A 104,764-nucleotide genomic window follows, 5' to 3' on the forward strand; every position below is an offset into this window, starting at 1 on the left:
TGTGTCTGGCTTTATAAATCATCTCTCTATGTACAGTTGTATGTACAGTTGAAGTCGGAAGTTTTACATACACCTTAGCCAAATACATTTTAACTCAGTTTTTCACAATTCCTGACATTTCATCCTAGTAATAATTCCCTGTTTTAGGTCAGTTAGGATCACCACTTTATTTTAAGAATGTGAAATGTCAGAATAATAGTTGAGAGAATGATTGATTGATTTTTCAGCTTTTATTTCATTACATTCCCAGTGGGTCAGAAGTTTACATACACTCAATTAGTATTTGGTAGCATTGCCTTGGAATTGTTTAACTTGGGTCAAACGTTTCAGGTAGCCTTCCACAAACTTCCCACAATAAGTTGGGTGAATTTTGGCCCATTCCTCCTGACAGAGCTGGTTTAAGTGAGTCAGGTTTGTAGGCCTCCTTGCTCACACACACTTTTTCAGTTCTGTCTACAAATGTTCTATGGGATTGAGGTCAAGGCTTTGTGATGGCCACTCTAATACCTTGACTTTATTGGCCTAAAGCCATTTTGCCACAACTTTGGAAGTATGCTTGGGGTCGTTGTCCATTTGGAAGACCCATTTGCGACCAAGCTTTAACTTCCTGACTGATGTCTTGAGACGTTGCTTCAATATATCCACAGAATTTCCCCCCCTGATGAGGCCATCTATTTTGTGAAGTACACCAGTCCCTCCTGCAGAAAAGCACCCCCACAACATGATGCTGCCACCCCCGTGCTTCATGGTTGGGATGGTGTTCTTCGGCTTGCAAGCATCCCCCTTGTTCCTCCAAACATAACGATGGTCATTATGGCCAAACCGTTCTTTTTTTTTTGCATCAGACCAGAGGACATTTCTCCAAAAAGTGCGATCTTTGTCCCCATGTGCAGTTGTAAACCGTAGTCTGGCCTTTTTATGGAGGTTTTGGAGCAGTGGCTTCTTCCTTGCTGTGCGGCCTTTCAGGTTTTGTCGATATAGGGCTCGTTTTACTGTGGATATAGATACCTTTGTACCTGTTTCCACCAGCATCTTCACAAGGTCCTTTGTGTAACGGGCCTCCTCCTTCTCTTCATCCGAAGAGGAGTAGCAAGGATTGGACCAAAGTGCAGCGGGGTGTGAATTCATAATGATTTATTTAACAAGACAAAACGAAATACACTTTAACAAACTACAAAACAACAAACGACGTATAAGCACCTGAACATAGGAACTTACATGACACGAAGAACGCATGGAACAGGAACAGACTACATAAACCGAACGAACAAACAAACCGAAACAGTCCTGTGTGGCGTAACATACAGACACTGACACAGGAGACAACCACCCACAACAAACAATGTGAAACAACCTACCTTAATATGACTCTCAATCAGAGGAAACGCCAAACACCTGCCTCTAATTGAGAGCCATACCAGGCAACCCATTAACCCAACATAGAAAACACATAACATAGACTACCCACCCAAACTCACGCCCTGACCAATTAAACACATACCAAACAACAGAAAACAGGTCAGGAACGTGACACTTTGCTGTTGTTTTGAGATTGATTTGCACTTTTTGCACGAAAATATGTTCATCTCTAGGAGACAGAACGTGTCTCCTTCCTGAGCAGTATGATGGCTGCGTGGTCCTATGGTATTTATACTTGCTTTCTATTGTTTGTACAAATGAACATGGTACCTTCATGCGTTTGGAAATTGCTCCCAAATATGAACCAGACTTGTGGAGGTCTACAATTTTTTTTCTGAGGTCTTGGCTGATTTCTTTTGATTTTCCTATGATGTCAAGCAAAGAGTTTGAAGGTAGGCCTTGAAATACATCCACAGGTACACCTCCAATTGACTCAAATTATGTCAATTAGCCTATCAGAACCTTTTAAAACGTAATTTTCTGGAATTTTCCAAGCTGTTTAAAGGCACAGTCAACTTAGTGTATGTACACTTCTGACCCACTGGAATTGTGGTACAGTGAAATATAAGTGAAATAATCTGTAAACAATTGTTGGATAAAGTACTTCTGTCATGCACAAAGTAGATGTCCTAACCGACTTGCCAAAACTATAGTTTGTTAACAAGAAAATTGTGGAGTGGTTGAAAAACGAGTTTTAATGACTCCAACCTAAGTGTATGTAAACTTCCGACTTCAACTGTATATACAGTCATTGGTCTAGATTTGGCTTCGGATAGTATACAAGAGCTACGGGAGTTGTCTATTTCTCCAAAGTGAGAGACCGAACAGGTAATTGAAATAACTTAAAGCTACCTAATGTAACCCCAGTTCTATGACCTTACATTTACATTTACATTTAAGTCATTTAGCAGACGCTCTTATCCAGAGCGACTTACAAGTACATACATTCCTACTTTTTTTGTACCTTACGAGTCAGATCTCACCGTGTTACCCTTCAAGATGTGTGTAAGGATGACGTACTCAGAAGTGAAGTTGGAAGCGGACAACGTCCCCTTATATAGGAAGTGGATAGGTCCGATATTGGCCGTTGCTCCTGTCTGTCTACAACAGACGTTGTGCGATTGGATCTTCCTGGACTCTGCCCCTAACGGGACGTTACCCCAAAGTGAGAGACCTTTCATGTCACCAAAGAACTGTGATTACATTAGGTAACCTTCATTTTCCACAGTCCAAGAATTACATGATCTCTTCTACCTCACACAGTAGATGTTGTCACTAAAGATAAGGTCATCCAAACTAACCGTACAATTGGAATGTAGCACAGAATCAGCAGCTCACATAAGATGGCACAAAATGTTGTGTTCATTGGAAATTCTGCAACTGAGGGGACAAGGAACATTGGGCTCAAATGTTTCTGGTAAAGTTCCTAATGCCTTGACCAAACCATACCTTGTTGTATGGCTTCAGTCCTCCCATGAACCTCCGATGCCCATTCACTCCACTGGCCGAGAAAGGGATGTTTGTTGGGGATTTACTGTGTCTTGCTCAAAATGTTGCTCAAAATGTTCATTGTTCACTGAGATGTTAGTTGAGTGGCGATCCTCGACAAACTGTGAAGGAAAAAGGTTTGAGGAAATAGATTTATTCACTGGCTTTATTTTTAAAACAATTTTAGCAGGATTTGAGTGTCTTACCTTGCCTTGGTGGCCACTTATGTAGAACAAGTTGGTTCAGAAGATTGTTCGGTAAATATTTGTCATAGCATCTAATCCAGGTGATGCAGTATTGACTTGACATCCTGTTGACAGTGAGATTTAATGGTTTATTGGGTTTGACTGGGGAGAGGAAGACACTTTGGTGTCAAAAATCCGGCATGGAATTGATGTCCTCAAAATAAAAGCTTCCTGTTACACTTTACTTCACAGTGCCCTTGTTACGTTGTAATGATTGCTGTAATTACAGTGTACAAAGTATTGTAATTACATATTATTTTTGCTGTAATTACAATACTAGTTCCACAGTGGGCATTGTAAAGTAACCAAGCTTTTGAACCAACCACTTCAACAAGTAGCTATGCTGTCAATTGCAGTTGGCAGAGCTTGCAGCGCCAGGGTTGAGGGTTCGATTCCTACAGGGGACCAGTACGGAAATGTATACACTCACTACTATAAGTTGCTCTCGATAAGAGTGTCTGCTAAATGACTAAGATGTAAAAATGTTTATCAAAAGCTGTTTGCATATGGGTAGGCCTAACAGTCACATTTGTATTGTAATACTGCAATAAGCACTTTACAATGCTTTACAGGCATGTATTTCTCATCCAGCAACGTGATGCTTATATGTCCATTATTTCTGTTGTGATAGGGAGTGATCTTAAATCCTGATGTGTCAAAACAAACAAAATCTGGAACCACATCAGGATGTGATATGTCCAATGAACAGGCGTAATAGTCATCTGTTATCCTCAGCACACATATACTAAACACTGTGATGAATAGAAGTGAGCAGGGGGGAAAATAAGCAGGAATCAATATAAAGCTCTGAAATAGACTGTACACATGGCCTCGATATGTACTGTGTACTAACACAGTGATTCTCAACCTGGGGTATATGGGAAGACTCATAAGAACATACACCTACTGGTAAAATCCTCATGAGGGGTTACTTAGGCGGTACTACAGGCAGAGCAAATGTGGTAGGGGGTAGATTCGGAGTATAGTAACCAAAAAAGGTTGAGAGACACTTTACAATCTTTTTTGAATGTACACAAATTTCAGCAATATGAAATGGTGGGGGTCTCACCCGTCAAATCCTGCCCAGTAAATGGTGGTCTCAAAGCCCAGTCAATAAGAGAACTAGTCTGTATGAGCCACCTCTGGCGAGGATGCTCAGTGAACAGTTATTGATGAGCAGAGGGGTATCCTACGAAGCAGATTTGAGGAGTTAGCGAGGTAACTTTGGTCCAACTCTAAGTTCAACTTGGGATAACCGGTCATACGAAAATGGCTCACCTATTAACCAGGTACATTTCTATGGCAACGAAGTCTTCGGAACTAACCTCCTCTGGGGCAGGCTCACTCACATTATACTATACATTATATATACAAAAGTATGTGGACACCCCCTTCAAATTAGTGGATTTAGCTATTTCAGCCACACCCGTTGATGACAATTGTATAAAATTGAGCACACAGCCATGAAATCTATATAGACAAACATTAGCAGTAGAATGGCCTTACTGAAGAGCTCAGTGACTTTCAACATGGCACCGTAATATGATGCCACCTTTCCAACAAGTCAGTAAGTCAAATTTCTGCCCTGCTTGAGCTGCCCCGGTCAACTTTGACCAGGGCAGAAATTTGGAAACGTCTAGGAGCAACAACGGCTCAGCCGCAAAGTGGTAGGTCACACAAGCTCACAGAATGGTACTGCCGGGGGCTGAAGCGCATAAAAATAATCTGTCCTCGGTTGCAACACTCACTACAGAGTTCCAAACTGCCTCTGGAACCAACATCAGCACAATAACTATTTATCAGAAGCTTCATGAAATGGGTTTCCATGGCCGAGCAGCCGCCCACAAGCCTAAGTTCACCATGCGCAATGCCAAGCGTCGGCTGGAGTGAAGTAAAGCTTCCCGCCATTGGACTCTGGAGCATTGGAAATGCCCCAATGCATAGTCCCAACTGTAAAGTTTGGTGGAGGAGGAATAATGGTCTGTGGCTGTTTTTCATGGTTTGGGCTAGGCCCCTTAGTTCCAGTGAAGGGGAATCTTAATGCTACAGCATACAATGAAATTCTAGACAATTCTGTGCTTCCAACTTTGTGACAGTTTGGGGAAGGCCCTTTCCTGACGATGCACCTGTGCACAAAGCCATGACATCATTTTCTGGAATTTTCCAAGCTGTTTAAAGGCACAGTCAACTTAGTGTATGTAAACTAATGACCCACTGGAATTGTGATACAGTGAATTATAAGTGAAATAATCTGTCTGTAAACAATTGTTGGAAAAATTACTTCTGTCATGCACAAAGTAGATATCCTAACCAATTTGCCAAAACTATAGTTTGTTAACAAGAAATTTGTGGAGTGGTTGAAAAACGAGTTTTAATGACTCCAACCTAAGTGTATGTAAACTTTCGACTTCAACTGTATGTAATCCTGTACGAGCGTATGTGCCGAATACATTACGATGTTACAGGTGTCAAGCATGTGGCAGCAGTGTGTAGGAGGGAGGGTCCAAGATGTGCAGAAGGGGAGGAGTAGTGAGAGTAGTAGAGATATACCAGTACAGTGGGATAAGCCCAAAAAGTTATACAAAGTTCAGTAAGACTGGATTTTTAGCATTTATAGCAGTGGTTATCAACTGTACGGCAGGAATGGTACGGAAGTCGCAGAAAATGGAGGTTGTGGTGGCAGCTGCAGAGAGGTATTTGAGTGTGCCAGACTTGACATCAGAAGAGTTACAGGGTGTGTTAAGTGGTTAAGTGTTAACCCCCACCTGTGGACGTCGGGCCCTCATACCACCCTCATGGAGTCTGTTTCTGACCGTTTGAGCAGACACATGCACATTTGTGGCCTGCTGGAGGTCCTTTTGCAGGGCTCTGGCAGTGCACCTCCTTGCACAAAGGCGGAGGTAGCGGTCCTGCTGCTGGGTTGTTGCCCTCCTACGGCCTCCTCCACGTCTCCTGATGTACTGGCCTGTCTCCTGGTAGCACCTCCATGCTCTGGACACTACGCTGACAGACACAGCAAACCTTTTTGCCACAGCTCGCATTGATGTGCCATCCTGGATGAACTGCACTACCTGAGCCACTTGTGTGGGTTGTAGACTCCGTCTCATGCTACCACTAGAGTGAGAGCACCGCCAGCATTCAAAAGTGACCAAAACATCAGCCAGGAAGCATAGGAACAGAGAAGTGGTCTGTGGTCACCACCTGCAGAATCACTCCTTTTTTGGGGGTGTCTTGCTAGTTGCCTATAATTTCCACCTTTTGTCTATTCCATTTGCACAACAGCATGTGAAATTTATTGTCAATCAGTTTTGCTTCCTAAGTGGACAGTTTGATTTCACAGAAGTGTGATTGACTTGGAGTTACATTGTGTTGTTTAAGTGTTCCCTTTATTTTTTTGAGCAGTGTATTACATTTTATCTAGCAAGCAAAGTGTACGGGAGTTGTATTCCAGTTAGTAGGTTGCGGTAATGCAACAAATTGGATGCCAACCGCTGTTAAACCTCATAGAAGAAGAAGAAGAAGAAGAAGTACACTTACTGTGCTATAGAGGAAATAGCTACTGTCGTCATCTCCGGTTAGTGGTAATGTTGTACGAGGTCTCTTTCTGAAAGGTTTGTCATATTTCTTAGTGATCGTGAAATAAAAACGTGAATTAATTAATACTATATGATTGCATTTAAAACTGATTCGAGGAAATACGCCGTATTATACTCACAGCCATTGTACTCACAGTTGCTAATCTGCTAGCATTCTTTACAGCCAGCATTAGCCTGTTAGCTAGATAGATTCTTGCAAAAGCTATACTAGGTAGTAAAATATAGCTAAGACGCAACTACCGCTATTTAGGTAGCTAACGTACATACATACACATGCCAAGTTTTTGATGGCCACTTTGCAAGTTTAGGTGCACATAATTCTAACATCGGAAACTGATAGCTTGCAAGTTAGCTAGCGGGACATTCTGGCCTTAATTGAATTGACATTTACAAATCTAAATTTATTCGCCAACAATTGTAAGAAACATTCACAAATTATTTGTAGTTAGATACCAGTAAGTCGTTAGCTTCAGTAACATTAGCGAAATTTAACTTCAAGAGTTGGTGACAATGACAAAACCCTCGTGTTGTTGACAAGGGGAGATAATCAGTCTTGTCATCAACGCTAAATGTCTATATTGCTAAATGTCTCTTTCGCCATCACAGAGTAACTGTCAGCTAATGAATTATGTTAAAACGAAATGTACATTTTTCATCAGCTTTGTGTCCTAAAACAGCTGTCACACTTAGGTTGCATAAGCAGCAATGATGTCTGGCACCGGGGGAGGGAAGCGAGTCTCAGGTGGGGACAGCCCCCCTGGTCCACCTGAGAAAAAGAGTAAAAAAGAGGAGAAGACCACCACCACTCTCATTGAGCCAATACGCATTGGGGGAGTGTCCTCTACGGTTAGTCACTATTTTTTTGCCTCCACATCTTGGTCTTGTCTATAATGAAGTATATTATCCCTCCTACAAGGTTATCATCTTCATGATCATGTATTTCACATCTGCAGGAGGAAATGGACATGAAAGTGATCCAGTTTAAGAATAAGAAGCTGAGTGAGCGTCTGGAGCAGAGGCAGACCATGGAGGACGAGCTGCGAGAGAAGATCGAGAAGCTGGAAAAGCGACAAGCCACTGATGATACCACACTGCTCATTGTGAATCGTTACTGGTCCCAGGTACGTACATTCCACAATTGTTTGCTGCCTTGAAGGATCATAGACATACAGTACCAGTCAAAAGTTTGGACACACCTACTCATTCAAGGGTTATTTAAAAAAATATATAATAGTGAAGACTTTAAAACTGAAGTAACACATGGAATCATTTAGTAACCAAAAAAGTGTTAAACAAATCAAAATATATTTTAGATTCTTCAAAGTAGCCACCCTTTGCTTTGATGACAGCTTTGCACACTCTTGGCAGTCTCTCAACCAGCTTCACCTGGAATGCTTTTCCAACAGTTTTGATGGAGTTCCCGCATATGCTGAGCAGTTGTTGGCTGCTTTTCCTTCACTGTGCGGACTAACTCATCCCAAACCATCTCAATTGGGTTTAGGTCGAGTGATTGGAGGCCATGTCATCTGATGCAGGACTTCATCACTCTCCTTCTTGGTCAAATAGCCCTTACACAGCCTGGAGGTGTGTTGGGTCATTATCCTGTTGAAAAACAAATGATAGTCCCACTATGCCCAAACCAGATGGGATGGCGTATCGCTGCAGAATGCTGTGGTAGCCATGCTGGTTGTGTGCCTTGAATTCTAAATAAATCACCAACAGTGCCACCGGCAAAGCACCATCACACCTCCTCCGTGCTTCACGGTGGGAACTGCACATACGGAGATCATCCATTCACCTACTCTGCGTCTCACAACGGCACGGCGGTTGGAACCAAAAATCTCAAATTTGGACTCATCAGGCCAAAGGACAGATTTCCACCGGTCTAATGTCCGTTGCTCGTGGTTCTTGGCCCAAGCAAGTCTCTTCTTCTTATTGGTGAACTTTAGTAGTGGTTTCTTTGCAGCAATTCGACCATGGAGGCCTGATTCATGCAGTCTCCTCTGAACACTTGATGTTGAGATACTTGAACTCTGTGAAACATTTATTTTGGCTGCAATTTCTGAGGCTAACTCTAATGAACTTATCCTTTGCAGCAGAAGTAACTCTGGATCTTCATTCCTAGCGCTTGGTGGTTTTTGCGACGGCATTTGAAGTAACTTTCAGTTCTTGAAATCTTCTGGATTGACTGCCCTTCATGAGTTAAAGTGGACTTTCATTTCGCGTTGCTTATTTGAGCTGTTCTTGCCATAATATGGACTTGGTATTTTACCAAGTAGGGTTATCTTCTGTATACCACCCCTACCTTGTCACAACACAACTGATTGGCTCAAACGCATTAAGAAGGAAAGAAATTCAACAAATGTGCTTTTAACAAGGCACAACAGTTAATTGAAATGCATTCCAGGTGACTAACTCATGAAGCTGGTTGACAGAATGCCAAGAGTGTGCAAAGCTGTCATCAAGGCAAAGGATGGCTACTTTGAAGAATCTGAAATACATTTTGATTTGTTTAATACTTTTTTGGTTACTACATGATTCCATATGTGTTACTTCAGTTTTGATGTCTTCACTGTTATAAAAAAAAAAAAAAAAAAAGAATGTTTACCTTTGAATGAGTAGGTGTGTCCAAACCTTTGACTTGTACTGTATGCTTAACCTAAAATTTAACCCCCACACATACTGAATTACTCTTTCTTTGACTTCCAGTTGGAAGAAAATGTTCACGTCCTGCGCCTACGCATTGACCCCACGGTGGTCCCGGCAACGCCTACTATGCCGGTCTCTGCCCCTACCCCAATAGAAGAAGATGGTATGATGATCCCACCACCCCCTCCTCCAGCACCAGAACACGAGGAGCAACAGCCTCCCCCACCTGATGTTATGGAGAAAGCTCCTGAACCACAGCTGGACTCGACAACAGGTAAAGATGATCCCTGCTCTCTCGCTCGCTCAACCTTTTTATCTATGCATATCTAGCCACTGATCCGCAGTAGTGATACCTCCAAGTCCATTGCTTTGCCACCTGTAATAACTGATGTGAGGTATGGAAACTTAACAAAGCAGTACACCTTTCTAGCACTTGTGCCACATTTATATTTTCAACCACATCCTAAGTCCTCCCGTCCATTTTTACTTATCACCATGGTCTGTAGCACCGCCGCCCACTACTTCCCTCAGTGAGAGTGCCAAGGCCTTCCTCTCCATTCTGGACAACAGCAGTGAGGAGGAGCTCAGCCTGCAGCTGCAGGACAGGATGCAGTTTAGCAAAGAGGCCGCTGCTTGCATGGTCTGCGTCTTCGATAGGTTGCACAGCCGCATCGACGGCCTATGCACCCAGATCCAGTCCGCAGGTAACTATTCAGACTCACTCATGACTAAGGACAATAGTTTATTTCACTTTGTTGTTATGGAAGCATTTGGGTTCTAAATGTGGCATAAACATGTAGAGGAGTTCCCTACTGTGACATTCACAGTTGAGTAACCCTAGTAACTGTGTTGTCTTGGTCAGTGTGTGAGGACGACGGCCAGGAAGAGCTGCTCCGTCTGAATCGCACTCTGCTGGAGGAGAATAGCAGACTGCAAGACCTGGCCTCCTCACTGCAGGGCAGACACCACAAGATGTCTATGGAGGTACTTTGCCTCATCCTATAATGTAGTGTATGTGGATTGTGAATGCCCACATCTCCACAGTGTGTTCTCTCAGGCTTTTGTATCCTCAATATGAACGTCTGCCATTTTCTCATCGGTGGTAATACATGGCGATTGTGTAAACTCATCCAGTCAATTTCTTAATCAAACGTTCTCTCATCTGTACTTCTCTCGTTCAGTACAATGAGCTTGTGGATAAGGTGACGAGCTCGGAGACCAAGGTGTCTGAGATGGAGACTGCTGTGGAGGATCTGCAGTGGGACATCGAGAAGCTCCGTAAGAGGGAACAGAAGCTCAACAAGCATCTGGCTGAAGCACTTGAGCAGGTTTGTTTCATTTGTGTGCGTGGGTGGGTATACTCTGTGTGTGTGTGTGTGTGTGTGTGTATAGTCCTGTGTCTCATCATTGCTGACGTCACTCTCCATTATGCGTCTACGTCCAGCGATAAGGCATCGGAGCATGCCAGCCATTGAATCGCAGCTGTGTGTGTTTACCTATGTCCTGCTGTATGTACATGGGTAAAATCATGTTTTGATATTGTACAGTCTAAATGAAGACTGTAACCACTATTACTATTGTAATATTTCTGGGTTGGTGTCTGTACTAATGTACGGGCCAAGTTCGCTAAACGCCTCTTATGATTGTTCTGTCCAGTTGAACTCGGGTTACTACACCACTGGCAGCTCAGGGGGGCTACCCGGAGGCCAGATCACTCTCAATATACAGAAGGTGAGTGCAGACTTGTCACTTTAATGTCCAACCGTATTCTTGAGCTTCCCTTCAGTCTTGTTTTGATACATTGTTGTATTCCAACCCAGTCATGGAGTTAAATTGGTGATAATAATTTAACTTCATACTGTCATTAATATGTCTGTTAGTTTGAGAGCCTGAATGCAGAGTTGGAGCAGAACCAGGAGCTGGCCAACAATCGCATGGCGGAACTGGAGAAACTACAGCAGGAGCTCCAAGAGGCTGTGAGGGAGAGTGAGAAGCTCAAGGTGCAGAAGTCGTCTCCTCTGAGGGGATACAAGACTAAACTCACTGCAATACTCTTGTCTGCTTAACAAAGGATATGCTCACTATTTAGACAGTCTTGATGAGTCAGGTGTCAAGTCAAGGAAGACAATAATTGTCGAATGTAGAAACACAATAACTTGTGTTTGTCATTATGATCATTGAATCTATGCTCTGTATGTAATATCAATGAATGTATTTACGTTTCTGTTTACTCTATCCCAAATTGATTGCATTTATATAGTTTTTCACCAGGTCCCGAAGCCTCTTACAGTGTATGAGGGGGGGGGTAACTCACTCACTTAACTCCTTTTCAGTTGGACCTGAAAAATATTCCAGAGGAGGTGGTGAAGGAGACCGCGGACTACAAGTGCCTGCAGTCCCAGTTCTCACTGCTTTACAACGAGTCTCTCGGGGTGAAGACCCAGCTGGACGAGGCCCGGGCCCTGCTCCTCACCGCCAAGAACGCCCACCTCAGACAGATAGAGCATATGGAGGTCAGAAGCACTAATTTAGCAGATAAGTTTTACTTGCAGTCATTGTGAACTTGGTTGTTTTACCTCCCTTAGTTCAATGCACTGGTTGTTGCTTTGGATAGGATAAACTGACAAATGACTTGTGTAGGAGGGAGCCACTGATTTAAAATCAAAATTTCAGCGTATCAGACCCATTTTTTTAATATGCTTTAACTGCGCTTGATCGAGCCTGTCTGGGGTACCAGATGGATGGGGTTTGAACTTTTGGGACTATTCCATTGGTTCCATTGTGCCAGGCAAGCTCAATCAAGCACATCTAAAGTATTTGATAGAGAACTAATACTACTTGAACCCAGGTCTGGCACGTACACCGCTCAAAAAAATAAAGGGAACACTTAAACAACACAATGTAACTCCAAGTCAATCACACTTCTGTGAAATCAAACTGTCCACTTAGGAAGCAACACTGATTGACAATAAATTTCACATGCTGTTGTGCAAATGGAATAGACAACAGGTGGAAATTATAGGCAATTAGCAAGACACCCCCAATAAAGGAGTGGTTCTGCAGGTGGTGACCACAGACCACTTCTCAGTTCCTATGCTTCCTGGCTGATGTTTTGGTCACTTTTGAATGCTGGCGGTGCTTTCACTCTAGTGGTAGCATGAGACGGAGTCTACAACCCACCCAAGTGGCTCAGGTAGTGCAGCTCATCCAGGATGGCACATCAATGCGAGCTGTGGCAAGAAGGTTTGCTGTGTCTGTCAGCATAGTGTCCAGAGCATGGAGGCGCTACCAGGAGACAGGCCAGTACATCAGGAGACGTAGAGGAGGCCGTAGGAGGGCAACAACCCAGCAGCAGGACCGCTACCTCCGCCTTTGTGCAAGGAGGAGCAGGTGGAGCACTGCCAGAGCCCTGCAAAAATGACCTCCAGCAGGCCACAAATGTGCATGTGTCTGCTCAAACGGTCAGAAACAGACTCCATGAGGGTGGTATGAGGGCCCGACGTCCACAGGTCGGGGTTGTGCTTACAGCCCAACACCGTGCAGGACGTTTGGCATTTGCCAGAGAACACCAAGAATTCGCCACTGGCGCCCTGTGCTCTTCACAGATGAAAGCAGATTCACACTGAGCACTTGTGACAGAGTCTGGAGACGCCGTGGAGAACGTTCTGCTGCCTGCAACATCCTCCAGCATGACCGGTTTGGCGGTGGGTCAGTCATGGTGTGGGGTGGCATTTCTTTGTGGGGCCGCACAGCCCTCCATGTGCTCGCCAGAGGTAGCCTGACTGCCATTAGGTACCGAGATGAGATCCTCAGACCCCTTGTGAGACCATATGCTGGTGCGGTTGGCCCTGGGTTCCTCCTAATGCATGCCAATGCTAGACCTCATGTGGCTGGAGTGTGTCAACAGTTCCTGCAAGAGGAAGGCATTGATGCTATGGACTGGCCCGCCCGTTCCCCAGACCTGAATCCAATTGAGCACATCTGGGACATCATGTCTCGCTCCATCCACCAACGCCACGTTGCACCACAGACTGTCCAGGAGTTGGCGGATGCTTTAGTCCAGGTCTGGGAGGAGATCCCTCAGGAGACCATCCGCCACCTCATCAGGAGCATGCCCAGGCGTTGTAGGGAGGTCATACAGGCACATGGAGGCCACACACACTACTGAGCCTCATTTTGACTTGTTTTAAGGACATTACATCAAAGTTGGATCAGCCTGTAGTGTGGTTTTCCACTTTAATTTTGAGTGTGACTCCAAATCCAGACCTCCATGGGTTGATAAATTTGATTTCCATTGATAATTTGTGTGATTTTGTTGTCAGCACATTCAACTATGTAAAGAAAAAAGTATTTAATAAGAATATTTCATTCACTCAGATCTAGGATGTGTTATTTTAGTGTTCCCTTTATTTTTTTGAGCAGTGTATATCATGAATACAACAGGAATATATGTGGTTGGAAAGGTAATCCCGTGGAAACCGTGAAAGTGGATTACGTCACAATCTATAAAAAATGGCCAACACTAGTCATGATGTCAGAGATTGGTGTGATGTCGCTGTTTGACAGCCGTCAACAAAAGTTGCTGCTGTTCGTCATCGTTTCAGAGTGACGAGCTGTCACTACAGAAGAAGCTCCGCACTGAGGTCATCCAGCTGGAAGACACGCTGGCCCAGGTGCGCAAGGAGTATGAAATGCTGCGTATCGAGTTTGAGCAGAACCTGGCGGCCAATGAGCAAGCAGGTAACGTATCATAATCTCCACAACGCCTCCCACGCCCTAGGCTTGTTTCTATCACTAAAGGTTTCTCAGAAAAAAAGCGAATGTTTTTCTGTGAGATGTTTGAATGAACGACTGTCAGTGATCTTATGTGCTTAGTAATTTATGCATGTCTTGTTTATTTCAAAAATGTTCCTTAACCAAGGATGTTGACTGTGTTTGGGAGGAATGTATCCTATCCTGTTGTCACTATCCATATTGCTCACAAGTTTACGCCACCAACAATAGTTGGACAAAACACTGCGACAGCGCTGACTGAAACGTATGGTCATTATCTTATCGACACCTGTCCCGTTTGATCTTTCCCTTAGGCCCAATCAACAGAGAGATGCGACACCTCATCAGCAGCCTCCAGAACCACAACCACCAGCTGAAAGGGGACGTGCAGCGCTACAAGCGGAAGCTCAGAGAAACACAGATGGAGATTAACAAGGTAGGGCAGCTGATCCTGCACGTGAGACCAATAGACTTTCTTCTGCTCCCTAAGAATATTTAATCAATATGCGTAGTTCATAGATAGACCCTTATTATAGGTTAACTACAGCCTGGAGTTTGCCCTGGTGAGGTGGTTAGGTCATGGTTCCATAAAACTTGAGATGCACAATATTTGGTTAATAATTAAGGATAAACATGACACTTGAATCATGATATTTGGTACGACAATGTGATAAATGCGATCGGTGTCCCAAAACCATTTTCTATCTCCGTCCCTTTGTCAGTTGCGGTGCCAGAGTGGTGACACTGGGCTTCTGTCGTTGGAGGAGCCGGTGAGCGACAGCCTGGAGGTGAAGAAGGAAGAGGACGAAGACCAAGAAGAGGAGGAGGAGAGGAGGAGGGAGCTGGAGAGACAGCGGTCCCGGGAGAGAGAGAGGGAGGCCGAGAGGGAGCGAGAGAGGGAGCGGGAGAGGGAGCGACAGCGCAGCGAAGAGTTGAAGAGAAAAGATTCGGACACTCTGAAGATGCTGAGGGCGGAACTTAAGTATGTTAAGTTTTTGGTCACAGAACACACAACTCATATTTTATATCGAATTAAGGGTACTGTCATATAGTAGAGGACTTAACTCATTGTTTTATTCTGGAGTTAGGTAGTGCTAACTCTTCTACTGTCCATTCTCCTCTCCCCTCAGGAAAGCCCAGGAGTCTCAGAAGGAGATGAAGCTACTTTTGGACATGTATAAATCAGCTCCCAAAGAGCAGCGAGACAAAGTGCAGCTTATGGCAGCAGAGCGCAAGTCTAAAGCCGAGGTTTGCTCTTTGACTTCTTCAAATTCCAACCTGAACTGTAGGTTATCATTCAAAGTCAATTCATGAGATGGTTAGTGTTATCTGAATCTAATCCCCCACTACAAGCTGAAGTAGTGTCTCAGTCCGTGTGTTATACCTAAATCCACCCTCTGTGTCCCAGGTGGATGAGTTGCGGGTGCGGGTTCGAGAGCTGGAGGAGAGGGAGAGGAAGGAGAGCAAGAAGCTGGCTGATGAGGACGCTCTCAGGAAGATACGCGTGGCAGAGGAGACGATCGATCACCTACAGAAGAAGCTCACGGCCACCAAACAGGTACTGTATGTCCACTACACATTCAAACCTTTTGCAGAGGTGCTGAATATGTTCAATATCACAATTGCAGTGGCTTTGCCATTTCTTTGTTTCTTTTGACCGGGGATTTCAATGGAATAAGTGAGGTATTGCATTTAGAGGACGGGGTTTCAAATTGGTAGGGTTATGTTTCTCTTGACCATAAAAATACTCATCAGTGGCCTCCCGAGTGGCGCAGTAGTCGTGCTAGATGCGTCACTACAGATCCGGGTTTGATCCCAGGCTGTGTTGCAGCAGGCCGCGATCGGGAGACCCATGAGGCAGCGCACAATTGTCCCAGCGTTGTCCGGGTTAGGGGAGGGTTTAGCCGGCTGGGATGTCCTTGTCCCATCGTGCTCTAGCGACACCTTGTGGGCGGCCTGGCGCATGCACCCTGACTTCGGTCGCAGCTGTACAGTGTTTCCTCCAACACATTGGTGCGGCTGGCTTCTGGGTTAATTAAGCAGTGTGTCAAGAAGCAGTGCGGCTTGGCGGGGTTGTGCTCTCGACCTTCGCCTCTAACTCTGTACGAGAGTTGCAGCGATGGGACAAGACTAACTACCAATTGGATATCATGAAAAAGGGGTAAAAAGTAGCGAAAAAAAGAAACGTCCTCTCACTGTAAACTGCATTTATTTTCAGCAAACTTAACATGTGTAAATATTTGGAATGAACATAACATGAACAAGTTCCACAGACACGTGACTAACAGAAATGGAGTAATGTGTCCCTGAACAAAGGGGGGGTCAAAATCAAAAGTAACAGTCAGTATATGGTGTGGCCACCAGCTGAATTAAGTACTGCAGTGCATCTCCTCCTCGTGGACTGCACCAGATTTGCCAGTTCTTGCTGTGAGATGATACCCCACTCTTCCACCAAGGCACCTGCAAGTTTCAGGACATTTCTGGGGGGAATGGCCCTAGCCCTCACCCTCCGATCCAACAGGTCCCAGACGTGCTCAATGGGATTGAGATCCGGTCTCTTCGCTGGCCATGGCAGAACACTGATATTCCTGCCTTGCAGGAAATCGCGCACAGAACGAGCAGTATGGCTGGTGGCATTGTCATGCTCGAGGGTCATGTCAGGATGAGCCTGCAGGAAGGGTACCACTTGAGGGAGGAGGATGTCTTCCCTGTAACGCACAGCGTTGCGATTGCCTGCAATGACAACAAGCTCAGTCCGATGATGCTGTGACACAGTTCGATGGGCAAATGGCATAGCCTAAGGATAATAGGCCTATTCATTTTTAGCCTAAGCCAATGTTCATTCAAGTGTTATAAAGAATGTTATAGGCTAAATAGTATTTTTATCTGATTGTTCGTTTTTATATAATTGCACAAATTAAGTTATTGAAAACACAGAATTATCATTCATTTGTTTTTCGTTCCAGCAATCTTGCTATTGTTTGTTCTCATTATTACTTTACTGTTTTTATTGAGGCTAATGGCAAACAAGTTTCTGAGATGGAACTCCGTTAGGCCACTAGGTTAATTCGATGGTTGAGAGTGGGTTATGTCTCGGCCAACAAGTCACATTCGAATCAGATGAGGATTGTGGAGAAAGGGGAAATCAAGATTTTAAAACAATAAGCCAGACAACTAATTGTTAGCTGCAAAAGGCCCGTGATCATCTGACATTGGAGAGGGGAAAAACATGTTAGGACCTGTCTGACATTTTGTGCTGCTTTGGTGCTATCCGCTCTTTCTACAATCTACATTGTTCTCTTGCATTATGTTAATAGTCTACCATATATAACTACCATTTAACTACCATTAAGCTATGACAAATGGGAAATAGGCCATTTGGTGTGTCGTCTTGCCAGACTCCGGAGGTGCAGTAAAAATTTAAATATACTAAACCATCGTTTGTGACATCACAATGTCATCACCATCGACGATGGCTGGACAATACAGTCGTAAAATTGTCCTACCCTATATCGCAATGCTGTTCAGATGAAGCGTCATAGTAAAGTCCGTTGATATATATTACACTGAACAAAAATATAAACGCAACATGTAAAGTGTTGGTCCCATGTTTCATGAGCTGAAATAAAAGATGCTAAAGGTTTTCCATACACACAAAAAGCTTGGTGAGCATCATGTCTCCTTTGCCAAGATAATCCATCCACCTGACAGGTGTGTGAAATCAAGAAGCATGATTATTACATAGATGCACCTTGTGCTGGTAGACAAGAAAAGGCCACTCTAAAATGTGCAGTTTGGTCACACAATGCCGCAGATGTCTCAAGTTTTGAGGGAGCATGCAATTGGCATGCTGACTACAGGAATGTCTACCAGAGCTGTTGCCAGAGAATTGAATGTTCATTTCTCTAACATAAGTCGGCTCCAACGTCGTTTTAGAGAATTTGGCAGTACGTCCAACCGGCCTCACAACTGCAGACCATGTGTAACCACACCAGCCCAGATTTGTGCAAAAATTCTTCAGTTGTGCAAACCCACAGATTCATCAGCTGTCCGGGTGGCTGGTCTCAGATGATCCCGCAGGTGAGGCCGTAGGAGGGCAACAACCCAGCAGCAGGACCGCTACCTCCGCCTTTGTGCAAGGAGGTGCACTGCCAGCGCCCTGCAAAATGACCTCCAGCAGGCCACAAATGTGCATGTGTCTGCTCAAACGGTCAGAAACAGACTCAATGAGGGTGGTATGAGGGCCCGACGTCCACAGGTGGGGGTTGTGCTTACAGCCCAACACCGTGCAGGACGTTTGGCATTTGCCAGAGAACACCAAGATTGGCAAATTCGCCACTGGCGCCCTGTGCTCTTCACAGATGAAAGCAGGTTCACACTGAGCACATGAGCACATGTGACAGACGTGACAGAGTCTGGAGACGCCGTGGAGAACGTTCTGCTGCCTGCAACATCCTCCAGCATGACCGGTTTGGCGATGGGTCATTCATGGTGTGGGGTGGCATTTCTTTGTGGGGCCGCACAGCCCTCCATGTGCTCGCCAGAGGTAGCCTGACTGCCATTAGGTACCGAGATGAGATCCTCAGACCCCTTGTGAGACCATATGCTGACACATGCACATTTGTGGCCTGCTGGAGGTCATTTTTCAGGGCTCTGGCAGTGCACCTCCTTGCACTAAGGCGGAGGTACCGGTCTTGCTGCTGGGTTGTTGCCCTCCTACGGCCTCCTCCACGTCTCCTGATGTACTGGCCTGTCTCCTGGTAGCGCCTGCATGCTCTGGACACTACGCTGACAGACACAGCAAACCTTTTTGCCACAGTTCGCATTGATGTGCCATCCTGGATGAGCTGCACTACCTGAGCCACTTGTGTGGGTTGTAGACTCCATCTCATGCTACCACTAGAGTGAGAGCACCGCCAGCATTCAAAAGTGACCAAAACATCAGCCAGGAAGCATAGGAACTGAGAAGTGGTCTGTGGTCACCACCTGCAGAATCACTCCTGTTTTGGGGGGTGTCTTGCTAATTGCCTATAATTTCCACCTTTTGTCTATTCCATTTGCACAACAGCATGTGAAATGTATTGTCAATCAGTGTTGCTTCCTAAGTGGAGAGTTTGATTTCACAGAAGTGTGATTGACTTGGAGTTACATTGTGTTATTTAAGTGTTCCCTTTATTTTTTTGAGCAGTGTATGAACTTTAACTTTGAAATGGTTGCATGTTGCGTTTTTATATTTTTGTTCAGTGTAGTTAAAATGACATTGTGAGATACGTTCAGGTACATTGCAAGATACAGTGCAGTCGGAAAGTACTCGGGCCCCTTGACTTTGACAAATTTTGCTACATTAGTCTTATTCTAAAATTGTAATAAAATGTCATTTATCCTCATCAATCTACACACAATACCCCATAATGACAAAGCAAAACAGGTTTTTAGAAATTTTTGCAAATGTATTAAGAAAAAAACATACCATATTTACATAAGTATTCAGAACCTTTGCGATGAGACTCAAAATTGAGCTCAGGTGCATCCTGTTTCCATCGATCATCCCTGAGATGTTTCTACAACTTTATTGGAGTCCACCTGTGGTAAATTCAATTGATTGGATATGATTTGTAAAGACACACACCTGTCTATATAACGTCCAACAGTTGACAGTGCATGTCAGAGCAAAAACCAAGCCATGAGGTCGAAGGAATTTTTCAAAGAGCTCCGAGATAGGATCATGTCGAGGCACAGATCTGGGAAAGGGTACCAAAAACCAAAAAAATTCTGCAGCATTGAAGGTCCCCATCATTCTTAAATGGAAGAAGTTTGGAACCACCAAGATGCTTTGGCTGCCCGTCCAAACTGAGCAATCGGGGGAGAAGGGCCTTGGTCAGGGAGGTGACCTAAGAACCCGATAGTCACTCTGACAGCGCTCTAGAGTTCCTCTGTGGAGATGGAAGAACCTTCCAGAAGTACAACCATCTCTGCAGCACTCCACCAGTTCAACTTCCAACAAGACAACGACCCTAAAGCATACAGCCAAGACAATATAGCAGTGGCTTCGGGACAAATCTCAATGCCCTCGAGTGGTCCAGCCAGAGCCCGGATTGGAACCCGATCGAACATCTCTGGAGAGACCTGAAAATAGCTGTGCAGCGGACTCTCCCCATCCAACATTGACAGGATCTGCAGAGAAGAATGGGAGAAACTCCCCAAATACAGGTGTGCCAAGCTTGTAGGGTCATACCCAAGAACACTTGAGGCTGTAATCTCTGCTAAAGGTGCTTCAATAAAGTACTGATTTAAAGGGTCTGAACAACTATGTAATTGTGATATTAGTAAGACTAATGGAGCCAGAGGAGATGACGGCTGTTTTACGGGCTCCTAACCAATTGTGATTGTGTGTTTTGCGTTATTTGTAACTTATTTTGTACATAATGTTTCTACCACCATCTCTTATGACCAAAAAAGAGCTACTGGATATCAGAACAGCAATCGCTCCCCTCTTACTGGACAAAGATTATTTTCTTTAACGAGTCGGACGCAAAGGATTTTCTTCAGACACCTGACAAGGACCAAATCCCTAGCATTCGCATGAATAAGAGATAGCGATATAGGGGACGTAGGTCGGTGTGCCTTGTAAGAATCCGACGGCGAGTGGGTAACCCGCCTCCACCTTCCGTACTATTAGCCAACGTGCAATCATTGGATAATAAACTGGATGAGCTACGATGAAGACTATCCTAGCAACGGGACGTTAACTGTAGTATCTTGTGTTTTACCGAGTCGTGGCTGAACGACTACATGGATAACATACAACTGGCTGTGTTTTCCGTGCATCGGCAAGATAGAACAGCTGCCTCCGGTAAGACGAGGGGTGACTGTCTATTTCTCAACAACAGCTGGTGCACAAAATCTAATATTAAGGAAGTCTCAAGGTTTTGCTCGCCTGAGGTAGAGTATCTCATGATAACCCATAGACCACACTATTTACCAAAAATAGGTTTCATCTATATTTTTCATAGCTGTCAATTTACCACCACAAACCAATGCTGGCACTAAGACCGCACTCAACGAGCTGTATAAGGCCATAAGCAAACAAGAAAATGCTCAGCCAGAGGCGGTGCTCCTAGTGGCCGGGGACTTTAATGGGGCGGCAGGTAGCCTAGTGGTTAGAGCGTTGGGCCAGTAATTGAAAGGTTGCAAGATCGAATACCCGAGCTGACATGGTAAAAAGTCTGTCGTTCTGCCCCTCAACAAGGCAGTTATCCCACTGTTACTTGGTCATCATTATAAATAATAATTTGTTCTTAACTGATTTGCCTAGTTAAATAAAAAATTATTCAAGGGAACTTTAATCTGTTTTACCTCATTTCTACCAGCATGTTATACGTGCAACCAGAGGGGGGAAAAACACTCTAGACCACCTTTACTCCACGCACAGAAGCGTGCAAAGCTTTCCCTCGTCCTCAAATTGGCAAATCTGACCATAACTCTATCCTCCTGATTCCTGCTTACAAGCAAGAACTAAAGCAGGAAGTACCAGTGACTCGCTCAATAGGGAAGTGGTCAGATGATGCAGATGCTAAGCTACAGGACTTTTTGCTAGCACAAACTGGAAAATGTTCCAGGATTCTTCCAATGGCATTGAGGAGTAGACCACATCAGTCACTGGCTTCATTCATACTGAGCTAAAGGGTAGGGCTGCCGCTTTCAAGGAGCAAGACTCTAACCCGGACGCTTATAAGAAATCCTGCTTTGCTCTCCGACGAACCATCAAACAGGCAAAGGGTCAATACAGGACTAAGATCGAATCGTACTACACCGGCTCCGACCCACATCTGGATGTTGCAGGGCTTGCAAACTATTACCGATTACAAAGGGAAGCACAGCCACGAGCTGCCCAGTGACACGAGCCTACCAGACAAGCTCAATTACCTCTATGCGCGCATCGCGGCAAGTAACACTGAATGCATGAGAGCACCAGCTGTTCCGTACTACTGTGTGATCACGCTCTCCGCAGCTGATGTGAGTAAGACCTTTTAAACAGGTCAACATTCACAAGGCCGCAGGCCCAGATGGATTACCAGGACGTGTACTCAGAGCATGCGCTGACCAACTGGCAGGTGTCTTCACTGACATTTTCAACCTCTCCCTGACCAAGTCTGTAATACCTACGTTTCAAGCAGACCACCATAGTCCCTGTGCCCAAGAAAGCAAAGGTAACCTGCCTAAATGACTACTGCCCTGTAGCACTCACGTCGGTAGCCATGAAGTGCTTTGAAAGGCTGGTCATGGCTCACTTCAACACCATCATCCCGGAAACCTGAGACCCACTCCAATTTGCATAATTCCCCAACAGATCCACAGATGACGCAATCGCTATTGCACTCCACACTGCCCTTTCCCACCTGGACAAAAGGAACACATCGTGAGAATACTATTCATTGACTACAGCTCAGTGTTCAACACTATAGTGCCCTCAAAGCTCATCACTAAGCTAAGGGACTTAACACCTTCCTCTGCAACTGGATCCTGGAGTTCCTGATGGACCAGGATTAAAACAAACTGTAGCTAGCTTTCTGGTCACGCGCCTCTAACAGTACACTTCCAGTGACCCTCGTTCAAGATGGCCGTACTTCTTCATTACACAAAGGAAAAAATCTCAACCAATTTCTAAAGACTGACATCCAGTCGAAGCGGTAGGAACTGCAAGAAGGTCAACTAGAAATCTGAAAACCCATTGAAAAAAATCTGAATGGTTTGTCCTCGGGGTTTCGCCTGCTAAATAAGTTCTGTTATACTCACAGACATGATTCAAACAGTTTTAGAAACTTCAGTGTTTTCTATCCAAATCTACTATACTATGCATATCTCATCTTCTGGGGATGAGTAGCTGGCAGTTGAATTTGGGTATGCTTTTCATCCAAACGTGAAAATGCTGCCCCCTATCCTAGAGAAGTTAAGGAGATTTAACCTCAATGAAATGAAACCACATAACTAACAGTTAAATAAAAAAACAAATGCCAACTCTATTTCAACCTCCCACCCCCCTGTGTCTCTCCATTGTGTCCAGGAGGAGGAGGCCCTACTGAGCGAGATGGATGTGACAGGTCAGGCCTTTGAAGACATGCAGGAGCAGAACAGCCGGCTGATGCAGCAGCTGAGAGAGAAGGATGACGCCAACTTCAAGCTGATGTCGGAACGCATCAAGTCCAACCAGATCTACAAGCTGCTGAGGGAGGAGAAGGAGGAGCTGGCCGACCAGGTGCTAACCTTCAAGACCCAGGTGAGAGGGACTGTGGAGGATGGACTCGCTTCGCGGGTTTATTTCCAGGGCAACTTGCAAAGCGGATTTAAAACAGGTGCACAACTTATTTGGCAAGGGAAACCTTTTTTTTAAACGAAAACATTGGCCTCAAAAATATCTTGGGCCACATTGGCTATTGAAATGAAATAAAAAATAAAACACTTCACAAAAGTCCGGATAATACTTGTGTTTCTGAGCCAATGAGGAAGAGGTCTGATTGGTTCCCTTTGTCTGTCACAGGTGGAAGCTCAGCTATTGGTTGTACAGAAGCTGGAGGAGAAGGAGGGCATCCTCCAGAGCTCACTGGCCACTCTGGAGAAAGAGTTAGGAGTCCGCACACAAGCACTAGAACTAAACAAGAGGAAGGTAGGAAAACAATACCTCTACTACTAAGATACTTTTAAACTCTTCTTCTTCCACAGTTACCTTACCAATACTACTGCTTTTACTATTTATGCTGTAATACCATGGTTACTGAGGACAATACGAGCAATTGTATTGCTGGTCACTCTTCTTGTATCGTTCTGTTGGGAGTATCTCTGAGTGTTTCTTGCCCCTCCATGTCCCCAGGCGGTGGAGGCAGCCCAGCTGGCTGAAGACCTGAAGGTGCAGCTGGAACACACCCAGTCCAAGCTGAGAGAGATCCAGGTTTCTGTGTCTGAGAACCGCACCGCCAGAGAGAGGGAGTTGGGCAACCTCAAAAGAGCACAGGTACGCACAACTACTGACAAGTCTGTCCTTTCTAGATATTTGTCCTTTATTTAACCAGTCCCATTGAGATGAGCATATATTTTGAGGGAGCCCTGATATGTTAATTTGTCAAACCCATAAAAGTCTTCAGCGAATACAGTGGGAGAGAAAATTAGAGCGCGTGAATGTTAACAGTAGGTTTAATATGGTCGTGAAGAGGGCACGACAACGACTATTCCCCCTCAGAAGACAGAAGACTTGGCGTGGGTTCTCAGATCCTCAAAAAGTTATACAGCTGCACCTGGTATGGCACTACAGAGGGTAGTGCGTACGGCCCAGTACATCACTGGGGCCAAGCTTCCTGCCATCCAAGACCTCTATACCAGGCCGTGTCAGAGAAAGGCCCTAACAATTGACAGACTCCAGCCACCCTAGTCATAGACTGTTCTCTCTGCTAGCGGCACTAAGTCTAGGTCCAAAAGGCTTTATAACAGCCTCTACCCCCAAGCCATAAGACTGCTGAACAACTAATAATATGGCTACCTGGACTATTTGTATTGACCCCCCCCCCCCCCGCTGCTGCTACTCCTATGTACATATTACATCAATTACCTTGACTAAACTGTACCCCCGCACATTGTCTTGGCACTCCCTGTATATAGCCTCGTTATTGTTATTTTATTGTTACTCCTTAATTTTTTCCCTTTAGTTTATTTAGTCAATATTTTCTCAACTCTTATTTTTCTTACAACTCCATTCTAGTTTAAGGGCTTGTAGTAAGCAATTTGGCGAATGTGACATAACATTTGATTTGACTACTAAAGTATTTGACTGTCTAACTTATAGGAGGACCTGTCCAGGCTACGACGAAAGCTGGAGAAACAGAAGAAAGTGGAGGTGTACACGGATGCTGATGAGATCCTGCAGGAGGAGATTAACCAGTACAAGGTGAAACAAGAGACTTTACGTATCTTGATGGGATAGCCTTGCTTTTGTTTTATCAAATGCATGAGATGGTTCACATTGTCTATTGTGGGTCATCTTCTATCCAAATTGACCCTGTATTTTCTCTCATCCGCCCCCCTTTTCAGGCGAAGCTGCGTTGTCCGTGCTGCAACACCCGCGACAAGGAGACGGTGCTCACCAAGTGCTTCCACGTGTTCTGCTACGAGTGTCTGAAGACGCGCTACGACACCCGGCAGAGGAAGTGCCCCAAATGTAACTGTGCCTTCGGGGCCAACGACTTCCACCGCATCTACATCACCTAACTCTGTTACACGGAGAGGAGAAAAAGAAGACAGTGAAACAGAGCCTAAAGGAGAGGGAGAAAAAAAATGGTGTGGTTGGAGAGGTGCCTGGAGAGTTTCGTTTTTTTTCTCGGTTTTAATCGCTGCCTTTTGGAAAAACTTTCTTAAATTGCATCATTGCCGGTTGGTGCTAGTGACCAAACAGAGGGTTGTGATTGATTGCGATGTACGGTAGGTAGTAATAAGAGCAGATGTGCTCATGCTCCCATACCAAGGTATTACTACTTCTGTTTATCTGGCCAATCTTAGTTTGTCAGGTCTTGCCCATGTGGAATTCTTAACATTTAACTGAGCCCATTTTTTAACTGGTATTCACCTTGTAAAAGTGTACTGGGAAGTTGTATGATTTGTAGACAGACTTACTCACAGGTATTCTGAAGGATGATTCTATGTGCTTGTTTTGGATATTCAAAGAAAAGACGACCATTCTCAAGAACTGAGATTCCTTTACTGGACACGTATCTAGTTCCGTTGCTATGTTGAGCTGTGGACATTACGACTCCATTCAGTTGAAATTGAGTTTCCTTCATTGTCATAACAATCACGTTATGCACCTGTGCAGAGATTTCACCGGATAATACTATTGTCAATACCTAGGAATCATTCGACTTAAAGTTGGCAGTTTAGTTTGACTTTGCCTGTGGCTAGCAGATCGAGCGCCTCAGTCACACACAACATCTGCAGGTTTTAGTGCCTCATTACCGATGACATTTCAGTGGAAGAGTCAGCTCGCGAGTGTCATTCTAAGTGGGCCGTCCCATCCAGCTCTTTCAAGACAACTTAAAGATTACTGGAACATTAAAGGAGCTATATGTAATATTTTGCATTGTAATTTCAGAAAATGTCATGAATATATCTACAGTAATAGTGGAATGATAGTTTCACTATATTCTTTCCCCAAAACATTTTTTGGGGCCCACACAAAATTCCATTCTAATAGTGCAGACTTCTTGACTGGGCCATCAAAGGGCAAGCATCAAACATGTAGAAATCACTCAGCTCCAGTCAATTGGACAACGAGATTTGCTGGCCCCAGTCAATTTGACAACTAGAGACGGTCAGTTGTTGAATTGTCACATATAGTACCTTTTACAGTCTCAACATATGTTACAACCATATTCTGCCTTAATGGAATCTCTGAACCCCCTTTTCCTCAGTTCTGATGATGCTAGCCATTTATTGAGAGCTTGGTGATGTGTTTGACGTTAGCACGTGTGAGAACCAAAATCATAACTGACCTCAAAAAACCACAGTGAGACTCTTGTGATCTAAAGTCAATGGCAAAAAAAACACCATGCATCTGTTCAAAATAAGACTTCTAGAATGTTTTGATGTAATGTTTGAGTTTTGTGACTCAGGATTTTTGGATTGGTATTAATAAGTGGATAGTGTGGGCTCTGTGTTATGAACATACATGTCATAGACAAAGAAGCAGTTCTCATTCAGAACATAGTGATCATTTTGTATTTCAGAGAGTGTAGATTTTGTGAGTTTTCCTAGTAAAAACATACACTTGCGCCTCATGAGTTGACTGTTGAATACATTTACTCAGCATGGGGTTTTCTGACCTGGGAGTTGAACAATGGGGAAAAATGTGATCTTGCTAAAACAAAGTGATGTGAGTGGTAATAACCGGCTTTTAGTAATAATTTTTTTTTTTTAAACAGTAAGGCCGATAAATAAAATTTGCGCAGGCAAATTGTCCAGAAGGGGAAAAAATCCCATTGCAAAATAATGCTTTTTAGCCTATTCATTGATGGAAATACATTCGACTGGTCATGCTTATCGGTATATGGGTTAATTTGCGTAATTAAATTGGTAATGTATCTTATTTATAACATGCGCACAGCATACAAGGCCTTTGGGCGGAAAATCTGCGCTTTATAATCCCAATAATTGCACAACAATTCTAAATGCAATTGTGTTTTCATAGTTGTGGCCATGATTAAAATGAGCCAAAATTAATTTTTTTCTCAACTGATAATTGAAGCGCACTTTCCATTTAAATGCATTGGCAATGGAAGGCAGGCTTGAGCTTCAAAGTAGAGGCAATTATTTTATAAAGATTCCGTATGCCATTGAAATAAGTATTTCTCTCGTGTTTTGGTTTTCAACTTTCTTCAATTGTCTGGTAGCCAAATGCACTTTCGCGCTTATCCTTCTGCCTTGTGCACATTGCTGCGCTAATAATGTTGAGGAATAATAGTTTCAGAACATTTTAAGCTAAATGTTCTGATCTGTTGCATCAGATTCATAATGTTTTTAGGCCTACTGGTTGTATGAATCTGGGATCTATCGTCTCACAACTGTCCAAGAGTCTGTTTGGGCAATTGCCTTCTTGACAAGCTGACCAATAGAATAGGTCAACTTTGACATACAGTTCATTCGGGAAGTATTCAGACTCCTTGACTTTTTACACGTTTTGTTACGTTACAGCCTCTAAAATTGATTCAATTGTTTATTTTCCTCATCAATCTACACAATACCCCATAATGACAAAGCAAAATCAGTATTTAAAAAAAAAAAAAGAATAAAAAATTGCACATTTCATAAATATCACATTTACAGTTGAAGTCAGAAGTTTACATACACCTTAGCCAAATACATTTAAACTCAGTTTTTCACAATTCCTGACATTTAATCCAAGTACAAATTCCCTGTTTTAGGTCAGTTAGGATCAGCACTTTATTTTAAGAATGTGAAATGTCAGAATAATAGTAGAGAATTATTTATTTCAGCTTTTATTTCTTATATCACATTTCCAGTGGGTCAGAAGTTTACATACACTCAATTAATATTTGGTAGCATTGCCTTGGAATTGTTTAACTTGGGTCAAACGTTTCGGGTAGCCTTCCATAAGCTTCCCACAATAAGTTGGATGAATTTTGGCCCATTCCTCCTGACAGAGCAACTGAGTCAGGTTTGTAGGTCTCCTTGCTCACACACGCTTTTTCAGTTCTGCCTACAAATTTTCTATGGGATTGAGGTCAGGGCTTTGTGATGGCCACTCCAATACCTTGACTTTGTTGTCCTTAAGCCATTTTGCCACAACTTTGGAAGTATGCCCGGGGTCATTGTCCATGTGGAAGACCCATTTGCGACCAAGATTTAACTTCCTGACTGATGTCTTGAGATGTTGCTTCAATATATCCACAGAATTTCCCCCCCCCCTGATGAGGCCTTCTATTTTGTGAAGTGCACCAGTCCCTCCTGCAGAAAAGCACCCCCACAACATGATGCTGCCACCTCCATGCTTCACGGTGTCTTTGTCCCCATGTGCAGTTGCAAACCGTAGTCTGCCTTTTTTATGGCAGTTTTGGAGAAGTGGCTTCTTCCTTGCTGAGCGGCCTTTCAGTTTGTCGATATTGGACTCGTTTTACTGTGGATATAGATACTTTTGTACCTGTTTCCTCCAGCATCTTCACAAGGTCCTTTGCTGCTGTTCTGAGATTCATTTGCACTTTTCGCACAAAAGTATGTTTATCTCTAGGAGACAGAACGCATCTCCTTCCTGAACGGTATGATGGCTGCGTGGTCCTATGGTGTTTAAACTTGCATACTATTGTTTGTACAGATGAACGTGGTACCTTCAGGCGTTTGGAAATTGCTCCCAAGGATGAACCAGACTTGTGGTCTACAATTATTTTTCTGAGGTCTTGGCTGATTTCTTTTGATTTTCCCGTGATGTCAAGCAAAGAGGCACTGAGTTTGAAGGTAGGCCTTGAAATACATCCACAGGTACACCTCCAATTGACTCAAATGATGTCAATTAGCCGATCAGAAGCTTCTAAAGTCATGACAACATTTTCTGGAATTTTCCAAGCTGTTTTATCGCAGTCAACTTAGTGTATGTAAACTTCTGACCCGCTGGAATTGTGATAGTGAAATAATCTGTCTGTAAACAATTGTTGGAAAAATTACTTGTCATGCACAAAGTAGATGTCCTAACCGACTTGCCAAAACTATACTGTACATAATTTCAGACCCTTTACTCAGTACTTTGTTGAAGCACCTTTGGCACCGATTACAGCCTTGAGTCTTCTTGGGTATGCCGGTACAAGCTTGGCACACCTGTATTTGGGGAGATTGTCCCATTCTCTGCAGTTCCTCTCAAGCTCTGTCAGGTTGGATGGGGAGTGTTGCTGCACAGCTATTTTCAGGTCTCTCCAGACATGTTCGATCGGGTTCGTCCAGGCTCTGGCTGGGCCACTCAAGGACATTCAGAGACTTGTCCCAAAGCCACTTCTGCGCTGTTGTGATTGGGCTTAGGGTTGTTGTCCTGTTGAAAGGGGAACCTTCCGCCCTAGTCTGAGGTCTTGAGCACTCTGGAGCAGGTTTTCATCAAGGATCTCTGTACTTTGCTCCGTTCATCTTTCCCTCGATCCTGACTAGTCTCCCAGTCCCTGAAAAACATCCCCACAGCATGATGCTGCCACTATGCTTCACTGTAGGGATGGTCCCAGGTTTCTTCCAGACATGACCCTTGGCATTCAGGCCAAAGAGTTCAATCTTCGTTTCATCAGACCAGAGAATCTTGTTTCTCATGGTCTGAGTCTTTAGGTGTCTTTTGGCAAACTCAAAGCAGGCTTTCAAGTGCCTTTTACTGAGGAGTAGCTTCCGTCTGGCTATTCTACCATAAAGGCCTGATTGGTGGAGTGCTGGTTGTGCTTCTGGAAGGTTCTCCCATCTCCACAAAGGAACTCTAGAGCTCTGTCAGAGTGACCATAGGGCTCTTGGACACCTCCCTGATCAAGGCCCTTCTCCCCCGATTGCTCAGTTTGGCCGGACGGCCAGCTCTAGCAAGAGTCTTGGTGGTTAAATTAATTACTTAACAATTAACTCATTAGCAATCTTGGGGCACCATGGGAAAGTTTGTTTAATGAGTTACTATTTCCCGAATTAACTCAAGAATATCAGAATATATCGTTATTAGTCATCCATTCATTATTATTATTACGAATCCCTTTGGCCCGACAATCTAGGGGGGATGGTAATGGGACCTGTAACACAACTCACGCAAATTATAACAGTGACAAACAGTGAGAACGAAATAACATAGACAACTTAATTACCGTCAAACACTCAGGGCTTATTTCTAAACACACGGTAAAGGGGGGCAGGAAAGAAGGGCAGAGCTGGACCCAAGGAAAGAAAGGGGTATTTTTGAATACTTATTAAGTTAGACTAGTGTACTTCACCAACAAAAAATACAGTGGGTGGTCCGCCCAGTTCTAACTAGTGTTTTTAACAAAGTTTACCTATGGGTAGTGTATGCCCATGGGCGAACTGTCTGGTTACCCCCTTTTCCCACCATCAAACAAACACTCAAACACCATAACCAAAAACAATACTCACAGGTGGGGACAAAGTGACATGTAGATGCAAAACCACACAATGGATCTACAGACATATGGCATTTACAGAGAGATTGAGCTGTAGAGAACACAACTGACAGGGTTTTTAAACCAAGGGAAAGGGACTGTGATTGGGTAGGAGAAAAGGAGCAGGTGTCTTCCAATTAGTGACTGATTGATGACTGATTGGGGAATGATGATTGTCACCTGTGAGTAGAGGAGAAGGAGAACAAAAATACACACAGGATACACACAGAATACTTGTATCCGTAACAATTATTACCTCATCGGTCTCATTCTGAATGTCGCTGAATTAAAATCTGCACAAACCCTAGTCTACATTACTCAAGCCAATTTGTATATTGCTATATATTTACTAACTAGATAATCACACAGAATTACTGTGTGCTGCACACTCTTGGCATTCTCTCAACCAGCTTCATGAAGTAGTCACCTGGAATGCATTTCAATTAACAGGTGTGACTTGTTAATTTGTGGGATTTCTTTCCTTAATGCGTTTAAGCCAATCAGTTGTGTTGTGACAAGGTAGGGGTGGTATACAGAAGATAGCACTATTTGGTAAAAGACCAAGTCCATATTATGGCAAGAACAACTCAAATAAGCAAGGAGATACGACAGTCCATCATTACTTTAAAACATGAAGGTCCGTCAATACGGAATATTTCAAGAACTTTGAAAGTTTCAAGTGCAGTCGCAATGATGAAACTGGCTCTCATGAGGACCGCCACAGGAAAGGAAGATCCAGAGTTACCTCTGCTGCAGAGAATAAGTTCATTAGAGTTACCAGCCTCAGAAATTGCAGCCTAAATAAATGCTTCAGAGTTCAATTAACAGTCATCTCAACATCAACTGTTGAGGAGACTGCGTAAATCAGGCCTTCATGGTCGAATTGCTGCAAAGAAACCACTACTAAAGGACACCAATAAGAAGAGACTTGCTTGGGCCAAGAAACACAAGCAATGGACCTTAGACCGGTGGAGATCTGTCCTTTGGGCTGATGAGTCCAAATTTGAGATTTTTGGATCCAACCGCCGTGTCTTTGTGAGACGCAGAGTAGGTGAACAGATTATCTATGCATGTGTGGTTCCCACCGTGAAGCATGGAGGAGGAGGTGTGATGGTGTGGGGGTGCTTTGCTGGTAACACTGTTGGTGATTGATTTAGAATTCAAGAACACTTAACCAGCATGGCTACCACAGCATTCTGCAACGATACACCATCCCATCTGGTTTGGGCTTAGTGGGACTGTCATTTGTTTTTCAACAGGACAATGACCCAACACACCTCCAGACTGTGTAAGGGCTATTTGACAAAGAAGGAGAGTGATTGAGTGCTGCATCAGATGACCTGGCCTCCACAATCATCCAACCTCAACCCAATTGAGATGGTGTGTTGATGAGTTGGACCGCAGAGTGAAGGAAAAGCAGCCAACAAGTGTTCGGCCTATGTGGGAACTCCTTCAAGACTATTGGAAAAGGATTCCTGGTGAAGCTGGTTGAGAGAATGCCAAGAGTGTGCAAAACTGTCAAGGCATAGGGTGGCTACTTTGAAGAATCTAAAATATATTTTTGTTTTTTGGTTACCACATGATTCCATATGTGTTATTTCATAGTATTGATGTCTAATTTAAACATGAAGAAAATAGTAAAATTTACATTTAAAAAAAGCCTTGAATATGTCTGCAAATGTAAGTCTGCAAATGCGATGATGCATGGCATGCTTTATTATTAAGATACATGTTTATGGTGAAAATGTACTTACCCAAACTTGAAACTCACACGCTGCCTATACATATGCTAGTGATGTTGCTGTTCATTACTGGTCTTGTTGGCTGAGGAGAAGTAAATGTGGACAGTAATTCTAACATCTTCAAATTGCGCAATAAGGACACGTCATTGCATCCTTGATTTACATGTTCTGTTAAGATTAATTACCACTATCTAAATGTGATTTCTGTCATTCTGAGTACGGTGATGGACGCCCTAATCTGGTTACGCACCCAATGCATATGGGTCCGGTAAATTAAGATGCTGCAGGGCAAGTGTCCAGTGCCACATTTTCATTATGGAAACCCTGATAGGAAGGGTTTGTTTGTGTTTTTCCTGATGTTGCTACTTAATGAGAATGGCGACAAGCCCCTTTGACACAAAAAAAACGTGATATCTAACAGCTGTCAACTGCAACAGTTGCACAATCTAATTATGTAAACCAAGATAATTATTATTTTCTCTACTATTTGTCATCTCTGTAGTGTTTCTTAGAAAAGTACAACTTTGCATCACAAAAGTTCCTCTTTTGAGGTTTTACACAACCCTAAACGTATTCAAACCTAGTTTTAAGTGCTTTTCTCCACTGCTTGATCCAGACGTATGCAATATACTTTTTTGGGCAGTCTCAGTGAATGACGTATACAACAGGCGTGGTAATAACAATGAGAACACTAATAATCCAGACTATACACCGTTTTCACTCCAAATTGGATACAGAACATATCAGAAAGTGTGCGGTAATGGTATTTAGCGCTGCTGGTTCAAAATACACATTGTGGATGATCCATTGACATTTCTCTCTACAACATTTCAGTTTCGTTTATTGTAGTATCATAAAGTTTCCTGCCTGTCCGGACCGCTGTGCTTCATGCGCAATAGACTGAGAATTTGAGTACAGTACATAGGAAATGACTCATAGGAGTTCAACTGTTAGCGTGGGTGTGTACTCTATTAAAACAAGGCTCAGACTACTCCGGATGACTCAGTGCGAGGCTGTTCTTCAGATGAACTTTCGGGAATTGCGTTTATACAAGAACGATGGCTTCATACGTTCTCTGTGCGCTTTGTGGACTGATCATTGCGACTATAGTGAAACTAAACGGAGTGAATGGGCAAAGTAAGTGTCAAATATTTTTTCTTCAACTTTTATGGATGTGCTAAAATGTAATTGTACAAAGTTCGTTACGTTGACATGTCTATGTAAGGGCAAGTAAAAAAGACTTGTAAAGAAATGTTTTATTTGAAATGCGAAAACTTTATTTTTCTCTCACTTTTAATCGCATGGGAATTCGTGTTTTATTTAAGAGCATGGAATCATCGCATGGCCTCTCAAATTGAGTCTGATAAAGGGGTTGCTTAACGAGTTTTCTACCAGCTGCCTTCTCACCGGTTCCGCATTATAATCACCTTATTTCACTCCATCCATGCCAATGGGTGAGGACAGACCTAATTGAATGGTGTAGCCTACTTGTAGTTGACAACAGAAAATAAATATTATAACTTCTTTACTTTCTTGAGGATGTATAGATGATTAGCATAATGTAGTGACTTTGAACTTCAGAAAAAAAGTTCTCCCATTCCCAGCACATTAAGAATTCCTTTATTTTCTAGGGTGGCTCTCAATTATGAGTGGGGCTTATGACAACTTTATTATTTATTGCATGCATGTGAGACTTGTTTAAGCATTGACCAGACCAGGTCAACAATGTAGAAAATGCTGAAACAGGCTTGCCCTTGAGCATGACTCTGTTCCATTATATTACACAAGAGTCACTGGATGAAGGCGTCTTCTGATCCCCGAAGCTCAATCTGAACATAAACAAGTGTCGCTTGCGGTACGGGTTTGGAAGCATAAGGACCTTATCTTTCATATCAGCGATAAATCATTTTCAAAAAAACTAAACGTAACATTTAAACACACCTTGTTAGTGTTCCCCACGGCCATATCTCCAGATCACAGCGATTGTTTACGGAAGACATGAGGCGACCAACTGTACTAAGTATCTAGCATGCTCTGAACACCTGAACGTAAGCGTAACATAGGAAGTGTAGTTGCGTCGGATGGAGGCCCCGTATTGAGCTGGTCAAAGCTGCTACAGTACGTGTGTTTTATTTGAAGGATTCTTTCTCGCTGATGAAATATAAGGGCCATATGTTTCGAAAGCGATGATTATTTACGTTTCGAAACTATAAAACACAGCTTCGGTATTCTGGTTGAGAACTGTAGGGAGAAGGCAGAATGCCGTCTAGAGTTTTCCGAGATTTAGCTTGTACCCTCGACCCACGGGTGAATTGGAATAGTGCAGGTGGTGGGGCTGACACTATAGGCTACCAGTGTTGATTTCCTATGATTATTTATCAAATATAAATCTAGTTACCCTCCCTCCTCTTTTCAAGTGACACCTTTATCATGCAGAATATGAAGGCCTAACGGCTAGCACACGTCAATTCTAACATTAGCAGTCCAGGAAGACAGACGAAGATGAGAATCCCTTGGAAAAAATAAAACACTTTCTGATAACATGCATCATCTGCTATCTTCACAAATAGTATCTTACCATGGAAACCCAGACGGACTGTTTGATACTGTAGATTTAATGCAAGTGCTGACTTGTCTCCAATTTCCTGCACTCTTATCTCACACCTTTGTCTTACATCATTGTGTCACTCAGTACTGACCTTTTGGTATCGTTTCACTGTGTTACAAAGCAGCTGATGCTAAAATGCAACTAAAATAAGAATCGTGTAAGTATGACTGAATGAACAACACTACACCAATCATAGCCTACATTACACCCATGATTAAAGTAATGTGGAATGGTGCAAGTCATGAACAATTATGCATCCTTCCAACTGTTTTCCGTGAATGTTGAAAACGTTCAACATTTTCTCAATTAAGTACACTGCCCATGTGGTAACATGCTGAATTACAAAGTGACAAATGACATTGTCAACACCTGATTACACTGGACAGCTAGACCTTTAACCCTTGTGTGACCTTTGACCTCAAGAAAGAGCGAACTATAGTCTTCATCTTATTTAACTCTTATCTTTACTTGACGTCAACGTGATCTATTAACTCTGTAAAGTAACAGGTTTTTCATGACATTATTTACAAGTTTGTTTAGCGCTGTGATCACATTTAATTTACCATCATGCTTTATTTTTGACTGAGTTTAATTAACATTGCAGACCTTATCCTTCAATACTTCATCACCTTACATATATTTATTAAAATGTGCCTTGTCTACACTATTTACACAGTGCATTCAGTGCATAGACCCCTTGACTTTTTCTACTTTGTTACAGCAGTATTCTAAAATAGATTTTTTTTTTATTCCCCTCATCAATCTACACACACTTCCCCATAATGACAAAGCAAAACCAGGTTTTTAGACATTTTTGCAAATGTATTTTTAAAAAAAGAGCAGAAATATAGCATTTACATAACTATTCAGACCCTTTACTCAGTACTTTGTTGAAGCAGCTTTGGCAATGATTACAGCTCGAGTCTTTTTGGGTATGATATTACAAGCTTGGCACACCTGTATTTGGGGAGTTTCTCCCATTCTACTCTGCAGATCCTCTCAAGCTCTGTCTGGTTGGATGGGGAGTGTCGCTGCACAGCTATTTTCAGGTCTACAGAGATGTTTGATGGGGTTCAAGTCCGGGCTCTGGCTGGGCCACTCAAGGACATTGAGACTTGTCCCGAAGCCACTCATGCGTTGTCTTTGCTGTGTGCTTAGGCTCATTATCCTGTTGGAATGGGAACCTTCGCCCCAGTCTTAGGTCCTGAGAGCTCTGGAGCAGGTTTTCATCAAGGATCTCTCTGTACTTTGCTCCATTCATCTTTCCCTCGATCCTGACTAGTCTCCCAGTCCCTGCCGCTGAAAAACATCCCCACAGCCTGATGCTGCCACCACCATGCTTCAACGTAGGAATGGTGCCAGGTTTCCTCCAGACGTGACGCTTCGCATTCATCTTTTATTTTATTTTTCATTTAAATGTAAAAAAATATATATGTATCTGTCGGCCCTAGCCCCAAACTCAGGGCCTGTGTGTAGTTAACCGACCCTCTCTGCAAATTCATCTCCATTTTACCTGTTGTTTTTCTGTTAGCTGATTAGCTGTTGTTGTCTTAGCTAGCTCTCCCAATCAACACCTGTGATTGCTTAATGCCTTGCTTTATGTCTCTCTCAAATGTCAATATGCCTTGTATAGTTATCATTGGAGCCCCTAGTCCCACTCTACATGCCTCAGATTCCTCCTTTGACCCACCCCCCACACATGCGGTGACCTCACCCAGTATAACCAGCACGTCCAGAGATGCAAACTCTCTTACTCAGTGCCTGGGCTTACCTCCACTGTACCCGCACCCCACCATACCCCTGTCTGCACAGTATGCCCTCAATCTTTTATACCACGCCAAGAAATCTGCTCCTTTTATTCTCAGTCCACAACGCACTAGACGACCAGTTTTGATAGCCTTTAGCCGTACCCTCATCCTACTCCTCCTCTGTTCCTCGGGTGATGTGGAGGTTAACCCAGGCCCTGCGTGTCCCCAGGCACTCTCATTTGTTGACTTCAGTGATCAAAAAAGCTTTGGTCTCATGCATGTTAACATCAGAAGCCTCCTCCCTAAGTTTGTTGTACTCACTGCTTTAGCACTCCGCCAACCCGGATGTCCTTGCCGTGTCTGAATCCTGGCTTAGGAAGGCCACCAAAAATTCTGAGATTTCCACACCCAACTACAACATTTTCCGTCACGATAGAACTGCCAAAGGGTAGGAGTTGCAATATACTGCAGAGATAGCTTGCAAAGTTCTGTCATACTTTCCAGGTCTATGCCCAAACAGTTTGAGCTTCTAATTTTACAAACGTATCTCTCCAGAAATAAGTCTCTCTCTGTTGCCGCCTGTTATAGACCCCCCTCAGCTCCCAGCTGTGCCCCGGACACCATATGTGAATTGATCACCCCTCATCTATCTTCAGAGTTTGTTCTGTTAGGTGACCTAAACTGGGATATGCTTAACACCCCGGCAGTCCTACAATCTAAGCTAGATGCCCTCAATCTCAGACAAATCATCAAGGAACCCACCAGGTACAACCCTAAATCTGTAAACATGGGCACCCTCACAGATATTATCCTGACCAACTTGCCCTCCAAATACACCTCTGCTGTTTTCAATCAGGATCTCAGCAATCACTGCCTCATTGCCTGCATCCGCTATGGGTCCGTGGTCGTTTGACCACGCTTTATCACTGTCAAACGCTCCCTAAAACACTTCTGCGAGCAGGCCTTTCTAATCGACCTGGCCTGGGTATCCTGGAAGGATATTGACCTCATCCCATCAGTCGAGGATGCCTGGTCGTTCTTTAAAATTAACTTCCTCACCATCTTAAATAAGCATGCCTCTTTCAAAAAATGTAGATCTAAGAACCGATATAGCCCTTGGTTCACTCCAGACCCGACTGCCCTTGACCAGCACAAAAACATCCTGTGGCGGATTGCAATAGCATCGAATAGTCCATGCGATATGCAACTGTTCAGGGAAGTCAGGAACCAATACACGCAGTCAGTCAGGAAAGCTAGCTTCTTCAAACAGAAATGTGCATCCTGTAGCTCTAACTCCAAAAAGTTTTGGGACACTGTAAAGTCCATGGAGAACAAGAGCACCTCCTCCCAGCTGCCCACTGCACTGAGTCTAGGTAACACTGTCACCACCGATAAATCCATGATAATCAAACATTTCAATAAGCATTTCTCTACGGCTGGCCACGCTTTCCTCCTGGCTATCCCAGCCCCGGCCAACAGCCCCCCCCCCCCCCCTGCAGCTACTTGCCTGAGCCTCCCCAGCTTCTCCTTCACCCAAATCCAGATTGCAGATGTTCTGAAAGAGCTGCAAAACCTGGACCCGTACAAATCAGCTGGGCTAGACAATCTGGACCCTCTCTTTCTAAAACTATCTGCCGCCATTGTTGCAACACCTATTATCTGTTCAACCTCTCTTTCGTATCGTCCGAGATCCCTAAAGATTGGAAAGCTGCCGCGGTCATCCCCCTCTTCAGAGGGGGTGACACTCTAGACCCAAATTGTTATAGACCTATATCCATCCTGCCCTAAAGTCTTTAAAAGCCAAGTTAATAAACATATCACTGACCATTTCGAATCCCGCCGTACCTTCGCTCTGCAATCCGGTTTCCAAGCTGGTCACGAGTGCACCTCAGCCACGCTCAAGGTACTAAACGATATCATAACCGCCATCGATAAAAGACAGTACTGTGCAGCCGTCTTCATCGACCTGGCCAAGGCTTTTGAATCTGTCAATCACCGTATTCTTAACGGCAGACTCAATAGCCTTGGTTTCTCAAATGACTGCCTCGCCTGGTTCACCAACTACTTCGCAGATAGAGTTCAGTGTTTCAAATCGGAGGTCCTGTTGTCCGGACCTCTGGCAGTCTCCTATGGGGGTACCACAGGGTTCAATTCTCGGGCCGACTCTTTTCTCTGTATATATCAATGATGTCGCTCTTGCTGCGGGTGATTCCCTGATCCACCTCTATGCAGACGACACCATTCTGTATACATCTGGCCCTACTTTGGACACTGTGTTAACTAACCTCAAAACTAGCTTCAATGCCATACAACACTCCTTCCGTGGCGTCCAACTGCTCTTAAACGCAAGTAAAACTAAATGCATGCTTTTCAACCGTTCGCTACCGCACCCGCCCGTCCGACTAGCATCACTACCCTGGACGGTTCTGTCCTAGAATATGTGGACAACTACAAACACCTAGGTGTCTGGCTAGACTGTAAACTCTCCTTCCACACTCATATTAAACATCTCCAATCCAAAATCAAATCTAGAATTGGCTTTCTATTTCGCAACAAAACATCCTTCACTCACGCCGCCAAACTTACCCTAGTAAAACTGACTATCCTACCGATCCACGACTTCGGCGACGTCATCTACAAAATAGCTTCCAAATCTCTACTCAGCAAACTGGATGCAGTCTATCAGTGCCATCCGTTTTGTCACCAAAGCCCCTTATATCACCCACCACTGCGACCTGTATGCTCTAGTCGGCTGGCCCTCGCTACATATTCGTCGCCAGACCCACTGGCTCCAGGTCATCTAAGTCTATGCTAGGTAAAGCTCTGCCTTATCTCAGCTCACTGGTCACGAAAACAACACCCACCCGTAGCACGCGCTCCAAGAGGTATATCTCACTGGTCATCCCCAAAGCCAACACCTCGTTTGGCCGCCTTTCCTTCCAGTCCTCTGCTGCCAATGACTGGAACGAATTGCAAAAATTGCTGAAGGTGGAGACTTATATTTCCCTCACTAACTTTAAACATCAGCTAACCGATCGCTACAGCTGTACATAGTTCATCTGTAAATAGCCCACCCAATCTACCTACCTCATCCCCATGTTGTTTTTATTTACTTTTCTGCTCTTTTGCACACCAGTATCTCTACTTGCACATCATCTGCTCATTTATCACTCGTGTTAATCTGCTAAATTGTAATTAATTCGCTACTATGGCCTATTTATTGCCTACCTCCTCACGCCATTTGCGCACACTGTATATAGACTTTCTTTTTTTTCTATTGTGTTATGACTACGCTTGTTTATTCCATGTATAACACTGTGTTGTTGTTTGTGTAGCACTGCTTTGCTTTATCTTGGCCAGGTTGCAGTTGTATATGAGAACTTGTTCTCAACTAGCCTACCTGGTTAAATAGAGGGGAAATTTAAAAAAAGACCAAAGAGTCCAATCTTGGTTTCATCAGACCAGAGAATCTTGTTTCTCATGGTCTGAGAGTCTGTAGGTGCCTTTTGGCAAACTCCAAGCGGCTGTTGTCATGTGCCTTTTTTACTGAGGACCACTCTACCATAAAGGCCTGATTGGTAGAGTGCTGAAGAGATGGTTGTCCTTATGGAAGGTTCTACCAGCTCCACAGAGGAACTCTGGAGCTCTGTCAGAGTGCCATCAGGTTCTTGGTCACCTCCCTGACCCTCTCCCCCGACTGCTCAGTTTGGCCGGGCGGACAGTTCTAGGAAGAATCTTGGTGGTTCCAAACTTATTCTATTTAAGAATGATGGAGGCCACTGTGTTCTTGGGGCCCTTCAATGCTAGAGACATTTTTTGGTACCCTTCCCCAGATCTGTGCCTCGATACAATCCCATTTTGGAGCTCTACGGAAAATTCCTTCTACCTCATGGCTTGGTTTTTGTTCTGACATGCACTGTCAACTGTGGGATGTTATATTGACAGGTGTGTGCCTTTTTCAAATCATGTCCAATCAATTGAATTTAACACAGGTGGACTCCAATAAAGTTGTAGAAACATCTCAAGGATGATCAATGGAAACAGGATGCACCTGAGCTCAATATTGAGTCTCATAGCAAAGGGTCTGAATACTTATGGTATTTCTGTTTTTTTATACATTTGCAAACCTTTCTAAACCTGTTTTTGCTTTGTCATTATGGGATATTGTGTAGATTTAATGAGGAAACCTTTTTTATTTAATCAATTTTAGAATAAGGCTGTAACGTAACAATGTGGAAAAAGTCAAGGGGTCTGAATACTTTCTGAATGCACTGTGCACAAAAGTATGTGGACACCCCTTCAAATTAGTGGATTCAGCAATTTCAGCCACACCCGTTGCTGACAGGTGTGTAAATTCGAGCACACAGCCATGCAATCTCCATAGACAAACATTGGCAGGAGAATGGCCTTACTGTAGAGCTCAGTGACTTTTTCAATGTGGCACCGTCATAGGATTCCACCTTTCCAATAAGTCAGTTTGTCAAATTTCTGCCCTGCTAGAGCTGCCCCGGTCAACTGTAAGTGCTATTATTGTGAAATTAAATATCTAGGAGCAATAATGGCTCAGCTGCGAAGTGGTAGGCAACACAAGCTCACATAACGGGAGCGCCGAGTGATTAAGCGCGTAAAAATGGTCTGACCTCGGTTGCAACACTCACTACGAGTTCCAAATTGCCTCTGGAAGGAACAAAAACTGTTTGTCGGGAGCTTCTTGAAATGGGTTTCCATGGCCGAGCAGCTGCACACAAGCCTAAGAGCACCATGTGAAATGCAAAGCGTTGGCTGGAGTGGTGCAAAGCTCGCCGCTATTGGACTTTGGCGCAGTGGAAATGCGTTCTCTGGAGCGATAAATCATGCTTTACCATCTGGCAGTCCGACGGACGAATCTGGGTTTGGCGGATGCCAGGAAAACGCTACCTGCCCCAATGCATAGTGCCAACGGTAAAGTTTGGTGGTGGAAGAATTATGGTCTGGGGCTGATTTTCATGGTTTGGGCTAGGCCCCTTAGTTCCAGTGAAGGGAAATCTTAGCACTACAGCATTCAATGTTCGATTCTGTGCTTCCAACATTGTGGAAACAGTTTGGGGAAGGCTCTGTTTCAGCATGACATTGCCCCCGTTCACAAAGCAAGGTCCATACAGAAATGGTTTGTGGATCGGTGTGGAAGAACTCGACTGGCCTGCACAGTGCCTTGACCTCAACCCCATCGAACACCTTTGGTGTCCACATACCTATGGTCATGTAGTGTATATTAGTCTGGTACTGCTGCCTGTGGCTTCTCTAAAAGGATATATTAGGTTTCAGGTTGTAGTGTCTCAAGGGATGTAGACATTTCTATCTAGTTTAGGACAAGTGTGTCAGTCAGGGAGGAACCACCGTTCAATGCCGCTATGCTTTCGGTGTCACCAAAACTTCTCTAGAAGTCAAACACCCAAAACAATGCGGCAAAGCTGGTCTTGATGACACACATCCTGCCTGTCTCACCATGCTTGTACACACAAAGCCAGTGAGTAATGTTTAATTTTCGTGTAAGTGCAAAACCAAAGGAATTCCCCAACTCATTTTATAAGAAGAGGAAACCCACAGTTTCTCGGATCTTCTCAATTTCTTTAGACTTGATGTCATACGATTTCTTTGTCATTGGGCCAAAACAATTCCTTTCAGAGACCACACACTGAGTGCATACATTTTTTTATTGGCAGGTTTTAGGTTGCCGTCTAAAGACTTCAAACAGATCTATGGTTCTCACTGTTCAGGACACTGACCAATTTTGAAGAAAAATAATATATACACACTCTATTCCAACAGTTAATTTGCTTTGGTGAGGTAGAGGAACATTTCCCAATGAGCAAATGTACAGTATGAGTCACAAATTGTGGTCATTCAAAGGGTAAATGCTGTCAGAGGATTACGCGCTAAGTCTCTTCATTTGTTTTTTTCCCCCACAGGCCTATGCACCAGTAAAGAGTTCTGGAGTTCAGACATAGACCAATGTGTATCCTGCTCAATATGTAAGCAGTATCCAAAGACCCCTTCATGTAACACTTGTAAGTTAAGTTTGAATGTTCCTTAGCTAATCATTTAACTTACAACTAAATCTTGCACATAACCAATGCTTTATTGTATGCCTAAAACTGTCCTCTTCGACCAATGTCTCCTGTCAGGCACATTTACAGAGGAGAGATCTGATGTCTGGAGACTGGCAGCCATTTCCAGCTTCTCTGTGCTGGCAGTCGTTCTGCTCATTGCAGTGTTGATCATTGGGGTCATGGTGCATCGACGCACGGCAAACAATAGGCCCCTTCGTGGTAGGGCTCACGGCTACCATCGCCTGCTAAACTAACATTGTCAGTCATGAAACTTATTGTAGCATGATGAGGCACACCTTTTTTTTGTAGCATTTTGACCTCTTTGGGTTCTGGTGAAAATACGGTAAAAATGTTCTCCATTTCCTTGTTCTGCAGAACCTATTGAAGAGACAACGGGACCTCTTTACCAAGCGTAAACATTTCAGTAGGTATGCATTCCGCAAATTTGTTGACGTGTGAACAATTGATAACTGCTATCAATTATTATGCAAGTAGCCTCGATGTATGCAAATAGTTTTGTACAAATTGTAATTGTTTTGAAATAATGGGCGATGTTGAGGGAATTAACCAACAAATCCTTCATTACTTTCTCAGCTTCCTCTTCCTCCTGACATCGCCGTGACAGAACCAAGGGAACACCTTTTGAGGACCAATCGTCAGAAGAATTTCTGTACAATGGACTGTGGGTATTATTTGAGCAGAGTTTGACTTTTTTGAATTGATACTGCTAGTTAGTAAAGGTATGCTCACACTCATTAGACTGTTACAGAACGGAGCTCTCACATAGAGCTGTGTTGACTCCCGCTGTCAATCCCGTCTTGTCTGAAGTCAGACTCTGCTCTGAGGAAGACCATGTGGTTAGTAAAGAGTAGCTCTCGCAGCTCTTTTGGTATTGATGTCCTTTGAGTTATGATGCTAGTTTTAGCCAGTGTAGATATTCCAATCTATCGATAAGTCATTTGTTCAAAAACAGTATTGAACATGAGACACATCTTGAATGATTTGTATTTATTACCATAACTGTCAATGCTTGATCACCTATTACTGTATTGGTGTCAGACATTTAGCTTATTAGGTAGAATACCAGCTAACACACTGCCTCAACTTGCCACAAGCAGGATGAATGTGAATACAGCACAATCAAGCTTTCTGGGCCAGGTTTGACCTACTGTACTTCTAAGACTAAAAGGTTTATATTTGCTGGTCATATATAACAACCCTTTGGTGAAGTATACAAGTGATATGTTAGATGAGTGGTCAGCAACCAGTCGATCGGTTATATAAAATATATTTTGATTCGTTAATCTGTTTTGGGTGACTACATGATTCCATGTGTTATTTCCTAGTTTGTCTTCACTATTATTCTACAATGTAGAAACTAGTAAATATAAAGAAACTTTGGAATGAGTAGGTGTGCCCAAATGTTTGACCGGTACTGTATATAATTTCCTGAGCTTTCTTGTTTCTTCTTATTTATTTTTTGAATGTCTTTTTGCCATTTATGAAGGTGTTATTCAGTATCTCTCTCTGGGCTATAGTAGTAAAGCCCAAATTCAATATTATACCATGTGTTTTTTATACCTAAAGGGGTCCTAAAATTCCAAATCAAATAGCTAAATGAGCCACCTTATGATCATCTTAAAATGATTCCATATGTCAGCTTAGAACCCACCCCACCGTCAACAATGCAGAGAAAGTAGATAAATAATATCAAAAACACATAATACAAGTAACAATAGATACACAATGAGTAACGATAACTTGGCTATATACAAGGGGTAATAGTACCGAGTCGATGTTCAGGGGTACGAGGTCATTGAGGTAGATATGTACATATAACTAGGAATGAAGTGTCAGTAGCAGCAGTATATGTGATGAGTCAAAGTTAGTGCAAAAAGGGGTCAATGCAGATGGTTAACCAAATATCTATAAGGACAAACTATTTAGCAGTCTTATGGCTCGGGGTAGAAGCCGTTCAGGGTCCTGTTACTAGTTTAAACAAATCATTTTTTTAAAGGAGTAGAACGTTAACATTTGTGAACTGTAGTCTTCCAATCAAGAGGCAAAGGGAAAATAAGTTGTGACTATGCAACTGCTCAAACATATTGGACATTCTTTTAACAGGTCATTTTACCATTATACTGTCAAATGTAGACACTGTGTAATGTGTGTGCACTATGCAGGATAAGTAGCATAACACGGGGGTTCCCGAACTGTTGTGATGGAAAAGTTCTAGGTGGTCCAGAATTCTGTGAGCATGTGTTGGTATAGTTTATATCTAAGCATTTAAATCATTCCCAGATGGACACAAATAGGGAATCCTTACCACTGTGCTCTGATTCAGAGAGGTTGGGTTAAATGCGGAACACATACACTACTGGTCCAAAATTTTAGAACACCTACAAAGGTTTTTCTTTATTTTTAACTAATTTCTACTTTGTAGAATAATAGTGGAGACAACAAAACTATGAAATAACACATATGGAATCATGTAGTAAGCAAAAAAGTGTTTAACAAATAAAAAATGATTCTTCAAATTGCAAAGCTGTCAAGGCAAAGCGTGGCTCACTCTTGGCATTCTCTCAACCAGCTTCATGAGGTAGTCACCTGGAATGCATTTCAATTAACAGGTGTGCCTTCTAAATTTGTGGAATTTCTTTCCTTTTAAATGTGTTTGAGCCAATCAGATGTGTTGTGACAAGGTAGGGGGGTATACAGAATACGGTCCTTTTACCAAGAAGGAGAGTGATGGAGTGCTGCATCAGATGACCTAGCCTCCACAAACCCCCGACCTCAACCAAATTGAGATGGTTTGGGATGAGTCGGAAAGCATTCCAGGTGAAGCTGGTTGAGAGAATGCCAAGAGTGTCCAATGATGTCAAGGGTGGCTACTTTGAAGAATCTCAAATATAAAATATAGTTTGATTTAACACTTTTTTTGGTTATTACATGATTCCATGTGTTATTTCATAGTTTTGTCCTCTACAATGTATATAAAAATAAATGAAAACCCTTGAATGAGTAGTTGTTCTAAAACTTTTGACCGGTAGTGTATTTTGGTTGAATGCATTGTTGTGCAACTTACTCAGTATTCCCTTTCCTCAGTTGAAACAATGGAGATAAGCCCATGCTTATGTGACAATGTTTGTAACACTACTATTAGTCACCGAATGTCAACCCAGGAAGGAACATTGCGGTTTAGCGAAAAAACTAACTGAACCCTATTGACAAGCATAACCATAGTATAACTGTGTACTCAGCTTCAAACTAAGTCAGAACACAATTTTAAGGGTTGTGTCAGGAGAATGTGGATGGCTGAATAATGACCTCTTTCATGTTACTGACAAAATTACTTAGTTATCAATAGTAAGTGGATATGGATAACAGCAGCAAGAAAAGGGCAATTTCTATACAGAATTATTTATTTATTTAGAATTATATTTTTGAATGTTTGTGGTAACAGCTAAATGTCTGGATAAATACTGTCAAAGGGACCCCTGCAAAAATGTTTGTAAAACCAGTGACACCAGCTGACCAACTTTTTGTTACTGAGCAATAACTAACAAGTGGTTAGTTAACTTTTCTTGTCTGTTTGGTTTATGTACATGGGTTAGTGGAGTAATAAGCAATGTTACATGTGAACTCTGGCTGACCTTTGTGTATTATGTTAATAAAATAAAGAATAAAATGAGCTGATTTCTTGATATCAACTTTGCAACAACCAGGTACTGTGCTGCATGTAGGGGCTTGGTTTGAAACCAAAGACTGTGTGTAGGAGACAGGGTGTGGTTTGGAACCAGGTATAGGAAATGGTACAGTTTGGAAGCAGTTACTACTGTGTGGAGGAGAAAGGGATTGGTTTGGAACCAAGTTCTGCATGCTTTGTTATAAAACTTTAAACAAAATAAAAGGTTGGAATCATTGGAAAAGGACATAAAAAAAACATTGTGTTGGTAATTGAGTTTAAGTCATTTAATTTCAACAAACTGATTGGCTAAGGTTCTAATTAGCTAAGTTCATAGTCCTAACCTGGAAGTAAAAATATACATTTCAAAGTGACAAAATATATACAGGGTTATATTAATAAAATATTTCAGATGAGTTTTTGAACACTAAATTCACATCTTTGTGGGATATGCTTTTTATTACACTATACCTAATGTAGCGGTGAATTCCTTGTGTAAAGGACAATCCTGCTATGAATGTACAGAGAACCCAACCAATGTTTCATTCCAATATTTACCGCTGTGGGAGATGCACATGACACATACAGTACACAGGGGTTGTCATCCTGGCAAAAAAAAGTGAAGTGTACATTAATAAGTGCCAGAAGAGATGGAACCGTAATCAGACAATGCCACGTTCAAGGTTTAAACTGAGATCTGACATTAACACTACATGCAGACCATAAACATTTATGAAAATACATGTTGCAATTTGGATATGCGAGCCGTATTACAGAACTTAACTGTAATGGCGCCGATAGAGGGCAGCCGTGCTTCTAGCCCCTAGACAACTTTGCAGTATTGTTTTTTGTGTTATTACATACAGCCGGGAATAACATTTGGATATCAGAGCGGCGGTAACACATCAGCATTTATGACTAACAATACAACTTTGGACTACAAAAGGAAAACCAGCCCCGTCGCGGCCACCGACGTCTTGATTCCGGACAAGCTAAACATCTTCGCCCGCTTTGAGGACAACACAGTGCCACCGACGCGGCCCGCTACCAAGGACTGTGAGCTCTCCTTCTCCGTGGCCGACGTGAGTAAGACATTTAAGCGTGTTAACCCTCGCCGCATTCTCAGAGCATGCAAAGACCAGTTGGCTGGTGTGTTTACAGACATATTCAATCTCCCTATTCCAGTCTGCTATCACCACATGCTTCAAGATGGCCACCATTGTTTCAGTACCCAAGAAAGCAAAGGTAACTGAACTAAATGACTATCGTCCCGTAGCACTCACTTTGAGGCGCTAGTCAAGGATCATATCACCTCTACCTTACCTGACACCCTAGACCCACTTCAATTTGCTTACCGCCCTAATAGCTCCCCAGACGATGCGATCGCTATCGCACTGCACACTTCCCTATCCCATCTGGACAAGAGGAATACCTATGTAAGAATGCTGTTCATGGACTACAGCTCAGCCTTCAACAGCATAGTACCCACCAAGCTCATCATTAAGCTTCAGGCCCTGTGTCTGAACCCCGCCCTGTGCAACTGGGTCCTGGACTTCCTGACGGGCCGCCCCCAGGTGGTGAAGGTAGGAAACACCTACACTTCGCTGATCCTCAACACTGGGGCCACACAAGGGTGCGTGCTCAGCCCTCTCCTGTACTCCCTGTTCACCCATGACTGCGTAGCCAAGCACGCCTCCAACTCAATCATCAATTTGCAGATGACAACAGTAGTTGGCTTGATTACCAACAATGACAAGACAGCCTACAGGGAGGTGGTGAGGGCTCTGGGAGTGTGGTGTCAGGAAAATGACCCCTCATTCATCGTCAACAAAGCAAAAGGAGATGATCGTGGACTTCAGGAAACAGCAGAGGGAGCACCCCCCTATCCACATCGATGGGACCACAGTGGAGAAGGTGGAAAGCTTCCAGTTCCTCGGCATACACAACACTGACAACCTGAAATGGTCCACCCACACAGACAGTGTGGTGAAGGTTCAACAGCACCTCTTCAATCTCAGGAGGCTGAAGAAATTTGGCTTGCCACTTAAAACCCTCACAAACTTTTACAGATGCACAATTGAGAGCATCCTGTCGGGCTGTATCACCGCCTGGTACGGCAACTGCACCGCCCGCAACCGCAAGGCTCTCCAGAGGGTGGTGCGGTCTGCCCAACGCATCACCGGGGGCAAACTACCTGGCCTCCAGTACACCTACATCACCCAATGTCCTTGATGATCTTTCTGCCCTTCCTATGACAACAACCACCCGAGCCACTGTCTGTTCATTAAACATACTGACTGTACCGCTCAGCTTTCCACTAGACGATGGTGCATTGCTGCAGGGACTTTCTTCCATTCAGCCACAAGAGCATTAGTGACGACGAGCACTGATGTTGGGCGATGTTTGATGGGGTTGTGGTCAGGGCTCTCCGCAGGCCAGTCAAGTTCTTCCACACCAATTTCGACAAACATCTCTGTATGGACCTCGCTTTGTGCACGGGGGCATTGTCATGTTGAAACAGGAAAGGGCCTTCCCAAACTGTTGCCACAAAGTTGGAAGCACATAATCATCCAGAATATCATTGTATGCTGTAGCATTAAGATTTCCCTTCAATGGAACTAAGGGGCCTAGCCCGCAGGTAGCGTTCTCCTGGCATTCGCTAAACCCTGAGTCATTTTCTCCAGAGTCTAAAGGCAGCGAGCTTTACACCACTCCAGCCGACCCTTGGCATTGCGCATGGTAATCTTACGCTTGTGTGCAACTGCCCGGCAAAGGTAACCCATTTCAAGAAGCTCCCGATGAACAGTTATTGTGCTGACGTTGCTTCTAAAAGGCAGTTTGGAACTCGGTAGCGTGTTGCAACCGAGGACAGGCGATTTTTATGCGCTACAGCACTCGGCGCTCCCGTTCTGTGAGCTTGTGTGGTCTACCACTTCGCAGCTGAGCTGTTGTTGCTCCTAGACGTTTCCACATCAGAATAACAGCACTTACAGTTGACCGGGGCAGCTCAAACAGGGTAGAAATTTGACTAATTTACTTGTTGGAAAGGTGGCATTCTATGACGGAGCCACATTGAAAATCACTGAGCTCTTCAGTAAGGCCATTCTACAGCCAATGTTTGTCTATGGAGATTGCATGGCTGTGTGCTCGATTTTACACACCGGTCAATTACAGGTGTGGTGAAATAGCCTAATGCACTAATTTGAAAAAGTGTCCACATACTTTTGTATATACAGTGCAGTCGGGAAGTATTCAGATTCCTTGACTTTTTTCACTTTGTTAAGTTACAGCCGTATTCTAAAAGGGATTAAATAAATACAAATCCTTAGCAATCTACACACAAGACTCCATAAGGATAAAGCTACAAACAGAAATACCTTATTTACATAAGTATTCAAACCCTTTGCTATGAGACTCGAAATTGAGCTCAGGTGCATCCTGTTTCCATTGATCATCTTTGAGATGCTTCTACAACTTGATTGGAGTCCACCTGTGGTAAAGTCAATGTATTGGATGATGATATGACATGATATGGAAAGGCACACGTCTATATAAATGGTCCCACAGTTGACAGTGCATTTCAGTGAAAAGAAACGAAGCCACAAGGTCGAAGGAATTGTGTGTAGAGTTCCGAGACAGGATTGTGTGGAGGCACAGATCTGGGGAAGGGTACCAAAACAGCATTGAAGTTCCCCAAGAACAGTGGCCTCCATAATTCATAAATGGAAGAAGTTTGGATCCACCAAGACTCTTCCTTGAGCTGGCCACCCAGCCAAACTGAGCAATCGGATGGTCACTCTGACAGTGCGCCAGAATTCTTCTGTAAAGATGGGAGAACCTTCCAGAAGGACAACAATCTCTGCAGCACTCCACCAATCAGGCTTTTATGGTAGTGGCCAGACAGAAGCCACTCCTCAGTAAAAGGCACGACAGCCCGCTTGAAGTTTGCCAAAAGGCACCTAAAGACTGACCTTGAGAAACAAGATTCTCTGGTCTGATGAAACCAAGATTCCTACGGTGAAGCATGGTGGGTGGCAGCATCATCATCATGCTGTGGGGATGTTTTTCAGCGGCAGGGACTGGGAGACTAGTCTGGATCGAGTAGACAGATCCTTGATGAAAACCTGCTCCAGACCAGACTGGGATGAAGTTTCACTTTCCAACAGGACAAACAACCCTAAGCACCAAACAAAGACAACGCATGAGTGGCTTCGGGACAAGTCTCAATGTCCTTGAGTGGCCCAGCCAGAGCCCGGACTTCAACCCAATTGAACATCTCTGGAGAACCGAAAATAGCTGTGCGGCTACACTCCCCATCCAACCTGACAGAGCTTGAGAGGATCTGCAGAGAAGAATGCAACAAACTCCTCAAATACAGGTGTGCCAAGCTTGTCGCGTCATACCCAAGGTTGTAGTCGCTGCCAAATGTGCGTCAAAGTACGGAGTAAAGGGTCTGAATACTTATGTAAATGTGATGTTTATTTTTTTGTAAATATGCACACAAAGATATCTATAAAAAGGCAATAACGTAACAAAACGTGGAAAAAGTCAAGGGGTCTGAATACTTTCCGAATGCACTGTATATTAAATATAGGATAATGCCAAGAAAAACACATTGTGGTGTCAGTTACACATTTCATAATGTACTGGGCCCACACCCTCAAACAAGGTTTTAAACCTAAAGGATCTACGCTTGCTACTTGTGTTTTACAAAAAAAAGTGCCATTAGTGGGACTGAAAAAATGCACTATTTTGTACATGATAAGCACCTCATTTTATTTTACACCTTTTCTGGTAAGCATTGCAAACCAAATAAATACTAGATTTAACTTAATTGCACATTTATGTAAAGGTTATATGACCACAAATTGCTTTTTCCAAAGCACCCCAAAGCATTTCTCAAATAGTGGCGATGGACATCTGCTTCTGGATACACACTGCTGTCAACATGGTTGAAGCAACCAACTGGATGTGGACAAGTTTGAACACTGAAGCTTGTGTCCATGAAACATTAACAGAAATACAATAACCATTCAAATAAAGACAGAAATAAATACTTTGTATTATAAATATAAGTAGGCTAACTGATCAGAGAGAGTAGGCTTTCACAACACGATAATTCTACACTTTTGACTTACATTTTACGGACTGACACGCAAACAAACTCAGCAAAAAAAATAAACGTCCCCTTTTCAGGACCCTGTCTTTCAATGATAATTCGTAAAAAATCCCAATAGATCTTCATTGTAAAGGGTTTAACCATAAACAATTAATGAACATGCACCTGTGGAACGGTCGTTAAGACACTAACAGCTAACAGACGGTAGGCAATTAAGGTCACAGTTAAAACTTAGGACACCAAAGAGGCCTTTCTACTGACTCTGAAAAATACGAAAATAAAGATGCCCAGGGTCCCTGCTCATCTGTGTGAATATGCCTTAGGCATGCTGCAAATAGGCATGAGGACTGCAGATGTGGCCAGGGCAATAAACTGCAATGTCCATACTGTGAGACGCCTAAGACAGCGCTACATGGAGACAGGATTGACCTCGCAGTGGCAGACCACGTGTAACACCTGCACAGGATCAGTACATCCGAACATCACACCCGCGGGACAGGTACAGGATGGCAACAACAACTGCCCAAGTTACACCAGGAACGCACAATCCCTCCATCCGTGCTCAGACTGTCCACAATAAGCTGAGAGAGGCTGGACTGAGAGCTTGTAAGCCTGTTGTAAGGCAGGTCCTCACCAGACATCACCGGCAACAACGTTGCCCATGGGCATAAACCCACCGTCGCTGGACTAGACAGGACTGGCAAAAAGTGCTCTTCACTTACAAGTCACGGTTTTGTCTCACCAGGGGTGATGGTCGGATTCGCGTTTATCGTCGAAGGAATGAGCGTTACGCCGAGGCCTGCACTCTGGAGCGGGATCGATTTGGAGATGGAAGGTCTGTCATGGTCTGGGGCGGTGTGTCACAGCATTATCGGACTGAGCTTGTCATTGCATGCAATCTCAACGCTGTGCGTTACAGGGAAGACATCCTCCTCCCTCATGTGGTACACTTCCTGCGGGCTCATCCTGACATGACCCTCCAGCAGGACAATGCCACCAGCCATACTGCTCGTTCTATGCGCGATTTCCTGCAAGACAGGAATGTCAGTGTTCTGCCATGGCCAGCGAAGAGCCCAGATCTCAATCCCATTGAACACGTTTGGGACCTGTTGGATCGGAGGGTGAGGGCTAGGGCCATTCCCCCCAGAAATGTCTGGAAACTTGCAGGTACCTTGGTGGAAAAGCGGGGAAACATCTCACAGCAAGAACTGCAAATCTGGTGCAGTCCATGAGGAGGAGATGCACTAGATGCACTAGATACTTAATGCAGCTGGTGGCCACAGCAGATACTGACTGTTACTTTTGACCCCCCATTTGTTCAGGGACACAATATTCCATTTCTGTTAGTCACATGTCTGTGGAACTTGTTCGGTTTATGTCTCAGTTGTTGACTCTTATGTTCATACAAATATTTACACGTTAGTTTGCTTTAAATAACCGCAGTTGACAGTGAGAGGACGTTTCATTTTTTGCTGAGTTTACCTTTGAAAGTTTGAGAAGTCAAAAGCATGTGTTTCGTATTGTAAAGGTTTGCAAAATTTCTGAAAATTGTCATGGGTGATTATGGACAAGAACACCTACAATTCTTATTTGAACAAGACATGGGTGAGAAATGGCACCTGTAAAAATAAAGTAATGCCCAATTCAGACATGGATAATTATCTACGACGCTTTGCACATCAGACATTTTAATGTGGCAAAACCACAGTGCTGGCAAGACCACTGTCCTTGGCTAATGCATTCCTACCTGTGTTGGAGTCGCAGCCATTGAGAATGGAATTACAGATTGAGGAATTTCCTTAAATGCTACATAGGATATTTCTTAAGAGTCAAGGTAACATTCATAGAAACTGTGATATATCAAAGTACACACAGAAAAAATGAAAATAAGTTTTTAAAAAAGAACAGGAATAAATAATTAAATATGTCCATTTAGCATACAAATGTCACTCAAAGGTGTACCCAAATATCACCATCACTAAAACCATTTGATTACCACCAACTTGATTACATGATTTCAGTAAATACCTTTGATATCATCCTCTGGGTAAGACTAGGAGGTCATCCTTATTGAAGCCGCACCAGAAAAGGTCAAATTGATCACTTTTCTCTAACCTATGGGAAAATATTGCGAACAGCCCGCACTTTTTATAAGCTGGGCAGAGAATTGAACCGACGGAGGCACTGAACACAGTAATAGATAGCGAGAGGAAATTACCATTTCAGAACAGCACTTTCCTCATAAAAATATGAGTCATTCATGTGTAAATCAAGCTCACATGCAGGAACTGGGCTGAAGCAGTTCTGTTACGTCAGTCAATTTCCCAACCAAAGTGAACCGTCTACCTTGTGAGGACATTGATACAGTCAGTATGAAAGGAGGTCCATTAGTTCTCACTCCTATAAGCGGTAAACGATTCAATGACAATGTGCACTTCGTGCGAAAACAATCGGATAAAGATTTGACGAGACACCGTCGCCTGTGCCCGTCTGGGAATTTTAACAGTGCCACAATCCCTGCTAGAGGTAAGATCGGAAATCCTTCTACCACTCCAAAAGTGTATGACCAAAGCAGAATCAGAAAAATGAAATGTTTGTGAGGCAGCTTTGAAGGAGTTCAACATCAAGAGTAAACGCCGTCTCCACTGGGGCTCTGTGGAACGCGCCACTTTACAATTACCGATAGGGGTCCAGTGAATGGGGAGAATAATATAATAAGTATTTGACGCGGCGTCCTGACTCAGAGAAAAGAGTCCATGTCCATGTCCATAAAACTGTTCGTATCCATGCCGAAGGAGGACTCGTAGTCCTGGCCACCACTCTGGTGAATCTTCTGGTGGTGGCGCAGGTTTGACTTGCTGGAGAAGCACTTGTCGCACAGCAGGCAGGAGAAGGGCTTCTCTTTGGTGTGGATCCTCCGGTGGCAGATGAGCTGGGTGGACACGCGGAAGGCCTTGCCGCACTCCAGGCACTGGTAGCGCTTGGGCTCCGTGTGGATGCGCCGGTGGTTCTTCAGCGCCATCAGGTTGGTGAACTCCTTCTGGCACACGGAGCAGAAGAAGGAGCCGGTCTTGTGACTGTTCTTGTGGTTGAGGAGGGAACCTGCATGGCGGTAGGTGCGGCCGCAGTGCTCACACACGTGGCTCTTCTCCCCTATACAGCGCGCCTCGTTGCTCTCCTGCTGGTCGGGCATGCCACCGTGCATGTGGGCAAACGCCGGTACCAGCTTGGGGATGCCTTGGAGCTCCATGGTTTGGTCTAGTCCCGATTCCCAGCCCAGGTCATCCTCCATTTGCATGCTGTGTTGTTGATAATTCCCTTGGGCCCGGTGGTGCAGTTCCTGGTGTTGTTGGTACATGGCTGGGTTGGGGAAGCTCTGATGGCAGGGGCTGCAGACCAGGGTGTGGTCCTTGGAGTGCACCTCCATGTGGTTCTGCAGGTGCGAGATGAGACAGAAGGTCTTGCCACAGTCTGGACAGCAGTGGCGCTTCATCTGGGAGTGGACCTGGAGGGCGAGGGTGTCGGGGAAAGTCTGGAGGCACAAGGTACAGTGGTGGAGGTTTTCGGAGTGCGTCTTTTTATGGTTGAGCAGGGAGCCAGCATGGTGGTACGAGCGTCCACAGAGGTCACACCTGCAGCAGAGAGAATTATTAAAATCTCTGTTTATGAAAGTTATTTAAATTGGACATAAAGTGGCTTTTTCTTACTGTACCAAAGGCCCACCTAACAAGAAGATCATCTCAGGCGTATCTTTACTAATAGAATTTAACTATGAGGAAATAATTACACACAGTGCACAGTGCACGCTGACACGGTCACCGGGTGTACTGCGTTTCCTCCGACACATTGGTGCGGCTGGCTTCCGGGTTAAGTGGGCATTGTGTCAAGAAGCAGTGCGGTTGGGTTGTGTTTTGGAGGACGCACGGCTCTCTACCTGAGCCCGTACGGGGGTTGCAGCAATGAGACTAACTACCAATTGGATACCATGAAATTGGGGAGAAAAAGGGGTAAAAATAAATAAAATAAGAAATAAAATATATTTACACATGTATTCACACTGATTTGGAGTCCACGTGTAGCCAATTCAATTGTTTAAAACAGGATTTTTTTTTTTAAAGAAACACACCTGTCTATATAAGGTCCCACAGTTGACAATGCACGTCAGAGCAGAAACAGAAGTCCAAGAAACTGGCCGTAGATCTGAGATAGAATTGTGATGAGGCCCACTATATCTGGAGAAGGATATAAAACCACTTCTAGAATGTTGAAAGTTTCCAAGAGCACAGTGGTCTCCATAATTGGTAAACTGAAAAAAATATGGAACCGTCCAGACTGCTTAGAGCTGACCGTCCGACCAAACTGAGCAAGAAGGTCATTGGTCAGGGAGGTGACCAAGAACCCAATGACCACTCTGACAGACCTACAGAGTTCCTTGGCTGAGATGGGAGAACCTGCTTGACAATAGTCTCTACAGTACTTCACCAATCTGGGCTTTATGGGAGAGTGGCCAGACAGAAGCCACTCCCGAGAAAAAGGCACATGACAGCACGCCTGGAGTTTGTAAAAAGGCACGTGAAAGACTAAGGCAAAAGATTCTGTGGTCTGATGAGACTAAAATGGTGGAGGCAGCAGCATCATGCTATGGGGAGGCTTTTCAGCAGCAGTGACTGGGAGACTGGTCAAGGTAAAGGGAACAATGAATGGAGCCAAATACAGGCAAATCCTTAATGAGAACCTGCTTCAGAGTGTAAATGACCTTAGACTGCGGTGAATATTTACGTTCCAAAAGGATAATGACCCCAAGCATACAGCCAAAGTAATACTGGAATGGCTTCAGAACAATAATGTGAAAGTCCTTGAGCCGCACAGCCAAAGCCCAGACTTGAATTGCATTGAAAATCTGTGGAAAGACTTGAAGATTGCTGGTCACCACCGCTCCGCATCCAACTTAACAGAGCTTGATAAAATCTGCAAGGAAGAACGGGATAAAATCGCCAAATCCAGATGGGTACGTCTATCAGCTTTGCACAAGTTGCCTCAAAGCTGTAATCGCCACCAAAGGTGCTTCTACAAGGTACTGCCTTAGGGGTGTGAATACTTATGCAAATTAGATATTTCTGTATTTATTTTTAAATAAATTAGCAAATATAAAAAATAAAAAAAGTTAACTTTGTCATTATGGGGTATTGTGTGTAAATGGGTGAGAGAAAAATATATTTAATCAATTTTGAATACAGGCTGTAACAACAAATGTGGAATAAGGGGTATGAATATTTTATGAAGGCACTGTAACAGATTAAATATATGAAGTATGTTAGGGAGAATGGGTGAGTTGAGCGAGGGGAAGTGAACGATACATAATTATGTAAGCAATTGTGAATGAAGAACAGGGCGGGCCATTCTATTGTATTGATCTATTCTAATCTCAAATTGACATCTCTAATGATTATTCTTCTGATTCTGAGCAACAGCCTGAACCTACACACCGGAGGCCTAAGCGCCAGAACGGTGCCCGCCCTACCACCAAACAGTGAGACGGGAAGGGATGGCTCCGCTTGGCCTTAATAACAAGCCGGTGACAGTGCTGCAGATTACCAGCACAAAATGTCACTGGGAAAGCAGGCCCTACATATCAAGCAAAAAAACAACAGCAACGCACTCACTCACTAGCTTTAGTTGTTTACGTGACATGGACATGCCCCAACTGATACAACTGCGTGAAGATGCACACCGTGTAAGCGGCTAGCGGACAATTTACTATTTGTTACTGCTGTCAGAGACACATTCATTATAAATGCCACTATTTATTTTGTGTTGATTTTCCCTATTTATGAAGCAGACTTGGGGGCTTATGATGTTCAGACTTCTGATGTTTTCATCATTTGACCGTGCGTCTTCGTGGTTGGGGTATTTATTGATTTTGTCGTTATGAAAATAAGCCGTTACCGCGTTCCAACACATCTGCTTTCTGTTTCATAGTTGTAACAAAAGGGCACTCCACAGATAAAATTCATTGAGCAATTGAATTTGTGTTTTTACATATAGCCTACAGTAACAAACGAATGAAAATGCTATTCTGTTATTTATAATATCTAAATGTTACCTAAGTCCTTCATAAACACAATCAAATTATTATTTTTGCAATACTACGACATTTATTAATAACAGTGCAATCAGAATGACTGCTCATTAGCCCGAAGGGGGGGGGGGGTCCCCTTAAGGCCCAGAGGTTCTAGTGTTAAAGCCATTTTTTTGAAGACTAAAAAAAAGTGATCATTAATAAGATAATCATTAATAATCATTAATAAGATCCATGAAAAAAGAATCATGCTTTACACAATGAGCTGATAATGAAACAAGTAACTCACGTGAAGCACTTGTCTCCACTCTCTCTGTGATCGCCGTCACAAGCTCTAGCCGAGTCATCCTGGCCCCCCCGGCAGCGGTGCCTCTTCAGCCCAGACTTGCCCTGGAAGCTCTTGCCACATTCTGGGCAGCTGAAGTGGTTGGCCACCCTGGTGTGGACCTTCTGGTGGTTATGGAGGATACTGGCCAACCGAAACGCCTTCCCGCAGGTCAGGCAGACATGCTTCTTCTTCTGTGTGTGGATTCGCGTGTGGTTGCGTAACGCCATGGGGTTAGAAAAGGGCTTGGAGCAGAACGTGCAGCTGAAGTCACCGGACTTATGAGTGTTTTTATGATTCAGGAGACTGCCCGCGTGGCGGTAGCTGCGATTGCAGATGATGCAGGTGAATGGTCGCTCCTCCCTTTTCAAGGTCATACTCGTTTGTCCGTCGCTGCCCTCTGATGAGTTTGCCAGTGACCCACAGGTATGGGCTGTCAGTTGGTCAGCGGATATAAACGTCTGTCTGCACTGCTTACATTTAACGTTTCTTGCTCGTCGGCGACCTCTTCCCCTGACCCCTCCTGGCATATCCTTTCTGAGGTGTGCGCAAATATGGCTAGACAACTGCTTCTTTCCCCTAAAGGCCTTACCACAGTCTTGACAACTGTGCTTTTTAATTGAGAAGTGGATGCGCAGGTGGTTCTTCATAGCCAGCTGGTTGGAGTAGGTGTTGTTACAAACAGAGCAGTAGTATTCACCTGTCTTGTGGGAGTTCTTGTGATTGACCAGACTTCCTGCGTGTCGATACGTTCGCCCACATTGGTCACAGGAGTAGGGGCGAGGGTCGCCTGCATCCACTGATTTGACTCCAGTCTGAGCCCCCTCCTCCACACTGGGTTTCTTTCTGTTGAGGGTTGGCCTATGCTTTTTGTGGGTGGTGGTGGCTTGATTGGCAGGTGCATTAAGCAAGCGCATTCCTCCCTCTGACCTCGTGCCATTCGTCTGCATGACGGCCTGAATCTGGCTGTTGAGCTCCTGTATTTTGGCATGGTTCTCCTTGTGAATTCTGAGGTGGTTCAATAGTTGCTTCTCTATCTTGAATGCCTTCCCGCATTCATTGCACGCATGTCTAAAAGATGGGACAAAGAGAGAGGTTCATCCTATGTTTACAAAGCACAGAACAGTCGAGCATGAATGAAGTAAAGACAAAACACAAAATACATTACTGCAAATGGAGACAGGTCTCTAAAGTGCACCTAGATATTTTGCTTTGGGACCTGGGAGCACCTGTGCGACCCAGATAATAATTGTTGTAATGATAAGCTTCACTGTGCAGTTGTATCCGAGTGCCCCAGAGAGAGAAAAAACGAGCGTCTACATATAATGAATATTAAAGAATGCATCAGTGATTTGTATTTCTTGCAACCTTGTGAAGATGCATCATAGGAATGCCTGGGACTACCACTTTGTGTAGCCAGTTAGCAATGGCGAGCCTTTCCCCATTAAACCTTCCAAATTAAATGTTACCTGCAAAGTAGGCTTACCTGGCAGAATATGATATCATGATAATTTGTATCAAATCGGGTGGTGTCTTGTTTTGCAAACTCTGCTATTAGGCCCTAGGCTGTCATTGTAAATAAGAATTTGTTCTTAACTGACTTGCCTAGTTAAACAGAAATAAATATTGCGCAATGCAGTACAACCACCACCAGCCAAACACCGGTCACTTCAGGTGAGTAATTAAAATGAAACAAAAGTAGTCTCCTGGTGTGGTTTAAGCATTGTTATGGACTAAGAAAATCCAACTGTTGTTTTTCTATTATAAAAAAATAATAATTTAAACCTGAAGGGAAAAAAACTGAAAAAACAAACCCGAGAAAACTTTGTGTGTGGCTTTCAGTGTTATGGCGATAAACACTATTGGCTGGTAAAGATTTTTTCCATCTACCTGCCAAAGCGGCTGGTGGACCAAAAATATTGTTTTTAGGCCCTGTTCATAAACCATTTTGCGGGTCGTTCCAAAACCACTCACAGGCATTTGTTTACACCAACAACCTGGTCACTTTACCAGCATATCTAAACATTTGGGGGCACAGAAAGAAAGGAAAAGAAAGAAAGGAATTGAGCTTCTTTAGAAGCTCAATGATCATAGCAATGAATGAATGCGCGATCTACTGCATGTCGTCGCTTGACGCTCATAAAAAGAGACAATGTCCAAATTTCAATGCAACGCATCTCAACAGGTAGTGCTTAAACACAATGAAGAAACCTAATATTCCACAAATGACTGCAATTTCAATGACATGTTTTGTATCAACGTCTTCGCTTTTTATAATAAACATCTTCAAAAAGTAGCTAGAATTCATATGCTATATCTCAATCAATTTTTAAAAAATAGATGCATCTTCTGGTGCACCTAGATTGTATGTTGTGCTCCGAACTTGTGCTACCAATGAACATTTTCAATTTAGAGCATTGAATGTGGACAAAACCAATTGTACAGGCAGTATATCCTTAGATCAGTGTGCAAGCACTGGGTAACTCTTCATTGAAAATGTTAGCTGTTAGGGCACGGTAACAGTGCAATAACCTAAACCTTGAAATGTAATATTACAATTAATTGCATCTCCTAGGTTCTCTGTTTATTTACGTGATTTGTCAAATAACATGGATACTTATCAGTAGAATAGAATATTTCTCTGTGTTATCAATCAGGTTTAGAAATTACCTCTTAACATCAAAGTGGGTCCTCTGATGGTTCTTAAGGGCCAGTAGATTGTAGCAGCGCTTCTGGCAAACCATGCAGCGGAACACTCCAGTTTTGTGGGACTTTTTATGGTTAAGAAGGGAGCCAGCATGTCTGTATGCTCTTCCACACTGATCACACTTGTACTGGCAATCCCCATTGTTTAAATTCTCTTTCGTGTGTCCTAATTCTTTACCGTTGACAGAGCCGCCCATTTCATTTTTTTCAACACCGTTTGCAGATTCACTTTTCACATTTGTTGTACATTGATGGGTCTCAAGATGATGGTAACTGGTGCAAAATATACCACAATTTCCACAGATGCTGCTGTCCACCTCCTCTTTGTGCCTAGTTCCATTACTATTGTCCATATGTATGTGTTTAGCATCATCTGCCTGTGCTTTATTGTGTATGAGCTGATGGGCAAGCATGTCCTGCTTCTTGGCAAAACTCTCTCCGCAAGTACTGCAGATCATCAGACCCCCATCCATCTGATGTCTCTTTCCAGGGTCCTCTTCATTTTCAGCCTCTAGGGAGGACATGGAGGGGCCGGAGCTTGTAGGAGTACCATGGGATTGAGTGTGGCCACGAAGATGGCTCCTCAGAGCCCTCATGCTTGTGTAGCGGTTCCCACACGCTGAGCACTGATAGAGCTCTCCGCCATCATCCTCTTCTTTGCCATCACCATTCAACTGCTCCCCATTCTGGCCTTCATGGAAGTCATGTTCATCGCAGTACCTTTGTCTAGGGCTGCCATTCAGTCCCTGGAACTCTACATGATCTCCTGGATTTCCCATGGTGCATCGTCCATTAGTGTCCAAGAAGGTTAAGTTGCTGTCATAGCCATTTGACATGGCCTCTTGCTGCGGTTGTAGCAGGGGGCATACGTGCAATTTGATTCCTGCGATGTCTGCAAATGTTTCGCCACAGTCTGCACACATGTGACTCTCCATCAGGCGTTCGTTGTGAGGTAGGTGCACAGTTCTGTCCTGGGGAAAGGCGGAGTCAAACTGCACATGGCATGATCCTCCAATGCCGTGTTCACTCGTGTTCTCCTGAGCGAGAGTCATCATATTGCTAGCATCTCCCTCCTGAGAGGAGAAGCTGGCCTGCTGGTTCTCCAGCGTTAGGGGCTCAGAAGAGAGCCAGTCTCCTTCAGAGCTGAGGTTAAAGGAGGACGGATGGGCCCTGTGGATGCGGACATGGCTGCGGAGGGCAGCCATGTGTGGGTAAGTCTTGCGGCAGATGGAACACTGGTAAATGCCTGTCTGATGAGAACGCCTGTGGTTGATGAGACTCCCGGCATGCCGGTAGCTTTTTCCACAGACCTGGCACTTGTAGCGGCGCTCACCGTTTTCTGTAACTGAGGACTTTTCTGCCTTACTTAGATCGTCAGCAGGAATCTCTGATTCCAAGATTAAGGGCTCTCCCGGAGTATTCAAGGTGGATTTGTTACTGGAGTGGTCAGAGTATATTTGAATATCATTGATCTGCTCCCCTTGATGATCAATCAATGGAGTACTGTTTAGAGGTGGTGAATAAAAGTTTGAGTCAGGAGAAGGAGTGACACTAAGGTCATAAGAATCATGATGATCCTCAGATAAATCTTGATCGTGCCCAAAGGACATAGAGGAAGAATTATGCTTTTGGACATGTTCCTGGAACTCATCATCATTAGGAAACATCACTTGACACAGGTGACAGAAATGGACTGGAACATCCCTGTTCAGGGGTGAAAACTGCTCTGGTGCTCTGCCTGCGTAAGTGACTTCCAAGGAATGGGTGTCTGGCCCACTTTTGGACTTGTTATGGGTTCTCTGGTGACTATGGAGGGCAGCAAGATTATTGAACTGCTTTAAACAGATAGGGCACTCAAACATCCCTACCTGGTGATACTTCTTATGATTGATCAGGCTTCCAGGGTGTCTATATGACTTTTCACACTGATCACATTTGAAAGGTCGATCCCCTGCTTCGAAGCCTAGATTTTCACTATAATTTGCTGAGTTGGGGATAACCTCTGCCTCCTCTTGGCTAAGGTTATTACCAGACACAATATCCATCCCTGTGTCTTGCTGGTCAGCCACCAAGTACGACGGCTTTTCAAAGTCATCATGATCTTCAATTTCATCTCTATTCTCAATTGGAGAATATTCTGCAGTGGCCCCCCAACCGGCTCTCCTCTTTGATTGCCCAGAGAGATGGACCTTTTGATGGGTGGCCAGCTGAGTAGCTAGCCTAAAGGCCTTCCCACAGTCCATGCAGGAGTACTTCTTCTGTGATGTGTGGATGCGCAGATGGCTCTTCAGGGCCAGAGGGTTTGAGAGCTTCCTAGCACATATTGGACATTGAAAAGAACCCAACGTGTGTGTTTTCTTGTGGTTAGCCAAGCTACCTGCATGCCTGTAGCATCGGCCACATTCATCGCATTTGAACTTGCGATCTTCTTCTAGCTGGAAGTGACTATCCATGTGTTCCAGAAGGCTTGGCATGTTGGAGCACACTGTGCCACAGTGTTTGCAAGAGAAGCCTTTAGTCCTGCCAGGCTCTTGCATAGCCATTACAGGATAGTACTGCAAATATTTGAGCTAGATAATTGTGGGGGAAATACATCAGATTCCCAGCTCCTCCATATCACAAGAGCTTACATTCATTGTACAGTCCAAATAGGAAGGCTGCACAAGAATGGGATCAGAATGGATGCAGGTACAACATGAGTGCTGTGGAAAAAATAGAGAACCGATTTGGTTAGTCGTAATCACTTGCAGTCAATGTATTATTTATTTATTATTTTATTTTTTATTTTACCATTATTTTACCAGGTAAGTTGACTGAGAACACTTTCTCATTTCCAGCAACGACCTGGGGAATAGTTACAGGGGAGAGGAGGGGGATGAATGAGCCAATTGTAAACTGGGGATTGTTAGGTGACCATGATGGTTTGAGGGCCAGATTGGGAATTTAGCCAGGACACCGGGGTTAACACCCCTACTCTTACGATAAGTGCCATGGGATCTTTAATGACCTCAGAGAGTCAGGACACCCGTTTAACGTCCCATCCGAAAGACGGCACCCTATACAGGACAGTGTCCCCAATCACTGCCCTGGGGCATTGGGATATTTTTTAGACCAGAGAAAAGAGTGCCTCCTACTGGCCCTCCAACACCACTTCCAGCAGCATCTGGTCTCCCATCCAGGGACTGACCAGGACCAACCCTGCTTAGCTTCAGAAGCAAGCCAGCAGTGGTATGCAGGGTGGTATGCTGCTGGCATTTATGTGATAATCGTGGACCATATGCCTACTAACACAATGGGTACAAACATGTATAATACATCCGAATTTAGTTTGTTACTAGCCAATATATATTTTGCCCGATTCAAACTGAAGGTGGCTAACTAACGCTATATTGTGTCACAATACCCTAGCGCGACTGCTAGCCGCCTAACTATTTCAATAATGTGGGGAAACAACACCTCGGCCAAAACGTAAACATTTTTCTTGTTGAATTCCATTAGCTACATTTCACATGTAACTTAAAAACACGCGCCATTACGGAAAAGTTATCCGTTGGTTTGCGAACAAGCCAATGCTAGATACAATAGCCGCTAACTAACAAGTAACGGTTAGCATCATCATGCTTAACAAGCTAACGCTAGCTAAACAAACATTGCATCAAAAAATAGAACGTTACCCTGTTTTAACATCTATTTGATTATTGCGTCCAGCCAAATATGTTCTGGAATTTCTAATGTATGGTATTTAAATCTAGCACTATGTTTTTACTCACCACAAAGTTATTTATATTCCTAAAAGACCAGTCTTGTTTGATTGTCTTTTTTCTTCCATCCCATTACACATACTTCCTGTTCGTTGCTAGGAAACAGGAAATGTGTACCACAAAATAAGTCCCTCTTCGTAGTTCTGTCATGCGCACATAACTGTGCGTTATCTATAAAACAATTTTCTATTTTCGTGGATTTGCTATGTAAAATTACAAGATGGCCTGTACGTAAAATGCATTTGAAAACACATATACAAGTACTAAAATGTTATCCATCCCCGTTACAGGTTTACCTCATTCCAAATTAACAATAATCCACGTGACGTGAAAATGCAAATGATTGAAACGTTCCAGCAAAACAGGAGCGTGCTATTTCATTCATTCCTCTGTCTATAGTTCTTTCTAGTAAATCCATTCATGCGGTTCTCCGACGACTTCTCACTAACTGTAAAGCGCACTACAGTCGGAAAAATATGAGCAAATCCATCAAGCGCTATTTTATGTTTGTTACCGCCACGCAAATTCTGCACTGTTGCATGTTCGAGAATAGCCTAGGCTACTGCATGGAAATGAGAAGAAATTGAAGAGAGTCCCAATTTATTTGTCTTATTTAACCAAGGAAGTCACACTGTTGATCTTGCAGGAGTCATTTTGTTTTATGCTCTCATGATTGTGACTGTCAAGACTTGTGTGCCGTAGTTACTTGTTTTCATTGGAACATTGAGGTGTTAGGTGTTTGATTTGATTGCATGTTAATTTAATCTAGCATGGAGTAGTCCTGGGATTACATAGAAGATATATTGTATCTATAACAATGAATTGGAGGTGGAAAAGTATACCTGTTTCTCAATACATTATCTACCAATGAGATTGGTGTTATGAAAATAAATACATTTGATTTAAAAATAATAATAATTAAAAAAGAGAGTCCCAATGCCGCGGAAAGTCGAGTCATGGGTAACTGCATACTTGGAGTGTGTATGGAAGTGGGCGTATCAACTTAAGTAGGTGAAAATTACGTTCCAAACATTTGATTAACGTGTTTGCTGGCCTCATGCTAGCCAGTTAGCTAATATTTAGAAGAAAATATGTTTGACTAGAGTTACGCTAACCCATTTGCAATCCCTTCAGCGTTGCTAGCTAGCTAGCCAGAACATATTGTAATGACCTGACTAGATCATATAGGAACAATTGTCCAGACAGAGGATTGCGTTTACGAATTGACGGTTTATTAACCCCACTTTACACAGGCTACTGTTTGGCAGTAGCCCACGCCAACTAAATTAAAGATACCCCACAAGCCAAACGTGACCTTCTCTTGTGAAGCCCAGACGTAAGAGAGAGAACAATGGCTAAACCTGGTCTTAACTTCCAATGCTCCACCCCCCTGCCCAACCCCCCTCCACGCCGCCAACCACCAGGATGCCCGGCATCAGAACATTCCAGGCATTCCCGTGATTGGCAGATAGCAGGTTAATTGGCATGTCGGAACCTGCAAACGCTGGGTACTGGTAAGTACAACACAACCAACTAATAGCCTAACACATAGCTGTCTGTTTAGGTCGCTACAATATCATACTAAGCAGTAGGCAAAACTTTCCCGCAATCATGATTAGGCCAGTTGGCGGAAATAAAAGTACAGGCTTTGTCCCAGGCAATAACTTTCAGATATAAAGAAAGGTCTGCAAAAAGTTGGCGGGATGCTAAAGTTGGCGGAAAAACGTCTCAGTTGAAAGGGATACACAGACCAAAATCACACTAATTTACCATACCTGCATTTTTATATATCTGAAAGGGGTACGGGGGTAAGAAACATGGAAAAATAAAAGCCACCTAAATACTTCATCATTATTTCTGCATTTTGTGTGAATTGTTCTCTGCTTTTTTGCAGGTAAATTCATGAACACTTCAATTGTTTTAACACCTCCCTAATTTGAAATGCAGGCTGCCCCCATGGTTTAACAATATTCCCCCCCCCCCCAATTTGCATGTGGGCTTTTATCTATGAAGGCTATTGTACATTATTTTAGCCAGCTCCTGTTATTATTTTGGATGTGCATAAACCCCCTCCATGTAGGTTTAATTCCCCACTTGAAATAGAGATCAGATGTGACACCGGTATTTAGAAATATTTCAATTATGTTCCTGTAACAATTGCTTGTTTTCTGTTTCATTTGATAAAAATAAAAAAAAAACCTTTGAAAGCTGGTTTAACAACAATGCATCTGATGTCTTTCTTATCCTGGCCATGCATTACCCACGTAGCCTATCCATAAATGATTTCTAAATGGTCTACTTGTGAGGCTTCTGCAATCATGCTTTTGCATTATTCACATAGGCCTACCTGCAGTGCGTTGGCCTACTCCATTCGGCTCGTATCCTTTCCATTTCCAGAGAGCACCTCTGTTCCAGTTACCAAAGAAGCGCTCCTGCAAGCATATTCAAAATGTTCAGGCCTAATCAATGGTTGGCCTAGGTTATATCTTGCTTTTTGAGAACGTGCCTCACGCATACAATACAATTTACAGGAGCCTAGTATTTGAGGAGTAGTGCGATGCATAAAGGCCTAATTGAAGCCAACTACTAAAATGTCCAAACCTATTGAGCAAACACTGGATTTTGTTTCTCTCACTCTTTACTGTAGCCTATGCGATTTAATAAACTGTAGTGTCAATCCACAATGGACTAGGATGAGAATTGTCCAACGCAAGACCATCATTAACCTATACAACTTGAGACAAACATGCAATATTAAGCCATAGAAGGCTGTGATTTGCCAGTGAATGGCTAAGCCCTCATCACACCTACAACTTGTTTATTAATTCAAACCCAGCCGTTTCGTGCCACCGCCCCGCCAGCTATTGCGCCCATAATATTTCTGACACAATATTTCTGGCTCTCTTTATCAGTTTCCTCTGCATCTCCCAATCTCTCCTGGTGTCTCGGAAGCGACCCCTGACAGCTAGAATGGCGCTGGCCTGGGATGAGTTGAGCTGAATGATGGCCAGAAACAGCGAGAAGGGGACCACTGAGCTGAGAGAGAGAGGAGAGTTACAGCTTTACTATTATGACAAACAGCATGGTGGTTCTCATCATCATTCTCCTTATCACGTTGCTTTAAGTCCCTCTGAAAACTGGATTGTGATGTTTAAAATGTTTTTTAACCAAGGCTGATGGTCTAGTCTTTCTGGTATACCAACAATACCAACAAAAGGTATTTTGAACATACATGTCACGAGTTCTGGGAGTATCACATTATGGCCTGTCTGCAATCAGTACTCTGAGCACACTGCATCTGTCCTTCTTTCTGTATCTCAGCTGCAGCTGGACAGATACACAGCCACCTTCCAATGGGGCTGTCACTGAATATCAGCGAAAGATAGTTATGCTTTCATCCTCTGGTGAATCTGGTACACAATCCCTTAATTCTTTGACTTCCTCCTCGTCATCCCTCTGTTCCCACCCTAGCCCTGTGAATCGTGTTCCTTCACTCCAAACTGGAAGGTGATTTCAGTGTCTGATGCCACATTACCCACCTCTCTAGTCCCCCTTTGCCCAGCCTCCCCTCTCTCCTTTCACACACCTAGTGGAAGGAAAAATTAGGGCCTTTTCCTAGTCATGTTTCTCTGTTCAAATGTATCGCTGGTGTGAGAGTGCTAGATTTGCCATTTATGATTGTCAATTCACAAAAACATTTCTTGAGGATAAAAAAAAAATACAATTGTATTTGTCACATGTGCTGAATACAATCGGTGTAGACTCTACTGTGAAATGCGTACTTACAAGCTCTTTCCCAGCAATGCAGAGTTAAAAAGTAAGTTTTTTTAAAGGAAAGAAAATAGTAACACAATAAAATAATAATAACGAGGCTATATACAAGGAGTACCGGTACCGAGTCAATGTGCAGGGGTACGAGGTAGTTGGCGTAATTGAGGTATTATGTACATGTAGGTAGGGGTAAAAGTGACTAGGCAACCAGGATATATAATAAACAGAGTAGAAGCAGCGTATGTGAAGTGTGTCTGTGTGTGGCGTCAATATGCATGTGTGTGTGTTTTGTGTGTGTGAGCGTATGTAAGGTGGGAGTGTGTTTGACACTCTAACACTCATACAGTATACAGTGTAGTATGTGTGAGTGTGTGGGTAGAGTCCAGTGAGTGTGCATATTTTTATTTAACTAGGCAAGTCAGTTAAGAACAAATTCTTATTTTACAATGACTACCTACCCCGGCCAAACCCTCCCTTAACCCGGGCGACGCTGGGCCAATTGTGTCCCAGCCTATGGGACTCCCGATCACGGTAGGTTGTGATCGAACCAGGGTCTGTAGTGACGCCTCTAGCATTAAGAGGCAGTGCCTTAGACCGCTGCGCCACTCGGGAGCCTCAAGACAAAGGAGAGCCAGTGCAAGAATGCCAATGCAAATAGTATGGATAGCCATATGATTAACTGTTCACCTGTTTAATGGCTTGGGGGTAGAAGCTGTTCAGGAGCCTTTTGGTCCCAGATTTGGCGCTCCGGTACCGCTTGCCGTGCGGTAACAGAGAGAACAGTCCATGACTTGGGTGGCTGGTGTCTTTAAAAAAATGTAGGGCCTTCCTCTGACACCCCCTTATATGGTGGTCCTGGATGGCAGGGAGCTCGGCCCCAGTGATGTACTCAGCGATGTCATCCAAACAATGCTCAAATAATGACAAATTGGGTAGTTAAGACTACCCTCTGTAGCGCTTTATGATTGGATGCCAAGCAGTTGCCATACCAGGCAATGATGCAGAACGTCAAGATGCTCTCAATAGTGCAGCTGTATAATCTTTTGAGGATCTGAGAACCCATGCCAAATCCTTTCAGCCTCCTGAGGAGGAAGAGGTGTTGTCGTGCCCTCTTCACGACTGTGTTGGTGTGTTTGGACCATGATAAGTCCTTAGTGTTGTGGACACTGAGGAACTTGACGCTCTCAACCGCTCCACTATAGCTCTGTCAATGTGAATGAGGGAGTGCTTGGCCCTCTGTTTCCTGTAGTCCATGATCAGCTCCTTCGTCATGCTGATGTTGAGGGAGAGATTGTTGTCCTGGCACCACACGGCCAGGTCTCTGGCTGTCTAATTGTCATCGGTGATCAGGCCTACCACTGTCGTGTCGTCAGCAAACGTAATGATGGTGTTGTAGTTGTGCAGTCGTGGGTGATCAGGGAGTACCAGAGGGGACTAAGCACGCACCACTGAGGGGCCTCCATGTTGCCTACCCTCACCACCTGCGGGCAGCCAGTCAGGAAGTTCAGGATCTAGTTGCAGAGGGAGGTGTTTAATCACAAGGTCCTTAGCTTAGTGATGAGCTTAGAGGACACTATGGTGTTAAACGCTGAGCTGTAGTCAATGAACAGCATTCTCATGAAGGTGTTCTTTTTGTCCAGGTGGGAAAGGGCAGTGTGAAGCCCAATAGAGATTGCGGCATGTGGATCTGATTGCGTCATCTGTGAATCTGATTGCGTCATCTGTTGGGGAGGTATGCTAATTGGAGTGGGTCCAGTGTGTCTGGGATGATGGTGTTGATGTGTGCCTTTTCAAAGCATTTCATGGCTACAGATGTGAGTGCTACGGGGCGATAGTCATTTAGACAGGTTACCTTGGCGTTCTTGGACAGAGTGGTCTGCTTGAAACATAGTGGTGGTCTTCTTGAAACATGTAGGTATTAGACTGATTCAGGGACAGATGTAAAATGCGCACCTGCCATTACAAGGGCATAGGCCTATAGGTCTCATGGGTAGTAGCCTACAACTGCAAAGTTTTTTAGAACCTCAAGTTTACTGTTGGCTGAATACATGGCTACTCGCAGTGGCTATTCTTTTTTGTTGCATTAGCAATCTAGTTGATGTGTTTTGAGTTTGAACTTCCTCAGATTTTGAACCCCAAATGAATTAGCCTATGATATTAGTTAGTGCACATAAAGATGTATGTAATTAATCTCTATTAAACAAAAAAAGTCCAAATTACACTATATTACTATAGTGTAATTGTCAACACAAAAGTCATGACAATCTGGATTAGGTGCACATAAAAAATATCTGTAATCATGCATTCCTGCAGGGATGTGTTTGATTAACCTGTCTAGCCCCGGGGTTCCGCTAGCGGAACTCCTCCCACATTCCACTGAAAAGGCAGAGCGCGAAATTCAAAAAATATTTGAGAAATATTTAACTTTCACACATTAACAAGTCCAATACAGCAAATTAAAGATAAACATCTTGTGAATCCAGTCAACATGTCCGATTTTTAAAATGTTTTACAGCGAAAACACCAAGTATATTTATGTTAGCTCACCACCAAATACAAAAAAGCACACACATTTATTTCACAGCACAGGTAGCTTGCACAAAACCAACCAAACTAACCAAGAAACAACTTCATCAGATGACAGTCTTATAACATGTTATACAATAAATCTATGTTTTGTTTGAAAAATGTGCATATCTGAGGTATAAATCAGTTTTACATTGCAGCTACCATCTACCAGCTACCATAGCTACCATTACATTGCAGCTACCAGCTACCATAGCACCGAAGCAGCCAGAGTAATTATAGAGACCAACGTGAAATACCTAAATACTCAAAATAAAATATTTCTGAAAAATACATGGTGTACAGCAAATGAAAGACAAACATCTTGTGAATCCAGCCAATATTTCCGATTTTTTAAGTGTTTTACAGCGAAAACACAATATAGCATTATATTAGCTTACTACAATAGCCAACCACACAACTACATTGATTCAAGGCAACAGTAGCGATAGCGACAAAACCAGCAAAAGATATTAATTATTTCACTAACCTTCATAAACTTCATCAGATGACAGTCCTATAGCATCATATTACACAATACATATACGGTTTGTTCGAAAATGTGCATATTTAGAGCTGAAATCCGTGGTTATACATTGTGAAAATGTAGCAACTATTTTCCAGAATCTCCGGATATTTTTCTGACACACCTATTCTGACCAAAAAAACTATTCATAAACTTTACTAAAAAATACATGTTGTACAGGAAATGATAGATACACTAGTTCTTAATGCAATCGCCGTGTTAGAATTCTAAAAATAACTTCAGTACGACATACAGCTTACGTTATAGCGAGAGAGCGCCCAAAATCAAGGCGGAAAACACAACTACACATTTTCGACAGAAATAGGAAATAACATCATAAATGGGTCCTACTTTTGTTGAGCTTCCATCAGAATCTTGCACAAGGGGTCCTTTGTCCAGAACAATCGTTGTTTGGTTTTAGAATGTCCTTTTTCCCTCTCGAATTAGCAAGCAAAACTAGCCAAGTGGCGCGAAGCTGTCCATCGTGAACAAACGCAGAGAACGGAACACGCCAAAACTCCCGAAAAAATGTCAATAATCCGATAAAACTATATTGAAAAAACATACTTTACGATGATATTATCACATTTATCAAATAAAATCAAAGCCGGAGATATTAGACGTCTATAATGAATGCTTTTCAGAAGTCAATACTGATGACCTTCCTGCGCCTTCCCGAACAAAGGAATTTGGGGTCATGTCATTCCAAGACCTCTCTTTTGACCATAGATATAGCTATACACCCCATTTCACCTCTCACAGCCTATTGACATCTAGTGGAAGGCGTATGAAGTGCATGTATACTAATAGATTTCAAGCAAATTTATAGGGAGGCCCTGGAACAGAGCCTCGATTTCAGATTTTTCACTTTCTGACAGGAAGTTTGCTGCAAAATGAGTTCTGTTTTACTCACAGATATAATTCAAACGGTTTTAGAAACTTGAGAGTGTTTTCTATCCAATAGTAATAATAATATGCATATTGTACGAGCAAGAATAGAGTACGAGGCCGTTCAAATTGGGAACGATTTTTTCCCAAAGTGAAAATAGCGCCCTCTATCCTCAACAGGTTTTAAGCAACTTATTTCTTGAATAACTCAGTGTTCTATTTATTATACCTCACTAGGAATGACTGTATAAGATGATTACTCATGATTTGAGTCTGACCAAATCATGGGCTGGTGCCACCAACTGTAAACGTTTGTGGCACCAGTGACCAGGGGAAATGTTAGTCTGGAGCACTGTAATAGTAATTAACACTTAGGGTAGGTGATGATTATGGGGAACATGTTAGTCTGGAGCCCTGTAATAGTAATTAACACTTAGGGTAGGTGTTGATTCAGGGGAACATGTTAGTCTGGAGCACTGTAATAGTAATTAACACTTAGGGTAGGTGTTGATTCAAAGGAACACTAATTTGCAATACAGCCTAAATTGTTAGCTTGGATTTTATAACGTACAGTACCAGTCCAAGGTTTGGATACACCTACTCATTCCAGGGTTTTTCTTTTTATATAATATTTTCTACATTGTATAATAATAGTGAAGACATCAAAACTATGTAACACATATGGAATCATGTAGTAACACCCTTTGCCTTGATGACAGCTTTGAACATTCTTGGCATTCTCTCAACCAGCTTCATGAGGTAGTCACCTGGAATGCATTTCAATGAACAGGTGTGCCTTATTAAAAGTTCATTTGTGGAATTTCTTTCCTTAATGTGTTTGAGACAATCATTTGTGTTGTGACAAGTTATGGGTGGTATACAGAAAATAACCCTATTTGGTAAAAGACCAAGTCTATTATGGCAAGAACAGCTCAAATAAGGAAGGAGATACGACAGTCCATCATTACTTTAAGACATGAAGGTCAGTCAATCTGGAGAATTTCAAGAACTTTGAAAGTTTCTTCAAGTACAGTCGCAAAAACCTTCAAGCGCTATGATGAAACTGGCTCTCATGAGGACCGCCACAGGAAGGCCAGTGGTGTAAAGTACTACTTAAGTAATTTTTTGGGGTATCTGTACTTTACTTTCCTATTTATATTTTTGACAACTTTTACTTTTACTTTGCTACATTCCTAAAGACAATAATGTATTTTTTACTACATACATTTTCCCTGACACTTGTTACATTTTGAATGCTTAGCAGGACAGGAAAATGTGGTCTAATTCACGTACTTTTCAAGAGAACATCTCTAGTCATCCCTACTGCCTCTACTCTGGTGGACCCACTAAACACATGTTTCTTTGTAAATTCTGTCTTAGCCAGGGGCACACTCCGACACTATCTGTAAATAAAAATAACAAGAAAATGTGTCCGTCTGCTTTGCTTAATATAAGAAATTTGAAATGATTTATACTTTTACTTTCGATACATAAGTATATTTTAGCGATTACATTTACTTTTGATACTTAAGTGTAAATATTAAACTGAATTTTAGACTTTTACTCAAGTAGTATTTTACTGGGTGACTTTCACTTTTACTTGAGTCATTGTCTGTTAAGGTATCTTTACTTTTAATCAAGTATGACAATTGGGTACTTTTTCCACCACCGAGGAAGACCCAGAGTTACCTCTGCTGCAGAGGATATGTTCATTAGAGTTAACTGCACCTCCGATTGCAGTCCAAATAAATGGTTTCCACCATGAATCATGGAGGAGGTGTGATGGTGTGGGGGTGCTTTGCTAGTGACACTGTCTGTAATTTATTTAGAATTCAAGGCACACTTAACCAGCATGGCTACCACAGCATTCTGCAGCGATATGCCATCCCATCTGGTTTGTGCTTAGTGTGACTATCATTTCTTTTTCAACAGGACAATGACCCAACACACCTCCAGGCTGTGTAAAGGCTATTTGACCAAGAAAGAGAGTGATGGAGTGCTGCATCAGATGACCTGGCTTCCAAAATCACCTGACCACAACCCAATTGAGATGGTTTGCGATGAGTTGGTCCGCACAGTGAAGAAAAAGCAGCCAATAAGTGCTCAGCATATGTGGGAACTTCTTCAAGACTGTTGGAAAAGCATTCCAGGTGAAGCTGGTTGAGAGAATGCCAAGAGTGTGCAAAGCTGTCATCAAAGCAAATGATGGCTACTTTGTTTAACACTTTTTTGATTAGTACATGATTCCATATGTGTTATTTCATAGTTTTGGTGTCTTCACTATTATTCTACAAAGTAGAACATTGTAAAAAAATAAAAACACAATTATAGTGTTGAGTTGTACTTCGAGTCGTGTTTTTACATGAGCTGGTTAAAAAAGAGTAGGAGGACCATGTCTCATCAGTCACTGGTGCAGAAATGATTGAGAAACACAACTGTTCTGCCAATGTTATGTGTCAGCACTAGTGCCTGTGTCTGAGTAGGCTGTGTAGGGTCAGGGTGTATGTGTGGGGCTGGGGTATGTGTGTATGGCTGGTGGCCTGCACAGTGATGTGGGCTGGTTTGGATAAAATACCAGGATTCTTGGCCCAGTCCGTCCCTGACCACACACATACATATACTATATTTGTAAATACACAATGAATATACCGATGTGTATTTCAACACTTACAGAGTTGTGGGGAGCAGCAAATTGACACTACAATGTGTAGCTATCATCCTGTTCTCTATAATCTCAAATTCAGTGTGTAGTTCATGTGGACTTGCTATCACCCCCTAGGGGGGAAAGAAGACACATACAGTACCATATTAAAAGACACATCTTGCACAACTGACTCTGATCACAAACAAGCCAAATAGATTTGTGGCTCAAAAGAAATACACAGCACGAAAGAAAGTAATGTAAGATTCTTTATTGCAGGGCACTCCAACCCTGTTCCTGGAGCGCTACCGTCGTGTAGGTTTTCACTCCAACCCCAATCTAGTGCAACTGATTCTAATAATTAGCTGGTTGATAATCTGAATCAGGTTAGTTTACAACTGGGGTTGAAATTAACCTACAGGAGGGTAGCTCTCCAGGAACAGGGTTGGAGAGCCCTGCTTTAAGTATCACAAACCTTTCCCGCCTGTAAGATCTGCTGGTCTCCCCTGCTCATCAAGTCTGCCGTCTTTCCCCTCAATAGCCAACACTGCCACTGTCACCCTATGAGAGAAAGGGTTACATAAGTGATTGCTTACAGTATTCAACAACTACATATCATTTCTGTCAACACCTTAAAGACTATCAACATAGCCTGTATGAAAATGTGTTAATTCAAGGTAAAATATGTTCTCCACTGCACTGTGATACTCAAATAGAAGTAAAAATGGAGCTAATGAAGACAGAGTTGCACCAACCCCTGGCTGGCAGCATACTCGCCCAGGTCCTGGTAGAAGATGGTGGAGTAGAGGAAATATCGAGCTTGTTGATTGTTGTCCTTTTTCCAGATTCCCCAGGTCTGTGTAGGCCTTTCCATCTGTGCAAATAATCACCTGGGAAGACAACAATATATTCCATTGGTACGAAGTCATAAACAAGACAGATACAGTATGTATTCAGTGGCACTGGAACTATAGGACTGTCGGACTTTTGACCCTGGTTGCCGAGATGCCATCGCTATGGCTACAAGCTGGACCTAGAGCCGAGGCACCACTCTTAGACAATCTTTTAATGAAAAGAGAAGAGTGTCAACATACCGTTATTTCATTAAATTATTCCTTCATTGGACCAGTTTTAAAATAAGTCCATGGCTTATTTGCTCTTGGACCACATGGGCCCTTGATTTAAAATGTAGAGTTTGTTTGTTCCCTTTATTGCCTCTCTCCCGTAACCTTAGAATCTCGGCACCCCACAAAAAACGCGAGGAGAACTTTTCCTATCCATGCAGTCACCTTGCAAGACAAACATCAGTGGATGACCTTAAGATACTGATCAAAAAAACTTCAGATTCACAGCCAAGTATTGGATGAATGCGTCCAAATATTGACTCAAAATCAGTGGAGGCTGGTGGGAGAAGCTATAGGAGGATGGGCAATTTAATGGCTGGAATGGAATGAATGGAACGGTATCAAACAAATGGAAACCACAATTCCGTGCCAGCCATTACAATGAGTCTGTCCTCCTATAGCTCCTCCCACCAGCCGCATGTGAAATGTCACACAGAAAACACAGATTTAATACCTACAGCCATTGAATGTAAAGAGCATGAAAACACAATTTCATTAGATATCAACAAGCAGAAATAGTAAATCATGTCAATGGGAAACGGATGTAACATTACACCTGATTGTTGAATGTGATGAATGAATCCTAATCACATGTGTGGTTGTCTCTCACCCAGCTTCGGAACACTCTGTAAGACTGCTTCCTGACCAAACTGGTTTAAAACCCACATTGGCGTTATCATTAACAGCGTCTACACAGCCACAGACCATTGTCAATTCTAGCAAGGCACATTATTGTGAATCTGCCAACAAATCTGTCACAAGTGCAACACATAGGCTGATCCACATAGTATTTCATTTACTGGTAGTGACTTCGATCATCACAATATCTCCCAAATGTAGCCACTAATGCCCATCAAAATAATCAAAGATGGTTGACCTGAAGATGTGGTCTGTAGATTGGCTGTTTCCCTTCAAACACCTGGGCCAAGATAGAGAAAGAATTTCACTGCTCATCTCAATCTCCCAAAGAGGGTTGTAGTCAGTACATACTGTGGTCTGTATAAATGGTCAATACATACCCGACTTCACAAGGGGGGAAAAGGGGGCTTAGGCCCCTCAGTTGAAACTTGTGCCCCCTCAGTTTTAGTTTAATGTCCCTATATACAAATTGCTAAAAAGTTCAAGCGATTGAGTGACAGGTTTGCGCAAAATCTGTATCTCCACTGCCATGTGTCAGCACAATGGACAGAGCACGCCGTGGTGTGTGTCGGGGGGCTTTGGAATTGGAAAGCCACTGGGGCGGTTAGGTATGACTCCTTTGGGTTTCCGTAAAAAGTGGGGAAAAAGGCTTCTCATCTGTGGTAGGCTAAGTGAATAACTTGATACGCCTCCACCTGTAATATATTTGATTTTGATTGATAAGGGCAGGGTCAAGTTCACCATTGAAGCAGCTTCACTCAACTCTGCCTCACGTGCCACCAATACAGAGTTTAGTTAGCTTCTTAGCTAGCTGTAAAACCATTAGTGCTATTAGCCTTAGCCTATTTAGCTAGCTCGAACCAGCTGCCATGATGGATATCAGAAATTGGCTTCCCAAACAAAGCTAATCGGAGTAGGAGAGCAATGAGCAGCAGCAGCATCAAACCACCACAGAGGCCGCCACCAAGCCCAGCATCGATGATGCTGCTGAGCTCCGGCTATCTCTGCGTCAGGGTAATGGCTCGTTAGCCCCCTGCACCTTCGACTGCTCATGACGATCTTGGAACAGAGGAGCCAGCCCAGGTTAGCCTAGAATCCTACCCTAGTTGCAGATTCTCTGTACAAACTTTTTTAATTTAATAGCATCTAGTTCATAGGAAGAGAATGGACCGGACAACTGGCTACTGTATCAGTGGTTGTTAAAGTTGTGGTAGCATTGTGAAGTTCCTCTCTGACATTGAATGCACGTGCTCGTACAACACAGATGTAACACAACTTACTCCAGGCAAAAGCAACGGATCTTTACACTGCAGTCAAAGTGGTCCGAAGTGGGTTGGAGTGCGTTGAAAAGCTGAGGTGTGACAGTGAGTTCGAAGCCGTTTGGGCCACCACCTCCAAGCAAACGATGATGTTGTGCGAATACAAATCTCCAGCTATATGGTGGACAGTACAGTACTGGCCAGCGACACAGAGGAGAAGAGACCGAGTCTAAAAGACTGTTCTTGAATGCTGTCATTGGTGAGAATGTCAGAATGATTCAACGAATGCAACAGCCAACTGGTGGAGTCCTTGTGTGCCCTTTGACCCAGAGAGCCAGGACTTTCCAGATGTGAAAAAGGTGAAACCACTGCTGGATCTAAGCAAAACAAATTTGGTGGAAGCTGAGTTTAGTGTCGCTCGCCAGTTTTTGCAGACTGAAATCGCCTGCTCCAAATGGACCCCACTTGATATCCTGCAATGATTCTCTAGGCCTCTCTCCGCTATGCCGACCGTGCTTACTACATTGAAACATGGATTGACTTTTGGGGCGTCCACAGCCACATGCGAGAACTCATTTTCCATTGTGATATATTCCGTTTATTGTGATATAGCATGATATAAGCAACACTCAATATAATTCCAATGCAAGAACCAAAATAACCCTGGGTATAGCTACGTATCAGTATGTTACATCATAGAAATATATACATTCTATTATGGTTTTCTTGGTAGCCTATTGGTTTTCGTGGTTGTAATTGGAACTGTACGCATTGGAAACGTGTTTATGGTAGGCTGGCATTGCTTAATTGATTACTCGAATTTGATCCACAGAAATGTATGATGCGGTAACACAATGTATTGCTGAACTCATGAGTGGCTAATTTCCCATGTTTGAAGGGGGCAGTATTTATTTGTCAAGACAGCTGTCCATTGCTGCATCTCATTGTTTTGGTCATTTGGATCTCCATTCGCCTTTTGTTCACTGCTAATGTAACTAGCCTAAATGTAGATAGCCATGCCTTATCAATCTGATATTTTGTTTACTAGGCCTACTACTCGGTACCACTGTCTTGTTCTGTTCTCATTCATTTGTTCACATTCGCGGTTGTGTCGGTATTCCAAGCCAAACTGCTATTCAGCGTTTAGTTTGCACTTATTCCGGTAAGACAGCTGTGTGTACGGCTGCATTCACATAGGCTGTTTGTAATTGGTGAACAACCCCATCGATCTTGTAGCCTGCATTCATTACCAAAACAGCCTTGCTTTAGTGTGTAAGGCACTGTCCGTTGTGATGATACTACGGCAGTGGAGATGCAGATTTTGCGCCAAACTATCCGTCACTTTAAAAGCACTCAATGGTTCTCTGCGTTTAAACTTGATGTTTGTTGTCGTATGGCTTGACATAAGCAGAATTCAATATAATTCCAATGCAAGAACGCCAATTTCAACTGCCCCCTTTAGTCACTTTATCCTGGCGCCGTGTCTGGGTCAGTATATTCAGCTTCAACCAGCATTGAATGTGAAACTACTTAAAACAAAACAATATTGATTATACAGAACAACATTTATTATGGAGGTATCCCTATCACACTCTTTTCATCTAGCCTTACCAACATGAGACACTCATGTTTCCGACACACGCGAGGTATAGCCTTTTCTCTCCTCACCAGCATCTAACTGCATGCTCTAAGCGGGGACGCTTGTGATTGGCCAGCATGTGCATGCTATGCAGAGAGTGAGAGAGCCCGCTTGTGATTGGCTAGCATCTTCTGTGCATGTAGAGTGAATGAATGGACTTCAGCGCCTCTCATTGGAGGAGGTACTGTAGTCTAGTTTTTGTTGTATTAACAGAGTGTCAAAGAAAGGAGAAAATTGCAGCCACTTGCGATATGGACATTGCACATGCCAATATCTCAATTTCAATCTGAATTCGATTAATCGTGCAGCCTTCTATGCAGCCCTTTATGGTAAGCACTGCGATTAGACACAAGTTGAATAACACAATAATTGAATAACATGGATTTCTAAATTTATTTTGCAACGCTCGCGCACGCGACATGTCTGGTCTGGTCAGCATGTAAGAATCAGGCAACAAGACTAGGGATTCTGGACAGGACCTCAAAGGAAGGTCTTGGTGGCAAGACTGGAGCTAGAAGTATAGAGAATCATATGTCCAAGCTGGTTGTCTTCAGGGTGCGAATTACGGGGGAGCCGGGGGAGGCTCATCTGCCCCGAATAAGACATTAGCTCCTCTAAATGCAAATATGTTTTACAGTGGTAAATATGAAAATAAAAGCTTCCAAATGAAACAAACACCCCCAACTCTCTGTCATGGTTTAAACCATTTACTTCTACATGGCTGTATATACCTTCTCCATGTCCATGGAGCTAACCACTTAGTAGCACCGAATTTGACCTCAGCTGAGCACCTTTAAACGCATAGATTTTCCCTTGTACTTGCTCATGTTTGCCATTCGTCCTTGATAAAAAAAATAGCCTTTATTCCAATGCATTAGATGTATCTGTGGATGTATCACTGTTTGCTTTTGTCAGTCAGCTGTTTAGAGCGCTCATTGCTTTGTTTTTCAGGTGCGTGCTGGTATTGGTGTTCTCTATGCCGTCCGTGGCCATAAGAAGTATACCATTTCTTTTGCTTTATTATTTTCTATCAATATTTTATTTCCTGGATCAGCTGATGATGGCCGCCAATATTACATTTACATTTAAGTCATTTAGCAGACGCTCTTATCCAGAGCGACTTACAAATTGGTGCATTCACCTTAATATTACTAGGCAACTATCCTACAGCTAGACACCAATGCGCATCCAATCCATCCAACATCAATGACAGTAGGCCTGTAGTTGACTCTTTTGGTAAGAAGCATTCGATTCTGCAAAGGCATACGCCTACATTATTTTGGATTTGTGTTGCCCATGTGAATTGTTTTTACGTCTAAACATAATGAAATGCTACATAGGCATAGTTACACTTACAGTGCATTTTCAGAGATTTCCAAGATCCAGGAATCATACAGGTTTTAAGTTCAATGTTCTGATGTTCTAATAATTACAAATAACACTGTCATGAATGTCAATGTAAGGAAAGGAAAGTAGTGTTTTGTGTCACACGATCTGTGAAGACTCCAAGCATTCAATTCATGAATTATGGACAACTCATGAACTATGGTCCAAACATGTTTTGATTCAACTGGTGTATTATATTGAATGTAGGGTACCTGTTCCGCACGTGTTCATGTGTGTAAAATTGCCTCTGCTGAGAAGGTAGGCTACCGGCAGTGGTGTAGGTCTAGTGGAGGGTGAACTAAACGCAGTTTACCCACCTTTTTCAGAAAAATGCCCACCTATTTTTTTTTTACCACTACATTAATGGGTACCGGTATCCCCAGTTGAAGTTCATGGCAATAGGCCTACACATTGTAGCCTAGTCTAGTAAAATGACTGTGTTTTGTGGTGACCATCCCGTTTTTCCCTGGACAGTTTCAGACCCATTTGTGGGGTGTCCCGACTTTTCAGGATACCAAAAAGGTGCAGTTGTCAGTAAGCCGCATCAATTAACGTAGGCCTAATAAATGACAATCGTCCGATGTCATTAGGCACTCTTTTTGGTGTTTTGTAAACAGATATCTATTTCCATTAATCTAATGGCGCAAGTGTACATCCATTGCACTGTTTGGATTATTTTGGTGTGGACGAACATGCACAGGTAGCCTACTTTTTGAAGTGATTTGTTTGGCAATCAGATGAAAGTATCATGACTGTTGTGTTCATGCTACATTAAAATGGTAAATCATTTTTACCGTTAAATTGTCTTTATTATTAGGCCCATACATTTGTTTTGCACTAAATAGAAACCACCTCGAATGTCACGGTGTAATTCATGCTCTGGTTGTCATCATAATCTTTGCCAGACATACTCAAATGATTGGCATCGTACCATTCAAACAATGAATCCTGATCTAGGATAACTTTTCAAAACATTAAATTATATGGCTTGCTCTAAAAGGATTTGGCTAAAAGCAAATCTACCCGCTAACTGGGGTGGGGAAACTGGCTCCACAGTATATATTATAATTCAGAAATGTTCACAAGTTGTTCACTGTTTTCACAAGAGACAGACTGACACACATTTTTCTGTTTTGACTGAGTTTGTCATCACATGCAAGACTCTTTGTTTTGTTGGCATCTTAATATGTGGATAGCATGAATGCCAGTATTGTCTGACTATACTATCTTTAAGCCTACCAAAGAATGTCTCTTTAAAGCACATTGACCAGTCATCTGACTCCACTGTTGACGGTGGTGTTTAAATGCTTCATCCCTTCCCCACTGCATTCTGGGATATTGTATGAGTCGTCTGGATCCCATGGTGACCCCCAATGTCTGTTTCCTCCTTCGGAAGGTCAGCCTCTGGTTATTGGAAGGGAAGGGGTGCCTGGGATTGGCAGGATGTAAGCAGGTGATTGAGACCGCATGAATGGAGGAAGTAGAGCTGAGGAAGGTAGAGGTGGACACAATGTTAGCCACAATACTGATACAATGTCAAGAGTTCACTCATGATTTTTGAGACTCCAATTGAACTGTATATAAAAATGACATTATTGCTAGGCAAACCTGTCAAAACAAATCAAGTTGTATTTGTCACATGCTTACTTACAAGGCCTTAATACTTCTTCAGGCTAGGGTCTATTTTTCTCCATTTCTGCCTGACTGACGTGCCCAAAGTAAACTGCCTGTTGTTTAGGCCCTGAAGCCAGGATATGCATATAATTGGTACCATTGGAAAGAAAACACTCTGAAGTTTGTAGAAATGTTAAAATAATGTAGGAGACTATAACACAATAGATATGGTAGAAGACAATCCAATGATTTTTTTTTGAGAGCCCATGCTCTTCCATTAGAACGTATAGGGAGAAAATGTAATCTAGCTCCCAGTATGCAATTCTTCTGGCTTCCACTGGATGTCAGTGGTCTTTGTTCAAGGTTTTAGGCTTGTTTCTTCCCAAACGAGGAAGAATTATGAGTTTTAGTACTAGGATACAGACTTCGAAATTAGTCTATGCCGCGCCGCGACGAAGTGTCACGAAGAATGACGAAGAAGAAGAAACATACTTCTTTCCGTATGAAATATTATAGTTTAATTACATTTTATGGTATCTGATGATTAAATAGAAACGTATTTTGACTAGCGGTAGCTTTTTGGATTCCTTTCTCTGCATGTTGAACGAGTGGATTACTCAAATCGATGGCGCCAACTAAACTGACTTTCTGGGATATAAAAGAAGGATTTTATCTAACAAAAACAACACTACATGTTGTAAATGGGACCCTTTGGATGACAAATCAGAGGAAGAATTTTTAAAGTAATTGAATATTTAATCGCTATTTGTGAATTTATGAAACCTGTGCTGGTGGAAAAATATTTTGATGTGGGGCGCAGTCCTCAAACAATTGCATGGCATGCTTTTGCTGTAAAGCCTATTGTAAATCGGACAGTGCAGTTAACAAGAATTTAAGCTTTTAACCGATTTTAGACACTTGTATGTTCCTAAATGTTTATTATCCATCATTTTAATGATTATTTATTTGAATTGCGCGCCCTCCAGTTTCACTGGAAGTTGTAGCGCTAGTGGGACGCCTATCCCACAGAGGAACCAAATATGCAGTTCAAGAAATAGAGTTACATAACAAAAAAATGACATAGAAATAACGAGGCTATATACAGGGGGTACCGAGTCAATGTGTGGGGGTACAGTTTAGTCAAGGTAATTTGTAAAGTGACTATGCATAGATAAAACAGCGAGTAGCAGCAGTGTAAAAACAAAGGGGCAGTGTAAAAACAAAGGGGGGGGGGGGGGGGGGGGGGGGTCAATGTAAATAGTTTGGATGGCCATTTGATTCATTGTTCAGCAGTCTTATGGCTTTGGGGTAGAAACTGTTAAGGAGCTTTTTGGACCTGGACTTGGCGCTCTGGTTCCGCTTGCCTAGCAGTAGCAGAGAGAACAGTCTATGACTTGGCTAACTGGAGTCTTTGACATTTTTTGGGGCCTTCCTCTGAGCTGTTTGAGATGTGAGCTATTTGAGCGAGCCTGGAACATCAACTCCTCATCTAAGATGGAAGGCTGCATTCTCAAACAGTGGCGAGGAGTTGGGAGCTCTCTTCACCTCACCATTTTTTAATGTGATTTTCTGCTCTGGAAAGGGGGCTATTGTTTTTGAGATTCTGAGGAGGGTGCTGGAGGGGTAGGACTGCAGGGATACGCTCTGTTTGGGGAGGGAGGGGAGCTGGGAGAGATGAGAGACAGAGCATTGTTAATGTGGACTACACAAGATTCATTAATGAACTGGAAAACATTAGTTGGTTCACTGACAAGAGTTCGATGGTCTTTTTGTACACAGCAGTATCTAGGGTAGGGGTGGTAGCAGTGAACAATGTTAGCAAGATTTCATTTGAAGAGTGCCGGAAAAATCATAACTTACCTGAACGTTTAATTGCAATTGGTGATTTCCTTTTGACTTCCCCCTGATAGGTTGATGGAGGGATGAAGACAAACCCACAGGCAAACTCCATTGGTGGCCATACCACTTAAGGTAAGGACAGTCACCCTGACGTAGACATTTCTATCAAAATGCCAAACTCTTATTTCTAAGCCTTCTTATGTCATTGTGATTGTGAATAAGTCTTGATTTATTACAGCTGATGCAAGCTATGACAAGCATTTCGCTACACTCGCAATAACATCTGCTAACCATGTGTATGTGACCAATAAAATTTGATTTGATTTTGATGAAAAAGATGGCTCTGCAGCCGATAGCAGCCGTCTTACGGGCTCCTGACCAAGTCTGCTATTTTGTGTGTTTTTATACGCTGATCTTATTTTTAACAAACCTGTCACGCCCTGATCTGTTTCACCTGTTCTTGTGCTTGTCTCCACCCCCCTCCAGGTGGCGCCCATCTTCCCCATTATAAGGGTACTTATACCTGTGTTCTCTGTTTGTCTGTGGCCATTTCGTCTTGTTTGTCAAGTCAACCAGCGTTTTGTCTCAGCTCCTGCTTTTCCCAAGTCTCTCTTTTTCTTGCCCTCCTGGTTTTGACCCTTGCCTGTCCTGACTCTGAGCCCGCCTGCCTGATCACTCTGCCTGACCCTGACCCTGAGCCTGCCTGCCGTCCTGTACCATTGCCCACTACTCTGTATTTTTGACCCCTGCCTGCCTTGACCTGTTGTTTGCCTGCCCCTGGTGCTGTAATAAACATTGCTACTTCAACACAGTCTGCATTTGGGTCTTACCTGAAACATAATGCCTCCGCTATCATTTCTTATGACCGAAAACAGCTTCTAGACATCAGAACAGCGATCACTAACCTCAATTTGGACGAACATACTTCAACCAGTTGGCAGCTCTGGACGTTCTTCTTACTCCGGACCAGGCCTTTATCCCCGGGACTCAAAAGAGGACGTTACGGCGAAAGAGAGGCATGCGACCTGGTTCCCTGACGAGACTTCGTCGGGAAGCAAATACACCACCATTGGCGAATGTACTGTAATGGGAATAATGTTTGTGCTTTTCTTATACCTCATTTCTGTGTTCTAATCATGTGCTGTTTCTAAAAAACAATTTTTGTGTTTATGCACTTGACTAAACAAATCCTCTTATCAGTAGCGGCCATTTGCAGTACGCCCAGACCTTGTTTTGAGAACAAACTAAAGATATCCCAGTTTCAAGGTCTCAGCTTAGAGAGGAGAAGCCTCGTAAGGTGTTGGTCTGTCACAAGTTAAGAAACAGTAGTGGTCGGTCATATGAATGAAACAAAACAATAATGATGAATCAATTATGTTAAATCATGCAAATATAACTTGTCTGTGTATAGTCGTATATAAGACAACTGCTGGGACTGCCCAGAGAGCTCCTGATTGATGTGTACTATGGTGCATTGAGTTGGTTGGAATCTCGCCAGCGTGCTGACAATAAACAATGACTCATTTAAGATTGACTTCGAGTGTCCGTCCCTGTGTAAGAATTTTTCCATAACAGTACCATCACTGGAGAATAAACTGGATGAGCTCCCTTCGGATCTATCCTATCAACGGGACCTGAAAAACTGTAATATACTATGTTTCTCAGAGTCTTTGCTGAACAAGTACATGGATATACACTGAGTTGCACCCTCTTTTGCCCTCAGAACAATTCATCATGGCATGGACTCTACAAGGTGTCGAAATCGTTCCACAGGGATGCTGGCCCATGTGGACTCCGATGCTTCCCACAGACGTGTCAAGTTGGCTGGATGTCCTTTGGGTGGTAGACCATTTTTAATACACACAGGAATCTGTTGAGTGTTAAACACTCAAACCGGTTCAGATACACTATTATTTATTTATTTTTATATATTTAACTTGGCAAGTCAGTTTATTCTTATTTACAATGACTGCCTACCCCGGCCAAACCCGGACGACACGGGGGCAATTGTGCGCCAGCGTATGGGACTCCCAATCACGACCGGTATGTGATACATCCTGGAATCAAACCAGGGTCTGTAGTGATGCCTCTAGCACTGAGATGCAGTGACTTAGACCTCTGCGCCACACGGGAGCCCACACTTAAATCTTTTGTCTTGACCATTCACATACATATGTCAATTGTCTCAAGGCTTAAAAATCCTTCTTTAACCTATTTCCTCCCCTTCATCTACACTGATTGAGGTGGATTTAACAAGTGACATCAATAAGGGATCAAAGCTTTCACCTGGTCAGTCTATGTCATGAAAAGAGCAGGTGTTCCTAATGTTTTGTACACTCAGTGTACAGTTTTTCTTTGCATCGTCAAGGCCAGACGGCAGACTCGGGTAAGGCGAAGGGAGGAGGGGTGTGTCACTTTGTTAACAACAGCTGGTGCGTGATCTCTAATGTTAAGGAAGTCTTGAGTTTTGTTCGCCTTAGTTAGAATACCTCATGATAAGCTGCAGACCAAACTATTTACCAAGAGAACTTTCATCTAGAGTGAGCTCCAAAAGTATTGGGACAGTGACACATTTTTGGCTCTGTACTCCAGCACTTTGGATTTGAAATGATACAATGACTATGAGGTTAAAGTGCAGACTGTCAGCTTTAAGTTGGGGATATTTTCATCCCTATCGGGTGACAAATTCACTTAATAATAAAGTAGTCAAACGTTTGTAAATAATAATCAGTGAGAAAGTTACAGCCGCATATATATCACCCCCCACCCCCCTCAAGTGTCTTGATATTTGTGCAACCGTAACTTTCTCACTCATCATTATTCACGATTCCTTCAGGATTATCCATAATTATGGTAACATCAACATCAATGTAGAAGTGTTTCCCGGGTGGCGGGAAAGTGCCTCCCGGGTGGCGCAGTGGTCTAGGGCACTGCATCGCAGTGCTAGCTGCGCCACCAGAGTCTCTGGGTTCACGCCCAGGCTCTGTCGCAGCCGGCCGCAACCGGGAGGTCCGTGGGGCGACGCACAATTGGCATAGCGTCGTCCGGGTTAGGGAGGGTTTGGCCGGTAGGGATATCCTTGTCTCAGTATGTAAAAAATGTAATAAAATGTATGCACTCTACTATAAGTCGCTCTGGATAAGAGCGTTTGCTAAATGACTAAAATGTAAATGTAAATGTTTAGAAACATATTATATTCTTATTTACAAGAAATGCGACTCCAAAATGACACAATGCATTCGTTTTTATTGGGCACAAAATAATCTGAAACACAAGTAAAACAAACAGAAAATGCATCCAACAAGTTTGTAGAGTCACAAGTTTGATGTAATTATTGCGTGCTAAGAATATGGGACCAAATAATACACTTTTGACCATTTTAATACACATACAGTACCAGTCAAATGTTTGGACACACCTACTCATTCCAGGGGTTTTCTTTATTTTTACTATTTTCTCATCAAAACTATGAAATAACACACATGGAATCATGTAGTAACCAAAAAAACGTGTTCAACAAATAAAAATATATCTGACATTTTAGACTATTCAAAATAGCCACCCTTTGCCTTGATGACAGCTTTGCACACTCTTGGCACAGAAAGGGGTCTATAGGACCATAAGCAAACAAGAAAATGCATATTCAGTTGCAGCGTTTCTCATGGTCGGTCTGATGTCTCCACGATAAAAACAACAACTACCGAGCTAAAGGAAAGAGTTAATGGGATACAAGAGAGGATGATGGGGCAGAGGGACGGATTTCAACAGTGGAGGATGCCATCTCCCTGCTGGAGAAGTTTAATGATAATCACGAGAAAAAGCTGGACATATTGTGGAATCGTGTCGAAGAACTTGAGAACAGATGTAGGAGAAATACAGTGAGATTGGGCTTTGGTTTGTGTTTATTTTCACAGTATTATTGTACAGCTGGAGCACACGGTGCCTTCGGAAAGTATTAAGACCCTTTGACCTTTTCCACATTTTGTTACGTTACAGCCTTATTCTAAAATGGATTCAATAAAACAAATTCCTCAGCAATCTACACACAATACCCTATAATGACAAAGCAAAAACAGGTTTTTAGACATTTTGCAAATGTATTCAAATAAAAAACAGATACCTCATTTACTTAAGTATTCAGCTCCTTTAAAATGAGACGCAAAATTGAGCTCAGGTGCATTGATCATCCTTGAGATGTTTCTACAACTTGCTTGGAGTCCACCTGTGGTAAATTAAATTGTTTGGACCTGATTTGGAAAGGCACACACCTGTCTATATGAGGTCCACAGTTGACAGTGCAAAAACCAAGCCATGAGATCGAAGGAATTGTCCATAGAGCTCCTAGAAAGGATTGTGTCGAGGCAAAGGTCTGGGGAAGGGTACCAAAGCATTTCTGCAGTATTGCAGAATATGGGCCTTACAGACATATGGAGATTATACTTTTTTCTATCATTAGGATGGACTATTCTCTCCCGCTGCCATAATACACACTCCAGAATAGATTTCTTCTTAATCTCATTTTATGGTTAATAATGTGATTGATTACAAAATTTGGCCCATTGCCCTCACAGATCATGCTATAGTAGAGTTACATGTTGTATTAAACTCCGAAAATGTGAAGAAGGGTAGATATACAAGATTCGATATTTAGACAATCACTAGCAGATGATCTTAGATCCTTTTTTTGAGATCAACATAGTCTCAACTGAAAATATTTCCACGGTATGGGAAACCTCTAAAGCATATATTAGAGGGAAAATAATAGCACATGCATCCAAAAAGAAGAGAGAAGGGGCTGAAGCAGTAAAAATATTAGAAACAGAGCTATGTGTCTTGGAAAGGGATTTGACAAGACATTTCACAGATAGCACATTTCAAACTTCAAAATTAAAATTTCAGTTGCAAAAAATGTATAACAAAAAGGCAGAATATGCACCCAAAAAACTGAATATGCACCCAGTTTTTATGAGGCAGGTGATAAGACAGGCAGGCTACTAGAAACACAACTAAAAATGCAGAACACTTCTAAAGTAATTCCAGAAATTAAGAAGGGCAATAAGATGGTGACCTCATCCAAATATATGTTTTTATGAAGATGTATATACATCCTCCTGTTCAGCGAGCCCCATAGATATGGATACTTTCTTGTCTGGTATAGAATTGCCTATGTAATCAGATAGCCAGGTAGAGGACCTGGACTATACTATAACAGAAGAAGAAGTTAGAGCCACCATTTTGTCTATGAACGCAGGGAAATCACCTGGTCTGGATGGCCTTCCTGTAGAATATATATATATATATATATATATATATATATAAATATATATATATATATATATATATATAAATATATATATATATATTGACATTCTTGTACCTGTATTGACAGTGGTTTACCAGGAGGCATTTCAAAATGGCTCCCTTCCGGACACCTTTTAATGAGGCTTTGATATCGCTCATTCCTAAAAAGGATAGAGATACTACAGAACCTGGACATTTTAGAGCTATCAGCCTCCTTAATGTGGATTGTAAAGATTCTTACTAAGACCTTTGTGATACGCTTAAAGAAGGCACTACATAATATCATACATAGTGACTAAGTAGGATTTATTAAGAACAGGACCTGATAATATGAAGAGGCTCTTACATCTCATGTGGTTAAACCGCTCAAATATAGTTCCTACCACTGCTGCCTCCTTAGATGCTGTCACATCTTCTCTTGCTCCTCCCCTCCGGCGTACGAAGTTGCCAGAAAACTAACCACCGGTCCTGGTATTCATCATTACGGACACCTGGCACTCATCATTATGATCGTTAATCATTATGATTCACACCTGGACTTCATTATCTTCATCATTTCCTCCCATTTATATGTCACTCTCTTATGTTGGTATACCAGTTGGTATTGTTCTTGTGTACAGGCTTGTAGCCAAAAGGAATTGTCTTGTTCCTGGTTTTGTTGTTTTATTAAACATTTCACTTACACCTGCTTCCCGACTCACAGCTCCATTATTACAGATGCTGAGAAGGCATTTGATAGGGTAGAGTGAGCTTTTCTCTTAAGAACCCTAGAATAGGGGTCCTCTATTCCAATCCTAAAGCAACAGTACTTACGAATGGAATTATGTCTAATTTTTTTCATCTTTCTAAGGCATAAGGCAGGGTTGCTCACTCTCCCTAGATGCTGGCTCTTGCAACTATGAAAGGCTCTTGCAACTATGAAAAGAACAGATCCAGAAATTAGGGGTGTACATGGAGGAGGAAAACACAAGGAAAACACAAACAATACCATATGTTACTCTGGAACTGTTACCCCATTTAATTTCAAATGTGTTCCTACTGGGATTAAATATTTGAGTATTGGCCTCCCGAGTGGGGCAGCGGTCAAAGGCACTGCATCGCAGTGCTTGAGGCGTCACTACAGACCCGGGTTCGATCCAAGGGCTGTGTTGCAGCCGGCCGCGACCGGGAGACCCATGAGGCGGCGCACAATTGGCCCAGAGTCGTCCGGGTTAGGGGAGGGTTTGCCCGGCCGGGATATCCTTGTCCCTAGTGACTCCTGTGGAGGGCCGGGCCGGGCACATGCACGATGACACGGTCGCCAGGTGTACAGTGTTTCCTCCAACACGTTGGTGTGGCTGGCTTCTGGGTTAAGCGAGCAGTGCGTCTAGATGCAAGTGCTGCTCGGCAGGGGGGGGGGGGGAATTGGAACCCAACAATTCTCTGTGTTGGAAATACCAGAAAGACACTGGGACATTTTTTAAAATAGTTTTATTTATTTTTAAATACATTTTATCCCCTTTTCCCCCCAATTTTCGTTGTATCCAATCGCTAGTAATTACTATCTTGTTTCATCACTACAACTCCCTTACGGGCTCGGGAGAGACGAAGGTCGAAAGCCATGCGTCCTCCGAAGCACAACCCAACCAAGCCGCACTGGTTCCTAACACAGCGCGCCTCCAACCCGGAAGCCAGCCGCACCAATGTGTCAGAGGAAACACCGTGCACCTGGCCCCCATGGTTAGCACGCACTACACCCGGCCTGCCACAGGAGTCGCTGGAGCACGATGAGACAAGGATATCCCTACCGGCCAAACCCTCCCTAACCCGGACGACGCTAGGCCAATTGTGCGTCGCCCCACGGACCTCCCGGTCGCGGCCGGCTGCGACAGAGCCTGGGCGCAAACCCAGAGACTCTGGTGGCGCAGCTAGCACTGCGATGCAGTGCCCTAGACCACTGCGCCACCCGGGAGGCCCGACACTGGGACATTTTTAAACGCAATATGGGAATGTACGTTAGTGCTGCCTTTCTGGAAGGATATTTTGAAATATCTGGATGAATGGTTGGGGTTAACAATTCCAGGTTCACCAAGAATATTTATCTTGGGCTGTAAGAACAGAGTTACGTATGTAATGGATGCGGAATTTGCACTGATCACTGTTGGTATCATTACAGCACCTAGAGTAATCCTTAGAATTTGGAAGGGTCATGCCACTCCTACTCTGAAACAGTGGATAGAATCAATGTTGGAGGTAGCAAATGCTTGCTAGGATCACTGGTAGAAACGACAATTCTCGAGATACTATTTGACTGTGTATATATGCTATGTTGGAGAATATGTCATGCTCAATGTTTTTATGCTGTTCAATGTATTTTTTTTATTTGTTTGTTTGTTTGTTTGTGGAAAAAAGGACAAAATAAATACAACTTTAATAACAAAACAAAAGAGAAACGCAGACTCTCCCACGCCCTCCCTTGATGTAGTTCTGTCCTTGAGCAGTTCTTGTCTATTAATGTTCTGTATTATGTCACATTTCATGTTTTGTGTGGACCCCAGGAAGAGTAGCTGCTGCTTTTGCAACAGCTAATGGGGATCCTAATAAAATACAAAAATACCAAACACTTTTGACAAATCAGACCATAACTCTATACTCCTGCTTCTTGCTTACAAGCAAAAACTCAAACAGGAAGTACCAGTGTGTCACGACTTCCGCCGAAGTTGGTCCCTCTCCTTGTTCGGGTGGCATTCGGCGGTTGACGTCACCGGCCTTCTAGCCATCGCCAATCAACTTTTCATTTTCCATTTGTTTTGTCCTTGTCTTACACACCTGGTTTCACTCCCCCATTATTTAACCCTCTGTTCCCCCATGTTTGTTTGTGAGTGATTGTTTGTATGTAATACGGTCCGTTCTTGTGGGCTAGATTATTGCGTTGTATTATTGATTCTTTGAGTAAATTACATTTATTATTCGTATCTGCTGTCCTGCGCCTGACTCCTCTACTCCAGCTACACACAGGCTTATTACACAGCGAGAGAGCTCTATACCGAAGTGGTCCGATAAAGTGGATGCTAAGCTACAGGACTGTTTCGCTAGCACAGATTTAAATCTGTTTTGGGATTCATCCGATAAAATGTAGTTTACCACATCAGTCACCGGCTAAATTAAGAAGTGCATCGACAACTTCGTTCCCACAGTGACCCTACCAGAAGCCATGTATTACAGGCAACATCCGCAATGAGCTAAAGGCGAGAGCTGCCGCTTTCAAGGGGCGGGACACTAATCCGGACACTTAGAAGAAATCCCGCTATGACATCCTACGAGCCGTCAAATAGGCAAAGCATCAATACAAGCCTAAGATCGAATCCTCCTACGCCGGCTCGGATGCTCGACGGATGTGGCAGGGCTTGCAAACTATCACAGATTACAAAGGAAAAACCAGTAGTGAGCTGCCCAGCCACTGGAGCCTACCAGGCAAGCTAAATGACTTTTACGCTAAATGTCTTCTGATCGTGGACTACAGGAAACAGAGGGGCGAGCACGCCCCCATCCACATCGATGAGGCTATAGTGGAGCAGGTCGAGAGCCTCAAGTTCCACAGTTGTGAAGAGGGCACGACAGCACCGCTTCCCCCTCAGTAGGCTGAAAAGATTTGGCATGGGCTCTCAGATCCTCAAAAAAGTTATACACCTGCGCCATTGAGAGCATCTTGACTGGCTGCATCACCACTTGGTACGGCAACTGCAAGGTACCCGACCGCAAGGCACTGCACAGGGTGGTGAGTATGGCCCATTACATCACTGGGGCCGAGCTCCCTGCCATCCAGGACCTCTATACCAGGAGGTGTCAGATGAAGGCCCAAAAAACTGTGAAAGACTGCCACCCAAGCCATAGACTGTTCTCTTTGCTGCCGCAAGGCAAGCAATACCAGTGCACCAAATCTGGAACCAACAGGACCCTGAACAGCTTCTACCTCCAAGCCATGAACTGCTAAGCAATGCTGCTAAATAGCTGATCAAATGACTACCTGCATTGACCCTTGCACGGACTCTATGAACACACATTGGACTCTACCCCTTCTCTCACACATACTTACACTACACCCAACACACACGTCTGGAGGAAACCTGGCACCATCCCTACAGTGAAGCATGGTGGTGGCAGCATCATGCTGTGGGGATGTTTTCAGTGTCAGGGACTGGGAGACTAGTCAGGATCAGTTTTTTATATTTAATAAATTAGCTACAATCGCCCAAAACTGTTTTTGCTTTGTTATTATGGGGTATTGTGTGTAGATTGATGAGGGGGAAAAAAATATTTTATCAATTTTAGAATAAGGCTGTAATGTAACAAAATATGGAAAAAGTCAAGGGTTCTGCATACTTTCCGAAGGCGCTGTATAACACACATTTCAACATGAATTTGGTTAGGTAACACAAAAAGTTACACGTCAAATCAAATCAAACTTTATTTGTTACATGCGCCAAATACAACAAATGTAGCCCTTACCGTGAAATGCTTACTTACAAGCCCTTAACCAACAGTGCAGTTCAAGAAAATATTTACCATGTTAACTAAAGTAAAAAATAGGTTTTCAGTTTTTTTTTTCAATGATTGCACGTTAGCTAATAGAACAGATGGCAGTGGGAGTTTACTCGCTCGCCTATGAATTCTCAGAAGGCAGCCCAACCTCTGCCCCCTTTTTCTCCATCTTTTCTTAGCGCAAATGACGGGGATTTGGGCCTGTTCCTGGGAAAGTAGTATAACCTCATCATTGGACTCGTTAAAAGAAAAAGCTTCTTCCAGTTTGAGGTCAGAAATCACTGTTCTGATGTCCAGAAGTTATTTTCGGTCATAAGAGACGGAAGCAGCAACACAAGTAAAAAAATAAGTTACAAACAACGCAAAAAAACTAACAAAGTAGCACAGTTGGTCAGGAGCATGTAAAACGTCTGCCCTCCTCCCGTCGGCGCCATCTTAACAAAACATTTTGCAGCTTTAAAAATAAAATAGCATTTGAACTTTTCCGATTTTTTCTTGTTTTCCCATCTTGTCATGACATTCTGGTCACTTGACAGGACATTCTGGTTGTGACAAGATAGGAAAACAAGCCCACACACACACACACACACACACACACACACACACACACACACACACACACACACACACACACACACACACACACACACACACACACACACACACACACACACACACACACACACACACACACACACACACACACACACACACACACACACACACACACACAGCTTACGGTTTATACTTCTGGACTTTTATTCTTTGGCTTTTTTACAGGGGGGACCCATTCCTGATGATACAGATTAGCGTTAGTGCTTTCTCCTCATTAACTCTCTCCATATCATTTCACACAACACATAGTATGTATACAGTAGTAATCAGAGCTCTATATATGGCTGGTAGTAAAAAGCCTATCAACACTAGCAAAGTTCAAAGGTCACTGTAATGAGTTACAGTTGTATACCTCAATCGTTGGCCAGTCAGTGGGCATGCCTGGGCCGTGGTTGTTCTTCCACCATCTCAGATCGTCTGTCTCACTGATGGACATGAGAGTGTGGTGAAGTTCACTATACACAGTCTTCACACTGACAGACATATAGAGACAGACAGAATGGGAGAGGATATTAATATACTGTATATACAGTGCCTTTGGAAAGTATTCATTTTTTATTTTATTTTATTTTATTTTACTTATATTTAACTAGGCAAGTCAGTTAATAAGAACAAATTCTTCTTTACAATGACGGCCTTCCAAAAGGCAAAAGGCCTCCTGCGGGGACGGGGGCTGGGATTTGTTTTAAAAATACAACAAAACACACATCACGACAAGAGACACCACAAAACGACATAAAGAGAGACCTAAGACAACAACATAGCATTGCTACACCACATGCCAACAACATGGTAGCATCACAACATGGCAGCAGCACAACGTGGTAGCAGCACAAAACATGGTACAAACATTATTGGGCCCAGACAACAGCACAAAGGCGACAAGAGACAACAATGCATCCCGCGAAGCAGCCACAACTGTCAGTAAGAGTGTCCATGAGTGAGTCTTTAAATGATGAGATGGAGATAAAACTGTCCAGTTTGAGTGGTTTTTGCAGCTCATTCTAGTCGCTAGCTGCAGCGAACTGAAAAGAGGAGCGACCCAGGGACGTGTGTGCTACAGTAAAGGTCCCTTTAACAGAATGTGACTGGCAGAACGGGTCATTCATACCCCTTGACTTTTTCCACAATTTGTTGTTACGGTCTTATTCTAAAATGGATTCAATGTTTTTTTTTCTACACAAAATACCCCATAATGACAAAGCAAAAAAACAGGTTTTTATACATTTTTGCAAATGTATTCAAAATAAAAAATATAAATACCTTATTCACATTAGTATTCAGACCCTTTGCTATGAGACTCGATATTGAGCTCAGGTGCATCCTGTTTCCATTAAATATCTTTGAGATGTTTCTACAACTTCATTGGAGTCCACCTGGGGTAAATTCAATTGATTTGGAAAGGCACACACCTGTCTGTATAAGGTTCCACAGTTGACAGTGCATGTCAGAGCAAAAACCAAGCCATGAGGTTGAAGGTATTGTCCGTAGAGCTCCTAGACAGGGTTGTGTCGAGGCACAGATCTGGGGAAGTGTACCAAAAAATGTCTGCAGCATTGAAGTTCCCCAAGAACACAGTGGCCTCCATCATTCTTAAATGGAAGAAGTTTGGAACCACCAAGACTCTTCCCAGAGCTGGCCGCCATGCCAAACTGAGCAATCGGGGAAGAAGGGCCTTGGTAAGGGAGGTGACCAATAACCCAATGGTCGCTGACAGATCTCTAGAGACCTGAAAATAGCTGTGCAACAATGCTCCCCATCTAACATGGCAGAGCTTGAGAGGATCTGCAGAGAGGAATGGGAGAAATTCCCCAAATAAAGGTGTGCCAAGCTTGTAGCGTCATACCCAAGAAGACTCGATGCTGTAATCGCTGCCAAAGATGCTTCAACAGAGTACTGAGTAAAGGGTCTGAATACTTATGTAAATGTGATATGATTTTTTAATAAACATTGTCATTATGGTGTATTGTGTGTAGATTTATGAGGGGGGAAAAAACAACTTAATACAATTTAGAATAAGGTTGTAACATTTCCAAAATGTGGAAAAAGTCTAGGGGTCTGAATACTTTACAAATGCACTGTAGATAGGGCTGTGGTGGTCATTAGCTTTTGTCAGCCGGTTATTGTCATGCAAAAGACTGCCGGTCTCAGAGGAATGCCCATTAATTAAGATGACACGTTTAGTATCTCCAGGCCTCCACAAGTCGCTGATGCGCGCCTCTGCAACAGCTACATTTTAGTTTTATGTTCTAAATAACTGGGTAAAAACTGACGGACAACTGTGAAGAGCTCAAACCAAGTTGATTCACCCAAAGTGTCAGACAGCTGAACAGACACAAGGCATGTTCACACAAGCACTGGTATTGAACCCTTCCTCCTATTTAAGTCTCCTCCTTACACATCTGAACAGCCAATACACCTCTGTTGCAAGACCGAACTTTGGTGAAATCTGTTCTTCCTCACCTCATCTGGCCTATTTCAGAAGAACAGAATATGAGATGGTCTACTGTATGCTATCTTGCTATGCTGCATGCCGTAGGCAGTAGGCTTGTTTGTTTAGCTGACAAGATATGCTTATTAGTTTAACAACATTATTTTATATGATATGATTTTATAGTAGAAGAATATAATTGAACTTAGATTAATAAAACAGAAGTTATATTTTTTTCTATTCCGGACCAAATGCACATATGAGCATAAACATGATCATTTGAAACAGGTCCTATATGCTAGATTTAGAGTTATTTGAAACAGGTCCTATATGCTAGATTTAGAGTTATTTGAAACAGGTCCTATATGCTAGATTTAGAGTTATTTGAAACAGGTCCTATATGCTAGATTTAGAGTTATTTGAAACAGGTCCTATATGCTAGATTTAGAGTTATTTGAAACAGGTCCTATATGCTAGATTTAGAGTTATTTGAAACAGGTCCTATATGCTAGATTTAGAGTTATTTGAAACAGGTCCTAAATGCTAGATTTAGAGTTATTTGAAACAGGTCCTATATGCTAGATTTAGAGTTATTTGAAACAGGTCCTATATGCTAGATTTAGAGTTATTTGAAACAGGTCCTAAATGCTAGATTTAGAGTTATTTGAAACAGGTCCTATATGCAAGATTTAGAGTTATTTGGCAACTTTAGTTGTGAATGATATAAAACTTACAAAGTCTTAGAAATCAAAACATACACTATTTATACAAAAGTATGTGGACACCCCTTCAAATGAGTGGATTCGGCTATTTCAGCCACACCCGTTGCTGACAAGTGTATAAAATCGAGCATAGACAAACATTGGCAGTAGAATGACCTTACGGAAGAGTTCAGTGACTTTTAACGTGGCACCGTCATATGATGTCACCTTTCCAACAAGTCAGTTCGTCAAATTAATGCCCTGGTAAAGTTGCCCTGGTTAACTGTAAGAGCTGTTATTGTGAAGTGGAAATGTCTAGGAGCAACAACAGCTCAGCCGCGAAGTGGTAGGCCACATAAGCTCACAGAATGGGACTGCCGACTGCTGAAGCGCATCATCTGTCCTCGGTTGCAGCACTCACTACCGAGTTCCAAACTGCCTCTGGAAGCAAAATCAGCACAAGAACTGTTTGTCTGGAGCTTCAGGAAATGGGTTTCCATGGCCGAGCAGCCGCACACAAGCCTAAGATCACCACGCGCAATGCCAAGCGCCGGCTGCAGTGGTGTAAAGCTTGCTGCCATTGGACTCTGGAGCAGTGATGAATCACGCTTCATCATCTGGCAGTCCGACAGACAAATCTGGGTTTGGCGGATGCCAGGAGAACGCTACATGCCCCAATGCATAGTGCCAACTGTAAAGTTTGGTGGAGGAGGAATAATGGTCTCGGGCTGATTTTCATGGTTCGGGCTAGGCCCATTGGTTCCAGTGAATAGGAAATCTTAACGCGACAGCATACAATTACATTTTAGACGAGTCTGTGCTTCCAACTTTGTGGCAGCAGTTTGCAGAAGGCCCTTTCTTGTTTCAGCATGACAATACCCCCATGCACAAAGTGAGGTCCATACAGAAATGGTTTGTCGATCGGTGTGGAAGAACTTGACTGGCCTGCACAGAGCCGAGACCTCAACCCTATCGAACACCTTTGGGATGATTTGGGATGAATTGGAATGCTGACTGCGAGCCAGGCCTAATCGCCCAATCAAGTCCGAGCAGCGATGTTCCAACATCTAGTGGAAAGCCTTCCCAGGAGGCTGTTAGAGCAGCAAACGGCAGATCAACTCCATATAAATGCCTATGATTTTGGAATGACATGTTTGACGAGCAGGTGTCCACATACTTTTGGTCATGTAGTGTAGATCATCCGTTAATGGTAGCCTCAAACTATTGTAAAATGTTATGTTGATCTTTTTATCATCCAGAAACTCTGCATCCGGGTGTCCTCAGGGGGTTCTCTGGGGAGCGTCGACATTTCTGGGGACGTCGTAGAAGAAGAAAGGGGAAGATCATGAACAACCGCCTTACAGTGCTTTCACAGAGATTGCATCATTACATGAAGTATATCAACAGATATATTATTACACAATTAAAATCTGTCTTAGCTCATAAATCTGAAATGTGCATGCCAGTGACCATACTTAGTTAAATGTTTAACATTTTTGGCTTGATGACATAATTAGTAAAGATTTGTTCAGACTGTACTCAAATTCAAAATGATTAAATATGATTAGGAATTTACAGAATTTACAAAAAACATCCAACTCTTACTGTGAGCCTACAGTGCTGGAACCAGCAGCGACTTGATGAAACATTATTAGGGGTTCACAGCGAAACCGTGAAACCTATTGTTATTCACTGGATTCCAATTATTTTTTCCTTTACATGGTCGAATAACTCAAGCCTAGATTGGTAACGTTTTTCCCCCCCAATTTGGCACACAGAAACTTTGTCTAAAATAATAGCACAGTTTGGCCTATAGGTTGCGCTGTTATAAGCAGTCTGAGTTAAACCCTCATATCCGGCGCCCCGTTTGACATAGAGACTTTAAACTTTGTATGTAGGTGTTTTTTCTCATGTTGAACAAATTTGCCTCAAGGACCAATAACATATACAGTGCAATCGGAAAGTATTCAGACCCCTTCACTTTTTCAACATTTTGTTACGTTACAGCCTTATTCATCAGTCTACACACAATACCCCACAATAACAAAGTAAAAACCACCGAAGCCACTCCTGCTTTGTCTTGGCTGTGCGCTTAGGGTCGTTGTCCTGTTGGAGGTGAACCTTCAACCCAGTCTGAGGTTCTGAGCGCTCTGGAGCTGGTTTTCATCAAGGATCTCTCTGTACTTTGCTCCGTTCATCTTTCCCTCGATCCTGACTAGTCTCCCAGTCCCTGCCACTGAAAAACATCCCCACAACTTGATGCTGCCACCACCATGCTTCACCGTAGAGATGGTGCCAGGTTTCCTCCAGACGTGACACTTAACATTCAGACCAAAGATAATCTTGTTTCTCATGGTCTGAGAGTCCTTTAGGTGCCTTTTGGCAAACTCCATGCAGGCTGTCATGTGCCTTTTACTGAGGAGTGGCTTCCGTCTGGCCATTACCATGAAGGCCTGATTGGTGGAGTGCTGCAGAGATGGTTGTCCTTCTGGGAGGTACTCCCATCTCCACAGAGGAACTCTGGAGCTCCACATAGGAACTCCGAACCATCGGGTTCTTGGTCATCTCCCTGACCAAGGCCCTTCAGCCCCATATTGCTCAGTTTGGCTGGGCGGCCAAACACCTACCCATTCCAGGGTTTTTCTTTATTTTTACTTTTGTCCTTCAAAACTGTTGGAAAAGCATTCCAAGTGACTACTTCATGAAGCTGTTTGAGAGAATGCCAAGAGTGTGCAAAGCTGTCATCAAGGCAAAGGGTGGCTACTTTGAAGAATCTCAAATATAAAATATATTTTGATTTGATGAACACTTTTCTGGTTACTACATGATTCCATATGTTTTATTTCATAGTTTTGATGTCTTCACTATTATTCTACAATGTGTAAAATAGTAAAAATAAAGAAAAACCCTTGAAGGTGTGTCCAAACTTTTGACTGGTACTGTGTATTAGCTCAATACATTAAGTCATGACTTTAAGAATGATTACCTGCTGCATTTAAGGATAACCAACCTACAGCACTAGGCTAAACTTCACTTGCATCATCCTTGTGGTATTGAGAGATAAACATGGTAATGCTTTCCCTGGTTGAACATAAAGGAAGAGAGTTCCTACATGATAGAGTGCTTGCTCTGTTATCCAACTGATATGGTGTCTTTTCTGTCATCCTGTGAACCCAATTCATTGCAGCTCGCAGCTATAATTTATACATTACATTGCTGACGTCTATGCTAAATCGGAACCTATCGTGAGTAAGTGGAGTACCATTCCGAGACTGGAATTCATAGGCTGGAATCTAACAGCAAGAATAGAACACCCCAGCTCCAACGTTCTTCCTGCTGCTGTCCAAAAATAAACAGGAGGGAAAGGTCGCTGGCTCTGACTAACGGCCTCCCTATTAGCTGAAACATCTTCTCCTCTCACTTACAGTATGCCCCTTTAACATGGAAAACATGACAACAAAGTGCGAGGGGAGAAAGTTTGGGTTTGGAAAACAATTCATAGGCCTACTCTAGTTCAAAGTCAAAGCTTTGTGGAGACAATAATAGGCCTGTAAGTGTCTCTGAGTGCTTGTGTGTTTGTGCATGGATCTGTATTATCTTGTACTGATCAGAAAACTTCTTCAACTGACGTAACCTTTTGTTAGTTTCAAACATAACACATTGGCACTTTATTTTCGGAGTGATCATTTCCTTTGTGCGAAACTGAATAACCGCACTTCATCACAAGACTAAATCCGAGAGAAGAGAAGAACCGAGGTTCTGTCTCACAACAGTTGTCCCCCTTGCTGCGGTGTTTATCTAGCCTGTCCCTCTCTCAGCTGGTCTCGTATGTCATGACATAACAGTACAGTAGGCCTACTGTTGATAAATGTCACAGAATTGTTGTTCTGGTTTAAATATAGTCCCACCATATCCACTTTGTTTTATTATATCAGCATGCTGAGGTAAGGTAGGGGACTAGGTTTTATGAGTGTCAATTGGCTAGTTTGTCTTTGCTCAGTTTCATAACACTGAACAGTTAGACTATAAATCCAATAAAAATACATTCAAGTTGTGTTAAAGTCATTGAAATAACAAAGTTCAAACATGACAAAAATGAAAACTGTGTCTGGGAGAAATCATCACTTACATGTCTCTCTGAATCGCTAGTGATTACTCAAGTGACCACTTGTTAGTTCTTGGGCCATTCAGACTTTCTCTCTGTCTCTTTTTCTCTCCGTGTCTCTTCCACAAAACATGCTCCTCACTCACTGACACAATTTTCCCTGGCACGTAAAGTTACACACACCAGTGGGATCTGAAAGAGTGAGTCACCAAGTCAGAGCCAACAAAAGTCAGACAAAGACAGTGAATTTGAAAATCATCAAATGATTGGTAGGCAAGAGGAAAATAATGATCATTCTTACCTTTCACTCCTCCGCTGTTAGCAGTGCGGTTCTATCCTAATACTCATTCCACTGTTGGGTCAACTTTCTCGCTGTTTTCTGAAGTTGTTATTCAAGTCTTGCTCTATTCACTCACTCTCTCCCTATCCCTCATTTTTTCGTCCCGTAGTTTCCTTGAAACTCTGCGTCAGATGATTTGTTTTGTCTACCCCTTCTTGCTCTCTCACTGTCCCTCTCTCTCTCTCTCGCTCTCTACAACTGCTACTGTATAGTCAATTACAAAAACAGCTGGAAGAAACTTCCTCCTCCTCCTTTCCTTCCCTCCCCCCCTCTCTCAATATGGTGCTGAAGAACTGTAGTGTTGACACGAGTGTATGCAAAGTTTATTTCAACCCTCTGCACAGCGTTTATTTCAACCCTCTGCACAGCTTCGTGTCACAATGTGGCACCGCATCATGTGAGCTTGTTAGTGTGTGTGTAGGGAGCGGCCCTGTGAACTGTCACATTCACCCTGGGCACCTTTGAATGCCTGTAGTTTTACAACTGACTAGGTATGTGACGGAATTTGTCAAAACTGCCAAAGAGACTGTGCCGCATACTCCCAGACCGCATATTGTGCGTGCTTGTAACGGTCGTCTTGTGGTGAATGAGCGGACCAAGGCGCAGCGGGTGATGAAGACATAATGAATATTTATTAACAGAACGACGAAACACGAAAACTCTTAAACAAACTACAAAACCAATAAACGACGTAGACTGACCTAAAACATGAGAACTTACAAATACACGAAGAGCGCACGAACAGGTACAGACTACAAACAAACGCTACAGTCCCGTGTGGTACGAACATACATACATACACGGAAGACAATAACCCACAAACAAACAGTGAGAACAGCCTACCTTAATATGGTTCTCAATCAGAGGAAACGTCAAACACCTGCCTCTAATTGAGAACCATATCAGGCAACACATTAAACCCAACATAGAAACACAATACATAGAATGCCCACCCCAACTCACGCCCTGACCAACTAAACACATACAAAAACAAGAGAAAACAGGTCAGGAACGTGACAATGCTGACACACTGATGGCGTTCAAAGTGAGGGTTGGGGTTTCCCTGATGCAGTGGGTCCTGGAAACCAACTGTACAAGTGTGTCAAGGAATGACTTCTCATTAACCGTTAGCTGGTTTCTCCGTTTTTATCCTTGACTACCCACTTCTTAAAGACCCACCTTACCTCCTACAGTGTTTGATTACATCAGATGAATCCAAGTACTTAGTGGCCTCTTTTCCTCATTCGTCCAGATCTGAAGTAATCCTGAACATGAGAACAATATGGTGTAAGGCCGCTGGTGGGCTGGGAGGAGGAGAAGCTGCCAAATGACTCAATCATAACAGAACAAACAGTGAACCTAGCTGTCTATCTTTATGTGAACCTACAGTTGCAAGAAAAAGTATGTGAGCCCTTTGGAATTACCTGGATTTCTGCATAAATTAGTCCTAAAATTTGATCTGATCTTCATCTTAGTCACAACAATAGTCGAACATAGCGTGCTTCAACTAATAACACACAAATTATTGAATTTTTCTTGTCTATATGGAATACATCAGTTAAACATTCACAGTGTAGGTTGGAAAAAGTATGTGAACCCCTAGGCTAATGACTTTTCCAAAAGCTAATTGGAGTCAGGAGTCAACTAACCTGGAGTCGAATCAATGAGATGAGATCGACGATGTTGGTTAGACCTGCCTTACCCTATAAAAAACACTCACAAAATTTGAGTTTGCTATTCACAAGAAGCATTGCCTGATGTGAACCATGTCTTGAACAAAAGAGATCGTAGAAGACCTAATATTAAGAATTGTTGACTTGCATAAAGCTGGAAAGGGTTACAAAAGTATCTCTGAAAGCCTTGATGTTCATTAGTCCACGATAAGACAAATTGTCTATAAATGGAGAAAGTTCAGCACTGTTGCTACTCTCCCTAGGAGTGGTCGTCCTGCAAAGATGACTGCAAGAGCACAGCGCAGAATGCTCAATGAAGAATCCTAGAGTGTCAGCTAAAGACTTACAGAAATCTCTAGAACATGCTCACATCTCTGTTGATGAGTCTACGATATGTAAAACACTAAACAAGAATGGTGTTCATGGGAGGACACCACGGAAGAAGCCAATTTGATCTGATGTCCAAAAAAAACTGTGC

At 43.0% G+C, this 104,764-nt stretch overlaps 2 protein-coding genes across 3 annotated transcripts; one reads left to right on the forward strand and one right to left on the reverse strand.

Annotated features, from left to right (window-relative positions):
- The first annotated feature begins 6,657 nt into the window (after positions 1-6,657).
- On the forward strand, positions 6,658-26,988 carry LOC129860352 (E3 ubiquitin-protein ligase BRE1B-like). 2 transcript variants are annotated; one of them, XM_055930675.1, is made up of 20 exons: positions 6,658-6,763; positions 7,439-7,594; positions 7,702-7,869; positions 9,458-9,671; positions 9,904-10,101; positions 10,260-10,381; positions 10,579-10,725; positions 11,054-11,128; positions 11,278-11,397; positions 11,731-11,910; positions 14,002-14,137; positions 14,485-14,606; positions 14,893-15,152; positions 15,301-15,418; positions 15,579-15,728; positions 23,235-23,447; positions 23,709-23,834; positions 24,039-24,179; positions 25,005-25,106; positions 25,250-26,988. In XM_055930675.1, the coding sequence occupies exons 2-20, from the start codon at positions 7,454-7,456 to the stop codon at positions 25,424-25,426; spliced, it is 2,910 nt and encodes a 969-aa protein (XP_055786650.1). In that variant the 5' UTR covers positions 6,658-6,763; positions 7,439-7,453; the 3' UTR covers positions 25,427-26,988. The 2 variants fall into 2 exon arrangements, with proteins under 2 accessions (XP_055786650.1, XP_055786652.1); XM_055930677.1 differs by having other exon boundaries at positions 6,664-6,763; positions 7,426-7,594.
- Positions 26,989-46,990: 20,002 nt separating this feature from the next.
- On the reverse strand, positions 46,991-65,277 carry LOC129860351 (zinc finger protein 646-like). Its single transcript, XM_055930674.1, has 4 exons — positions 64,718-65,277; positions 60,912-63,649; positions 58,206-59,312; positions 46,991-55,469 (listed from the first exon to the last, which is right to left on the reverse strand). Exons 2-4 carry the CDS (start codon positions 63,488-63,490, stop codon positions 54,578-54,580), a joined length of 4,578 nt encoding a protein of 1,525 aa, XP_055786649.1. The 5' UTR covers positions 63,491-63,649; positions 64,718-65,277; the 3' UTR covers positions 46,991-54,577.
- Between the last annotated feature and the right edge of the window lie 39,487 nt (positions 65,278-104,764).

The sequence above is a fragment of the Salvelinus fontinalis genome, chromosome 8 (assembly GCF_029448725.1).
Source record: "Salvelinus fontinalis isolate EN_2023a chromosome 8, ASM2944872v1, whole genome shotgun sequence".
NCBI lineage: Eukaryota > Metazoa > Chordata > Actinopteri > Salmoniformes > Salmonidae > Salvelinus > Salvelinus fontinalis.

Coding starts and splice junctions, on each gene's coding strand:
- LOC129860352 (XM_055930675.1), top strand. CDS start 7,454: ATGATGTCTGGCACCGGGGGAGGGAAGCGAGTCTCAGGTGGGGACAGC. Junction 7,595..7,701: donor TTGGGGGAGTGTCCTCTACG/GTTAGTCACTAT, acceptor TCACATCTGCAG/GAGGAAATGGACATGAAAGT. Junction 14,138..14,484: donor GGCGGCCAATGAGCAAGCAG/GTAACGTATCAT, acceptor TCTTTCCCTTAG/GCCCAATCAACAGAGAGATG.
- LOC129860351 (XM_055930674.1), bottom strand. CDS start 63,490: ATGGCTATGCAAGAGCCTGGCAGGACTAAAGGCTTCTCTTGCAAACAC. Junction 59,313..60,911: donor ACCCACTTTGATGTTAAGAG/GTAATTTCTAAA, acceptor CCCATCTTTTAG/ACATGCGTGCAATGAATGCG. Junction 55,470..58,205: donor AGTGGAGACAAGTGCTTCAC/GTGAGTTACTTG, acceptor TCTCTGCTGCAG/GTGTGACCTCTGTGGACGCT.